The sequence below is a fragment of the Bos mutus genome, chromosome 27, assembly GCF_027580195.1.
Source record: "Bos mutus isolate GX-2022 chromosome 27, NWIPB_WYAK_1.1, whole genome shotgun sequence".
Classification (NCBI taxonomy): domain Eukaryota; kingdom Metazoa; phylum Chordata; class Mammalia; order Artiodactyla; family Bovidae; genus Bos; species Bos mutus.
Window position 1 is genome coordinate 18,522,625 of NC_091643.1, and position 124,939 is coordinate 18,647,563.

Sequence of the window (124,939 nt, forward strand, 5' to 3'; positions counted from 1 at the left end):
TGTGAGAATTTTGCCCAGACCCTTTCCCAGTAACATACATCCTGGGATGACATCAGCATGAGAATAGCCAGAAGGAACAGCTTAATCCAGAGCTCAAGGCTGTGGAAGTTTTCCCTAGGCCTTCTCCAGTAATGTTCATCCAAAGCTCAAAAAAGACACGTCCTTGAACAAGAGATACTGCTGCCTACAAGCCCTACTTATCTAAGGCAAAAGAATGTGAAGAAGAATGAATGTTCACCTCCTCCTTAAAGGGGACTTAGGCTTGGATTCCTTATCAACCTGCCGAGGTTAACTCTCTCAGCATCATTTGGGTTCCCTGTTCCAAAATGAATAGAGAAGGATGGTGCAGGCCTGCGAATGGAAAGTTAAGTTTAAGTGACTGGACTGGAGTAGCTAGATTCTATGATCTAGATAATCCTTAAATCTGGCTATAATAGGCCATGCTATAATTAATGCAAGAAGTCTTTAAAATCTTGTCATTTTCATCCCTCAAACTTGTTCTGAAGTGTTTGCTACCTCCAAGCACAAGCTTCAGCTAAGGCAGTTGGTCTTTAGCTATCTAACAAACACTGTTTTTCAAAAACTTTTTGAATTACAGTCATCAAAAATGTACCAGAATGGCCCCTTCTGCGGATGCCTGGAAACTTTTTTTCACAGTGCCCACTCTACTCAGTTTTGTGGAAGAGAACCCAGGCCCCCAACAGAGTGGAAAGGACGCCAGTAGCAGGCATAGACCATTTAGCCATTTGACAGAATGATCTTTATTTAAGGTCTACTGTGTGCTTCCCTGGTGGCTCAGACTGTAAAGAACCCGCCCGCAATGCGGGAGACCTGGGTTCGATCCCTGGGTTGGGAAGATCCCCTGAAGACGGGCATGGCAACCCACTCCAGTCTTCTTGCTGGGAGAATCCCGTGGCCAGAGGAGCCTGGGGCGGGTGGGAAAGCGGGGGCGGCTACAATCCATAGGGGTCTCAAAGAGTTCAACAGACTAAGCGACTTTCACTTCACTTTCACATGTACAAATAGCGTATGTGGTGAACACTCTTTTCACGTTGGGACACTGAACCCATGCTCAGGATCCAATCGCCCCCTCCCCCCACCCCCATCCTCAGATTCCGCCCCCCAAGGCCGCCGGCTCCTGTCTGCGCAGGCTCAGAAGTGACATCTTCGGGGCAGACTCCTCCGCGTGCGTACGTACACGTGTCTGAGAAGCGCCCGCTTCCTTCCTGAAGCTTCTTCGGCTGCAGGTTGGTGGAAGTTCTGTATCGGCTGTATCGCCTCGAAAATTTGGATTCTGAAGAACTGGCCGGGCAAAGGATGCTCAAGGTTTGTGGGGCAAATGTGGCGTTTGCGGAGAGGCGATTTAGAAGCCAGCAAGGTGCCAGGTTGAATTCAAGAGAGAATGTTAAATTATCACGAAGTTCAGCATTTGGACCCAAAGGTGGGGCCTGCGAGGGGAGTGAAAGCCCCGATGCCTAAAGTGAACTTTTAGCTTCTCTTGGGTGACGCTGAGGCAGCGGGAGGGGGAAGCCCCATAGCTCGGACGCGGCCTCGCCCGCGCCGGGAGACCCGCGGTTCTCTGTCGCCCGAAAGCAGTGAAGAGCGCATGGAATCCTGCGGGCCTTCGGAAGGAAGCCACTCGGCGTTCTTTGCGGGCCGCAGAGGCTGAAGTGGGGGATGGGTGGCTGGGGATTGTTTCGGGGGGGTGGAGGGCGGCATCCTGGGGGCGGGGCTGGGGCCGCTCTGGTGGGCGTGGCTTCTCCGGGCCCGGCCGCCCCCTCAGGTTCACAGGCCGCCCGCGGCTGCGGAGCGCGAAACGCCGAAAGCCGCCGGGGTGACGGCTGCTCTCGAGGCGGCGCCCCGAGGCGCTGAGCCGCCCGGGCCGCTTGGGCCGTCCGCGCGCCGCGTCGCCTCGGGGCAGAGCCCGCGCTCTCCGGACGATGCCCGCCGGCGCTGGCCCTCCGCTGTCTCGCTGCAGGAGCGGGTGGACTTGGGGCGCTCGGGTAGGCGAGGGCGGCTCGGGAGCGGGGCGCGAAGGGTGTTCGGGCACCAGCGAGGGGTGAGCAGCCCCGCCGGGCGGGCGGACCTAACGCGCCCGGCCATGCGGCCGCCGCGTGTCCCGAGCGATGCGGCCGTTGTAAGGGCTGGGTGGAGTGTTTGCGAGGCTGCTGTGTCGTCGGTAGTTCTTGACTTCTTCATTCAGTTCTCTGAACTTCGTGAAACGCCTAAGATGCGACGGTGGTGTGGGTGCAAAAACGTCTCCCGACTGCCAGGTAGTTAAGTTTGAGCCATTTCCTAAACTCGCGCCCACTTAGATCTTTCAAGGCGGTTTCCATCCTTCCCTTGCTTAGGGTTGAATTTTCTCCATTTGTTTGGAATGCTCAGTATTCCACTTAGTTTCTCAGTATTTATTTGATGTACTTGGCCGCCGTCATGGCTGTGTGGAAAGAAACGACTTAGTAATGATTATTGATGTTACAGAAAATCGGCTGAGGTTGTTGGTAACTGCAAGTTCCCTCAAATTTTCAAAATTGTGGATTCCAAGTGCGATGTGAAGCATCCTAACTGTGAGTGCATTATTCGCTTTTGGGAGCGACAGATGAATATGGGACTGTTTCAAAGTACGAAGTCAGAGTGGCACAAAATTAAAACTTAAGTTTTTGAATTCTCCTTTCGACAGTGTGTCGTGTATGTTTAGAGGGAATAGAAGTAGTACAGGCTTTAAATGTCTTTGAGTTCACATTTAGAAAACTGTTAATTTCTAATTTCGTTTATGAGATATTCTTAAAAAGTTTTAGGCTTCATTCAAAAGATATTGTTGATTGGAAAGGAGGGTACCGTTTTGCCATTTGAGGCCCAAGGGGACTAGAGGAGTGAAGTCAGAATTTAGAAACATTTTCGATACTGGGTCATTGCTCAGTTTCTTAAAAGCTTTCAAGTAAAACAAAAACAAGTCTGCTTTATTGCAGATGCTTAAATAGCCGAACCTTACTGAAACATAAAGATGTCAAAATTTGGAGAGAATGCTCAAGTATCTTGAATACCCATGCACATTTTCTTTTTAAAAAACATATGGAAGAATTCATATGACTAGGGGGAAAAAATAGGAATTATCTGTAGAGTTCAGTTGTTGAACAATGAGAAAAAAATAGCATAACTCTTGTTTACATTTTCTGGAATTTTTAATAGTGGCTAGTGATAATTTCAATTTTAGTAGAATTTTAGCCGTTTTTTACTTTTATCATTTAATGTTAATGTTTTTACCACTTTGCAGTATATACATATGGAATGTTGTACACCTGAAAGTGATATGTCAATTATAGCTCAATGTATGTCAAGAATATGTAAAAATTACTTTATAGAACCAGTAAAATATAATTATAGTACTTTTGTTAATAAAAAATATTGTTGTACTTTTACTCAATGACAAGTTATATGAGAATCACTTTTTCTGAGTACAACTAGTGTACATGGGCACTTTTAAGTTATAAAATTATGTTTTATTATGCTGAAGGCATGGACATAAGTTTGGGTAAACTTCAGGAGTTGGTGATGGACAGGGAGGCCTGGCGTGCTGCAATTCATGGGGTCACAGAGTCGGACTCGACTGAACTACTGAACTGAACTGAACTGATCCTGAAGGCTATCATAATGTGGGCTTCCCAGTGGTAAAGAATACACCTGCCAATGCAAGAGACAGGGGTTCTATCCCTTGGTCGGGAAGATACCCAGGAGAAGAAAGTGGCAACCCACTCCATCCCAAGAAAGATGGATGTGGAAGCCTGGCGGGCTACAGTCCACGGGGTTGCAAGAGTCGGCCAGGACTTAGGGGCTAAACAACAATAATCATACTGTACTTGGGTTGCAAAATCTTAAGTTTGGGAAAATAGTCACCATTTTCACAGTGCTTAATTTTAGAAAACTGGCAATTATGATTTTTTGGTAAGCATACTACTTTGGTCTGCTTTTCTGTGTTCCTGTTTCCTTTCTCATTTATTTAGAAATATCTGTACTTTATTGATGGAGAAGGCAATGGCACCCCACTCTAGTACTCCTGTCTGGAAAATCCCATGGACAGAGGAGCCTGGTAGGCTGCAGTCCATGGGGTCGCTGAGGGTCGGACACGACTGAGCGTCTTCACTTTCCCTTTTCACTTTCATGCATTGGAGAAGGAAATGGCAACCCACTCCAGTGTTCTTGCCTGGAGAATCCCAGGGACGGGGGAGCCTGGTGGGCTGCCGTTTATGGGGTCGCACAGAGTCGGACACGACTGACGTGACTTAGCAGCAGCAGCAGGACTTTATTGAAGGATGATTTAGAGGGTTTGAAGTACCTGCACTTTTTCTATTGGATCACAAACCGTGATTGTGTTGCAGAGTTGGAATTGCTTTCCCTCTAAATCTTTGTTTGATTCTATTCATATTTTGTTGCTTATACTTATTATTTAAAAAAGTGATTTTTTTGGTCCAACAATTATTTCCAGAGCAGCCGTATTTTATTTGTTGATCTGATGTGTCTGTAAGTGATGTTCTTGGGTGGTTGGTTTTTACTTTGTAATGCTTTGGTTTTTAAAATTAGTCAAGTAGTAGAGTTAGATTGTCAGAACTTCTATGGAGATGTCTCTGTTTTACATGGTTAGGAAAAGCGGCACAACAAGTTAAGCGAAGTTTAGGAAATTTTAAACACATGCATAGAGAAAACTCGATTGCTTTAATGAGCAGTTTTGCTGGTAAAGATCGTCCCTGAGGTCTGGGAGCAACTCTGTATGCCTGAAGTCTGTAATCCACATAATGCAAAGCCTTTGTAATTACAGCACTTCAACACTAATGATAGCTGCTCCTGAGGGTCTGTCTTTAATTGCAACAGCTGAGACTCTGGCAAAGCTCTTGCTGTGGCTTTCAGCAGTGCGGCTGTGAATACATATCAACGGTTCAGTCCTTATCAGAACCTAAGTTTCCTTTTTGGATAGCTTTGGTAGTGCTTATTAGACCCTAGGTATACAAAAATTTTTTTTTGATTTTTAAGTGTCTTCAAGAGGTTTACTGTAATTCAACTTGAGAATTTTGAGGACAATAATGCGTGGTGGCTCAGATGGTAAAGAATCTGCCTGCTATGCAGGAGGCCTGGGTTCTATCCCTTGGTTGGGAAGATCCCCTGGAGAAGGGAATGGCAACCCACTCCAGTATTCTTGCCTGGAGAATCCCACAGACGGAGGAGCCTGGCCGCCTATGTGGGCAAGTCCATGTGGTCGCAAAGAGTCAGACTTGGCTGAGTGACTAACACACTTTGAATATAATAGAGAAAATCACTGGTTTGAGGGTCTAGCTTCCGGATAGAAATCGCAAACCTCCCAGGTGAGCACGTACTCCTCAAGTGGGGGAAACACTTTCCTTTTGCTGATGAGGATGAAGTGGCATTTCCTTTACAGTTTTTTAAGCATAAGCTTATTAGTGCTGGTATATTTACAGGTTGAACAGCAAAACTGCGAAGTGTGGGGGTAATGAAAATGGGTAAGTGGCATTTTTTATATTAAATCAGCAGGTACCATTGTAATTGTCTCATTTAAAAGTTTTAAACTTGGGATACACGGACTTCAGATACTGGATGCTTGGGGCTAGTGCACTGGGACGACCCAGAGGGATGGTATGGGGAGGGAGGAGGGAGGAGGGTTTAGGATGGGGAACACATGTATACCTGTGGCGGATTCATTTTTATATTTGGCAAAACTAATACAATTATGTAAAGTTTAAAAATAAAATTTAAATAAATAAATAAATAAAAGTTTTAAACTTGGGATACACGGACTTCATTGAGTACAGAAGTTCCTAATTCTTTGCCAAAAAAAGAGTGAATTGTGTTCATTTTTTGGTGGAGAAGATATATAGCTTAATAGACTTTCTAAAGAGTGTGAGACTCCCTCCTCCCAAAATAAATTTAGCAGTGAACTTGAGAGAGGGTATTTTCAGAACACATTTTCAGTTTTATAAACTGAAATAGCTAGTTGGTAGCAGAGCAGGAACCTCAAGCCTAGGCTTTTGACCGCCAATCCTTTGTTTTTCCCATTAATCCACATTTATTGCACCTTCTGTGGCCTCTTGTTTTGATAAGGGTGTTCTGTACTCTGACTTACAAGTAAAGCCTTGTTTAGAGAGATCTTTAAAGCTCACATAAGCATTTTAATGCTTGATCTTAACAGAAACTATGAGCAAAAAATGAATGATCATTCGTAAAGGAAGATACGAACAAACACTTGCTAATATAGATGAAAACATTACCACTCCTTGTGCCATTAATAATTGAACAAGTCCAAAAGGGACAAAGCTTTTGTAAAGTCAGATTCTTTGTTAGTAGAATTACATATTGTAGTGGTGGTCAGGGAAGTCTGTAAGCCCTTTTGACCTTGAAATGACAATCTTATTTAAAGTTTATACATCCCTTAGATTCTGTGGGGTGTGTTTGTATGGTATCATATTTTGCCGGGGAATAGGAAGTAACTTCAATTAACACATTTTAAACATTCCACAAATCCATCTCTCTGTTTCTAGAAGACCCAGATTTTGTGTTTGCAGGCATCTTTCAAGCCCCATCCAGTCAATTAAACTAAGTATTTTAGTTTCTTCAAATACTTTGTGCTTATCTATCTGAGGCATTTAGCTCCTAAAAATTCTTGTTCTTTCTTAAGGCTAAAAAGAGCATAGGGCTTCACAGGTTGATAAATAATGTAACTAGATGAAAAAGGATGGAGGAATGTTAGATGTTTAATATTAAACTGTAAGGATTAAAAAATTAAACTTCTTTATGTGATTTAAATATACACCAGTAATAGCCAGCACTTACAGAGCACTTTCGGAGAAGGCAATGGCACCCCACTCCAGTACTCCTGCCTGGAAAATCCCATGGACGGAGGAGCCTGGTGGGCTGCAGTCCATGGGGTCGCTGAGGGTCGGACACGACTGAGCGACTTCACTTTCACTTTTCACTTTCATGCATTGGAGAAGGAAATGGTCACCCACTCCAGTGTTCTTGCTTGGAGAATCCCAGGGATGGGGAAGCCTGGTGGGCTGCCGTCTATGGGGTCACACAGAGTCGGACATGACTGAAGTGACTTAGCAGCAGCATAGAGCACTTTACTATAAAGCAATCATTTTTCTGTGTTGCATATGTTAATTCAGTTAACCAGTACAATAGGAGAGTGTTGATTAACTGGATTAACTTACTGAGTATTTTTTAGTAATTTTTATTTACATATTTTTGTCTGTGCTGGGTCTGTGTTGCCACATGGGCTTTTTTCCCTCCAGCTGGGGCTGGTGGAGGCTACTCTCCAGTTGTGGCGTGTGGGCTTCTCGTTGGAGTGGCTTCTCCTGTGTAGCACTGACTCTAGGTCTGAGGGCTCAGTAAGTAGTTCGGGCCCCCGGGCTCTGAAGCACAGTAATCCTAGCACATGGGCTTAGTCGCTCCATGGCCCGTGGGATCTTCCCTGATCAGAGATGAAACCTGTGTCTCCTGTATTGGCAAACAGATTCTTTACCACTGAGTCACCAGGGCAGCCCCTGAATAGATACTAATTTTCCTATTTTTATATATGAAGAAGCTCAGGCACAGAGAGCTTTAGGTTAAGTGGTCCAAAGTTGCGCAGTTAGGAAGAGGCAGAACAGGATTTTGAACCAGGTGATCTGGCTTTACCAAACTGATGCTAAAAATATATTTATTGCTGATCTAGGGCATAAGTTAAATAATAATCTCTTTAAAACAATCTGTAGGAACTATTTATGCTAATTTTTTTAAAGAATTATTTGCTACAACTTTGCTGAGTCTGAAGAAAAGCTAATAGCACATGATTCTGTTTTGGTCACTGTGGTATTTATGGACTATCCAAAAGTGGGACTGAAAGTCTAGCAAAAGGATAACATCACAGAAGTCAGGAAAGCTGATCCAAGTTCACTTCACTTCTCTGCCTGAGGTGCTACGACTTGCATTCTAGTTCCTTTTTTCTGGGAACTGGATAATATGCGAGGTTTGCCTACAGGTTTCTTTGAAGCCTTTTAAGTTTCTAGTTTGTCTGTGTCTATGTCTGTCTCCCCTCTCCTCACTGGTAACTACTTGTTTGTTCTTTTTATATTAAAATCTGTTCTGATGTTAGTAAGGGTGCACATTTTATTAGTTTGTTGCTAAGGTGAAAGAATATTGGATAATTGCTGGTTCTCAAATTTAAACATGGGAAAAAGATTAATTTTTAAATGAATGGTTTGCCTCTTTCATGAGAACGATGGATAATTAAATAAATTCATTTAGAAGTTATAATTGTGTATTAGTGTTTTCTGGACATGACTCCATTACAAATATACATAGTTTAGTATTAACTATTAAAAAAAATTTTTTTACCTGATGTTTTACGTTTACATTCAGTGGACCATATTAGGTGAATATGATTGGTGGCTGTATTTTCCATACCAAGATATGTAGCAAATTAAATTACTGTTGAATTCTTTGGACCAATAAAGAAAGATAGCTTACTATTCTTAAACAAGAGGAACATCTTGAATAGCAAGAATGATTCAGTGCACAGTTCATTGATCTTAGAGGGCAGTCTGAAGAATCTCTTGGTTTTTAACTAGAAAACAGGCCAGTGCAGGAAGAAAAGTTGATTCAGCATTGGTTCAGTTCTAGTTAGATACTTACCAAGGGATGCCTCATATCTAGGTATCTTTTCTACATAAATAAAAATGAATTGTGTGGGGATCTTCCCAGGTGGTCCAGTGGTTAAGACTCTGCCTTCCAATGCAGGATAGTCGGGTTCAATCCCTGGTCAGGGAACTGAGATCCCACGTGTCACCAGGGCAACTAAGCCCACGTGCCACAGCTGAGCTCCCATGCAGCCAAATAAATGAATATTAAACAAAAAGAATTGTGTGGATTTTGGAGCTGACCAATTTTAGAGATTATTTTGTTGTTAGAGAAAGTAACTAATAATCTTTCTACCAGGATTATAGGATGCTTTTATTGTTATTTCTCTTCCAAGGTGTTTTTTTTTTTTTTTTCAGCCTCTTGGAAATTGTATGTCATTATCATTAGTCATCTGATTATTACTTCGTATTTCCCTAATGTCTTTTAAAAAGTCTCATAGCCACAATAGATTACCTACTAATTTTAATCCCTGTGCTTTTCAACAATTCCCTGACTCCTCTTACAAATAATTTCCAGGCACTCATCTTCCACAGTCTGGTAACACAACTTACATATTTTACACTTTTCAGCAAAACATCTACTTTCTAGGACTTCGACTAAGCACTCATCTCTCTTCTTGTTTCTGCATAGAGGGGACAAGAAGTAACTTTAAGCAGGCAAGGTGGCAACTTTCTAGCTGTTGTCATTGACTTTTCACTGTGTTTACAATACAGTGTGTTTCAGTATCTTAGAGGAAGGCATTTTTATATTTAATACTTGGAGTCACTAATAGTAACAGTTACTCCCAAGTTGTATTTATCTATAAATATTATAAAACAAGGTTGATATGGAGGATAAGGGTAAATAATCCAGTTAGGTAATCCAGGTTATTTTCCTTGTTATGCAGTAGGTTTCAAGTTAACATTTGCTAATTTACTCCCTAGTCGAATGATTCTGTTTGGGTCGAGCCAGTCAGAATTTGGCATTTGAGAAGATTGAAGGAAGGACTAAGGACTGGAGGATTGAGTTAGTGAAAGTCGGTCTGTTTTCTCACCTTTGTAGCCAGAATGACTTTGACCTCTTTGTGGAACTTGATCTATTTTTCTCAAAGCTTCTAGACTCTAAAGGGAAAGGAACCAGGGGACTCCTAAGCCTTGGGGACTACTTAACTTTAATTATTCTCCTGTTGAAAAGCAGCTGAACTGGAAGTGCTCTTTCCCCATAGCCCAGGCTCTTGGGATAGTCTTTAAAGCATGTAAATTACTTCTAACTTTACTCTCATTTGACTGCATATAATTAGGTAGATACAGGATTTTCCTTGGGCCCGAAGGGAGAGCCTGCCTCAAATTTTTAGAGAAGTCCATCCGTATAATACAGAATATTAAAACAAGATTTGGATTTCTGCATCACAATTATGGAAATATTTGAGGACCAGTTTTTGCTTCTACTTTAGGAAATCCCTCATATTGGAGATTTATTGATCCAACATAGACAGCTGATCACAGTTTATCATGATAAAATTGCTTAAAAGGTAATCTCTTTCTTGCCTATTATCTTTGCCCTGAGGGCAACAGACTAAATCTGAGCAATAAATATAATTGAAATAAGTCTTGAGGAATGTACTGGTAATCCCTAGACTTTTCCTACGTGGAATGCCCACATTTTTTTGTGCCTGATCATCTAGATTGGGGGTTCTCAAAATGTGGTTCCTGGGCCATCAGCATCACCTGGGTATTTATTAGAAGTAAAAAATTGGGGGCCTCAGAATACTGAGGTTGGAAACTCCAGAGATGGGACCTAGGAATCCGTTTTAATAAGCCCTCTAGGTGATTCTGATAAATGTTAAAAGTTTGAGAATCACTGATTCTAGATCATCTGGGATAAACCAAGGTTTTTTTTGCTTTGCTAGTCCATTGCTTTCAATCTATATACCTTATTACTCATGTGGGTATTACTGTCTAGGTGTACTCCCAGAATAGACAGCCTGTTATTAGTAATACACTGAATAGTACCCAGGATAGAATTGTTGGTGGATTTCAGAGTTCTTCTCTACTTCCTTGTCTTTCCTTCTTGGTAAGTGCCTGGAACAAAGTAGCTGCTTGTTAAATACTGGTTAAATGAATAATTGCCTCCCTTCCCTTCCCCCAAAACAAAACCACATTCTTATAAAATTTCTTTTGGATTCATCCTTTGCAGGAGCGTTAAGTCTGAAAGTGAGGTTCCCAGTTAAGAGCATTTCTTTCACCTAATAGTGATATCGGTTAAGAGACTGCTAACACTAAAAAGAAGAAAGAAAACAATGGTTCTTATGTAGCTGATTGGATGCTTTCCTCAGCATTATCTATCAGTAGATCTCAAATTTAGCTTAGATCAGAATCACCTGGAGAACTTGTCGAGTCACGGATTGCTGGGCCCAGCTCCAAGAGTTTCTGATTAATAGGTCTAGGATCCAGCCAGAAGGTTTTCATTGCCTGTAAATTTCCAGGTGATACTGACGCTGCTGGTCTCGGGACTGTAATTTGAGAACTGCTGCCTTTAGTTCTCCAAGATTAGAAATATAGGTCATTTCATGCATGTGAATATTAGTTCCTGGTGTTTGCGTAGCCAGTGATCTGTAATTGGAAAGTACATGTACTTGGCTAACAAACTTACTGAATAGTGTTTTTCCCCCAAAGGTGTTGTTAAGATCTTTTGTCTCAACACAAGACTTTCTTTTTTTCAGACTTCTTTAAAAACTATTTTAAAACTCATCTGCTTAGATAATTGAACTTAATTGACTGAAATAGATTCTTTACCCAAATCTTGCCACACTGATCATTTCTCTACTTTTCATCTAAAGCTTGGTTGAGAGTTTAGCTACACTACTCCATGGTATTTCTCGTTGGCATCCATTTGGTTTGGCCCAGCAGCCTGCAGTGACCTTAAACTGACACTCGCCCCCTCAAGCAAGTGCATACCCTGCATAGTGACACTCAGGAACATGCGGGTTTCTGACAGGACTGCTAGTCAGCTGTGCCCTCTCCCTCCCACTGCCTTGCCCTTCTGTGCCCATGTGGCTTACCAAAACCCTGGTCATTTGGTTTCAGTTTATCAGTATAGGCTTAACCCAGGAAGCCCAAAGCACTTCAGTTCAGTTCAGTTCAGTTCAGTCGCTCAGTCGTGTCCAACTCTCTCTGACCCCATGAACTGCAGCACGCCAGGCCTCCCTGTCCATCACCAACTCCTGGAGTCCACCCAAACCTATTCCATTGAGTTGGTGATGCCATCCAGCCATCTCATCCTCTGTCGTCCCCTTCTCCTCCTGTCCTCAGTCTTTGCCAGCATCAGGGTCTTCTCCAATGAGTCAGCTCTCCGCGCTTCACACAGACACTAAGAAAGGCTTGTGCCTCAGGTCTTGTCTCTGTCTGCTCTCTGCCTTGACCTCCCCTTGTGGTTCCTTAAGGCTTGTCAAGTACTTCCTCTGGGACTTGTGAAGAATGAACTAACTTCTTTCTTTCATTTCCTCTTGTGATCTGTTGTTGAACCTTGGCTTACCACCCAGCTCCCTGTGCTCCACTTAATGTGTTAATGTGACAAATTCATAACACACTTACTAATTTTCCAGTGTAATTTTATACCCAAACATGTGTTGGTTGTTTATATTCTGGAGTCCATATTTATTTCTCTGTTTTCTGTTCTCTAATACAACTTCCCAAAGAATGGGAAAGTTGACATTTCTTTCATTTGGATTTTTTCCCACAGCTAAACACAATTTTCTAGTATTATAGCATCTCCTGAAATAGATTAAAATGAGGTGAAACTGAGCCTTTTTCCCCCAAATCTTTTATAAGATATTTTTTTCTTGCTAAATTGTTCTAAAGAAAAAATCTCAAAAGAGCTCAGTGAATACAGAATTCTTAAGTTCATTGTTATTGGTTGTTTTTTGTTTGCTTGTTTGTTTTTTGTTTGTATGTAGGCTCTCAGTTCCCCAACCAGGAGTTGAACTCAGGCCCTCAGCAGTGAGACCTGAGTCCTAACCTTGGACCTCCGGGGAATCTCAAGAATTAAGTTTAATAGAGACCTTAGTTAGGTGTTTTAGCCATACCCATTCAAATCAAATGCATACATTCTCTGCAGATTCAAGTCAGAGTTTCTATACTAGATAGCTTGTAGTAGAGAAAAAAAGTCTTGAAGACACTTTTGTTAATAGTTTTTCTCTTAATAGACTGTCTCCCATGAATTTGTGGAAAGGCTTACCAGATCCCTACCATCTTTGTAAAAACCTGTGGTTGATGTTGCTCTGTAATTTCACTGTCTCCATACCAGTATTTTCTTGTTCCAGGGGTTTGTTTGCCACTCTTTTACCCTTCCAGAAAGTCTGGGACAACTCTGTGCAAAAATCATTATGTTAACATCCTTCCTTAAACAACTTTCATGATCAAATTAAAAGAAAATTGGAAATGTTTACTTCCTCATACATATGTACTTTTTAGACATGCCAGTCATATTAATTTACAAGTTTGCTTCAGCTTCTTACTGTTGTACTGACTTAGCAATTATATTTTAACTTACTGTAATTATAGTAGGTAAACATATGCTACTAATCATTAACTCCAAAATGCACATATCCATATAAGTATTACTAAACATTTCATACCATTTTTTATATTCTTATGTGACTGCCAGCTCACACTATAGGATAAACCATCACTATCAGATTGCTCGGAATTTCTGTTACCTAGATTATTTAGCATTTCATTTTACGCACCAGACTCTCATCCTTATTGCCTTGATACTTCATGACTACTCAAGGGCTTCCTAGATAGCTGAAATGGTAAGAATCTGCCTGCAGTGTGGGAGACCTGAGTTTGATCCCTGGGTTAAGAAGATCCCCTGGAGCAGGGAATGGCAACCCACTCCACTATTCTTGCCTGGAGAATTCCATGGACAGAGGAGCCTGGCGAACTATAGTCTATGGGGTCACAAAGAGTCGGTCGGACATGACTGAGCGACTAACACTTTAACTTTCCTGATTACGCTTACCCTTGATTATTTGTATTCTCTCCTTTTGTTTGGGCTTCCCTTGTGGTTCAGTTGGTAAAGAATCCGCCCGAAATGTGGGAGACCTGGGTTGAATCCCTGGGTTGGGAAGATCCCCTGGAGAAGGGAATGGCTACCCACTCCAGTATTCTGGCTTGGAGAATTCCAAGGACTGTACAGTCCATAGGGTCACAAAGAGTCAAACACAACTGAGCGACTTTTGTTTTCACCTTTTCTTTATTTGGGTCTCTTGGGCAGTGACACTTAATTAAAGCAATTGGGTGAAACATAGGCAATAAATTCAGTAAAGGGTAAAATTTTCTGTTTATATACTGAGTTTTAAAATGTGTAGTAATGGGGAATTCCCTGGTGGTCCAGTGGTTAGGACTTGGCATTTCCACAGCAATGGACCTGGGTTTGATCCCTGGTTGGGAAACTAAGATCCCACAAACCACATATTGCAGCCAAAAAAAATTAAAGTGTGTGGTCATGATTTTTTCAAAAAGGGATCTATGGTGTCTGTTTTAAATACATTTTTATATTCTTGAATGTTTAATTTGGTGAAAGAAAAAAATGTAGATTTTAAAGTTAGTCAAAAATTTTGCTGGATGTTTTCACCATGGAAAGATACCATGTCTTAGAGAGGGCTTCCCTAGTGGCTCAGTTGGTAAAGAATATGCCAGCAGTTCATGAGACCCAGGTTCAATCTCTGGATCAGGAACATCCCTTGGAGAAGAGAATGGCAACCCATTAGAGAATATGTAGCATGGACCCATACTAATGTATGGATTAGTGATGTGTAGCTACTACCATTTCAGTTCAGTTCAGTTGCTCAGTCGTGTCAGACTCTTTGCGACCCCATGAATCACAGCACACCAAGCCCCCCTGTCCATCACCATCTCCCGGAGTTCACTCAAACTCACTTCCATCGAGTCGGTGATGCCATCCAGCCATCTCATCCTCTGTCGTCCCCTTTTCCTCCTGCTCCCGATCCCTCCCAGCATCAGAGTCTTTTCCAGTGAGTCAATTCTTTGCGTGAGGTGGCCAAAGGACTGGAGTTTCAGCTTTAGCATCCGTCCTTCCAATGAACACCCAGGGCTGATCTCCTTTAGAATGGACTGGTTGGATCTCCTTGTAGTCCAAGGGACTCTTAAGAGTCTTCTCCAACACCACAGTTCAAAAGCATCAATTTTTCAGCACTCAGCTTTCTTTATGGTCCAACTCTCACATCCATACATGACTACTGGAAAAACCATACCCTTGACTAGACGGACCTTTGTTGGCAAAGTAATGTCTCTGCTTTTCAATATGCTATCTAATCAGTAGTATTATCCTGAAATCCAAGCATAAGTTGGTATTTCATAGTAAGGGCATAAATAGTATTATCTTGAAATTAGGATTTAAATGCCTCTAGAAAGAAATTTAAGAACTGGTTGAGATAATGTAGTAGTTTAGAATCCAGACATCAGGCCTGGACTTGAAAACCAACTTCACAGTTGGGTAACCTTAGGCAAGTATTTTAACTTTCTGAGTGTCTGTTTTCTCAGCAGGAAAATGGGAATAATACTACAACCAGTGGAAATTGTATGAGATACTGTATCTAAAATACCTACACAGAGCACAGCGTGTATCACAACTGTTCACAGTGACTGTTAACTACAGTTGTGACATAAAACTATCTATGTTATTTAGTGTTTTGTGCTGTTTGTAAAAATCCAAGGGCCAGCTCATCTGTTGTCGCAGTGTCGTTTTCCCTACTAGGTGGCTGGTGGTGAGGTGATTCTGAAAAGCAGGTGAGAATGTACTGAAGGGCAGAGAGAGACTTAGTGGGGAAAGACGAACAAGGGAGGAGAAGAGGCTGCAAGGGTCTCAGAGAGAAGACACTGAGACATGCAGAACATCAACCCCTCTTCTCCCCAAACAGGAGTGAAAGGCAAGCAGAAACCAGAAGGAAAAAAGTGAATGAAGAGGACAATGAAGAGGTGAGTCTGGAAGGAGTTTATGACTGTAGTTCTCTACATATTTCTTTCTTTTTTTTTTTTTTTTGTAGATACCCCTTTGTCATTTTTCATGTATGAACTGAGTCTCAATCATAACCATATGATGGTAAATTCCATTGAAGAGTGATAAGTGTTTCAAATAACGGCTTCACTACTGCTATTACTTTTAATACTGTATCTACTTTTTTGAACCCACTTGGGTAATTGGCAATAAAAAAAGATACCTGAAGTTGGAATATGTTAAAGTTTATACGCATTTATCTTTTGCAGTAAATATTTATTGGGTACTTATTTTGTAAGGAACTATAGTTGGTGCTAGAGATAGAAAAATGGGTAAATTGTAGTTCAGTGGAGAAGACTGGCCCATACAAAAATAACTTTAATTAGCAAAGATACACATTTTTTAATAAGTTGGAAAGTCAGGTCAGTATGCAAATATCACTTGGAAGATTTGTGGTATTCAAGGTTTGGAACTGTCTTTTGAATCAGAATATAAGCAGAATAAGAAATTTAGTTCTTTTGCATCCAGATTTTTTCTATTTTTACATATTTTTAATCAAAAATGGTATCGCCACATTTCATCACCCACATATTAATCAGATGGGGTTTAAGTGATATTTAGTTGATTCTAAAAACAAAACATCTCAGATGATGGAAATTGAACCAACTGTTCACATTTAAAAACTAAAAAAGTGCCATAGTCATAGACGGAAGTACTCGAGGCAAATAAATTTTCTAAGTCACTTGAAAGTTAGAGGAGGGATCAGGGATGTTTAACTTACAAAGCTATCAAACTTTTATGGCTTTGGCTTGCATACAGTGTACAATTTCTTACATATATATGGAACTACAGGGAAGATGAAATTAAGTGGTAGAGAGAAAGGCACAGTTTATAACACAGCCTTAACCCTTCCTGAAGCACAGAGGAGAACAGTAAAGCTTAGGAACAGATATGTAGTGAGTCGCAGGATTGGGACAAGAAATCCTTGTCTGCTGATCTCTTGTTTCATGCTCAGTTGCTCAGCTGTGTCTGACTCTTTGCACCCCATGAACTATAGCCCTCCAGGCTCCTCTGTCCATGGGATTTTCCAGGCAGGGATACTGGACTGGTTAGCCATTCCCTTCTCCAGGGGATCTTCCCAACCCAGGGATCAAACCCGTGTCTCCTGCATTTCCTGCATTGGCAGGCGAATTGTTTACCACTGAGCCATGGGGGAAGCCCTCAGTCTCTTATATATTATATCATAAATACTGATGAAAAAAAATTATTTTTCAAACCAGTTTCATAAGATTTAGAAGGAAAGTGAACAGTTGGATTAAATCACGAGAATATGAGCTGTCTAGCCAGGCTACCCTCAGCTTTCTGTAACTGACTGGCAATTTAGATTTTTTCCTCATATTTCAACTGGTCAGTGATTAGTTCTGGACTTTTTTTGCGTTGTGAAAAAATTACTTTTTCAATCCTGGTAAAGTCTTCAAAACAAATCTGAGAGCTTCTCTCAGATTTTTACCTGTTAACATTCTATGTTTATTAAGGTCACTCCAAGGTAATAAGATTTTATTCTCTAAATAGTTCAAGATAATAATGTTTTACTGTACATTTCTAGAAGTTTAAAGATATAGTGTGTTCTAATGTCTGATACTTTATTTCGATAACAGCGTGCTTCCTGGGGGAAGTGGCTGATACGGGCGCTGATTTCAGAAGTATGCAATTCTGTTTGTCTAAATCTTTTAAACCTAGTGAAACAAGTGTCAGACAAGCAGAGCTGGGTCAAACAAGTAGAGCTATTCTCTTGGGAGTTTTTGGCTTTTTTTTTTTTTTTTTTTTAATCATCCTTGTTATTTTCTCCAGTGAGTACAGGTAGCTACTGGAATTACTGTGTGGTTGTTTTAAGCTTGTCTAGCTTTAGAATAATGCCCTCTGGGGAAATAGGACTCAACAGATGGCCCCTGTTCTCCAAAAGAATTTGATTATCTCCACATGGTGCCCTTTCTGAAAGACTGAGATGTGGCAGTGACAAAGTAAATATGATGAGTGGAAAGAAATGAGAAGATAGTCCTAATGGCCATTTTTAAGAAAATTAAAAGCAAAATAAAACTATTCTTGAACTTCCTTTGCTATTTTATTTCCAATTTGGGGATAACTTTATTTGAAGAGAATGGAGATGTTATAGAAAACATTTTTGATTCCATAACTTCCACCTTCCCAGGTGGTGCTAGTGGTATAAAACCTGCTTGCTAGTGCAGGAGAATTTAGAGACACAGGTTCAGTCCCTGGGTTGGAAAGATCCCCTGGAGGAGGGCACGGCAACCCACTCCAGTATTCTTCCCTGGGGAATCCCATGGACAGAGGAGCCTGGTGGGCTACAGTCCACAGGGTCACAAAGAGTTGGATATGACTGAGCGACTTAGCACACCTTCTGTGTACAAGACTGAGGGGCAGTTTAACAAAACACAACAACTTTATGATGAACATTCTGCATTTAGGCATTCCAGATGTCCTGCTCTCCTCCCAAGCTCTAAGTCACCCATTGCTAAACCTCAGGTTGAAGAAGAACTCAAGAAAGAATTAAAAATAGAACTTTCTAAGTCACTACAGTGAAATTGAGCTTTCTTGAAATACATGTGTTCACAAGGTGTTGACTTTAAACCTTTTTTTTGGCCAGCATGCTTCCCTGGTGGCTCAGACGGTAAAGCGTCTGCCTGCAGTGCGGGAGACCCAGGTTCGATTCCTGGGTCGGGAAGATCCCCTGGAGAAGGAAATGGCAATCCACTCCAGCACTCTTGCCTGGAAAATCCCATGGACGGAGGAGCCTGGTAGGCTACAGTCCATGGGGTCACAAAGAGTCAGACATGACTGAGCGACTTCACTTTCACTTTCATAGTTATTTTTAATGTCCAGAGTTTATAATTCAAGGGCCAGGGCCCAGAGCTTTCTCTTAAACTCAAGCTTTTCACCAAACCAATTATTCCTCTATCCTGACAGCCTAGAAATTAAAACATGCATTTGTAACTTAAGTCTGAAGTTAATCAGTATGTTTATCCTTCTATGTAATGTAGGACTAAAGAACATTCTTTTTTTTTTTTTTTTTTTTTTAAAGAACAGTCTTAACTCTATCCCTCTGAACTTAATATGTTAGAAAATAAAATATGAGAGTAGACCATGGAAAGGGAATTTCCAGTAACTCAAGGTATAATTAGTCTTTAACTTTTGTTACATTATCTGCCAGTTTTTTTTTCCTTGCTGAATTTACATTGTGACCCATGGTATTTCCATCTAATAGAAACAAGCCAGTCCTGCTTAAAGTGTCCCAGATGGTCTCCTTATGCATTCTTCTTAATGAAGAATTGTGTGACAACCCAGACCTTGAGTTTAAAGTAACACATTTACGTTGAAAAGCTGTTACTGTTACTGTAGTTCTTATAGTGGGCAGGTTGGAATATGGCAAGAAGAGTTCCTTTCCAGGTAAATTGTAGTGAGAAAAGATTTTTTAAACTTTGTTCATGCTTCTTTGTTTAATCCCTGTTTCTTCAAGATTTTGTTACTTAAATAAATGCACTTAGCGGTGGACACTTTTCTTTCACGTCCTAGCTTATAGTTGCTATTCTTTTAGCCTTAATTTTCTTTCATATACAAAATATTACTATTTTCTATTTAGCATTAAGTGAACTAGACAATTCCAAAAGACAAACATTGCTTATAGAGAATGTCAAGTGTATTCCAAAAACTAAATGATACATATAGCCAAATAGCAAAAGGACCTGGAACATTTATATAACAATAACAATCACCACCACAACAAAAACAAACTTTCTCCCATAATCTCAGGATGTTACCTGGATCTGTGATAACTCCTTGACATATATAAACCAAAATTCATGTTTTTTCATCAAAGTGAATACTCTTCTTCTTTCTGAAAGATGTTGTACTGTTCTTCCTAGATACTCTGATTCTTATCAAAGTTGTCACCATATTTAATGGCATAACCTTATATCTTATTTTTTAATTGAAATATAAATGATTTATAGTATTGTGTACAGCAGTAGTACATAGGTCTACAGCATAGTGATTGAGTATTTTTGCAGGTTATATTCCATAATATGTTATTACAAGTTAATGGGTATAATTTCCTGTGCTATACATTTTATCCTTGTTGCTTATCTGTCTTTGTAAGTTCAGTTGCTCAGTTGTGTTCAACTCTTTGCAACCCCATGGACTGCAGCATGCCAGGCCTCCCTGTCCATCGCTAACTCCCAGAGTTTACATAAACTCATGTCCATTGAGTTTGTGATGCCATCCAACCATCTCATCCTCTGTCGTCCCTGTCTCTTGCCTTCAATCTTTCCCAGTGTCAGGGTCTTTTTAAATGGGTCAGTTCTTCACATCAGGTGGCCAAAGAATTGGAGTTTCAGCTTCAGCATCAATCCTTCCAATAAATATTCAGGACTGCTTTCCTTTAGGATGGACTGGTTGGATCTCCTTTCAGTCCAAGAGACTGTCAAGAGTCTTCTCCAATACCACAGTTCAAAAGCATCAATTTTTCGGAGCTCAGCTTTCTTTATGGTCCAACTCTTACATCCATACATGACTACTGGAAAAAACATACCTTTGACTAGATGGGCCTTTGTCATTTAAGTAGTGTCTCTGCTTTTTAATATACTATCTAGGTTAGTCATAGCTTTTCTTCCAAGGAACAAACGTTTTTAATTTTCAAGGCTGCAGTCACCATCTGCAGTGATTTTGGAGCCCAAGAAAATAGTCTGTCACTGTTTCCACTGTTTGCCCATCTATTTGCCATGAAGTGATGGGACTGGATACCATGATCTTAGTTTTCTGAATGTTGAGCTTTAAGCCAACTTTTTCACTCTCCTCTTGCACTTTCATCAAGAGGCTCTTTAGTTCTTCTTCACTTTCTGCCATAAGAGTGATGTCACCTGCATATCTGAGGTTATTGATATTTCTCCCGGAATTGTTGAGTCCAGCTTGTGCTTTGTCCAGCCCAGCGTTTCTCATGATGTACTCTGCATGTAAGTTAAATAAGCAGGGTGACAACATACAGCCTTGATGTACTCCTTTCCCTGCTTGGAACCAGTCTGTTCTTCCGTGTCCAGTTCTAACTGTTGCTTCCTGACCTGCATACAGATTTCTCAAGAGGCACGTCAGGTGGTCTGGTATGCCCATTTCTTTCAGAATTTTCCATAGTTTATTGTGATCCACACAGTCAAAGGCTTTGGCATAGTCACTAAAGCAGAAGTAGATATTTTTTCTGGAACTCTCTTGCTTTTTTGATGATCCAGCAGATGTTGGCAATTTGATCTCTGGTTCCCCTGCCTTTTCTAAATCCAGCTTGAACATCTGGAAGTTCACGGTTCATGTACTGTTGAAGCCTGCCTTGGAGAATGTTGAGCATTACATTGCTAACGTGTGAGATGAGAGCAATTGTGTGGTAGTTTGAGCATTCTTTGGCATTGCCTTTCTTTGGGATTGGAATGAAAGCTCATCTTTTCCAGTCCTGTGGCCACTGCTGAGTTTTTCAAATTTGCTGGCATATTGAGTGCAGCACTTTCACAGCATCATCTTTTAGGATTTGAATACCTAAGCTGGAATTCTGTCACCTCCATGAGCGTTGCTCATAGTGATGCTTCCTATGGCCCACTTGAGTTCTCATTCCAGGATGTCTGGCTCTAGGTTGGTAATCACACCATTGTGATTATCTGGGTCATAAAGATCTTTTTCATATAGTTCTTCTGTGTATTCTTGCCACCTCTTCTTAATATCTTCTGCTTCTGTTAGGTCCATACCGTTTCTGTCCTTTATTGTGCCCAACTTTGCATGAAATGATCCCTTGGTATCTCTAATTTTCTTGAAGAGATCTCTAGTCTTTCCCATTCTATTGTTTTTCTCTATTTCTTTTCATTGATTGCTGAGGAAGGCTTTCTTAACTCTCCTTGCTATTCTTTGGAACTCTGCATTCAAATGGGTATATCTTTCCTTTTCTCCTTTGCCTTTCACTTCTCTTCTATTCATAGGTATTTGTACAGCCTCCTCAGATAATCATTTTGCCTTTTTGCATTTCTTTTTCTTGGGGATGGTCTTGATCTCTTCCTCCTGTACAGTATCATGAACCTCTGTCCATAGTTCATCAGACACTCTATCAGATCTAATCCCTTTAACCTATTTGTCACTTCCACTGTATAATGGTAAGGGATTTGATTTAGGTCCTACCTGAATAGTCTAGTGGTTTTCCTTACCCTCTTCTATTTAAGTCTGAATTTGGCAGTAAGGAGTTCATGGTCTGAGCCACAGTCAGCTCCTGGTCTTGTTTTTACTGACTGTATAGAGCTTCTCCATCTTTCGCTGCAAAGAATATAATCAATATGATTTTGGTATTGGCCATCTGGTGATGTCCATGTGTAGAGTCTTCTCTTGTGTTGTTGGAGGAGGGTGTTTGCTATGACCAGTGCGTTCTCTTGGCAAAGCTCTGTTAGCCTTTACCCTGCTTCATTCTGTAGTCCAAGGCCAAATTTGCCTGTTACTCTAGGTATTTCTTGACTCCCTACTTTTGCATTCCAGTCCCCTAAGATGGTAAGGACATCTTTTTTGTGTGTTAGTTCTAGAAAGTCTTGTAGGTCTTCATAGAACTGTTCAACTTCAGCTTCTTCACCATTACTGGTTGGGGCATAGACTTGGATTACTGGATATTGAATGGTTTGCCTTGGAAATGAACAGAGATCATTCTGTTGTTTTTGAGATTGCATCCAAGTACTGCATTTCGGATTCTTCTGTTGCATTTCACACTCGTTTGTTGACTATGATGGCTACTCCATTTCTTCTAAGGGATTCTGGCCCACAGTAGTAGATACAGTGGTCATCTGAGTTAAATTCACTCATTCCAGTCCATTTTAGTTCGCTGATTCCTAAAATGTCAGTGTTCACTCTTGCCATCTCCTGTTTGACCATTTCCAATTTGCCTTAATTCCTGGACCTAACAGTCCAGGTTCCTATGCAGTACTGCTCTTTACAGCGTTGGACTTGCTTCCATCACCAGTCACATCCACAACTGGGTGTTGTTTTCGCTTTGGCTCTGTCTCTTCATTCTTTCTGGAGCTGTTTCTCCACTGATCTCCAGTAGCATATTGGGAAGTTCATTTTTCAGTGTCCTCTTTTTGCCTTTTTACCCCACACTGTTGATGGGGTTCTCAAGGCCAGAACACTGGAGTGGTTTGCCGTTCCCTTTTCTGTGTAGTAGTTTGTGAATCCCATAACCCTAATTTCCCCTTCTCCTTTCCCTCCCCCTTTCCCTCTCCCCTTTGGTAACCACAGGTTTGCTTTCTCTATCTGTGAGTCTTGTTTCTGTTTTGTATATACATTCATCTGTATTTTTATCAAAATATGAGCTATAGACATTTCTTAACTTTTGTTTGTAATCAAATTAATGATTATTTACAAAGTCACAGGACTGAAGGTGTATACCGAAAAGCAGTCGTCCCTTGCCCCAGTCTCTTCTGTTGCTAGTTTTACTTCCTTGGGGCTGCCAGCTTCGACTCTCAGAGTTAATCTCCTGGCCCTTCTCCACACTTAGAGACAACATGGGTTTAGTAGTATTTCTTGACTTAATCGATTACAGAAATTATCCATTGATAATTGGAATCATGCTTTAATCTTTGTAACTTGATTTGACATGTTGTTTCTATGACTGTGGTTCATTCCTTTTCACTCGTGTTGTTATTTCCTTGTATATATACTGCAACATGTTTGTCTGCTGGTTGATGATAAGACATTTTAGTTGTTCAGTGACAGTGCCGCTTTGAACATTCCTCTACTTGCCTCTAGGTAGACATATGCAAGAGCTTTTCTAGGGCAATTGTTCTTAGAGATTTTGGTTAGAATCTGCTAACATAATTAATACCATAGATTCCCTACCGATTTGAAATATCAACATTAACATCTTCAAAGTCATAGGATTTTTTGGACTTTTTCCTGACCACAGTGTCCATTGTTTATTTTTGAGTCAGTGGCACAGTTTCAAGTTGCCTATTATTCATCATCCCCTTTCTTATTAATAGAGCCTGGATTTAATTGAGTAGTTGTGTACCAAGCTAATTATAATTGCTGTACCTGTTAACTAAATTTTAATATTCAGTAGTGCCATTTTTGGGGAGAAGGCAATGGCACCGCACTCTAGTACTCTTGCCTGGAAAATCCCATGGACGGAGGAGCCCGGTGGGCTGTAGTCCATGGGACCGTGAAGAGTCGGACACGACTGAGCGACTTCACTTTGCCTTTTCACTTTCCTGCATTGGAGAAGGAAATGGCAACCCACTCCAGTGTTCTTGCCTGGAGAATCCCAGGGACGGGGGAGCCTGGTGGGCTGCCGTCTGTGGGGTCGCACAGAGTCGGACACGACTGAAGCGACTTAGCAGCAGCAGTGTCATTTTTCCTCCTCCAATCATTTCTAGGAATTTCCTTGATCATTCTGTTTTTTCTTCCATGTAGCCATTAGTATTATTTTTGTCACCTTGAAGGTTGAATCCACTTTAAGACTGAATCAACTTTAAAGGCTTAATATGAGAAGATTTTTGTCTATTCAATATTATAAGTATTCCTTCTCAAAAATAAAGTGTGAGGATATTCTCCTTTTAAGCAAAAATTTTATAACCCTCAAGTCTTTTTTTTACAAGTCTTCATATCAGCCCAGGCCATTTTTAAATTTATTTTTAGGTATTTTTTTTTGTATCTATAGAGAGGGAATGAAGGGAGTCTTCACTTAGAGTGAAGGAAGTCTTCCAGTTTTTTAGAGGATATACAGTTATAAAGATAAGATTTAAAAGATAATAAAGGTAGAAACTGATAAATCTCCCTCCTCCCCATTCCTAAATCTTCTAGTGTTCCATTCTCTACAGGCAGCTGTTTCTCGTGGATAACTCATGCACTTTAATAAGCACTCTTATAGTTCTGTTTTTATTATGGAAAAATGCAAACATATGCGAAAATAATAGAACTAACAGGTGCCTACCAAGGCTTCTGGATAGTTAATATGCAGGCATCAGTTTCACTGAATGTCAACTTGCCTAGTTGTTGAGTGCATTCAGTCTGATGCCAGACTGCCCGACTTTGAATTCCAGATTCAACACTTTCTAGCTTTGTGTCCTGGGGAACATAATTTAACTTCCCTGGACTTCTTTTTCTAATTAAAAAAAAAAGGATATCTCATAGGGATATAATGAGGATTAAATGGATCAGTCTGTATCTAAAGCACTAGTAAGTGTTTATGTTATTATTGTCAACACCATTTAAAACATTAGCAGTGAATAAAATGTAAATTTGAAAAATCCATTGTATACCATGTAGTGATTTAAAAATCATAAAGTACCTTGGAATAAATTCTTTAAAACATGATTGCTATGGCTAGGACTTCCAAAACTGTGTTGAATAAAAATGGCAAGAGTGGGCATTCTTGGCTTGTTCCTGATCTTAGAGGGAGTGCTTTCAGCTTTTCACTGTTGAGTATGATGTTAGTGGTCTTGGTGTGGTTCTGTGTTTTAAGTCTTTAGCTGTAGCAGATCTTTTCTAGTAGGTCCCAGTCTTTTTTTATTACTGGTTATTCTGCAGATAGTTGTTATTTTGGTGTGCTTGTGAGAGGAGGTGAGCCCAGGGTCTTTTTACTCTACCATCTTTAGCACTTCTTTCTTAAAGTTAATCAAAAGTGAAAAAGTACCAATGTAAAGGAAAATCTATAATTTTGACTGCATTAAAATTAGATCTTTTTGTTTAAAGAAGTGTAACCACAAGTTTTAAAAACATGGGAGAAATTATTTGCAACAAGTATACTTGGTCAAGAGTTAGTCTCTCTTTTCTTACAAATACATTGAATAGAATAAACAGCTTTGCAGAAAAGTGAGAAAAAACTTAAACAGGCATTTCACAAAGGTTTTCATCAAATGACCAATAAATATACCCAGGAGATGACTGATGTCATCAAAAACCAGACTAGTGCAAACTAAGCACAATGAGATATGTGCATCATATTGGCAAGAATTAAAGTTTGGCAATATGAAGTGTCAGTTAGGGTATTGAGCAACTGGAACGTATATGCTTCTGGTGATAATATGAAAATCCAGTATACTAACAGACTGAGAAGTTCAGTTCAGTCGCTCAGTCATGTCTGACTCTTTGCGACCCCATGGACTGCAGCATGCCAGGCTTCCCTGTCCATCACCAACTCCCAGAGCTTGGTCAGACTCATGTCCATCAAGTCGGTGATACCGTGCAACCATCTCATCCATAGACTACACAAAAATTAAAGTTTTTCTATGGGAGGAAAATGCTGTCAACAAAACTAAAAGACAAAAATGTCGCAACACTGATGACAGACAAAAGTTAATTTCTGTGAATATAGAGTTCTTACAAATCATTAACTAAAAGACCATTTTAGCTGAAAAGCAAGAGAAAAAGATTGGAACAAGTGATTCAGAGAATAAACAGGATGACTCAATCTCACTAATAATGAAAGAAATGCTAATTAAAACTACTGAGTATTATTTTTATTATTTACAAAGATTAGTTTGGCAAAATACTAAAAGAAAATTTAAGAGAATATTTTTAAATGTATCTTATACAAGTAAAACTTAAAATAAAGGCCAGGTTAAAGACAGGTGAGTTGCTAAGAGACTAAGAAAACACCCCTGAGCAGTAGCTGTAAAATCAGGATTATGAAGTCACAAAAGTCAGGGCATTATTTCAAGCCAGGCTTTTATTTCAAGCAGAGACTGGTCACCAGTTTCAAAGGTAGAGGGGCCAAGTAAGCTGTGAATCAGAAACGTATGTGAATGAGAGACTGATGTAGAAACCATTGGTGACTGAAGACTGCTGTTTAGGTAGAGTAATGGAGGTAGAAACAGAAGTAAATTGCGGAGGAAGTAGGAAGTGATCTCAGTTCAGTTCAGTTGCTCAGTCGTGTCCGACTCTTTGTGACCCCCATGGTGATCTAGAGAGGGGCAAATCTGACCCTGGCGGGTTTTGTCTGTTTTGCTTTTTTACTTGATCAGCTATGAACCTGTTAAATATGGGGGTAGATACAGAGAAGCAAAGTGGGTGGGAATGAAATTCAGGATACAGTGGAAAGATAATTGAAACAATGGGAATGTAGGAGAAAAAGCCCTAAAATGGAAATTATAAAGTCTAGTTTTTATCATCCTGATTCTTTGATACTTAGTTGTTTCATTTACAACAGGGGTTGGCAAACGTTTTCTGTAAAGGGCTAGATGGTAAATATTTTAGTCTTTGTGTGCCAAGGGTCTCATGTTTACTCAACCCTGCTGTTCTAGTCGGAGAAGGCAATGGCAACCCGCTCCAGTACTCTTGCCTGGACAATCCCATGGACAGAGGAGCCCGGTAGGCTGCGGTCCATGGGGTCGCTAACAGTTGAACACGACTGAGCGTCTTCACTTTCACTTTTCATTTTCACGAGTTGGAGAAGGAAATGGCAACTCGCTCCAGTGTTCTTGCCTGGAGAATCCCGTGGACAGAGGAGCCTGGTGGGCTGCCGTCTATGGGGTCTCACAGAGTCGGACACGGCTGAAGCGACTTAGTAGCAGCAGCAGCTGTTCTAGTAGGAAGGCAGCCATAGACTATAAGAGTGGCTATATTCCAGTAAAACTTCCTACAGATCCTGAAATTTGAATTTCATATAATTTTTCAAGTGACATGAAATAACTATCCTTGATTTTTTTTTTTAACTGTTTAGCTGTAAGCTCTACAAAAACTAGTAATGGGCTGGATTGAATGCACAGGCTATAGTTTACCAACCCCTGGTCTATAAAATGAAAAGTTTTATAAAACATTTCATCTTGGCATCATATTGTCCTAGCTGGGGGATTCTTGACTTAATCTCATTAAATGTGTATGTAGTTTATCATGTATAGATCTGATTGAACCCTTTATCAGAATTCTTACTTTCAACTATTTAGAACTCTGCTGAAGAATTTAGAATTTATGTGTTTGTGACTCAAGTTCCAAGACTATTTATTCATCATTTATTTACTCATTGGATACTCTTTCCTGAGATTACTGGAAAAGGGATGATCTTTGCTATATCTGCATATCACCATTACAATAATATCTTTAATGTTTTATAATAGACCTCTTGTTTAGTTAAGCATACTTGGGGGTGGAAAGTAAGTAGAAAATCGGTATTACTTGTAAAAATCAAAAAGATAATTGTAAAAATTAGATGGAACAGTGTCATTTGCCAGAAGATCCTGAAATTGAGACATTGTTTCTTTTTGTTAAAAAGAGATTAGCAAACTTTTAGAGATGTTAAAAGTAAGTTAGCAAGCTAATGTGAAAGTTTGAAAGAGAACTGAAAAAAACTTTCTAACTGAATGCTTCATGTATTACTCATCTTTAATTGCTTTATACTAGGAAACCTTTTCATAACTGATAGCACTTGAGTCTTATTAAGAAACTCTAGGGACTTCCCTGGAGAAGGCAATGGCACCCCACTCCAGTACTCTTGCCTGGAAAATCCCATGGATGGAAGAGCCTGGTGGGCTGCAGTCCATGGGGTCGCGCAGAGTCGGACACGACTGAGCGACTTCCCTTTCACTTTTCACTTTCATGCATTAGAGAAGGAAATGGCAACCCACTCCAATGTTCTTGCCTGGAGAATCCCAGGGATGGGGGAGCCTGGTGGGCTGCTGTCTATGGGGTCGCACAGAGTCGGACACGACTGAAGAGACTTAGCAGAAGCAGGGACTTCCCTGGTGGTCCTGTGACTAAGACTCTGAGCTCCCAATACAGTGGGCCTGGGTTCGATCCCTGGTCAGGGAACTAGATCCCACATGCTGCAACTAAGACCCAGCACTGCCAAGTAAATAAATAACTCTAAGGCTCTCTAGGTCATTCAGTTGAAATACCAAGTTATGTTATTAAGGATTTTTGGATCGTAATCAGGTAGGAGACTTTGGAGGTCTGTGTAGTAATCTATAATTCATAACCAGTGGTCTGAAGTCCTTAATTTTTAATGATAGACTTAGGAAGCTCGGCACAAATGTTCTTTTAAGAAAACTTTACAAGGCCTGTCTTTAGACTGTCTATTTGACATAGAAGGGATTTATTCCCTTGCCACTAAGTTGCCTCTGAAAAGTGTGTTAAGATTCATAATCCCAGCAGAGTCATGCACTACAAAGTATTCAGTAAAGTAAGTTTTCTAGAAAATTATTAGAGGAAATAAAGTTAGTTAATTGCAGATTGAGAATTAGAACCATTATCACTTGACTTTGAACCTTCTTTGCAATACTGCTTGATGAACTTTGTAACTTGGTTCCATATTATAGGCTTCAGGCTGTCACTTAACAGTTCATAGTATGCAGTTGTTTTGTACCAGCTTCTGCAACCATGTGAGGTATGGATACTGTTAGGCTCAGAGAAGTTAGACCTTTTGCCACACACAGCATATCTAATTAATGGTAGAACCAAAAATTGAACCACTGTGATTTTTTACCTGTTTCAAGTAAAATTCATTCTTAATCTGTGTTATTTGAGTCTAATCTTTCTCTTACAAGCCAAAAATCATTTTCTTTCACTCCAAGAAATTCTCAAGCTGTTTTCCTTTCCCCTTCAGCTTTTTAGTTCCTTTATACTGTTTACGTCTTGTCTTCTGCCCTCATGAGCACCTCCAGGACATTGTTCAAAGGAAGCAGAGATAGTGGTATCCTTGTTTTATTCTAAATTTAAAAGGAGTGCATTTGATATTTACCAATTTGCTGTAAATTTTTGGCAAATAACTTATCAAGTTAATGAATGCTTTCTTAACTTTTTAAAATCACAAGTGAATTTTGAATTTGATTAGCTGATTTCATTTATTGAGATAATCACTTGATTTTTTTTCCTCCTTCAATAGGTTTATATTAGTAAATAAAACATACATATTAAATCTCTCTTGCATACTTGGATATACTTGGTTTGCTTATGATATATTAATATCATTATTTTTCTCTTTAGAATCAATTTGTAACTACTGATTCAACTTCATTTTAATGTGATAGGATAATGCATTATGTTAATTTCTTCTTGCAACTTTAGTAAATTAATTTTTTCCTAGAATTTATTGTTTTGTGTAATCTTTAAGTGTTTTGGCTTAAAGTTGTTCATAACATACACACCCTTAGGATCTGTATGAATAGACATTTTAGTTGTGGGGGAAGCTTTTTGGTTTTGGTTTCTTTGTTTGATCTTCAGTTCATTCATTCATTTTAGTATCTGTTAAGGACTTACCAAGTTCAATGTCCTGTGCATTAACTATTCTTAAAGTTTTTAGTGTTGATTTTTTTCTTTACTCTCACCCAGATAATCCAGGACCTTGTAGGACAGCCATAATATGAACCTGCTGGGTTCATACTTCCTGATTTTATGTTTACATATAGAAAAATAAACAATATATGTAAATACACAGATAATGATTATAGGACTGTTGTGTATATTTCACAGTATAGTGTGATGTATCTTTGCATCTGTATGTAAAAATAAATAATATAAATGGATATAGGACTGTGATATATGAGTATGAAGAAGTTATAAATTTGTTATCACTTTAGTGGCTGATTTGTTTGGGTTGAATTTAAAGATGTATTATTCTTACTTGAAAGGTTACCCTTGAAAACTTACTGGATACAACTTAATGAAGAAAGTTGAATACTGTTGTTCCCTGAATATTCATCTTTCATCAGACAGTTTTTGGCATACATTTTTTAGCCACTTTGTGGCTAAGTATTATCCCAAGCACTGAGGAACAAAATGAGTAAATCTCAGAAGTCTTTACTGTATAGTTAATTCCACTAGGAACACATTTTATAAGGAACCATACAGCTGAAATATTACCCATCTTAACGAAAATACGGTGTAACTGTAGTTAAAGAAAGTATTGTCACAGGATGAAGTTCTTTAAGTGTATTCAACATGGTTGTATACCTTTGTGTGGAGTAGGTATAGATCACAAAGAGTTTTTTGTAATGTGAGTTATTCTATAAATTATTCTTCTTTGCCTCATGAAACTTCCATGGAAGTCTTGACAAATATTTCTGGAGCTGGTATATCTTGAGGGATTCTTGTTAGTAGGCACCACCACTGGTGTGTCTCCATGTGACTGGATGAGAGAAAGGCTGGTTTTCTTCTCTTTCCAGACGTCTCGGTCCATGTTTGTGAGATTGAGAGATCACCTTTCACAAAGACTGGAGGAGTAGGGATTGGGAGAGTAACTGCTTGTGAACCTTCTATAGAATCTTTTCCTTTGTGACCCTTCTGTAGAATTTTGGCAGCTCTTAATTTGGAATGTGATGTCCTGTTTGTGAACAAAACAGTTGGTTTCAGGAGGCCCAGAGCCATATTATGAAATGGCATGAACAATATATCTTTGCATATATTTCTCTGTGTGTGGGCACCATAGGTTTCCTTTGATACCGTGTGTGAGTTCTCCTTGGGAGGTTAATGTATGTGTGTATGTTTGGGGAAAAGGTTGAAAGGAGGAAAAGGAATAGTGGTGTGGCAATGTATAATGTCTTAATCTATTGGCAGTGATACTGTGGAACAGTAGTGGTTGACTGTTTAGCCCATCAGCTGTAGGGATACCAGTGCAGATTTACAACCTTTATGAAGGTTTTTCCAAAAGCCAAAGACTCTAATTTAGAGAATATATTAAATTCGCAGAAGCCCATAGGAAAAATGTTTTAAAAAATAGGTGCTTGACAAGAATTTTACCAAGTGTTAATAAAAATTGTTGTTTAGAAGTTATTAAGCTTTTTGGAAACACAGAAGGTTTAAACTGCCAGGAAAATGTCTGTTAGAAACTACAAAACAGGGACTTCCCTGGTGGTCCAAAGGCTAAGACTCTGCGCTCCCAATGCAGGGGGCCTGGGTTTGATCCCTGGACAGGGAGCTAGATCCTGTATGCCACAACTAAGACCCAGTGCAGCCAGATTAAAATCAATAAATAAATGAGTAAAAAAAAAAAAAACAACTACAAAATATTTTAAATAGTATATAAAATCGAAAGTTAATTATTTTCTATGTAACCTGCAAAATGAGATTGAAATCTGTTGTATGACTAAAAATATATCTGTATTCAATTCCATATAAGAACTTTTAAACAGTTTTACTGACATTGCCTTTTTATTATTTATTGACCTTTTGTTTAATAACTTTGGGTTGATTTTAGGCCACCAACAAAATGGAAATGAAAGAGATTGGTAAACACAATACTTTATGGAAAATGAACTCAACCAGTCAACCTTTATTTGTTAATGGCAGAAATGGCAATCCTTTGAAAAAATTCACCATTCCCAAGATCAGGAGGACAGCTGGGAAAGGTAATTCTATGGAAGATGGGATTATTTCATAACTATTACTGCATTTCTCTGATCTTAGTTTATGCTCATCTTCAATTTTGACTCTTCATAAAATTAGCTTAAGTTAGGCCTTAAACACACATGTACTTTTTTCCCACATAGAGTAAGATAGACACATGTCTCCTATCACTCCCACTAAGTACAGAGTTAAAAACACTGGACATCACACATAAACAAGACTTGGAAGGGTGGAGAGAAGAGGATGAGCCTGTGTGGGACCCTGGGAGTTAAGTATTGACATAGCATAAAGTTCTTCAGATTTTCTTTTTGTTTCCTTCATGTCTCAAACTGGATGACCACAACTGAGAAATGCCAACTTTTACAGACACAAAAAGCCCTAAGAAAAGTCTGCTCTGTTTTGCCAAGGACTGGGAGTAGGGCGACTTAGAATGTGGGAAACCTGTTTAACAGTGAACACTCTATTCCTGCAAAACACCTGGAGGAGGAAACAGCACAGCGTCTGTTCCTTTTCTCAGCAGTGTGAACGGAGGGCCCAGATGCTCGCCTCCACCTCCGCCTGTGCCGGTGCCTGTCCCTGCATGTAACCATGGCCCCTCTCTGCTGTCCCCTGCAGTGTCTGTGGATTTCTGCTCCTGCCCTGTGGTGATGAGTTGCCGGTGGGGATGAGACACTTGGTAGGAGCAGAGTCAGCGAAGACCAAGAGGGGAGCCGAGACTGTCACACACACCAGTAAAAGGGTAGCTGTCCCCGTCCCACAGTGTCAGGGGAGGCTGAGTCAGGAGCATCGACTTCTGCCTCTTTCTCCTGGTAACGAGACAGCCGCCTGCCCCGCCACCACCCTTCCGACCGCCCCACCACCCCTCACCCCCGTCCCCACCAGGGTGTCAGTGGAGACCCTGTAGAGAGCCAGTACTTTCTGGTGGTAAAGAGTTAGTGTCCCCACCCCCAGCCTTCTACTACAGGCACAGTTATCCCTGTGACTTTAGTCTTAGTAGAGGCTTATTACCACAGAAGATTGAATATGATCTAGAGTCTGTTAACAGTATCCCAAATGACCAAAATATTTAAAAAATCATCTTACCCCACCCATCAGGAAAATCCCAACTTGAATGAGAAAAGAAGAATCAACAAATGGCAGCAACACAATAAAACAGATGTTGACATTATCTGACAAAGCTTTTAAACCAGTCATCATTTCTACCAATTAAAAAATTAAAGTCATTCTAATGATGCTTCAACAACCAATTACAAACAGTTTTGAAACAAATGGAAAATTGCAAGAAAGAAATGAAAAATGTAATAAAGAACTAAGCAGAAGTTTTGGAACTGAAAAATGCAATAATTGAAATAAAAACTAATTGGATGGGTTCCAGAAAAGAATTGAGATTTTGGAAAGAAGTAGTGAATTGGACGATACAGTAACAAATTACCCGGCCCAAACAACAGAGAAGACATCAAATAACAAAGCCTCAGGAACCTGTGGAACAATAATAAAAGACCTAATTTCTTTGTTCTCAGAGCTTCAGAAGGAGAAGAGAGCATAGAGCTGAAAGAGTATTTGAATAAATACTGTCTGAAAGCTCCCCAAACTTGGCAAAAGGCATAAACCTATACAGTCCCAGCTGGTGCAGTGGGAAAGAATCTGCCTGTCAATGCAGGAGATGCAAGAAACATGGGTTTGATGCCTGGATTGGGAAGATCCCCTGGATAAGGAAATGGCAACCCACTCCAGTATTCTTGCTTGGAAAATCCTACGGACAGAGGAACCCAGCAGGTTACAGTCCATGGGGTCGCAAAGAGTCGGACATGTCTTAACAACTAAACAACATTCAATCAAAAGGTTGAATGAACCCTAAACAGGATAAAGCCAGAGAAGTCCATCACAAGGCACATCACAATCAAACTTCTGAAAATTAAGAACAGAAAAAATCTTGAGAGCAACTAAATGTTTTTATTGGGGAAAAATTGAATGGCAGATATTTCATTAGAAACCATGGAGCCCAGAAGAAGTGGCACAACATTTTTTAAGTGCAGAATGAAAAGAACTATACTCAGAAAAATATCCTCAGGAGTAGAACTGAAATAGGCATTCTCTGATGAAGTAAAACTCAAAATTTTTCACTAGTAAATCTTGGTGTAGAATGGCTAAACAAAGTTTCCAAGCAGAAAATGATGAAAGAAGCTGGGAACATTAGGAATGAAGGAGGGACAAAGGAGAGTAGAAATACAGGGAAATACAATTGACAGTCCTCCTCTTGAGTTTTCTAATTTTGTTTGACGGTTGGAACAAGGGCAGAGGAGCCTGGTGGTCTGCAGTTCATGGGGTCATAAAGAGTTGGACACGAGCACATGTACAAACAGTTATCTCAGAATTAAAAGTTGTTTCTAAAGACACTATGGATAAATCAAAATGGAATTTTAAAAATGTTTGCATAACCCACAGGAAGGCAGAAAAAGTGAAGTAGAGAATTGAACAACTGAGGGAAAAATAAACAGTAAAATGTCAGGCTTAAGCCCTATTGTATCAGTTATATTAAATATAATTTATACCAGTTAAGACGTTTACACAATGGATTGAAAAAAAACCATGACCCAACTATAGACTGTTGACGAATGCACTTTAAATATAGGGATATAAGTTGGTTTAAAGTAAGTGTATAGAGAAAGATAAGCCATGCAAACAATCAGAATAAAGCAGAGTGGCTATTTATATCAGTAGACTTCAGAGGAATGAAAATTCCAGAAACAGAAGGGGATATTGCATAAATCCACTAGTAGGATTCAGCAGTCCTAACTGTATCCCTAAATGACAAAGCTTCAGAAACCATGAAGCAGCACTGATAGAACTGAAAGGAAAAATGGGCAAATCTGGAATGGCAGTTGGTGATTTCGGTACACCTCTCTCAACAACCAGTAGAACCACAGAGACACAAAAATCAGTGAAGATACAGAAGAACTGAACTTTGTCAACTAACAAGATCTGATTGGCATTTGTACATTATTACGACATTATACTCTACACAACAACAGTAGAACAGACATTCTTTTCAAGAACTAAGTTGATGCTCATCAAGATAGACGATGTGTTGGGCCATGAAACACATTTCAACGTATTTAAAAGAACTGAAGTCGAATAATCTAGAAATTAATGATAGAAAGCATTAGATAAGTCTTTGAACACATGGAGAGTAAACAACAGATTTCTAAATATTCATGAGATTTTAGAAACACATTGGATTGAATAAAAAAAGGAGATGTAACTTATCAAAATTTGAGGGGAAAACTGAATCATGGCTGACAAATTCATAACACTAAATACTTCCATTAGAAAATAGGTTTCAAACCAGTAGTCTAAGTTTCCTTCTTAAGGAACTAGGAAAAGAGTAACAGGATAAGCCCATAACAAGCACAAAGAAAAAAAATGAAATTAAGAAGCTGGTTGCAAAGATAAAAAAAGAAGGTGATAATCCTTTAGGAAGGTTACCTGTAGTGAGACTGACAAAAAAGACACAAACTACAACTCTCAGAAATGACATAGTATATCACTACTGAGCCACAGAATTGAAAGCCTTATGAACAGATCTAAGTACATAAACTTTACAATTTAAATGAAAGGGGCCAGTTTGTTTAAAAGTACAAATTACCAAAACTCACACAGTACTAAATAGATCATTTGATAGCCTTATAACTACAGGCATTCCTCATTTTGTTGCTCTTCACAGATACTGTGTTTTTTACAAATTGAAGGTTTGTGGCAGCACTGTATCAGGCAAGTCTATTGGTGTCTATTTTCCAACAGTAATCACTCACTTTGTGTCTCTGTATCAAATTTTTGTAATTTTCACAGTATTTCAAACTTCTTTGCTGTTACATTTGTTAATGATCTGTGATAGTGATCTTTGATGTTACTGTTGCAAAAAGATTATGATTCACTAAAGGCTCAAATGATTGTTAGCATTTTTGTAGCAATAAAGTATTTAAAATCAAGGTTATATACATTGTTTTTTAAACATAATGCTGTTGCACACTTAATAGACTTCATTGTGGTGGTCTGGAGCTGAACACACAATGTCTCCAAGATATGTCTGTATTATAGAAATTGAATTCATGGTTGAAAAAAATCTGTTGGAAAAGAAATCCCCAGGCCCAGATGGTTTCACTGGAGAATTCTACTCAAGATTAAAGAAAGGAGCTAATACAAATCCTTTACAATTTCTTCTATAATATAGAAGAGGAAAGAATAACTACTAGTATAGTATTATCCTGGTGCCAAAGCTAAACGTAATACAAAAAAAGAAAACTACAGACCAATACCCATCATGAACCTTAACACACAAATTCTATACAAAATATAAAGAAGTAGTATTCAGCAGTATATAAAATGAATTATATATTATAACCAAGGGAGTTTTGTTCAAGGAATGCAAAACTGGTTTGGTATCTGAAAGTCAATGTGTATTCACAGGACAAGGAATAACAATCACATGGTCATATAAATTTATGCAGAAAAAACTTGACAGAAAGCAACATTCATGATAAAGACTCAGCACTCTAGGAATACAGAACTCAGCTTGATTTAAAAAAAAAAAAAAGTATGTAAAAAATACATATAGCTAACTTCCAGAAGGAAAACCACAGTCCCAGAAAACCAACCAAAATGATCACATGGACCACAGCCTTGTGTAACTCAATGAAATTATGAGCTGTGCTGTGCAGTGCCACCCAAAATGGATGGGTCATGGTGGAGAGTTTTGACAAAATGTGGTCCACTTCAGATGGGAATGGCAAACCACTTCATTCTTGCCTTGAGAATCCCATGAAAAGTATGAAAAGACAAAAAGATATGACACTGGAAGATGCGCCCCCCAAGTCAGTAGGTATCCAATATGCTACTGGTGAAGAGTGGAGAAACAGGCCCCAGAAAGAACCAACGATGCCTAGTTGTGGATGGGCTTCCCTAGTAGCTCAGTCGGTAAAAGATCTGCCTGCAGTGCTGGAGACCTGGGTTTGATCCCTGGAGAAGGAAGATCCCCTGGAGAAGGAAATGGCAAACCACCCCAGTATCCTTGCCTGGAAAATACCATGGACAGAGGGGCCTGGCGGGCTGCAGTCCATGGGGTTGCAAGGAGTCAGGCGACTATCACAGTGGTGGTGAGAGTAAAGTTTGATGCTGCAAAGAACGGTATTGCATAGGAACATGGAGTGTTAGGTTCATGAATCAAGGTAAATTGGATGTGGTCAAACAGGAGATGTCAAGAGTGAATATCAACGTTTTAGGAATCAGTAAACTAAAATGGATGGGAATGAGCAAATTTAATTCAGATGACCATTATATCTACTATTGTGGGCAAGAATCCCTGAGAAGAAATGGAGTAGCCCATAGTCAACAGAAGAGTCCAAAATGCAGTCCTTGAGTGCAGTCTCAAAAACGACACAATATGTTTGTTTCAAAGGCAAACCATTCAACATCACAGTAATCCACATTCAATACCACAGTGCCCCAAACCTTTAATGCTGAAGAAGCTCAAGTTAGACAGTTCTATGAAGACCTATAAGACCTTCTAGAACTAACACACACACACACACACACACACAAAGATGTTCTTTTCATTAAAATGCTAAAATTTTAAATTTCATTAAAATCATTAAAATGCTAAAGTAGAAAGCCACACCTGGAGTAACAGACAAATATGGCCTTGGAGTACAAAATGAAGCAGGGCAAAGGCTAATGGAGTTTTGCCAAGAAAATACACAGGTCATAGCAAACACCCTCTTCCAACAACACAACAGATGACTCTACACATGGACATCACCAGATGATCAATACTGAAATCAGATTGATTATATTCTTTGCAGCTGAAGATGAAGAGGCTCTAGACAGTTAGCAAAAAAAAAAAAAACACCTGAAGCTGATTGTGACTTCAGATCATGAGCTTATTGGAAAATTCAGACTGTAGAGAAGACCACTAGGCCATTCAGGTATGACCTCAATCAAATCCCTTATGATTATACAGTGGAAGTGAGAAATAGACTTAAGGGATTAGTTAGGTCTGATAGAGTGCCTGAAGAACTATGGATGGAGGTTCATAGCATTGTACGGGAGGCGGTGACCAAAACCATCCCCAAGAAGAATTGCAAGAAGGCAAAATGGTTGTTTGAGGAGGCTTTACAGATAGCTGAGAAAAGAAGAGAAGCAAAAAAAGAAAAGGAAAGATATACCCATTTGAATGCAGAGTTCCAAAGAATAGCAAAGAGAGATAAGAAAGCCTTAAGTGAACAATGCAAAGAAATAGAGGAAAACAATAGAGTGGAAAAGACTAGAGATCTCTTCAAGAAAATTAGAGATACCAAGGGAACATTTCTTGCAAAGATGGGCACAATAAAGGACAGAAACGGTATGGGCATAACAGAAGCAGAAGATATTAAGAAGAGGTGGCAAGAATACACAGAAGAACTGTACAAAACAGGTCTTAGTGACCCAGATAATCACTCACCTAGAGCCAGACATCCTGGAGTATGAAATCAAGTAGGCCTTAGGATGAACCTAGTGAAGGTGATGAAATCACAACTGAGCTGTTTCAGATCCTAAAAGATGATGCTGTGAGTATGCTGTACTCAGTACACCAGCAAATTTGGAAAACCTGTGGCCACAGGACTGGAAAAGGTCAGTTTTCATTCCTGTCCCAAAGAAGGACAATGCCAAAGAATGCTCAAACTGCTGCACAGTTGAGCTCATTTCACGTGTTAGCAAGGTAATGCTCAAAATCCTTCAAGCTAGGCTTCAGTAGTACGTGACCAAGTACTTCCAGATATACAAACTGGATTTAGAAACGGCAGAGGAACCAGAGATCAAATTGCCAACATCCGTTGGATCATTGAAAAAGCAAGAGAGTTCCAGAAAAACATCTCCTTCATTGACTACACTAAAGCCTTTGACTGTGTGGATCACAACAAACTGTGCAAAATTCTTAAAAGTTGAGAATACTAGGCCACCTTGCCCACCTCCTGAAAAGCCTGTATGCAGGTCAAGAGCAACAGTTAGGACTGGACATGGAACAACAGACTAGTTCAGGATTGGGAAAGGAGGAGGTCAATGCTGTATATTTTCACCCTGTTTATTTAGCTTATATGCAGAGTATATAATGCGAAATGCTGGGCTAGATGAACCATAAAGTGGAATCAACCAGAAAACAGGAAAAAGACATGAATAGTCATTTCACTAAAGAGAATGTATAGATTGGCAAATAAGCACAAAAATGATATTCAATATCTTAGCCATTAACAAAATGCTAATGAAAAGGGGCTCTCTTTATTCTTGTTAAAACAGCCGAAATAAGAATAGCAGTACCAAAAGCTAGGAAGAATAGGAGAAGCCAGATCAGTCATGCAACCAATGGAAGCGTAAGATAGTTCGGCCACTTTTGGAAAAAGTTTGATGGTTTCTTGACAAACTAAACATGCAACTACCATATGACCCTGCTGTTGTACTACGAGGCATTTATCCCAGAGAAATGGATGCTTACGGCCACACTAAAACCTATATGGAAATGTTTATAGTAGCTTTATTTGTAGTAGCCAAAAATTGTTAATCACCCTGATTTCCATTGAGTAAGTGGCTAAAGTATGATGCATCCATACTGTGGGATACTTAGCAAGTTAAAAAAAAAAGATTTACTGTATCAGCAGCTTGATTGAATCTCAGAAGCAATATGCTGAATTTAAAAAGCCAGTCTCCATAGGTTGTAAATATTAATTTAAATATAACAGAACTTTATAATATAAAGTTCCATTTATAAAACATTCTTGAAATGATGACAGCTTAGAGATGGAGAACAGATTGGTAGTTCTAGGATTTAGAGGCAGAGAAGAGGAATAAGGTTATCAATATTACTATATATAAAGGAGTAGAATAAGAATGATCTTTGTGGTGATGGAACAGTTGTGTATCTTGATTATAGTGGTTGTTACATGAATCTACACACGTGATAAAACTGCATAGAACTACCCCCACACACATAACTGCACATGAAACTAGTAAAATATCAATGAGGTCTGTGTATTATACCAATGTCATTTTTCTGGTTTTCATGTTTCATTATAGTTACATGAAGTGTTGACACTGGGGAGTTTGGGCGAGGGGTATATACATAGAGCCGCTATAAAAATGTCATATGATCTATATTCACTTCAACATAAGTTAAACACAAGCACACATGCACAAAGTCATATATCTTATGAAATGACCAAATTTTGTAATGAATTGTTACAAATATTAAAGTGAAAATTAAATGGAAAGGAGGTGAAGAATACGTTGTTTTTGAAAAACAGTGGTTTGTAGTATTTTGTATTAGTTTTGCCACTGTCTTATCCTGTTGATTATTAAATACAGAGGACCATTGTTTATGTTAGATTCATGTATATGGAAATTGCCTGAAGTTATATATATCACTGATCCTCATTATTCACAGATGCCATGTTTGCCATATTTTCAAACTCTCCTGCTTGCTAAAATGTGTTTGTAACCACAGCACCAGTACTCAGCACAGCACTTTCAGTCATTTTAGGCATATGCAGAATGGTGAAAAATTTGAGTCACTTGATGCACTTGTATCCAGATGAGAGAGTGCTCTGCATCTTACTCCAGCTGTCATATTATAGTTAAGTGTCCGTTTCGTCACCTGCTTTGTGCTGTGTTGTTTGCACTTTTATAAACAGCCTCCACCATGTCATGCTAAAATGCTGTCTAGTGCTCCTAAGCTCAGGAGGTCTATGATGTGCCCTACAGAGAAAATGCATGTTACATAAGCTACACTATAACACAAAATTACAGGACTGTTGGCTAAAAATAGGGCACATTCAGAAAAAGGAAAACAAAATTCACCAACTTGTACATCAAACCTCTGCAGAAAATGTTGAAGGAACATTTGAGTACCTTTCCTGTGGAGAGAGTAGAATCTACATTTGTAGACTCATGAGATGACCACCAGTAAAAAGCTTGTGGGCAGCATTGTTGGAAGGTGGAAAGCCAAAGAGACATTTGATCATGGCACCAAGGGTCAGGAGAATGTTAAGCCCTTCTTGGCTAGAGCTTGCTGGCTCCCACGCTTCAGAAGGTGATAATGGATGCAGGCAGGTTCTGCAGAACAGGAGACTGGGGAAGAATTTCAAAGACACCTGCTAAGTGTTATACAGGAAAAGGTTATGTGGCAGGTTTCCAACCTGGATGAGACTGGCTCATTTTACAGAGATGTTGGCAGGCAAGCTTACTGCACATGGCATTCCAGTTGTCAAAAATGTCACCAGAGGCCCACAGGAACCTAAGCCTGTATTTCTACTAAGACTAATATTAATAGTTCAGTATTCACTGATTCAAGGTTGGCAGCAACTTTAGTATACTGTAACTTCCACAAAGAACAAGAATCAGCTGTATTCCCCAATTTCCTCTGGGTCCTATTCCTTAAGGGTTTTGATTCTTTAATGCATCTACTTAATATAACAATGCTTGAAACATTGCTCACTGTCCTCCAAAAGACTGTGCTTGTTACTCATGCCACTGTGTCAGTCAAGAGTTAACAAAGATATTCTGGTATTATTGAAGTCAAAATAACCAAATAGTTTACTAGTATATAGGTTGCCTTATTTGGGGGAAATACAACAAATGTTCATGACCTAACATGAGCTACAAGGTTTGTGTAACAATGTATGTTGTAGAGCCTGTACATCTTAAGTTGAAAATGAGTCACCTGTATCAGATCAGATCAGATCAGTTCAGTCGCTCAGTCGTGTCCGACTCCTTGCGACCCCATGAATCGCAGCATGCCGGGCCTCCCTGTCCATCACCAACTCCTGGAGTTCACCCAGACTCACGTCCATCGAGTCAGTGATGCCATCCAGCCATCTCATCCTCTGTCGTCCCCTTCTCCTCTTGCCCCCAATCCCTCTATCTAGAATATCTGTGTCAGCTTTTAAGAACTCCCAGTAGGTAAGTGGAGTAAGACAGGATTCCTATTTTCATTTATACCGGGTATAGGAAGTCTGTATTACTGTTATAAAGTCTTAAATATATATAAATGCCTCCAGACGTTAATGAAACTTCCAAGTACTTGGTTATTTTGTATCTTATACATATCTATAGTTGTCATTGTGCAGATGTACAACAATATTATTTTATTTTATTTTTTATAACACCAAAAACATTTTGTATTGTGGTATAGCCGATTAGCAATGTTGTAGTTTCAGGTGAACAATGAAGGGTCTTAGCCTTACATATACATGTATCCATTCATCCCCCAACCCCTCTCCCATCCAGGCTAGCACATAACATTGAGCAGAGTTTCATGGACTGTCCAATAGGTCTTTGTTGGTTATCCATTTTAAATACAGCAGTGTGTACATGACCTTCCCAAAGACCCTAACTATCCTACAATGATGTCATTTTAAACACGAATAACCGCTTACCCTTTCCTTTATTTTTAGTTTACTTGTCACCTTGTTACACCAATACCAGAGAGTATAGTTTCATACATGATACTCTCAACGAGTGCCGGCTTGATGTAAGCTGTGACCTGCAGTCTTCGTGGCAGTTTGGGGATACAAAACTGATTCACAATGAGGGTCTAGAAAAAAATTTTACTTCTAAGAGGTAAGTTACTGTGACCTAAAGATGTTTGAGATTTTGCTTGCTTTTTCTGTGAGGTGTTTATACAAATTTTTTATTTCTGCCATTTGAGATTTTATAAGTGTTACCAAGAAAATAAGTACAGAAGTGTTTTATTCATTATTTTGTTGCCATCTCATAGCTTTTTGTAACAGTAAAGAGGTACATGTGAGATTTGATTAGTAAGTTTTTATACATTATTGTAGCCAGGTTTCAGACACACCCTTCTAATTTTTTAATCTTCGTAAATTTTTCAGAAGCATAACATCAACACATTAATTAAACAGGTATTTTGTAGATGCCTTGTGCCTCTTGCATAGTATAAAACAGCATTAAAGTATGTAGAATGTACTTTTTTTCTTGATTCAATCCTTCAGAGACTGAGTTGATGTTTTATTCTGGCACAGTTGTATTTGGCTGTTTCCAGCTATTCCACTAGAGCCACAATTTCTGACACTTAACTTTTTTTTTTTGTACTATACAAATATTTGTTAATCTTTATTTATTTTTCAAATTAAATTTATTTATTTTAATTAGAGGCTAATTACCTTACAATATTGTTTTGGTTTTGCCATACATCAACATGAATCTGCCATGGGTGTACACGTGTTCCCAATCCTGAACACCCCACCCTCCTCCCTCCCCATACCATCCCTGTGGGTCATCCCAGTGACACTTAACTTTTAAAAAGTACCCATAGTGGTTTTGATTTGCACCCTCCTCCCTCCTCCCTCCCCATACCATCCCTCTGGGTCGTCCCAGTGCACCAGTCCCAAACATCCAGCATCGTGCATTGAACCTGGACTGGCATCTCGTTTCATACATGACATTTCACATGTTTCAATGCCATTCTCCCAAATCTTGCCACCCTCTCCCTCTCCCACAGAGTCCATAAGCCTGTTCTATACATCAGTGTCTCTTTTGCTGTCTTGTATACAGGGTTATCGTTACCATCTTTCTAAATTCCATATATATGCGTTAGTATACTGTATTGGTGTTTGTCCTTCTGGCTTACTTCACTGTGTATAATAGGCTCCAGTTTCATCCATCTCATTAGAACTGATTCAAATGTATTCTTTTTAATGGCTGAGTAATACTCCATTGTGTATATGTACCACAGCTTTCTTATCCATTCATCTGCTGATGGACATCTAGGTTGCTTCCATGTCCTGGCTATTATAAACAGTGCTGCGATGAACATTGGGGTACACGTGTCTCTTTCCCTTCTGGTTTCCTCAGTGTGTATGCCCAGCAGTGGGATTGCTGGATCATAAGGCAGTTCTATTTCCAGTTTTTTAAGGAATCTCCACACTGTTCTGCATAGTGGCTGTACTAGTTTGCATTCCCACCAACAGTGTAAGAGGGTTCCCTTTTCTCCACACCCTCTCCAGCATTTATTATTTGTAGACTCAGGATGGATTTTCTTTTATTAGAAAATATAATAGAAAAAAAAAAAAAAGTACCCATTCTCCGACTTCTCTGGCGGTCCACTGGTTAAGACTCCATGCTCCCAGCGCAGGGGCACTGACTCGATCCCGGGTCGGGGATCTAGATCCCACATGCCGCATAGCAGGACCAAAAGAAAAAAAGTACCCTCTCTGTTTTGAGGAAAGACACGTTCCATTAGGTAATTTTGATAAGAAAAAATAACAGCACATGGGAAGTTCTCATTGTAAACGTTTTGTATTTATAGGTACAGATCTTGTGTGAACACGGTTCAGCATTTTCATTTTCTGAACTTGCTTCCTTCACCATTTTGCATTTTAAGTTAGAACCTAACTGTAGCTTGATGGACTCACATTGAGAACTCGTTTCAGAATGTGTTTGATCTCTTTTTTTTGTTGTGGAATCAGTTCCTCTTGACTCAAACATGCTGCCCCACTTGGTGTCAGTTTGGGAGAATGGGTAGAAATGACAGAATTAGTTGATGGCATAGTCTTTCCTAAAAACCATACTTTTGAGCAAAAGTAGAATGGACTGACTATATGCTGCCCCCTCCAGATTGAAATAATGGTTTGATCAAAAATTAATTCTTGCATTGTTCCTTGATTTGAGTTATATTGCTGCTGCCGCCAAGTCGCTTCAGTCGTGTCCGACTCTGTGCGACCCCATGGACTGCAGCCTACCAGGCTTCTCCTTCCATGGGATTCTCCAGGCAAGAACACTGGAGTGGGTTGCCATTTCCTTCTCCATGAGTTATATTAGGCATTTTAATTTGTGTACTTTTTCACAATGCCCCCTAATACTTCATTTCAACCATTTATTTCTCCCTGTTAACATTACAAAAGAGTTAAAACAACTCCCCAACAATACAAGACCTAACAGAACATTCTAAATGACTAGTAGGTGTAGGATTTATGTATTTGCCCAATTAGATGAACTCATTTATATCCCATAGTATTTGATGCTCATTTTATATTGGTTTTGTCTGACTTTCTTACTACATTATGAGTTTTATCTTACTTGTTTTTGTGTCCATAGTATGGAACTGAGTCTGGCAACACAGTGAGCAATTAATTGTTAAATTAAGCTACATTTTAATGGCATCATTTTAAATGAGTGATACTAGAAGATACCCTTAAGTAGCCTTAAGGCATAGGTTTTTGAAAAGAAATACCAGAATGGTTAGCAGAGGAGAAAAATAGGATAGACAGATAAAAAGAGAAAGTGTTAATAACATTGACTGCCTCTAGCTTTTCTTTTTGTTGTTCCCCTTAGAGGAGTTTATAATTTCTGGTCTTACCAAAAGCAAGTAGTTCCAAAAATGCACCAGTCTCCATTTCTCATCCACATTGCATCTACTACTACTTAAGTGTTAAATCAGCAGAAACACGTTAATCATCTAAATATATGTGTATTCAGTCACTCATTGAGCATTTCAGTGCCTACTGTGTCAGAAAATGTATGTAATGCAGTTCAGTTCAGTTCAGTCGCTCAGTTGTGTCTGACTCTTTGTGACCCCATGGACTGCAGCACACCAGGCCTCCCTGTCCATCACCAACTCCCAGAGCTTACTCAAACTCATGTGCATTGAGTCAGTGATGCCATCCAACCATCTCATCCTCTGTTGTCCCCTTCTCCTCCTGCCTTTAATCTTTCCTAGCATCAGGGTCTTTTCAAATGAGTCAGTTCTTCATTTTATCACCCTCAGAGAAAAATGAATGTTTTCTCCTCAACCTTAGAGAGTTTATATTCCAGTAGAGAAGACATACAGCTAAATGTAAAATCATATATTATAATAAAGATGTAGGTGCATAGATGTGGGGTTGAGCATTCTTCATAAGAGTCTTGAGAGGTGTTTTGAAGAGTTAAGAGCTTTAGCTGGTCTCAGTGGATAATAGAGAACTGAATTCAGTTCTTTTTAAGTATATTGCCCTATTTGTATCAGTTTGACCGTTTTTTGTTTTAAGATAACTCTCCTTTACACATTTCAAATTTATTTAAAGACCGTCAATACCTGTCTTGACACTGAGGTTGAATTTGTACTCAGCATCTCAGTTTACATTCCACCCCAGATGAGTAGACTGAACCATCCATGCTTAATTTCATTTACTATGTCAATGATTGGTTCCAAGATGAAGTAAAACTAAATCAGTTTGGGCCAGTGACACCCTGGAAAAAGGGGTGTTCCTTGGGTGGAGTCTTGTTTCCCTGACTCTCCACAGTCCTGTATCCTTGCTTAGGTGTCTGCATGGTAAAGAAAATACTTTATGGACTGACTTTGCTAAGAAAAGACCTATTCCCCTGCGGGTGGGGACATGCTGAAGATTGCTGTGACACTGGGTTAATGGTGCAGGGTTCCCAGTGAAGGGGCGTGTGTAGCTCCATGTCTCGGGGATTGTGGTGTAACTCATTGGATTAAGCCATTGGGATCTACAACATTGACAACTGTGTGATCTTTGGAAAGCACTGCCAGGCATCTGCAGAGGCTCCAAGGACTGTTGAGGTTCTCAGTGGCACCTCCTTGTCGTAAACGAGGGAGAGCGCCAGAGCAGGCAGCAGTAGTGGGCCAAGCTGCTTGGTGTCCACACTCTCGGCCATGCAGGCCAGGTACAGGTACCTGTGTGGTGACAGAGCTGGTTATAAACACACATGTAGCCCTGGGGGCCACAGCTGATACCAAGGCAAGTGCCAGTGGCAGGTGTGCTGACGCCTGTGGGGGTCCTGGCTGTTGGTGTGCAGCACTATGACTGCTGGATCCTGCCACAGACACATAGCTGAGGAGGCCAGTGGTGGGGACCAGAGGTGTCCAGGCATATAGCTGGAGGGGCTAGCTTCAGGTGAGCTTAGAGGTGCAGGCCAGTGGCTCAAGACAGGGCTGGATCTGGGCCCACATGCTTCTGGAGGGCCCTGGCTTTCAGCAGGGTCTCACCGTGGTGCTCACATAGCAATTTAGGCTGGTGACAGGTGTAAGTACACACTTGGAGGGACTAGTCCCAGGCACCTATGTGGTTGTGGGGTCAGTTCAGGGTGGTGTGTTGCACTTCTGCAGTAGAAGAGGCACAGACTGGCTGATAATCGGGGATCCAAGAGAGGAGAGGGTGGGGCAGGGACTCGGGAGACAGGCATCAGCAAATGAGAATACTTGTGGACAGAACCTGGTGAAATTTGCAGGGGTCAGGCAAATCTGTGCTGGCTTTTGGTTTCTTTGGTGGTGAAAGTTGTCAGGGCCCTTTGTAGAGCAGGTCACTGGGAAATGCAGTCTCTTGCTGTGTGGCTGCTGGGTAGTCCCTGCCTTTCTTCTCATTCCTAGCATCAGTATATGCCCTGGCTTTGCCAGTATATTCAGTTCAGTTCAGTTGCTCAGTTGTGTACAACTCTTTGCAACCCATGGACTGCAGCATGCCAGGATTCCCTGTCCATCACCAACTCCCAGAGCTTTGCTCAAACTCACGTCCATTGAGTCGGTGATGCCATCCAACCATCTCATCCTCTGTCGTCCCCTTCTCCTCCTACCTTCAATCTTTCCCAGCATCAGGGTCTTTTCCAATGAGTCAGTTCTTTGCATAGGGGACCAAAATATTGGAGCTTGATCTTCAGCATCAGTCCTACCAATAAATATTCAGGACTGATTTCATTTAGGATTGACTGATTTGATATCCTTGCTGTCCAAGAGACTCTCAAGAGTCTTCTCCAACACCACAGTTCAAAAGCATCAATTCTTCAGCACTCAGCTTTCTTTATGGTCCAACTCTCACATCCACACATGACTACTGGGAAAGCCATAGCTTTGACTAGATGGACCTTTGTCGGCAAAGTAACGCCTCTGCTTTTTAATATGCTGTCTAGGTTGGTCACAACTTTTCTTCCAAGGAGCAAGTGTCCTTTAATTTCATGGCTGCAGTCACCATCTGCAGTGATTTTGGAGCCTAAGAAAGTAAAATCTGTCACTGTTTCCACTGTTTCCCCATCTATTTGTAATAAAGTGATGGGACTGGATGCCATGATCTTCATTTGCTGAATGTTGAGTCTTAAGCCAGATTTTTCACTCTCCTCTTCACTTTGATTAAGAGGCTCTTTAGTTCCTCTTTGCTTTCTGCCATAAGGGTGATGTCATCTGCATATCTGAGATTATTGATATTTCTCCTGGCAATCTTGATTCCAGCTTGTGCTTCATCCAGCCCAGTGTTTCTCATGATGTACTCTGAATGTTAGTTAAATAAGCAGGGGGACAATATACAGCCTTGACGTACTCTTTTCCCATTTGGAACCAGTCCGTTGTTGCATGTCCACTTTTAACTGTTGCTTCTTAAAAAAAAAAAACTGTTGCTTCTTGACTTGCGTACAGATTTCTCAGGAGGCAGGTAAGGTGGTCTGGTATTCCCATCTCTTTAAGAATTTGCCATAATTTCACAGTCAAAGGCTTTGGCATAATCAGTAAAGCAGAAGTAGATGTTTTTCTGGAACTCTCTTGCTTTTTTGATGATCCAACGGATGTTGGCAATTTGATCTCTGGTTCCTTTCCCTTTTCTAAATCCAGCTTGAACATCTGGAAGTTCTTGGTTCATGTACTGTTGAAGCTTCGCTTGGAGAATTTTCAGCATTACTTTGCTAGTATGTGAGATGAGTGCAATTGTGCAGTAGTTTGAACATTCTTTAGCATTGCCTTTCTTTGGGATTGGAATGAAAACTGACCTTTTCCAGTCCTGTGGCCACTGCTGAGTTTTCCAAATTTGCTGGCATATTGAGTGCAGCACTTTCACAGCATCATCTTTCAGGATTTTAAATAGCTCAACTGGAATTCCATCACCTCCACTAGCTTTGTTCGTAGGGATGCTTTCTAAGGCCCACTTGACTTCACATTCCAGGATGTCTGGCTCTAGGTCAGTGATCACACTGTCATGATTATCTTGGTCGTGAAGATCTTTTTTGTACACTTTTCTGTGTATTCTTGCCACCTCTTCTTAATATCTTCTGCTTCTGTTAGGTCCATACCATTTCTGTCCTTTATTGAGCCCATCTTTGCATGAAATGTTCCCTTGGTATCTCTCATTTTCTTGAAGAGATCTCTAGTCTTTCCCATTCTTTTGTTTTCCTCTATTTCTTTGCCTTGTTCACTGAGGAAGGCTTTCTCATCTCTCCATGCTATTCTTTGGAACTCTGCATTCAAATGGATATCTTTCCATTTCTCCTTTGCCTCTCCCTTCTCTTCTTTTCACAGCTATTTGTAAGGCCTTCTCAGACAACCATTTTGCGTTTTTGCATTTCTTTTTCTTGGGGATGTTCTTGATCACTGCCTTCTGCACAATGTCATGAATCTCTGTCCGTAGTTCTTCAGGCACTTTATCAGATCTAATTCCTTGAATCTGTTTGTCACTTCCACTGAATAATTGTAAGGGATTTGATTTAGACCATTCATACCTGAATGTTCCAGTGGTTTTCCCTACTTTCTTCAGTTTACGTCTGAATTTTGCATTAAGGAGCTCATGATCTGAGCCACAGTCAGCTCTTGGTCTTGCTTTTGCTGCCTGTATAGAGCTTCTCCATCTTTGGCTGTAAAGAATATAATTAATCTGATTTTGGTGTTGACCATCTGGTGATGTCCATGTGTGCAGTCTTCTCTTGTGTTGTTGGAAGAGGGTGTTTGCTATGACCAGTGTGTTCTCTTGGCAAAGCTCTGTTAGCCTTTGCCCTTCTTCATTTTGTACTCCAAGGCCAAATTTGCCTGTTACTCCAGGTATCTCTTAACTTCCTACTTTTACATTCCAGTCCCCTGTGATGAAAAGGACATCTTTTTTGGGTGTTAGTTCTAGAAGATCTTGTAGGTCTTCACAGAACCATTCAACCTCAGCTTCTTCAGCATTACTAGTCGGGGCATAAACTTGAATTACTGTGATATTGAATGGTTTGCCTTGGAAATGAACAGAGATCATTCTGTTGTTTTTGAGATTGCACCCAAGTACTACATTTCACTGTTGTTGACTGAGTGCTACTCCATTTCTTCTAAGGGATTCTTGCCCACAGTAGTAGATATAATGGTCATCTGAATTAAGTTCGCCCATTCCAGTCCATTTTAGTTCACTGGCTCCTAAAATGTCAATGCTCACTCTTGCCATCTCCTGTTTGACCACTTCCAATTTACCTTAATTCATGGACCTAACATTCCAGGTGTATCACAACAAACTGGAAAATACTCAGAGAGATGGGAATACCAGTCTACCTTACCTGTGTCCTGAGAAATCTGTGTGCAGGTCAAGAAGCAATAGTTAGAACTGGACATGAAACAACAGACTGGTTCCAAGTTGGGAAAGGAGTATGTCAAGGCTATATATTGCCATCCTGCTTATTTAACTTACATACAGAATACATCATGAGAAATGCCAGACTGGATGAAGCACAAGCTGGAATCAAGATTGCCGGGAGAAATATCAATAACACAGATGACACCACCTATATGGCAGAAAGCAAAGAAGTTCTAAAGAACCTCTTGATGAAAGTGAAAGAGGAGAGTGAAAAAGCTGGCTTAAAACCCAACATTCAGAAAACTAAGATCATGGCATCCAGTCCCATCACTTCTTTGTAAATAGATAGGAAACAATGGAAACAGAGATTTTATTCTGGGGGGGCTCCAAAATCACTGCAGATGGTGACTGCTGCCACGAAGTTAAAAGACACTTGCTCCTTAGTGAAAAGCTATGACCAACCTAGACAGCATATTAAAAAGCAGAGACATTACTTTGCCAACAAAGGTCCGTCTAGTCAAAGCTATGGTTTTTCCAGTAGTCACGTATGGATGTGAGTGTTGGACCATAAAGAAATCTGAGGGCCGAAGAATTAATGCTTTTGACCTTTGATGTTGGAAAAGACTCTTGAGAGTCCCTTGGACTGCAAGGAGATCAAATCAGTCAATCCTAAAGGTTATCAGTCCTGAATGTTCATTGGAAGGACTGATCCTGAAGCTGAAGCTCCAGTGCTTTGGCCACATGATGCAAAGAACCTTTTGGAAAAGACCCTGATGCTGGGAAAGATTGAAGGCGGGAGGAGAAGGGGATGACAGAGGATGAGATGGTTGGATGGAATCACTGACTCATTGGACATGAGTCTGAGCAAGCTCTGGGAGTTGGTGATGGCCAGGGAAGCCTGGAGTGCTGCCGTCCATGGAATCACAAAATCAGTCATACACGACTGATTGACTGAACTGAACTTAGATCGTAAGAAAAACCAGTAGAGAAATTAGGAAAACAGAAAGAAGTATTTCAGTTCTTCTGACTGTTAAGAATATACCTTAACAATCAAACATAGAGATCTTAGTGGTTTATAGAGCCTGACATCAGGGTGAAAACATGAGCAGGAAATAACAACAGTGGAGTTGAAAGTTAAGGTGACATCTCTGGGAAAAGAGAAGTGGTCATGATCTCATCGGTGAGTCTTGCTTGTAATTGTTGCTGTGCGTTTTGTTGCCATGGCTGTCTACTGTTAAAGGTGAATTATTCTTGCATATAAATATTAATATTTGTGAGTGGTGTCCCAGGAAATAATAAATATTAGTAGCATGTGGTGTTGAAGAGGAGTTTTCCTTTGATTGGTATACACATTACTTTGTAGATTCTATAGCTTCTCCACTGCTGATAATCTTTTGGAATTATAGCTCTGTCCTAGTGACTGAACCACGCGTGAATCACCTGGTGTCGCAGTTGCTACTGTTACTACTGCTGAACCAGCCATGTAGAACTCCTTACCTAATACACCAGTGTTTCAGTAGTTCTTGTGGAATGTAGGTGAGATTTCAGGAGTTTAGATTATAGATTTTGTTTTCTGTCTTTAGCAAGCTTAAAGTATTTGTCTTCTTGAAAATTCTGTTGATGTTCTCATTTTAACTATTCACTGTTTTGCTTTAGGTCAGAGATGCGTGAGATTGGAAGGCATGGCAGAGAACTTGAAGAACATTTCTGCTTTTTAGCACTTCGTCAGAAGGATGTGGCTGAGATATACCACAATGGAATAAGTACCAAAGCATCTTCATTGAGGATACTAGGAAACCCTCTTCTTGGAATTTATATATTTAGACACGTTGATGTTGCCTTGAATTATGCTCATAGTAGAAGCATTACTGTAGAAAGTATTATCATGTTTAAGGTTGGTAGCATGAAAGAACTAATATTCAGTTTGCTTTAATTGACCTAAACATTATTTTACTTTCAATATGAATTATTGTTTTAAACTCACATTGTATGAAATAAATAATAGTTATCATCATCACCATTTGAAATTTTCCCCTATTTTTGACCCTAGTGAATATGCAGCATAAAATCTTCAAGTAAGCAAAGGCAGGCTTTATCATCTTGGTTTCCTAATGTATATTTTTTCTGTTCTAATTGACTTTATTCTCTTTCTCTCTCTCTTTTGTTCAGACTATAATTAATATCAGAGTGTTTTCAATGTCTTTTTCCAGAACATTGGTATTAATAATTCTGGTTTAGCTAAAGTTACTAAACTCCTACTATTTATTTTAATTAACAGTGTTAGACAATATTAATTACTTTGTTTTGATAATTTTACTATCTTATATAAGGTGTTAGCATTAGGAAAACTGGGTTAGAAGTATATAGACCTCTGAATTGTTTTGTAACTTTTTTGAAAGTCTGAAGTTATTCAAAATTGAGGAAAAAAAAATCAGTCTTACAGTTGAATTGTAAGCATCAACAGACACAGGTAGGCTAAGATATACTTTCTGGTTAATTGCAGCTTTGCCAAGACTACTAAAATCACAGTAGGTAGAAAAGACCCTGAGTTATGTAACTTAGGATGTGTATACATCCACATAAAACCAATGGTTCATTTGGTATTATTTGGTTATTTTTATTTTATTTTATTTTGTAATTATATATTTTAGTTTATTTTATTTTTTTAATTTTATTTTATTTTTAAACTTTACAATATTGTATTAGTTTTGCCAAATATCGAAATGGATCCGCCACAGGTATACCTGTGTTCCCCATCCTGAACCCTCCTCCCTCCTCCCTCCCCATACCCTCCCTCTGGGTCGTCCCAGTGCACCAGCCCCAAGCATCCAGTATCGTGTATCGAACCTGGACTGGTGACTCGTTTCATACATGATATTATACATGTTTCAATGCTATTCTCCCAAATCTCCCCACCCTCTCCCTCTCCCACAGAGTCCATAAGACTGATCTATACATCAGTGTCTCTTTTGCTGTCTCGTACACAGGGTTATTGTTACCATCTTTCTAAATTCCATATATATGCATTTATTCGATTATTTTTAGATCTTGGGTATTATCAAAGTCATAAAGTGTAATTTATATTAAAATACTGATTTTAGGAGATTTGGAACATACTCAGAAGCTCTGAAAAGCCCATTGATAATGATAGTTAATTTGTTTGTATATCTATACTTCGTCTTCTGCTCATATATGTGGATATGCATTGTACAATGGTCATTAAAATACGTTACTACTTTTATACTATATAACTTTTTTACTGATTATAAAATCAACATTTTCCATACCATTCAATATTTTTTGTAATATCATTTTGAATGACTATATAATATTCCACTGTACAGCACTACCATAAATTTGTTACCAAATTTTTCAATGTTGGGATAGAAATTACTTTTGCTTTGTTTTGTTTTGTACTTTCAAGTAGTACTTGGATTATTCATGTAGGTACATTTTACACACACCTGTGATTATTTGCTAAGAATTAATTGATTAATTCTTATGTGTCAAAGTTAGGAGTCACAGGTATGTGTACACTTTCCCAGCTTTTGCTATGTAATGCCCAGTTGTCCTGAGAAAGGTTATACTAACTGCCATTCCTATGCAAAGCATGGGAAATGTTTATTAGCTCTTATCTTTACTATCTCTGTGTATTATATTTTTTAAAAAATATTTGCCAGTCTAATATGTGGTAGTTTCTCATTGTTCAGTTTTTTCTTTTTCATAGTTACTGCCCAGCTTAACATTCTGCAGGTATTCACTGATAATGAGTGAATTGCATATTAATAACTTTTGCTAGATTTTTGTTTTTCTATTTTTTATAATTGATTCATCAGCATTATCAATTCATTAAAGTGAATCTGGAGAGTTAGGGTTTTCATTGTATAATGTTTTATCACTTAGTGCTTTTTTTTTTAAAATAAAAAAGTTTTAAGTTTTTTTAATAAACTTTTTAATTTTGGAATAAATTTAAATTTACAGAAAAGTTATTAAGATAGTACAGACAGTTCCTGTATACAGTTTTCCCTAATGTTACCATTTCATGTAACTATGCCAACTCTGTTAAAACTAAGAGTCTAATAGTATATATATCAATTATATCTCAATTTAAAAAAATAATAAAATGAAAGAAATCAGCATTGGTACAGTACTGTCTGCTACAAATTTTTGGTTTCTGCCAGTTTTTCTACTAATGTTTTTTCCTCTTCCAGTGTCCAAGTACAGAGTACCACACTACATTTAGTGTTGTTTTTAACTTTGAATGAATTATTAGCACATGAAAAAATAAAAGTAATAGAATTGCTGACTTAAAATTTGTACATGTTTTCATATTAACTGCACTTTTCCCCACCTTTTATCACATAATGGTTCATAGTCTTTAAAATTTTTATACTCATTTTTTTTCTTTAAATTTAAATTTATTTATTTTAATTAGAGGCTAATTACAGTATTGTATTGGTTTTGCCATACATCAACATGAATCCACCACGGGTGTACACATGTTCCCAGTCCTGAAAATTGGCTTACAATTGTATTGTTTTCTGCCGTACAATTTGATCATTTTTTTGTGATGTACAGAAGTTTTGGACTGTTTACAAAGAAGCACGGTTTCGGTTTGTGGGTTTTGGCAATATGGTTAGAAAAGAATTCTCTTTGAGAGTAGATAAATATTTGTATTTCTCTCTAAGTGTTTACATTACTTAAATATTTAATTTATTTGGTATTTATTTTGGTTTATAGATTAAGAGACGAATTTAATGTTTTTCAGGTCCACACCATTTAGTGAATAATCCGGTTTTGCTTCATCTGTTTCAAATGATGCTTTTAATATTATGCTGTACTTTTATAGCTGCTTGGACTTATCTGGACTTTTTACTTTGTACAGTTTTTTCCATCTCTTTTTTGTGGTAGTATTCTTTTTAAAAGTGGTAGTATTCTTTTAAAAAGTACTTAATATCTGGAAGTACATGTCACTTTTCCTATTCCATCATTATTTCTGATTCAAATATTTTTTTCAAAAATTTTGTAGGTTATTCTTGTTTCATCTTCCAGGGAAGTTTTTAAACTAAAACTCATTTCTGTAAATGGGTTTTCTGAAATTTTTGTTAAATTTTGTTACTATAGTCTTAGAGTCGATTTAGGGAGGAATTGACATAATTCTAATAAGTCATCCCATTCATCTGGGACATGAATTATCTCCCCATTCTAATCTCTTTCCTTAAAATAGGAGCTAGTTTTACTTTCCTGGTATGAGAGTTTAAAATGTTCTGGTATATCTTTATTGACTTTCTTTTTACCTTTTCCTCCCCAGGTTCTTTTTGGGAAAGTGAAGAAAATTCAGCCTTCACTAGATAAAAGCAAGGTTTCTTTGGATCCTTCTCCTAATTTTGACTGCCATATGTCAAGAAATATACCTTCTCTGAAGGATACCATTGAACTACAAGCCTACAGTTCAGCAGTATGTTAACTTTTTGATTCACTTGACTGTTTGAAAGTCACTGGCCTCACATTGTATGATACAACTCTTAAAACAACTGTCCAAAATATTAAGTGGAAATCTCTTACTTCATTCATATTTGTTTAGGTCATGTAATATGACCTGAATACCAAATAAGCCAATAAGATGACAAGGTAACACAAAGAATATCTGCTTCACAGATACTGCATTTTTTTATGAATTAAAGGTTTGTGGCAACTTTGCCAAGTCTGTTGGCACCCCTTTTCCGTGTAATATGACCTAAATAAGTAAATAGTTAAAGCTGATTTAATATTTGTGATCTGAAAACATTAGTAAAGAAGCTTCTAGATTTGCATTTAATTTTGTTCCAAGTAGCTACTTTTATTTAAATGTTTCATAGATTAATGCCTAACTTGCAAAAGAAAGATACTTTGAAATAACCTTACTGATCCTTTGTACTTTGTACAAGGATAAAAGGCTTATGTTTTAGTCATTAGATAGTAGACTAATTATTAAACAGTAATTTTCTATCATATCTAAAAGAGACACTTTTCTAACCTTTTAACCTTTTATAGACTTTTAACCTTTTATAGACGATTAAATTATAAATATCATTATATATAATCATATATATATGATTAAATGAGGATATTTTAGAAGTATCCCACATCGGAGAAGGCAGTGGCACCCCACTCCAGTACTCTTGCCTGGAAAATCCCATGGACAGAGGAGCCTGGTAGGCTGCTCCTGTCTATGGGGTTGCATAGAGTCGAACACGACTGAGCGACTTCACTTTCACTTTTCACTTTTCATGCATTAGAGAAGGAAATGGCAACCCACTCCAGTGTTCTTGCCTGGAGAATCCCAGGGAGGGCGGAGCCTGATGGGCTGCTGTCTGTGGGGTCGCACAGAGTCGGACATGACTGAAGTGCCTTAGCAGCATGCTCCCACATGTAAGATGTATTAAGCTATTGTTATTTTTCTAGTTGACTTTTCCTCCTAGATAAAACACAATATAGTGGTTCCTAGCATATGCAAAACATTGAAGTTTTAATGGAGAAATACTTTTTTATTTAAACATAGATTGTATCTGTTTCTGCTGATATTCAAAGCCTATCAAGGAAAAAATATGTTATGGAGAAAAAAATTCATCTTCAAGAAAACTAGAGTTGAAGAAGACAGGGAGAGGGGAGATGTGTGAAAGATGGTTAACAAATAGCAACATGGAGTTAAATAGATTTTTTAAAATAGAAGCTTATTCAAGTCTGTAAAAATTAATCATCATAAAAATGTTCTTTATCTTCTAGGTATACTTATATGAATATAATATTCTTTCACAGCCAGTAGATAAACCTAGGCAGTGTCTTCCATATGCAATAGTAACAGTAAAATTTATTGGTCAAAAAGTAGATAATGGACACTTTATGACATCTTTGAGATCCCTCTCAACAGGATTTCCTAAGAAAACTGGTAAGAAACATATATTTTTCTACTTAAGTAGCATCTGTGGTGGTCTTACTGCTGAATATTATTTTCTAATACATCATGAATCTCTAAGCAAAATAGGTGTGCTTTCCCTGTTTTTGATTTTATATATCTAGAATTAATGCTGTAACTACTTTTTACTTCTTTTTCTCAGCATTATGTGTGATTCTTCCATGTTGATATATATATAACCATAGTTTCTTCATTTTCACTCATATCTATATTTATATACACACACACACTCACACACATAATATTCAATTTTATGACTATACATTATACCTCTGAGTATATTTGGACATTTTGTGGTTTTCTTCATATTCCAAGCATTGCTGTTTTAAACATTCATATAAGTGTCTCAGTGCATATATGCAAACTTTTCTACAGAGTATATATCTACATCAGGAATGTACCACTTAATGTAGAAACAATGTCATGGTTTTCAAAAGTGGTTGCATCAGTTCAGTTCAGTTCAGTCGCTCAGTCTTGTCCGACTCTTTGTGACCCTGTGAACCACAGCACACCAGGTCTCCCTATCCATCACCAACTCCTGGAGTCCACCCAAATCCATGTCCATTGAGTCGGTGATGCCATCCAGCCATCTCATCCTCTGTCGTCCCCTTCTCCTCCTGCCCTCAGTCTTTCCCAGCATCAGGATCTTTTCAAATGAGTCAGCTCTTCGCATTAGGTGGCCAAAGTATTGGAATTTCAGTTTCAACATTAGTCCATCAGGTTACCTTAATTACTCTTTATCATTGCCAGCACAATATACTTTTTTAAAAAAATATTTCTGCCAGACTCACAGATTTGAAAACAAACATATGGTTACCAAAGGTAAAGGTTAAGGGGGAGGGGTAAGTTAAGAGTTTGGGATTAACATGTATACATTAATATATATCAAATAGGTAATCAGCAAGGACTTACTCTGGAAACTCTACTCAGTAACCTTATACGGGAAAAGAATATGAAGAAGAATGAATATATTTATATGTATAACTGAATCACTTTTCTTTATACCTGAAATTAACACAGTATTGTAAATCAGCTATACTCCAATATAAAATAAAAATTAAATTTAAAAAGTTTCTGCCAGCATAGTGAGTGGGATATGTTATCATTATCAGATCAAAAAGAGAATGCTGCTGCTGCTGCTAAGTTGCTTCAGTCGTATCTGACTCTGCGCGACCCCATAGATGGCAGCCCACCAGGCTCCCCCGTCCCTGGGATTCTCCAGGCAAGAACACTGGACTGGGTTGCCATTTCCTTCTCCAGTGCATGAAAGTGAAAAGTGAAAGTGAAGTCGCTCAGTCATGTCCGACTCTAGCAACCCCATGGACTGCAGCCTACCAGGCTCCTCCGTCCACGGGATTTTCCAGACAAAAGTACTGGAGTGGGTTGCCATTGCCTTCTCCCAAAAAGAGAATATTTACCCATTAAAAGCTATTATTTGTCTTTTTCCCCAAGCCCCACACTACCCCTAAACAGTCACCAATCTGCTTTCTGTCTCTATAAGCCTATTCTGGCCATTTCATATGAGTGAAGTCATAAACAGTAGCCTCTTGTGACTGGTGACTTGCTTAACAGTGTTTTCAGGGCCCAGGCATGTTGCAGCATGTATCAGTACCTCATTCCTTTTTGTGGAATAATATCCTGTTACATAGATACATTACATTGTGTTTATTCATTCATCAGTTGATGGCCATTGGGTTGTTTCCACCTTTTAGCAATTATGAATATTTATGCTAAGAACTTTCTTGTACAAGGTTAGGTATAGATGTGTTTTCTTTGCTCTTAGGTATATAGCTAAGGAGTCATGTGATCATAGGGTAAGTCTGTATCAACCATTCAAGGAACTGCCAGACTATTTTCCAAAGTGGCTGCACCATTGACATTTACCTTAACAATGTATGTGGGTTAGAATTTCGGCACTTTTCTTGTTTACACTTGTTATTATCTGACTTTTATTATAGCCATTTTGTGGATACAAGGTGAGGTTTTTCAGAGTATAAGTTTTATACTTCGTTAAATGTATTCCTAAGTATTGCACTCTTTTTGATCCTCTTGTAAATAGAGTTGTTTTCTCAATAGTGATTTCCTTGGGATTTTCTATACGCAAGATAGGGTCCATATGCAAATAGAGGTAGTTTTACTTCTTTCTCTCCAATCTAGATGTTTTTTATTCTTTTTCTTGTCTAATTGCATTGGCTAGAACCTCCAGTGGAATGTTAAATAGAAATGGTAAGAGTGGTCATCTTTGTGTTGTTCCTAAACTTAGGGGTAAAGTGTTTATTTTTCCCCAGTAAGTATCATGTTAGCTGTGGGTTTTTTAAAATGTCCTTTACCATGTAGAGGAAATTCCTTTCTATTCCTAGTAAGTTGAGTGCTTTTATCTTGAAAAGGGAAATTAATTATCCTTCAGAATCTTAAAAGGTTTTTTAATGTGAATCTTCTTGTGCATTTAGTGGGGTTGGACATCTTTTTGTATTTGTTGACAATTTTTATTTAACCCATGATTTTCTTAGTCATATACTTTGCCCAACTATCTACTGTATTGTCTTTTTATTAATCTTTTGAAGATACTATATATTTTTGTGTATTCCAGTATATGGAATAATATACTGTTAGTCTCATCCCCATTTTTGAACATATTTCCACTATAGCTTACTATAAATGAAAGTATAATCACAATGGTTATATAATTTGGGAATCTTCATCAGAGCTATTTTTTTTTAACATTTTGTCAAAACTAAATGGCATGTTCTCAATGATATGATTATGACTTCATATATTATTCATGAGCAGTTTCTCATTGTTAGTCTGTTTTAATAATGGTATTTTCATGGTACTGCTTACTTATGTACCCAATAGCTCAGTTGGTAAAGAATCCGCCTGCAATGCTGGAGACCCTGGTTCAATTCCTGGGTCAGGAAGATCCGCTGGAGAAGAAATAGGATACCCACTCCAGTATCCTTGGGCTTCCCTTGTGGCTCAGCTGATAAAGAATCCGCCTGCAATGTGGGAGACCTGGGTTTGATACATGAGTTGGGAATATCCCCTGGAGAAGGGAACGGCTACCCACTCCAGTATTCTGGCCTGAAGAATTCCATGGACTGTATAGTCCATGGGGTTGCAAAGAGTGGGACATGACTGAGTGACTTTCACTTTCACTTAGCTATGAATGCTTTGTGAACATTTTACTTGCTCATTATGCATTTTTATAAGTTCCTTTGTTATTCTGTGAAATTCTTTATGAAGTTTTAGGAATAATCTCTATAAAATTTAAAGAAAATTTGCTTCTATTTTCCAGGTTTTTATTTACATATATTATTTGCCAGAATATTTATTTCATAGTGGAGCAGGGGTAGTGGTTTGCTTTGGCTTCTAGGAAGGATTTTGTGCAAACTTTTTGATCTTCCACCCACCCCCATTTCTTCACCTAATTCCCCTTTCCTTTCTGTTTTTGTTCTCCTGTGGTAGAGGGAAATGAAGCAAGGTAACAGTAGATACAGGGAGATAATTTTACCTAATCATTATATAGACTCTATTATAGAATATCTGCTTGTAGGAAACTAAGAGAAGAAAGACCTAGTCTCTGATAAAAGTATGTTTTTAATTCCTGTTTAATTTTTCTATTTCTTAGTGTTTGTCAGAATTCAAATTTTTATGGCAAAGACATGTTGGTAAGGGGCCTAAAAGACAGAATTTCATGCTACATCATTTATTGGTCAGTTACTCATCCTCTTCTCTTCTTGCTTTTTCTGCTGAGAACATACTTTAATCATCATTAGATTATTTGATAGACTTTTTAGTCAGTGCCACTCATGACATGGTTTACTTGCATTAATAGAGTTGCCTGTAGGAATACTTTTTCTTCCTACTTTTCCTTACTTTCTTATTATTTCCGCAGAAAGAACATGCTCTCTGAATAACTGTACAGTGGCCAAAAGAATTGGAAAAGGAAAAGATGCTACTGTCATCTTTGAGCATTTCAGGAAACCTATAGATCCATTTGTTCAGGAAAACTGTTTATGCGATGCGTCAAATTCAGAGATAAATCCTTCCAACTCAGATATTTCTAATTGCTATGGAAATACGCAAAATGGAAACATTTCTGTACTTGAAACATGCAGTGGACATATGGAGTACAATTCAGCAGAATGCAGAGACACTTCTCAATTACTTGCATGTGATTCAGGCTATTCATTTATTCCCAGTAATACCGGAGGAAGTGTTAATAATGGTGACCTCCTAAATCTGACATATCTTAAAGCTATTTTAAGTAGTCTTGCTGCTGCTTTTCCCCTTCATAACAATACTGACTCAAGCACAGTAATCACTTCAAAACTCATCAAAGACCCAAGACTGATGAAGAGAGAAGAAAGCATGGGAAAACATAATACTGTTACAGGTTTAAGTGAGATGTTGCCATTTGAGAAGAGTTTAGATTTTGTTAATTCAGAAATAAACTTGTCATCTATGCCAACTGATCCTGCCTCCACATCTGAAGGCGTGCCTGGTGATCAGACTGTTACTAATTGTTTGGATGCCTCTTGCTTCAGAATTTCTTTGGATGATTCACAAACCCAGGCTCACAACCTGGGCTCTAAGACCTCTGATTGTACAGCTCCCAATACAATTACCATGGCAGGACAATGTGAGAACCAGGATGATTTTTCCTTCCCAATGTTTTTGTCAAATGTAGTTTCAGAAGTTGAAATCCAAAAACACGAGGAAGAAAAAGCTCAGAGATCCCAGCAGAGAGACACCATCCCATTTTTAACTGACGAAAGCAGTGAGTCACATGACTCTTATGAATCAGTGAATATTTGTACAGACAAGTACAGTGGTCCCATCTCTCCAGAATCACAGTTTTCTAATTTTAAAACTGTATGTGAGACTGGTCACCAAATGTCTACACTTTTTCCACTCCAAAGTAAAGAAAGCATACATGAGTACGTTCAGAATACTGGGACGATAAGGAACTTCACCAAGCCGGAAGACAATGCCAAACATGAAGGAAAGCAACGTTTGTGGAAAGGAAATGATCGTTCTTTTACTAATGAAAGAATAGGTAATTACATTTCTTTGAACCAAGACAACAAAGAGGATGAGAGTCTTGATTATTTGCAGGAAAATTGTGATCAAATATTAATTACTCAAGGGTTAGAAAAACCAAAATCTTTGCCATTTACCACAGAAGAGAAGTATGAGCTAGGTCACCTAGCATTGGAAATACAAAACAATCTTACTCCAAGAGTAGAGAGACTTCCACAGAAGCCTCCTAAAAACTCTCTAGAGTATAAAGATAACACTCATACAGATTTTGCCATTTCTCAAAAACTAATGGAGCTGAAATTGGAAAAACCAGATCAAAACTGTGTTAACATTACAGCTGATGCTTTCCAGGAAGCAGAAGACATTCCCCAGACCACACAACTGCCAGCTGTTACTTCATGTCATGATATTAAAACAGCTCATGATGCAAATTGCAGCATAGCTAGAGAACATATCTGTGTTCAAAGGAGAAATGAATATGATCCAGTGTCCCTAGAAAACATTCAAAGAGACTGCAAAGAAACTCCTCTATTTAACAATAAAGGTCAGCATCATACTCAGTTCTGTATTGCACAGTTGAACAATGATGTGCACCGGAATACTGATTTCAGAGAACAAAGTGATAATGATAAAGAAAGCCAGAATGAGGCTGAAATGGAGAACATTGCTTCATCTGTAGAAAACAACATAGGGAATATATATGGAGATGAGAAGCAGAGTTTTCAGACACACAAAACAAAATTTTTTACCAACATAGGTGAAAGGAGGGTGAATAAAGATGACAATAGCATTGAAATTCTGAGTTCTGAAGAATTTTCTACTGCTTTTAAGTTAGCTAGTGGAAAAAAACATATATGCCCTGAGTCTACATCATTAGAAAATGAAGATCCCATTACCGCCATAAAAGAAAAAGATATTCAGAATACTGAAAGGACTGGAGAGCATTTGACTTCCACAGCATTTCTTCAAATTGCAAGTTCTTCGGTACATGTAGCCTCACATGCTGCAGTTGAGATAGCCGATGCTGCAATTCCTGTGGTATGCACAAATCCTGAAGATCACCAAAGAGGCCAGTTTAAAGAAACTTGTTCTGATTTTGGTTTGTTAAGCAAACTTGAGGTTTCTGCTTCTGAAATAAATACAGATAAAAATCGATTCCACAACTCATTTTATCAAACAGTAAGTGCCAACTCAGTTCTTCAAAGCTTCAAATTGGATAATGAGACTGAAGTAGGATCAGAAGAGAGTGATGATGCTTTTCCTGTGAGTATGCCACAGGATGCTTATAGCCATGGAAATGTACTTTATGAAGAATTCGAGGACTCCTATGAGGCTCTAAAGTCTCGCATCGATTGGGAAGGTCTGTTGGGAAGCAGTAATGGGGAGATGGAAGTTTTGAAAAGCACCACAAGAGGTGAGAATCAGGACCAGCATTGCTCTGAGGAACACAGTTGTGCTTCTTCCTCTACACAAAATTATGAACCAGAGCTCGTCCAACCAATTTTACTTCCTGATCTGCAAGTTACGATTACTAATACATTTGTGAAAGGATTCAGTCCTACTGTTGAGTCCCTTGCATCGAAAGATGATTTCTGCAAATATGTAACTGAAGCCACAAAATCAGAAATAAATGAGGAGGAAGAAATTCTAGAATTTGAAATTCATTCTCAGTGTTCTGCTAAAAATTCATATCATCCCTCTGAAAGTGAATTTGGTAATATAAGGCAAGAATCTGGACTAGCAAGTAAATCTGAAACCTCACTTTCTTTGGACTTGAGTCATAATATGCATGTGAATCACATGTCTGAAAAACAAAACAGACCTTTGCTAACTGAACCTTCTGATGTCACAACAGTAAACAAGGAAAACAGATGTTCCCTGACAGAGTCAAAAACCAGTGGTGCTGATACTAGAAGTAAGAAGGAGACAGAATCAAGAATTGGCAAGAGAAAGCCCTGTACACCTTTCAGGGACCAGAACATACCAGATAAAAATTTAAGACATCACAAAATTTGTGAGAAGAGGAGGAAGCTAACAAGTCAAGACTCATTGGAATGTTTTTTTTCGTTATCCCAAGAACGAATTAAAACCTTTTCACAGTCAGAAAAACACATTGGGAGTGTCCTGGATATTCTAAATAGAGAAGCATCTTTGTGCAAAAGCCAGTGTCTTTCCAGAAAACTTGACAGAGCCATTCTTCACTTAAAAGATGCTCACAGAAGAGTTTACATGTCTTTGCAGCTGATAACTGAAGTGGGAGAAAATGGAGGGGGCCCTTTACCAAGAGCATATGCAGTAATATGCAATAGTTTCTGGGAAAGTTGTGACCTTCAAGGTTATAGTTCTGTGTCTGAAAGAGGGTATTATTCCACTAAACATTTTCTGTCAAAAAGAAAATACAATATACCTGAAGAGAATAGAGCTTTGGGATTTGAAGTTGATAAATCATTAACTCATGTATCAAAGTACAACTTTTATAGAGCAAATAGAGAGAGACTCACAGAGTGCCTTTCTGAAAATGTGTCCGGTGTCTCCAGTAGTCACACAACAATTCACATGAGAGAATATTGTGATCAAGTGTGTCCAGAATCACAGTTGGCCCTGTGCTCCATGTCTCAAAGTACAAGTCAGTCAGCTTATACTAACAGCAGTGTGAGAAATCCCAAATCATCAGAACTTCAGCCCTTTTCTAGAAAAACTGGATGTCTCTTTTCCCCAGACTGCCCAGATGAGAAACTCACTAAAAAAGAAAATGAAACTGATAGAGAGTTTTCATCTAACATTAGTAAATATGAAAAACTTGAGAACCATTCAGCACTTGATAATAATCAGTATACAACAAAAGTAAACAATTCTGAGGCTAAAGAAATAATAAGTAAAAGGAATTTGATGTCTTTAAGTTGCATAGAAGAAAACAACATAAGTTTTAGTGTGGACCAAAATTATGATGCAACTTGTATAGCCCACCCAAAAGTGGAAACTGACACAGTTATTTCCGTCTTAGAATCAAAGGTGAAGCATTTTTTCAACATTGATATCTACAAACCAAATAACCTTATTTTATCTGGTTATAAAGGAAACCTGGAGGTAAATTTTCCCATAGAAAAATGGACAACTCCTAAGGAGATCTCCAAACCAGGAATTACTACAGGAAACTTCCTTATGGATCCATTAAGTCAAACTCTGATAACAAGCAAAAAGTCTAACAGTATTCCTCAATTGTTATCAGCCGCTCCAGCAACAGACAGTGAGGGAGAATCTCCAAAGTCTTCCATGGCTAAACAGAGCATTACTGCTGTAGATTTTCCAGCAGTGTCTACCATTGCACCACACTGTCTGCAAGGATGTGGTGGAAACGAACTTCAAAAGACAGAATATTGCTCTTCAAGTAAATGCGTTCATATCGATGGGGATGAAACAAATGTTGAGAATTCTGAGGTGACTGTCACATCAGAAACCGAAGAAAGTAAAGACAGTGAGAGGAAGAAAGTATTTCCCGATGATAGTTTTCTGGTCGTAAAAGATAACGTAAAGGGCTCTTCTTCCCAAGAAGGTATTGCAGAGAAAGACGTTCAGGACGGAAAAATGTGGAAAGATAAACAAGCAGAAAAAAGAAAGGATTCAGTTCACATGAACGTGACTGAAGGATCAAGTGTTAAGACTGAGTACAAAGATCAAAAGAATAAGATATTAGAAGGCTCCTCCTGCTTAAGTGAGAAAATGATGAAAAACAACTTGATTGATTCTCGTGTAAAGATTAAAAAGGCTACTGAGGCAGTCTCTTTGAGAAACATTGCTTCTAATCAGCGTAACAAAAGAAAGAAAAAGGAGGGAAAAGTTAGCCATGACCTTCAGTGTGACTCCTCATTACCTTCAGAAGTAGCCTGTGACTCCAAACCAGGCATTACAGGGAGGAATCGTATGCCTCATCTGTGTGGCCAGTCTGAACCCTCCAAAGTCTCTCCTCCTCTGAAGAAGAAGTCTACGTCATACATGAATGAATTCAAAGAAAAACATTGTCCAAGTAATAATTTGGCTCCTACAGTTAAGCTCACTCAAATTTTGAGGAGGGCAGATGAAACGTCATCTGTACAGATTCTGCAGGAAGAAAGTGAAGTTTGTCAAAATATTCTTCCTTTGTTTGTTGAAGCTTTTGAAAGAAGACAAAAATGTTCATTTAAACAAATCTTGATTTCAAGAGACCTGTTGGTAGAAGAAAACCTGTGGCGTAACTGCAAACACAGATTAAAACCGTGTGCTATTGACTCCTTGGTAGAACTCCAGATGATGATGGAAACTATTCAATTCATTGAAAACAAAAAAAGGCTCCTGGGAGGTGAACCAACATTCCGGAGCTTGCTCTGGTATGATGAGACACTGTACAGCGAGCTGCTTGGCAGACCGCGTGGATTTCAGCAACAATCCAGTTTCTATCCGGCTTTTCAATGCAGATTAAAATATAATGCCTTCTCTGAGCTGCAGAGCTATCATGATCAATTAATCGAACTGTTTGAAGAAACCAAAAGGGGAAACAATTCATACTACGCATACTTAAAATACAAGCGACAAATTGATGAATGTGAAGCAGTAATGAAGCAGTGTTCAGATTGCTTTGACTTTTCTCTTTCTGTGCCATTTACCTATGGAGTTAACTTTGGAGATAATTTAGGAGACCTAGAAACCTTGAGGAAAAGTACATTAAGCCTGATCAGTATGTATGGGGACTATCCCCAAATTGATTCCTGTCCAGGAAAACAAGACCATCTGTGGATTATCTTAGAAATGATCTCCTCAAAAGTTAATTTTATCAAGAGCAATGAGGCAGTAAATATTAAAATAGCTCTTTATGGTCTGGAACATATCTTTTTTGATGCTTCAAAAAGTCTTGTTTGGAAAGAAAAGAGACAGTCTTTCTGCAAAAAATACTCAGAAAGGAACAAAGAAATGGTACTTAGAATGAATCGATGTGCAGTTTCTAAGTTGCAGAAGATATATGATACATTGTCTAAAGATTTAAGCAGTGAACAAATTTCTACTATTGGACTTGAGGAGAATTCAGTGATTGCTTCCAGAGAGTCCAATGCTGTAGTAAACAAAGCAACAGTTAGCATGGAAAACTCTAGGCTTAATGGTACTTTGCTTTCACATCCAGATATCTGTTGTGTTAGTGAAATACTGGATCAAGCTGAATTTGCAGATGTGAAAAAATTACAGGAACTCACTTTGAGATGTACTGATGACTTAGAAATTTTAAAAAAATATTTTCAGTTGCTGCAAGAAGAAAACACAGATGATATTTTTATCACCGAAGAAAATAGTTTGTACATGATGAAAAACTACAGCCATAAGGCAGTAATTTTAAAACCTGAGGCCACTGAAACCTATATTGAAATCGTCATGCTCTCAGAAACAATTCACTTTCTTAAAAACTCAGTGGCAAAGAAACTAGACAAGCAGAGGTTTCGAAGTATGCTTTGGTTTGATTTGTCACTTCTTCCTGAACTGGTTCACTGCCAAGAAAAAATGACTTCTTTCTCATTTCTAAAAGGTAATCCAACAGATTGTCTTTGGAAGGTGATAGAGACTTCTATTTCTGAGCTTAAGAAAGATCTGGATATTATCTACAAATATAATGAAGCTGTTAACTGCTCCTATGCTGTTCGTTTGCTGTCAAGAGAACTTGAAGAACTTTCAGAAATAAAAAACCTTCTTATGAAGTCGGAGTATTCCATTTCCACATACATCAACTTTGTGCCATGTATAGCATCCATAAATTATGGAAGCACTGTGACAGAATTAGAATACAACTACAGTCAGTTTTCCACACTGCTTGGAAGTATAACAGCCACCCCTCGGAAGGATTTAGGGAAAATGGTCCATATTACGAAAGTCATGAAAACGATTGAACATATGAAGATAATATGTGTTAAAAATGCTCAGTTAACCATTTCTTTTATCCTTTGCCAAATGCTGCACAACAGAAAGACTTCCCAACCAAAGAGAAAGAAAAATGCGAATAGTCATATAAAATGTAGGAAGAGTATCAAAAAATCCAGTACCTGTGGGAAGGTGCCTTTAGTTTCAGAGTACACAATTAAAAATGTTTCAAATTCCTCTAAAAAACGACCTATCACTGTAGACAAATGTGGAGACTCTCAGGAACAAGAGAAACATACTGCTGTTCCCAGTTGTAAAAAACAAAAGGTAATGAATGTTTTAAAGTGAGTTTTGTAAGTCTAAGAGAGCGAACTTGTTGAAGCAAACAAGTATGTAGTTTACAGAATTGTAAATATTGAGAATACTTTAAATGTTGCCTTGCAAAATGAATTTACTAATTAACCTTTTAGATTAAACCATTCATATTATCTGTAAAATGATATGAATGACTGTGTATATGAGAGATGCCTTAACAAATGTCTACCTTTAAACTTACAAATTAATTTTTTATTAGAAAACGCTTCTTGGAAGGTTGTGAATTTTAATAATTGCTTAAGAGAAAGTCTATATTATGAGTGAGCTGTATTGAGTGAGTGACTAAGTATTTACTGAATAGCTTCTGTACAACAAGGCTATACTTAATGTTATAAATATTAAAAATTGACAGTGAAGTCTATGTTCTTGACCATTATCACCCACACAGAGAAACAGTAGCAATATTTTAAAATATTTAATTATGAAGGAGTTAGAAGTTGTCATACATAAGTACATTTTGTTTAACAAAATTTATACAGCATTTATTAAATAGTTGGCAATGTTGTAATGACTGTACAAACATTAACTGTTTTTATTCTTCACAAAGTGCTTTTTTCATGTTTTTTCAATGATTTAAAGGGGAGAGGTTCTAAATATAGTTATAAGTAGTAAGTCACCGGGTCTTAGGAAAAAAGTACTGTTTTACAGAATAAGAAAAATCCACACTTGACTGACGTTACATACCGTGGGGCTGGGTGACTGGCTTACTGAGAAGGAGATAAACACAGAGTAGGCTTCCTACTTGTTGTAAGACGTGGGTAAAGAGAACGTTGCTAATTGCTTTTTTACAAAATTTTTCCAAACATTTTTCAAATATGAGACGTTCAACAGAGTCACTGATTTTTAAAGGAGAGGATCATTAATGAAGATAGTTTCAGATGGTGCCTTTTAGAGGATGACAGAACAAGCAATTGCAGATGTCTGATAAATAAAATAATTAATATATTGTACTTTAAACCATCAACAATGTAGGTTTTTGTATTTTTTAAACATAGGTTAGCATGAAACATGTCACAGAAATCAAAAGAGAAAAGTCAACATTCAAGCATGCAAGGTAGGAGTTGCCATCAGCCCTGTTTGATGAAAAATTGAATAAAATTGAGCATGTATTATGGAGCAATACTTGAACATTTACTTACTACCTCTTTGGGGTTTACATGTAACTTCAGGGACAAGAGTGTGCTAAGGAGGGGGGAGGTTGTTTCAGTCTCTTCGTTTGAGTTTCATTATGCATCAAAAGGGGTGTCCCATAAAAGGTGTTTTTACAGTGATTTAAAGGGTAAGGAGTGTCTAAGTTCAGTTAAGAGTGATAAGGCAGCTAGAGCTTAGAAAAGAGTGATGCTTTACAGAGTAAGAAAGTAAAAGTCATATTTGACAGACATTATTTAATGAATTATGGGGCTTCATGACTGGCTTAGTAAAAAGAACATCAGAATGGGACAAGTGATCAAATTGAGTTTTTTAAACTTGTGAATTTCACAGACCTGTCAAATTTCAAGACTGGTTTAAAAGATACAAATTGCCAAGTTATATTACTGAGAACTTAAGTCAAACATACACATATTATACTACTGTTCCATGAAAGGATTGTATTAACACCACAGTACAGAAAGAACATGACTTCACAATGCTAGATCTTTAAATACTTTTTTAATTCGTTATTTTTAGTAAAAACAAACTGCATTATTTATATTTTTCTAATTTTGACATGAAGTAGCACCACTGGACTTGTTGACCATTTCTTGTTTCATTCAACTCTGTAAGATTTTCAATTTATGACAAGCTGCATTTTTCCCATTTTTTTCCATCCTATGAAGGAAAATGAATAATAGGAACGAAAAAAGATAAGCATGTCATCTGTCTCGTTTGGTTTTGCCTCTCTAAATACAATCTTTTATTTACTCCATTTCTAGAATCTTCTACCTGGCACAGATGACTCTGTGAATAATCATGGAGTGACATTAAGATGAATAGGCTCTCAGAGGCCCTTCCCTGGTGATCCAGTGGCTAAAGACCCTGTGCTCCTAATCCAGGGGGCCTGGGTTTGATTCCTGGTCAGGGAACTAGATCCCGCATGCCACAACTAAGACCTGGTACAGCCAAATAATTAATTTTTAAAAAATGAATAGGCTATCAGAAGGATAACAGAAACCAGTTCTGTAACCATCTCAGTTTTGTTACTAAGTATAAGTAGGTACTTGCTATTCAAAAAATCAAACTCTGCCTCCCTTGGCAGGGGAATGAATTCTAATATAAAGTCAATATAGGGTGTCATTGTCCTAGAAGAACATTCTCTAAGAGTGTGCCTTAGATGCATGGGTGGTTCAGTGGTAGAAATCTTGCCTGCCACGCGGAAGGCCTGGGTTCACGTCCCAGCCCGTGCAGCCACAGCATCCCCTTTACTGCTCTTGTGGCTCAGCTGGTAAAGAATCCACCTGCAATGAGGGAGACCTGGGTTCGATCCTTGGGTTGGGAAGATCCCCTGGAGAAGGGAAAGGCTACCCACTCCAGTATTCTGGCCTGGAGAATTCCATGGACTGTATAATCCATGGTGTCACAAAGAGTCGGACACGACTGAGTGACTTTCACTGCACTAAAAGGACAGATCATACAGGCAACTGTCAATCTGTAAGGTTGAGACGTCACTGAAACATCATTGGAAATGTGATAAAATCAAAATTGCACTTTGTGGAAACTGTCAAATATTATATTGATGACAATGCAGGTTGTCATTCAAGTGCCTTTTAAGGAGGCTAAGGAGGCTGAACTAAGTAAAATAAAAAACTAAGTAAAATAAGGGCTTTTAGTTTCATGAGTGGGATATACAAATTCCAGGCCAAAGATGAATTTGTCTTGACTGTGGAAGAATGGTCACCTTTATCTTTCAACTTGTTCTTTTCCACTTGTAATTCAAAGAATTGGTTGAGACACCAAAAAGTATAATTACCTTGGGGACCTATTGGACTCTTTTGTTCTGGACATTCCATAATGAATGCTTCCTTCAGACTTCATTGAGACTGTCTCATTTAGATAGGAATGCCAAGGATGTTCAGTTGGCAAGAAATTTTGGAAGTCTGCTTCTCCTATTCTTGACCTTAAACAGACAAAATACCTCAGTCATTTGTGAAAACAGAAGATAATCTTTGAGCAGGGAGTCACAGCTGGTGGTTTCACCAGCTCTGTGTATCACTAGGCTGGAGGTATATGAATTAGAAACTACTGCAAAAAAATTAAAATCAGGAAATGTCTGAAGCATAAAATAATTTATTACAATATTGACAGCACTCTATATTTTCAGATGTATTGGAAAAATATTTGAAATGTGGAATGTATCACCTTCAACATGAAAAGTAGCTAAATTCAAATCAAGGGAGTAAAACTGGGGAAGTGTTTCTTGTATAGTGCCAATACAAAGAGAAAAATGTGAAATCTTAAGAATTCTTCTCCCAAGTAAAATTTTCAACTGTGTCTTTATATTGAAATTTTGTGACTGTATGTTTACAGTTGTTTGTATGTATGTATGACACGTAACAACCCACTCCAGTGTTCTTGCCTGGAGAATCCCATGGACGGAGAAGCCTGGTAGGCTGCAGTCCACGGGGTCGCACAGAGTCGGACACGACTGAAGCGACTGAGCAGCAGCAGCAGCAGCAGGACACGTAACAGGACTCTGAGGTCTCATTCTGAAAGTGAAAATGAAGTAGGACCGGATTCATCTGGCAGTCTGAAAAGAAGCCACATCTCTCCAAAACAAGTTGAAACTCAAAAATCAGTACCTTTAATGAACCTGAAAGATTCAGAAGATGAAAAAGATTTAACTAATATTTCATTTGCTACTTCAGAAGATTTCAACAGACAACAAGGGAACTTAAGTAGCACAAAGAAAAGAAATAGAAATCTTAGTGCTGCTCAAACAAAAAGTGAGAAGAAAACTTGCTCTGCTTTGGCAGTTTTTGACCAAAAAAGTATAGATGACACATTTTCAAAAGACCAGGAGATGCCTCCACAGAAATTTCTTAAAAATCCCCCAGATACTGCAGAGAAATCCTGTCCCTCAGACATAAAACCAGGAACTGATGCTTCTCTGAATGCATCAGAACCTGGTTTTGTTTTGTGAGTGATAGCCATGCCACTTTAGAAATGACTGACTTTGAACCTCAGGATATTGAAATATTAAATTCATCCATTAATTATACATGCACCAGTTCTCCAAAACCCATGCATATCCAGAACAAAATTCCTGTTGTGCAAATAAATAAAGCACGACCTGCAAAAACTGAGTCAAAAGAAAAATACATGAAGGACACATTGAATTTCAGTACTATACCCGTAGAAGCCTGAGAACATCACCCTTAATGTGAATCAAACAGTAGAATACTCTTTGTCTGAACAACAGAATTCAAAAGTCTTAGCTCAGAATGCTGCCACATACTTGAATGAAATTCCACAGTCTACATATACCCCAAAGTGTGACTCTCTCTGGGTGCTCATTTGAAACTTCACATCCTTACTATTCTTGGTGTGTTTATCGTTACAGCAGCAGCGATGGCAGTTCCACTCCCCAGACATACCAGGGAGTAACATTCTATGAAGTACAGCCACCTCCTCCTGGGATGTTGACTGCAGTTACAAGTCATTTTCAGAATACCCCTTCTCATCTTTTGTGCTCTCAATATTTTGGATACTTTGCTGGGGAGCCACAAGCAAATGACTTTGCGCCAGTGAATGACTATTTCCCACCTCAAATGCCTGTCTACAATTTTCAGCAGCCAGTTTTTTCACAGTATACTCCGCATCAACCATCTACTCCGTACCCTTGCTCTCCTGATTTAGATGCGCTTCTAGAAGCTCCTTGGACTTACGGTGAGTTTCACAAGCCTTAATGCTTGCTTTCTAGAGTTTTCACTTTTATCTTTGTACATTTTTGTAAGTGGAATTTACAGCAAGTGGTGAGATAACATTTTTCTGTGAAGGCTTGTAGAATTGTTTAAATATCAGGCAGCTGAATTATGTTGTCAGTGGAAACCTAGTTATCAAAGACTGAGAGGAAAAAATAAGTAATATCACTAAGCTGTTCTTCAATAAAACCCAGCTTCAAGGAATAATAGTTAAGTAAATTATAGTTAATGAAATATGAAGCAACCATTGAAGGGTTTGTAAAAGTTTCTGGTGACAGTTTTCAAAACTGTATCATATAAATTTACTTATGTAAATAAACGGTTAGAAATACTGAAATGAAATACACTAATAGTTTAACTTGTCTCACTGAGTGATAAAATTTCGGGTTTGTGGAGAGTGTTCTTTATTTCCTAGGTTTCCTATTGTGAACATACATTTTTTGATAAATGGAGGAAAAAATAGAGTAAAAAGAAGGTAGAAAAGGGAACTTCAATCAGATATATGGTATTCTAATATAATATCGTGGCCTACGTGAATGGAAGTTAATTGAAGTGTATTGGTAGAGCAACTTGGTAGATTGCCACTGGAACTTGAAATTTTTTTTCTGAAACAGTTCTGCTTGTAGAATATAGTTTTAATTAAAATGAAAGGCATATTTACCATAGTTAAAGCAAACTTTGAAAACAATTATTAATAGTTCTGCAAAAACTACAATTATCTATTGGCACACAGAGTCGGACACGACTGAAGTGACTTAGCAGCAGCAGCATTCTACCATCAGAGGTACAAGGTACTGTATGTAATCATCTCTTAATGTCTTAAACAGGGAAATAAAAGATTTTCTTTTAAAGTGAAAAGTTGTTTCTCAAGGAAAATCATAGTTTTGTAAGTTGTGTGTGTCTTCAGATATAGAAGGTGAAAAATACCACTTGCAAATTAAGACAAAAACTAGTTTTGAAGCTTTGATTTGACTTTTTGCCTCTACTTGGTATTAACTGCAATATAAAAGAAGGAAGAAAATATATTAACACTATCAAGGGTTTGTATTTGTTAAAATAGAGAGTTCAGTAAACATGTTGAGAGACTTCTCTGGTGGTCTAACGGTTAAGACTCTGCCTTCCAATGCAGGGGACGTGGCTTTGATCCCTGGTCAGGAAACTAAGGTCCCACATGCCATGGTGTGTGGCTAAAAATTTAAATAAATAAATTGCTGAATTGTGTTTTTTTAAAAAGTTCTTTCTCAATCCTGGGATCTTTTACAAACTAAAGGAGAAAATTTTATTGAATGGATTATCACTCATTTGTCTGAATAGGGAAAGTTAGGGTAGTTCTGTTTCTAATTAGGAAACCTCATCACAGCAGCACCTGTATATTGGAGTTGCCGCCAGTGCCCGTTAACCTATAGGACAAAACTCAAATAGGTTAGGTTGGAATGCAGGGCCCTTCACAGCCCTGCATACACAGCCTCATTTCCCATCACTTCCACCTCTATATTCAAACCACAGTGAACTGCTTACTGTTCTCTCCTGTGACCATTCCTCTTGTATTTCCATAGTCCTTTTGTGTGCATTTCTCACACAAAAAAAGTGTTATGTGGTGGTGTGATTATCTCTGTATCCTTTCGTTCCCATCCCACTCCACCAAGTAAGTTTAAACAGGATTGGAAAGTTTTCACCTAAATCATAGCCTGAAAAAAAACTATAAAGGAGGAGGGAAAGAAGTGGGCGGGGAGGGTATATGACTATGCTTTTTCCTTTTTGCTCAGTTTGATACATTGCTGTTGCTGCTTTAATGATAAACACAGTGTAGTAGACATGGCAAACCTATGAATTAAAAAAGACATTTGAAATGTCAGAAGAGGAAATCTTTAATGTAGTTGCTGCATAAAGGTTTTCGTAGTTTGAACTTTCTTGTGTTCTTAATAATTATTGTGATGCTAAAAAAGCTATCTCTGGAATCAAATCCAGCTTTACTTCTCAAAATTTTTAATTGTTATCACTTTGACTTGTTCATTTGCTAAAGTTGTGTCCAACTCTTTGTGACCCCATGGACTGTAGCCTTCCAGATTCCTCTATCCTCCACTATCTCTGGAGTTTGCTCAAATGCATGTCCGTTGCATTGGTGATACTGTCTAAGCATCTCATCCTCTGTCATCCCCTTCTTTTCCTGCCCTCAATCTTTCCCAGCACTGGGGTCTTTTCCAATGAGTTGGCTCTTCCCATTGGGTGGCCAAAGTATTGGAGCATCAGCAACAGTCCTTCCGATGAATGTTCAGGGTTGATTTCCTTTTGGTTATATTTGGTTATATTATTATTATATTTGGTTACATGTTTCCTTGGGTTATATTATAGCTCAGTTGGTAAAGAATCCTCCTGGAATGCAGGAGACCCCAGTTTGATTCCTGGATCAGGAAGATCCGCTGGAGAAGGGATAGGCTACCCACTCCAGTACTCTTGGGCTTCCCTAGTAGCTCAGCTGGTAAAGAATCTGCCTGCAATGCAGGAAACCTGGGTTTGATCTCTGGGTTGGGAAGATCTCCTGGAGAAGGGAAAGGCTACCCACTCCAGTATTCTAGCCTAGAGAATTCCATGGATAGTCCATGGGGTCGCAGAGTCAGACACGACTGAGCGACTTTCACTTCACTTACATTGCTGCTAAGTCGCTTCAGTCATGTCCGACTCTGTGCAACCCCATAGACGGCAGCCCACCAGGCTCCCTCGCCCCTGGGATTCTCCAGGCAAGAACACTGGAGTGGGGTGCCATTGCCTTCTCTGTCACTTATATTATTGTGAAAATAAAAGGAAAAGAAACAATTGCTTACTTATAAATATGTGCCTCTGTGTGCACTCAGTCGTGTCCAACTCTCTATGACCCCATGGACTGTAGCCCACCAGGCTCCTCTGTCGATGGGATTTCCCAGGCGAGAATACTGGAGTGGGTTATCATGCTCTCCTCCAAGGGATCTTCCTGACCCAGAGATCGAACCTGCGTCTCTTGCTTTTCCTTCATTGGCAGGCAGATTCTTTACCTCTGTGCCACCAGGGAAGCACTTATTATCGTATCAAAGAGTAACTCTAAAACAATTAGAAGACAGTAAGCACATCTTTTAGTTTTTGTGAGTGAAAATAATCCATAGAGATCACATCACACTAAAACAAACCGTATCCTTCTTAAGATGTGAGAAGCCCTGTGGCCCACTTCCTTGCTGTTGCTCTTGCTGCTTGTATGTAGCACCATAGTGGAACTAAAGGGAGAGCTGAAAGAGCCCTTGTGCAAGACAAGTTACATCCTTTATTCCACTTAATTCTCACAAGATACATGAGAGAGATACAGGGATGTTATTGCCCTTTTACAGATGAGGAAGCTACTCTTTGGAGAGGATTAAATATTGTAGTTTTGTCAGGATCCCACGGCTAGTGAAGGGCAGATGTGCAGTCCGAACTCTGATTTCTTTGGCTATAACTTAACTGGATTCTTTCCGCTTTCCTATTAAACATGCCGTCTGTCTGCATCATTAACTCATCTCAAATCCTCATGCTTTTTTTTCTTCCAGGTCCATGCCATCAAGAACCCTTTGAGCCAGGACATTGAGAATTGTCTTCTGTCTACTAAAATAAAGGGGGTTTAACAAGTTTATCCAAGTATTTTTTTACTTATGTATTTTTTATTTTTAACATTTAAAAATATGTCAATTAGTAAGAAATTATAAACATTACAAACTTGATAAAATATTTAAATGCAATAGTATATCATATAATGCAATAAGAAATCAACCTCTGACATCTAAATGCCAAAAGAATTTCCATTTAATTTTGTGAACTGCATACTAGGCTATTTTCAGTACTCATCTAGCCTTCAGAACCAATAACTATATTGTGAAATTTATTTTTTGAGATGTTGCTATTAGAGCTGTTATAATTATATAAAGAATCTCTTTGGGATTATGCTAATGGAATAAGGAGAGTAAATGTAACATTTAATATGATTAAGGGTAAGTAATAGTAGTAATTCTTGAAAACAAGATTTTTGTCTCTGATATTTTTTGATACAAATTTATGGTAGTGTTGTGCCATATGACTTAAGCATTTTTTTTTTTTTACTTAGATCAGTCATTAGACCAATAATTTTATAATTTTTGAAACTTCATATAATTTATCTAATATGAGAAATACCTTTAATTTCAATATTTTCTAATTTTAACTGGCATAATATATTTTAACAGAGAAGGAGGTTTGCATATTTTCAGTGTTTGTCCTTGAGTAGAGACTTTAAAAATCTTTATGTTTGAAGCAGTTTTAGATCATGATATTGAAATTTAAAGCACATTAACACCTTCTTCCAGAAGAGCCCTTTCTACCAGATTCTTTTTTATTTGTATTTTATAATTGAAACGGCTCTTCTAGTGATTTTATAGCAAATAATGGGGATAATGTCTTTAGCTTGTGCCATTGGTTGAGTTATATTTCAGTAGTTAAATAAGGCAACACAAGTTTTTTAATGGTGTGATCATAGATTTTTTTTTCCTTTTCAACATTCCACAAAAGTATTTGAGTAATAATTGTCGTTAAACAACAGGGCTTAGTGTGTTCAGCAAGTGCTCTGCCCACCAACAACCATTCCCTGTCTCTGTAAGATCCAAGTCAGAAAGATCCCTCACAACTGGATAGACTTTCCCAAGTCTGAAGGTCAAAGCATTAGTCGCCCAATTGCGTCCAACTCTTTGCTACCCCATGGACAGTAGCCCACCAGGCTACTGTCTGTGGAATTCACCAGGCAAGAATACTTGCAGTGGGTAGCCATTCAATTCTCCAGGGGCTCTTCCCCACCCAGGGATCAAACCCAGGTCTCCTACGTTGTAGGCAGATTCTTTACTATCTGAGCCACCAGGTAAGCCCCTTCCCAAGTCTAGTGGGCCCTAAAATGTGGTAAAGAGATTTGCATTGGCTAAATCTAAATAACTAGCAAAGCTAAAGTGTTTTTTCAACTTTTTTTTTTTTTTTTGGCAACTTTTTTATGTTGGCTAACTTTTTATGTTATCTAGTATAGGTATCCAAAGAGAGTGTGATTCAGCCACATTTATTGTAGAGTAGCTAATTTTTCAATTTAGAAAAACACTAAGATCTTCCAGGGTAAGTCTCATTAGTCACATTAACCAAATAAGATGGAATTCAGAGTATTTCAGGGTTCTTCTTTAACAAATAGATTTTAAAAGGGGAAAGTCAAGCAAAGAACTGCAACTGAAACAGGAATTAGAAAAATACTCTAGAACTAAAGTAGTACAAAAATAACATAAATGTTTTGCCCAGATAATTGATATATTTGGAAAAATTCTGTAAAAATCAGAACTCCTGAAAAGGTATTAAAGCAGTAATATCAGCTGTTTTTCAAAGAATGACTTTGCTTTTCCCATTTGTTTAATGTTTGGTTAGGGAAAGATGTTGCAGATTTATTATTAAAATTTTTTCTATTAGGTTAATCAAAAATTCAGTATTCTGATTAAAGATACTTTCTTTAAACAACTCGCAGATTTTGTTGAATATTGGCTTTGTGATATTTTTATTTCGTGAGTTTTAATTTCTTGCAAAAAGTGTAATGAAAAAAACCTTATAAACATTGAGTTACATTTTAAAACCTGCACTTTGAAACAGAACATGAAAAAATGAAGCATTTCTTCCTCTCAAGTTTGTGTTTTGGCTCTAAAAATAAAAATAGAACAAATTAAAGTTTGAGCAAGCATTATTAATAAAAAACTGCTTGTCTGTAAATATTATTGTCTTGGAACTTGAAGAATTATATGAATAAACTGAATTCCTTCTAGTCCTTCTAGTTTCATGTTTTTTTTTTTTTCCGTTTTGTGTTTCTTGACTAATACGGAAATATATGGATGATCTTTGGTTTGTACATACGCTCATTGCAAGAAGAAGAGCCCACAGATTGCTGACCTAAGTAGATTCAATAAGCTTCTACTCCAGCTGCTTCTGCCTTCACCTCCTCCTTCCCTTTCCCGACTCTGACAACCTTCCTTCCTGCCCGGAGTTCACAGGACCAGCCCCAGTCCCTGCCCTCTCGCAGGGACTCACTCCATGAGTGAGTGACTCTCACTCCAGTCAAGATAGCCAAGTATCAATAAATATATAAGTAATTTATTTCACATTGTGAGAATTGACACGTACAAAATAAAGTAATGCAGTAGAGCCTGACTGCATGACCCGTAGGCTGAGATATTCAGGGGGGCCTCTGATGAGGTAATCAAATTAACTTCATATATTTTAATTCTGTCACTGTGCCTTCTGTTAATATTTCTAGTATAAAAGTGCTTCTAAAACTTGAATTCTGAATCCAGCCAAATGTAAGGCTATACTTTCATTTCTCTGATGAGAGAATTCCTCAAAAAATTTTTTTGGTAAACTAAAATATATAAACTTTTAGCGATATGTATGTTTAAATGTCAATTGTGTGTTATATTAAAATGCATTAACTCATAAACAGATGTATTCAAGTCCTCTTATGCATATTTGGGACTTCCCTGGTGGCTCAGACAGTAAAGCGTCTGCCTACAATGCGAGAGACCCAGGTTCAGTCTCTGGGTCGGGAAGATCTCCTGAAGAAGGAAATGGCAACCCACTCTAGTATTCTTGCCTGGAAAATGCCATGGATGGAGGAGCCTGGTGGGCTACAGTCCATGGGGTTGCAAAGAGTCAGACATGACTGAATGACTTCACTTTCACTTTTTATGCACATTTGACATCACCAGATCCTTTTGGAGCCCTATTACAGAGCTTTCCAAAGCATATCATCCTTACTTCTAAATTCTTTGAGATACATGCTTTTTAAACCTGGGTATGTATCTAAAATTGCTTTTGGTTGAGGTCATTTCAAGTTAATTTCCTTCCCAAAGACCTTCCTTAAAGTAATGGTTGAAGACTTCAAAATAAAGTAACCCTCCATATTCTTCTCAATGGGAATAATTTTAGGAGAAGAATTGACTTGCATTCAAGTATATGTGGTATTTTAGAGCTATTAAATTTTTTTACAGGCATAGTTTGATTTCAGTTCTTACCATATTGATATTGCTTGAGTAGTGTGATTAACTCCCAGTTATCAATGTAGTTTGAAAAAAAGCAGTGTGGAGGAAGAAAATTAAATTATTTTTATAAGACAAGCATTCCTTAAATTAGATCTGATGGACACAGTTCTAAGAGGAGTGACTGCAGATTCTTAGCAGAGCTAATGAAGAGAAACTGGAAAGTAAAGTGTTGATTAGTAATGCAATGTGGGAAGAAGATTTAAAAGAACTCATTAGATAGAGATTAAGATAGGAAAATTTTGTGATGATATAAATTTTACTCATTCCTTGAAGTATAAGATCTGTTGTCTGCTTTATTGTTAGCATCATAATTCTGAATCTTTTAACCGTTAAAGAAAACTGAACTGAACTGGTATTTATAAGAAGTCTCCTTTAAAATACCCTGTGGAACCCTTAAAACACACTGCATTCTTACTTGTCACAGGAAACTGCATTTATCTTAGGATTTATAAGTCTATACTTAAGTCTATTTTCCTTGGTTAGGTAAGAATAATTTAGATCTATGACAGATTCATTTCTTTTTCTTAAATGTGAGAATCTATGTTTTGACCTGATATAGTCAGTTGAGCATGTTTGGTTATTTGAAGGTTGTGTTCAGTCAGCAATTATTGAACATCTGATTTGTGCCTAAAGTATGTTGTTTTGCTTGTGTGCATGCATCAGCTAATCTTTATATAGCCCCATACAGGCAAATGTTATTCCCTTATTTTATAAATGCATTCATGCAGAAGGCCCTTCAAGATATTTTGCCCCTAGAGTCATCTTAGTGAACATCAGTTAATAGTCTTCAGTATTGTTGGTTTGAAAAGAATATAAGACGTATCTCAGTGCTATTTGCTTTCTAATTCCAGTCATCAGCTTGTTAACCTGATACATATAATCCCTTGAAAATTTTGAATACACAGTGTGCAAAGAGCAATACAGTAACTTGAGATTTTTCATACTTGATTAAGAAACAATTGCTCTATGTGCATACAAATCTAGTCCCTTGGCAAAGATCATTTTAGTTATACTGAGAAGTGAATTATTTTTCATATTGAGAGTTATGCTAAATCAAGTAACTAATAACTCCCAACCAAGGTGTTTACAACTACATCTGAATATTAATGAAAACAATTTCCTCAAAATTGGCTGTGTTCCCACTTTTCTTTTCAAATGTTATCCTGAAGATTATCCTCCAGTAAGCTTTGGTGAAAGGCAGACTCTCTACTTTCCATCCCCCCCTCCTTGTTTTCAAAACTAACCCAAGATCGTTCACTTTTGTGACAGTTTCTTAAAGATACACCCACCCTCTTAACCTTTCTTACAGGTTAGTCATAAAAATGTTTCAGATATGTCATCTATTGAAAATGAACACAGAACCTGCTGAGTCAGCTAGGTTTCTTTTGTGGTCTTCCACTTGGTGGAATTTTTCAGGGCAAAATATTAGGACAGACTAAAGACTAATTTTATTGCCTGGCTTTCTGGGTTCTTGACCCAGGAACCTGCAATAATGAAAAAAATTTTCATACAGCCTCTACTGGTATCCATCAAATGACAAAGTAAAAATAATCTGTTAATGAATGATACTTCATCATGAGTGTCTCTTCTGGATCAAACCCTCCCAGCACATCAATGTGTTCACCAGCTTGGAAGCTCCACAGAGATTGAGTGACCGGAGTTTTTATTGGAATTTAATTACATGCTGCTGCTGAGTCACTTCAGTCATGTCCGACTCTGTGCAACCCCATAGACAGCAGCCCACCAGGCTCCCCGTCCCTGGGATTCTCCAGGCAAGAACACTGGAGTGGGTTGCCATTTCCTTCTCCAATGCATGAAGGTGAAAAGGGAAAGTGAAGTCACTCAGTCGTGTCCGACTCTTCACGACCCCATGGACTGCAGCCCACCAGGCTCCTCCGTCCACGGGATTTTCCAGGCAAGAGTACTGGAGTGGAGTGCCATCACCTTCTCCGTTAATTACATGAACATGTGTAATTACATCCTTGGTCACACAGATGAGTTCAGTCCCCAGCCCTATGCCCTCCCCTAAGGTCAGGCTGGCCCAAAGTTGGCTGGCCTGACATGGGGTTGATCTTCCTGGTGACCAGACCCCATCCTGAGTCACCTCATCAGTATAACAGATACTCCCCTCACTCCAAATATGAAGGATTTTGGCCACTGTGTGGCAGGTGGTGGTTTAGTTGCTAAGTCTGGTCTGACTTTTGTGACCCCACAGACTGCAGCCTGCCAGGCTCCTCTGTCCATAGAATTTTCCAGTTAGAATACTGAAGTGGGTTCCAGGAACCAGGGACAACAGTTAGATATATTCTTTATTATAGCATTGCTGCTTATAAAAAACATAAATGGAGAGATGAACCTTATACTTGAATATTGGACAGAGATTCACCATTTGCCTTGCAGAAAAGAAAACTGATGCTAATACTAATAAAGTGACATTAAGGAAAAGTTTCAGAGCAATAATTTATAAAGTTAATATTACTATGAATACATAATACATAAATATATTACACAGAATACTAAAGTGTAGTTCAAAATTGGAAATAAATTTGCAAAATTTTAGAAATCCAGAAGTGGACAAATAGGATTATTATGGGAGGTTTTTCACCGTATTGACCTGTGACAATAGATTGAGTAAAGCCATAGAAAAAATGACAATATATACAAATAGACTCAGAGGAACTTTTGTCATTCTAGCATTTCAGCATTATGATCAATGGGCTTATGTGGAAAAACATGGAGCAATTTCAGGTGATTTAATCTCAGTATCTGTTGACTCAGATTATTGCTGGATACTCCTCTCAAATGTTCTCCATGTTTTTGTTTTATGTATCTCCCCAGAAACAGCTGTCAGAATCTCAAGTGATACATTAAGTGAAATATTTCACTTCTGCTTGTACTTAATGTATTTCCTGTTTTTAATTCTTAGCCACAGTATCTTTCTGTATGGTGCTCACAGTTGCAAACAGAATCACATGTTACTGTCCTCCCCTTTGGTTATCACTTTTTGGTTATTTGTATCCATGTTTCTGTTTGATCACTCTTGAGGTCTTTCTGGTTTCCAGTTTCCAGTAACTCTTAGCCTTCAGATATTAGTTTTCAAAGTGTATCTCAAGCCTAATTTTTAAACAATTTTATTATTTTTAAGTGAATAACCATTTAGTTCTGACATTTACTTCCTAACTTGCCAGTCCATTTTAGCATTTATAAATGTAGCAGGATGTTTCCCAATTACTCACTGGATTTTGGCATCTTCATTTCCTTGAGAGGTCAGGTGAGAACAGCTGTGTGTTTGTAGTACTCTGTTATTCACTTACCATCAGCCATTATCCTTAGTCACAAATGGGTTCTTTTCTGGATCTTACTGAGATTTTTAAATTTTTTTCAAAATTTAAAATTTAAGTTATTTTATAGTTATAAAATGACTTTGTACTCATTGTAAAAATTTCACCAATACAGTAGAGAATTCCAATACAGTAGAGAATAAAAATCTGACAAAACCTCTACATCTCTCCCAAGAAATAGCACCTATTCTTATTTAGAGGAATATCCTTCTATTTTCTCTGTGGCATATTTGTATGTGTGTGGTTTTACAGGAATGAGACCGTGCTATTTGGGCAGTCTCTTTTTCACCATTTAATATTATATAGGGACCTTTTAATAGCAATACATACAAGTCAATTTATATTTTGATACCCATCTGGAATTCCAACAAATGTATTCATTGGCTGTTAACCAAACCCTGATTTCAGATACTGGAAAGGAGAGTGCTTGAAATTAAGGGGTGATACATCCCTGCTCCAGACCTAGGGAATTATTAGCAAATGAATAATACAGTCATAGTAATCTAGTTTTAGAAAAAAATGAAAAAAGCAGAAACGTGAATTAAAAATACACTGAGATACCATTTCTCGCCTATCATATTGGTTCTGATTCAAAGCTGGACCATGTTCTCTGTTGGAGAAGCTGTAGGGGAACAGGCTCTCTTCATACTGCCTGTGGGCATGTATAAACAGGTACAACATCTAAAGACAGTTTTCAATATTTAATGAAACTACATATGCCTTTAATCTCTGACCCAGGAACCTTACTTCCAGGGATTTATCCTGATGGAAACTCTCCACTAAAAATATAAATGTATTACTTGAATTGGAAAATCTTGGAAATTATCAAAATGCCCAAACAAGACATTGATTGAGGAAACTGTTATACTTACCAATGGAAGACCATGAATTTATAAACAGAAAATGAACAATACATAGGAACCATTAAGGAGTGTTTTCTGTGAAATATTTAATATTTTTTACATGAATACATAAAATGTATTACCCATTGCATAAAAAGAGATATATGTGCATATTTTTGCATAAAAGAACACAGTAAAAATGGAAAATAGTGAAGTTGATTACTACAAAGAGTAAAGGAGAAGAGAGTGAAAGGGGTGTAAGAAAAACATTTTCTGAATTCACCTTTTAGTATAAACTTTACTTTGAGAAGTTCCTATAATGTTTTATAGACTGAAAAGAAAATTAAATCAATAAGAATGGGAGTAAAACTATATGCAAGCAGAAATAAATTAGCCATTAAATGACTCCTGTAATCACACTGAAATGAAGAGTGAGGAGAGACCAAACTAAAGTTGAGCACAGCCCTTGGGCCATAAACCCTCATTCTAAGGAAATTTGATTGAATCTAAGATGTCATTGGTTGTAGGTTGGGACTCAATTTCAGAGATGTTAAGCTGCGAGAAAATGGAATCTTGTATGGGAAAATGAAAATTAGAATTCAATTAATAATCCAGATAATTCAAGGGTATCCAAACAGGACTTCCCTGGTGGTCTAGTGGTTGACTCTGTGGACCCCTAGTCAGGGAACTAAGATCCCACCTGTCAAGTGGCCAAAGGGGGGATTTTTTTTAAAGTATCAGAATAAGAATGCAAGGGGTTTCAGAAATCCCTTGCATACCTATACACTAACAATGAGAAGACACAAAGAGAAATTAAGGAAACAATTCCACTCACCATTGCAACGAAAAGAATAAAATATTAGGAATAAATCTACCTAAAGAAACAAAAGACCTATATATAGAAAACTATAAAACACTGATGAAAGAAAGATGACACAAATAGATGGAGAAATATACCATGTTCATGGATCAGAAGAATCAATATAGTGAAAATGAGTATAGTACCCAAAGTAATCTATAGATTCAATGCAATCCCTATCAAGCTACCAATGGTATTTTTCAGAGAACTAGAACAAATAATTTCACAATTTGCATGGAAATACAAAAAAAACCTTGAATAGCCAAAGCAATCTTGAGAAAGAAGAATGGAATTTGAGGAATCAACCTGCTTGACTTCAGACTATACTACAAAGCTACAGTCATTAAGACAGTATGTTACTGGCACAAAGACAGAACTATAGATCAATGAAAGCCCAAAAATAAATCCATGCACCTATGGACACCTTATCTTTGACAAAGGAGGCAAGAATATACAATGGAGAAAAGACAATGTCTTTAAAAACTGGTGCTGGGAAAACTGGTCAACCACTTGTGAAAAAATGAAACTAGAACACTTTCTAACACCATATACAAAAATAAATTCAAAATGGATTAAAGATCTATTTGTGAGACCAGAAACTATAAACTCCTAGAGGAGAACATAGGCAAAACACTCTCTGATATAAATCACAGCAGGATCCTCTATGACCCACCTCCCAGAGTAATGGAAATAAAAGCAAAAATAAACAAATGGGACCTAATTAAACTTAAAAGTTTTTGCACAATGAAGGAAACCATAAGCAAGGTGAAAAGACAGCCTTCAGAATGGGAAAAAATAACAGCAAAAGAAGCAACTGACAAAGAATTAATCTCAAAAATATATAAGCAGCTCATACAGCTCAGTTCCAGAAAAATAAGCGACCCAATCAAAAAATGGGCCAAAGAACTGAACAGACATTTCTCCAAAGAAGACATACAAATGGCTAACAAACACATGAAAAGAGGCTCAACATCACTCATTATCAGAGAAATGCAAATCAAAACCACAATGAGGAACCATCTCACGCTGGTCAGAATGGGTGCTATCCAAAAGTCTACAAACAATAAATGCTGGAGAGGGTGCATTCCCACTGTTGGTGGGAATGCAAATTAGTCCAGCCACTATAGAGAACAGTGTGGCAATTCCTTAAAAAACTGGAAACAGAACTGCCATACGACCTAGCAATCACACTGCTGGGCATACACACCAAGGAAACCAGAATTGAAAGAGACACGTGTACCCCAATGTTCATCGCAGCACTGTTTATAATAGCCAGGACATGGAAGCAACTTAGATGTCCATCAGCAGATGAATGGATAAGAAAGCTATGGTACATATATGCAATGGAATATTACTCAGCCATTAAAAAGAATACACTTGAATCAGTTCTAATGAAGTGGATAAAACTGGAGCCTATTATACAGAGTGAAGTAAGCCAGAAAGAAAAACACCAATACAGTATACTAATGCAAATATATGGAATTTAGAAAGATGGAATGATGACCCTATATGCAAGACAGCAAAAGAGACACAGATGTAAAGAACAGACTTTTGGACTCTGTGGGAGAAAGCAAGAGTGGGATGATTTTGAGAGAAACATTGAAACATGTATATTATCATATGTAAAATAGATCACCAGTCCAGGCTCGATGCATGAGACAGGGTGCTTAGGGCCAGTGCACTGGGATGACCCTGAGCGATGGGATGGGGAGGGAGGCGGGAGGGGGGTTCAGGATGGGGAACACATGTACACTCATGGCTGATTCATGTCAATGTATGGCAAAAACCACTACAATATTATAAAGTATTTAGCCTCCAATTTAAATAAATAAATTAATTTTTTTAAAGTATCAGAATAAATGCCAAGAAGTACTTGTCAGGGTAAGGGCTCTTCTGATATTTATGATAAGTAATATAGAAAAGTATGTGTGTGTTAGGGGAAATAGTAGATTATTGTTTAATCGGTACAGAGATTATGTTTGGGATGATGAAAAAGTATTGAAATGATTGTCATGAGGGTTGCTCAACACTGTGAGTGTTCCTAATGCTATTGAATTATATGCTTAAAAAGGGTTAAAATGGTAAATATATTTTACCACAATTCAAAAGTTGCCCCCAAAAAATTATTGTAAGGAAATTTTAGTAGAAAATTTAGAGTAAACTCTGTATGTCATTTATACATGTATGCTGCTGCTAAGTCACTCCAGTCGTGTCCGACTCTGCGAGACCCCATAGATGGCAGCCCACCAGGCTCCCCAGTCCCTGGGATTCTCCAGGCAAGAACACTGGAGTGGGTTGCCATTTCCTTCTCCAATGCATGAAAGTGAAAAGTGAAAGTGAAGTCGCTCAGTCGTGTCCAACTCTAGCGACCCCATGGACTGCAGCCTACCAGGCTCCTCCGTCTATGGGATTTTCTAGGCAAAAGTATTGGAGTGGGGTGCCATTGCCTTCTCCATTAAAATACTTAATAAGATACCCATGTAATCTTGAGGCAGAGGAGACATTTAAAATCTCCTTAAAAGTTATTGACAGGACTGGTGGCAGAGCATAACAGACCATGGCTCTGGCTACCCGGTTTCATTTCCCAGCTCCGAATGTTTGGGCTCAGGCCCCTCACTTATTTTCTCTACCTCAGTTCAGTTCAGTTCAGTCGCTCAGTCGTGTCCGACTCTGTGACCCCATGAATCGCAGCACGCCAGGCCTCTCTGTCCATCACCAACTCCTGGAGTTCACTCAGACTCACGTCCTTCAAGTCGGTGATGCCATCCAGCCATCTCATTCTCTGTCATCCCCTTCTCCTCCAGCCCCCAATCCCTCCCAGCATCAGTCTTTTCCAATGAGTCAACTCTTCGCATGAGGTGGCCAAAGAACTGGAGTTTCAGCTTTAGCAACATTCCTTCCAAAGAAACCTCAGGGCTGATCTCCTTCAGAATGGAGTGGTTGGATCTCCTTGCAGTCCAAGGGACTCTCAAGAGTCTTCTCCAACACCACAGTTCAAAAGCATCAATTCTTTGGCGCTCATCCTTCTTTACAGTCCAACTCTCACATCCATACATGACCACAGGAAAAACCATAGCCTTGACTAGACGGACCTTTGTTGGCAAAGTAATGTCTCTGCTTTTGAATATGCTATCTAGGTTGGTCATAACTTTCCTTCCAAGGAGTAAGCGTCTTTTAATTTCATGGCTGCAGTCACCTTCTGCAGTGATTTTTCTACGTCAGTACCCTCATTTAATTAATTGAAACTATAATGATAGCACCTACTTTCATAAGGTTGTAGTGACACAACTAAATGAGGTAACAATCTAAGAAGTTAGAATACCGTCTGGTATAGTAAATACTCTTATTATGAATGACAAGACTCTTACAAACAAACATAAAATCCAAGTAACACACTGCGTGAAATATTGAAACAAGTATGTCAAACAGCCTAGAAATCAATAATAAGGATGTGAAAAAGCTAGTAAACACTCAATTCACATACACAGTATTGATGTCCAAAAAATATTTTTAAAAAATCATAATTTTTCACCTATTTATTTAGTCAATGCTAAAAATCAGTAGTATCTGAATGTATCATTCAGGCTTGTGTTTAGATGGCAGTAACAAAATCCCCAAACGTAGCTTCAACAAATTATGAATTTTCTTTTTCACTCATTTCTGAAGCATCATCCTCACAAACTCAGCTCCCTACTCCCAGCTTTAAGAGCATTCTCTCACATTAATCTCAAACACATTTGCTTTTATGTCAAGGACCTCCCTCCCTAAACACAATCTGTCCTTCCCATTTCTCCTCAAGGTATATTTTGGTTCTCAATCCATCTTCTTTAGGAACTCCAAAAAAAATACTATTCTTACTCTCATTTTCATTCTGAGCTTGCCAGGTTTAGCTGAAACTCAACCTCCTTTCAACCTTTATAGACGAACCTCCTCGGAGATCGCAAATCTCCTGAATCAAGGCAGGTATCCCGTTTGTTCAGTACTGTTTCGTGGTCTTTTCACGTTCTGTCCTTCAACTACTTTGCTGCTATTTACAAGGCACTTGAGAACAGGAGCTTTCCAGCCATATTTCCCACCATATGACTGACTGCTGGTGCTAGGAGTATTTATAGCTTACCAAAAAGACCTTAGTCTTTCACACATTTGTCCTCTGCCACCGTCCAAAAAACAAATCGGTGTAATTTCTTTCCTCTTCTCCAGGCAACTTCAAGGTTTTGCCCCGGGGAGAGAAGCTTTCGGTAGCCTAGTAGGGATAGTAAGGCAAGGAACATGAGTTCCATTCTGTACTGTTGGATAAGCTCTTGTAGAATTTAATCTTCACAACTTGAAAAGGCAGGCCTTACCGCACCCTTGTAACAAATGAGGACTCAGAGGCTGGGGGCAATCTGGTCATTGTCCAAGGACACAGCGAGGAGGTTGGCGATGCCAACAAGGGGCCCTTGCCCCCTGGTAAAGGATGCTGCCTGCCGCCACTTGTCTAATAGAGGAAGTATGCTTGGTGACCACCTGCTCTCCAGGGTATCTGGCAGTTAGTAGTTGCTCGATGAACATTTGCTGAGTGAACAAATCATTAGAACTCAGTAAACACTGCATAAATGTGGTGAAGAATGCTGGAGCTGGAAGGGACAACTGATTGATAATCACAGAGTAATCGACTCGTTTTTCTGATACCTAAAGGGAGGATTCGAGATGTCGGTGCCCTACAGCAGGTTAATGGCAGAGCTAAGATATGGAAGAATTTACGTATGTATCTGTTTAATAGATAATGAACGCCTGCTATGGGAGAGTGCTAGACTCTGGGGAGACTATGTGGTCAAGGAGAAGCACAAGCTTCCCAATTCCCTCTCCAGAGCACTAAAAAAGAAGAAGAAGAAAGAAAATTCTCAGAGAAAAGGACGTAAAAGAAGAGCGAGGAGAGACTGGTGTGGACCCGAGTGGAGAAGTACGATACAAAAGGGAAAAGCGAGACAGCGGCGCGCCCGTCGGCCTGTTTCTCCGCCGCGCCACACAGGGCGCTGCAAGCCTGCTCGCGTCCCGGGCCCGGAGGCGCCACCCGCTCGCCTTTTTTCCCGGCGGAAATGCCCAGGCGATGACGGAAAGCCGGAGGGAGGGGAGAGAAAGAGCGAGAGAGAAGGAGCCTGGGAGGCGAGAGCGGCCGGTGGCCGGCAGGCGGCGGGTGCCCATCCTCCGGCGGCAGCTGCGCGGAAGCCCCGCACGTCCCCGCGTCCTTCACCGACTCTCCGGGCGCGCGGGCCGGCGGGCCGGGGCGGGCGGGGGTCTCCCGGAGGCCGCGCGCTCGGAGCCGCCCGAGGGGCTTGGGCGGGGCGCGGGGTCCGCAGTGCCCGGCTCCTCCCTCCCCCGCCGGGAGCTGGCGGCGGCGGCGGCGGGGGGCTAGGGGAGCGGCGCCCGGGGCGGGGGCGCGCGGGGGGCGGGAGGAGGCGGCGGCGGAGGGGCGGGGGCCGCCATGGACGACAAGGCGTTCACTAAGGACCTGGACCAGTGGGTGGAACAGCTGAATGAGTGTAAACAGCTCAACGAGAACCAAGTCCGGACGCTGTGTGAAAAGGTGAGCGAGAAGAGGGGCGAGGTGCGGCCGGGGAGCCTCGGCTGGGTGGGGGAACCCCTCCTCCTTCCCCTCTCGGGCCGCCCGCCCGCCTTCATCCCGGCACCCGGTCCAGGCACCCGCGGAGCTGCGTCTCCCGCTTCGGCATCAGACCCCGGGCGGGGCCGGGTTTCCAGGACCCCTCTCGGGACACAGCCCTTGGTTAGGCCCAGACCCCCGCTCCGCCCCGGATCCAGACCTAAGGCGTCCGGGATGGGTGGGCGGGGGCTCCGTGGCACCTGGAATTCATCACCCGAGTGTGATTGTGGGGTGACCGGCGCTGTAGTGAGGATTGCTGACAACCCCATTATTAACCCCGGCGGACTGGCAATCCCGAAGCTTCAACCGCCAGGCAGATTAATCTCCTGCAGCCTCGTAATGGAAAGTGCACCGAAATGAGCCTGGGTGTTGTGAATTATCAACGCGCGTGGTAAGAAACAGAGGCTTTTTCTCAGGTGACTTGGCCCTTCAAACATCGCTAATACTTGGTAATGCGTCAGGCATTTGTTTGTAGAGAGGTGGGTGTGATGGCAGACTGTGATTTTTTAAAATAGAAGTTGACTCTAGTTGAGACAGATGGTGGCTGGTCTTCACGTTGAGAGGCTCTTTGGAAGCAAAAATGTTTGATTTTTCAGAAACAAGACGGCAAGTCTTCAGTTTGGCAACAGTGCCTACCTGAAATGATAAGTGGGGTCTGTGTTTCTCCTGCAGGGTAGCACTTTTCAGAAGGTTATTTCTGTTTCTGTTACTTGTAAGGTTTTTTTCATTGCCAAAAAGTAATAAAATATGCAGATGGTTTACTGTTTTCAGTCGCTCTTGATTGTGTGATCGTAGACAATCTTCTGAATTCTGTATCCATTTTTTTCTTAACCATTGGAATTATTTTGGACTTTACTTTTTTTTCTCATTCATCTTTTATAGCCTAGACTATTTTTATGTAAAAAGGTCTCGTGAAGGAGTAACAAAATTATTTATCCTTTAATGCTTTTGAATTGTTACGTATTTTTAAGCCATAATCCCTAAGACTTTCTTGATTTTGTTTGGAAAGCAGGATGCCTCAGAAAGGCATTGAAGGAAAGATTTTATTAATATTACTTATAGAGGACCCTTAAAATTAAATGTCTGAGAAATGGAAGAGTTAGTACTAAGTTGAAAATAGTGTTTTGTTTTTTAAATTAAGTGTAACGCTGTTTGGGGTCTTTATTAACATTTTTTTTTTTTGAAGTATAATGTTGCATTTAAGTGTTCAACAAACTTATTCAGCTATAAACATACAATATTCTTTTTCAGGTTCTTTTTCATTATAGGTTATTACGTGACACTGGGTATAGTTTCCTGTGCTATACAGAAGGTTCTTGTTGTTTCTTTTATATAGTAAAGTAGTGTGTATATGTTAATCCCAAACTGCTAATTTATCCCCTCCCCATCCCCTTTTGGTAACCCTTAGTTTGTTTTCTATGTCTATGAGTCTACTAAATAACTATTGATACAGGAGGATGTATTTCTGTAAATAGAACTGGCAAAAAGTGGTATATTTGTGTTTCTGAGACAAATTGCTTATGGACCGCTTCAAGTTCTGGCTGCATTCAGTTTTCTTGTGTGATAACCTGTAATTTCACGTTTTAAAATTTGCTTTAAATCGCTGTCTCTCAGGCTCTCCTGTCAGGTGAAATAACCCAGTTCTGCAGTTAGCTGAGTCCGTTAGCCTCACTGTGACTAGTAGACGTGGACTGTAAGCGGTGGGCAGCGGTGGTAGTTGAATCGGCTCTTCTCTCTGACTGTCTGATAATTTTAAGATGTCTTTCCGGAGAAGAATGTTGCACCCCTCCTCGATCACACGATCCTTTAATCACCTGAGCAAGCTTTCTGAATTTGTCCAGAGAGATTATTTTGACTTCAGCTCCTAAATAAATTGGACTGCCAGTCCCTAGAATCTTTGAGGTATATTTAAGCTTATATCTTACCCACTTTTTTCTCTGAATATTTGTACTTTTCCACCAAGCATGAATTTTTAAGTGGCAGCTCTGTCATTTATCTTTATCCTCCACTTTTGCCAGGGACGTGGAGTGCTCCGCCGCCCCCCGCCCCTCTCAGCAGTGCTTGGTGTGGAGCCCCTTTCCAGCAGCTATGGCAGACCTTTGTGGTGTTGGTTTTCTGTCACCTAACCTTACAGTTCCATTTTACTTCCCTACCTCTGCCCTCCTTTTTCCTGCTGAGTGCAGGATTTGTTTGTAATGGCCAGCCTGCATTCAGACCCTGGCTCCACAGCTTGATGGCTGCCCAGCCCTGCCCCTCCTATTCCTTATCGCTAAGGCTGGGGTGATTACTGACCTCCTGGTTTGCTGACCTCCTGGGGCAGTTGTATTAAGACTCCACTGGAGTGAAGTCCTAACAAGAAATTTGCAGTAGATACTAAATGAAGAAAAGCTAAAAAAAAAAAAAAAAAAACAGCTGTTCTATCTTCTTTTAAGTGTCATCCTATTTTCTTTTGGAAGAAGCTGCAAAATAAACAGATTTGTCGATATGACTTCTCTGTGGAAAATGTACTTCAAGAGAGGTTTTCCATTTAGTGGCTCTAGAACTCTGAAAAAGTTTCGTTATTTCTTGTGATCCCTGTTACCTGAAGCACAAACTGCTGGGATTGGTAGTAGTTCCTCACTTGGTCTACTTAATATGTGTTCTCCCCTTCCAGGTCAAGAATGGCAGGCATAAAGAATATAAGAGAAAATAAAAAGTTAAGCCTAATGTTTTAAAACTGTAAAAATCATCTTTTTGTTTAATTCTTTGTGACTAGATTTTAGTTTTTTTAAAAACATTTTTTGAGAGTCTATTAGAAATATTATTTTATAGAAAGTTACATCATAGGATGGTGATTTCTTCCTCAAAATTAAATTTCTGTTCTAACTCAGATTGCCTGAATCTTAATCAGCTGAAATTAAAGACCAGAGTGGTACTGGGAAATAGCCCTGTTTTGAGGTAGTGGCAAAATAAAATCCGTCCAAATGCCAATTGGAGAATAACTATTGATTAAAAAATATATATGGGTATGCATGATATGGTATGTCTGGCCTTCAAGGTTAGTTTCTGTCTAGAGAAAAACTGTTTGCATAAAATAGTTAAGGCATGTCTTCCAAGAAGATGACCAACTCTTAACATGAACTTAAATTAGCAGTCCAGGGGCTCCCTGGTGGTCCAGTGGTTAAGAATCCACCTTGCAGTGCAGGGGACACAGCGTCAGTGCCTGATCTGGGTCCCACACGCCACGGAGCGACTAAGCCCGTTCGCCACAACTTCCGAACCCACGTGTCGCAGCCACTGAAGCCTGCGTGCTCCTAGGGCCCCTGCTCCACAACAAGGGGAAGCCCATGTGAAGCAGCGAAGACCCTGCACAGCCAAAAATTAAATAAAAAAAGTTTTAATTAAGAAAAAAAAACGAGCAGTCGAACTTAGGGGCCAGTTGCACGTTTTGCCCTCTTGGTGGGCAGAGCGGTTGCTTCTCCGTCTGCGCACGGTGTGCACCGTGATTTATAAGGATAGGGGCCTGGAGAGCCAGCCTGGCACAGCTGAGCACATTCTGACTAGAACTATATTTAACGTTTGGTAGAGTCTCAGGAGGAGACATTTTTAGGCTCTTCGACCTGATAAACTTTATTTTATTCTGTAGAACCTTGGCGATGATATTCTAAGCAGGGAGGGAAATTTTAGCCCATGTGTGTGCAAGCAGAGCTTTATGCTGATGATTATACAGTGGCTACTTAGAAACAATTTGAGGTTTGTATAGATAAATATGTAAATTCTGTATTGGTCTAATGGATATGTTCCTGGGTCCTGGCCTCAGCCTTGAAAGAAGCAGAATTCTCTGTAGGGTATTAACTTCACTGATGTGAAATAGCATGCGTAAATTCATGAATGCCTAAAACCATCTTAATGAAAATTAGGTCCTGGTAAAAATGATTTTTCTGAGTTGAGAAAAGCTCTCGAATGGTTTTCTTTAATAGTTTGTACTTAAAATTGGTGTTAACAGCCAAAAAGCCTGTTACTTTCATTTTAACTTACCTTGAGCCAGCTCTGGTGGCCCATAGAGTTGAAAATGCAGTGATGGAGAGGACGTCCCTGGTGGTCCGCTGAGGAAGCACCTGCCTTCCAGTTCAGCGGCACCGTTTCGGTCCCTGGTCAGGGACTAAGATCGCACGTGCCGCAGCGAAACAGCCCACGAGCTGCAGCTGCTGAGCTCCCGAGCCACACCCAGGACCTGACACGGCCAGATACAAATAAGTCATTCTTTTAATTCAGTGATCGAGAGAGAGAGTAGCGTGTTTCTGTCTTACTATAACAAAAAATAGCATGACTGCGGTGAAGTCTGAGGTTAAAACCCAGTATTACCAACTGAACAAATCATTTTCCGTGCTTATCTAAGCCATCCTTCATGTCAGACAGGTAAAGAAACTAAACCAGACTGGACTAGCATGAACTACTGCTCCGACTAAAAAGCAGCCTTTTTTAAAATCAGTTCATCATTTCTCAGCTGTCCATAGGATGTGTAAAATCATGTTCACAGATAAAATGAAGATAATTATATAAACTACTTTCACATGGAATAGTTTTATTTGCAACATATGTCTTACTCTACTTTGAAGATCTTGCAGAGATTTTTCCTTCACTTTTTCTTTTAGGTGCTATGAAGGGCTTGGTGGATGAAGTCTTCTTTGATTAAAGGAAATCAAAATGCCATAAATTGAAGTTAAAATTAATACCAAAACAGTCACTGCATTTTACTACATAAACTATGTGTATTTCCTGAACTCAGTTTTTCTAAGAAAAAATGGCATTAAAATCACTGTCGTCCTTTCCTGGCAGTCCAGTGGTTAGGATGCCACGCTTTCACCACAGGGGATACCAGCTGAGTCCCTGCTCAGGGAGCCAGGATCCCGCGTGCTGTGTGCTGCTGCCAAAAAATAAAATTAAAAAAAAAAAAAAAGATCCCTGTCATCTTTCCAAGAAGGCTAGTTCAGAGCCACAGCAGTGTTTCACATTTAGGTTTGGGCTTTCCTTGTATGTTTAAATTGAAGTACAATTCGTATAGTATAAACGTTTGCCCTATAAAGTGTACAACTCAGTGGTTTTAGTATATTCATCGTTTTGCGGTCATCTCTACCATATAATTCCAGAACATTTTCATCACTCCGGAAAATAAACCCTGTGCCCACTAGCAGTCAGTCCTCACTCTTCCTTCTCCATCCCCTGCGGCCACTGATGGACTTCTGTCTCTATGAATTTGCCTGTTCTAGACACTTTATATCAGCGTCATCATGTGATACATCCTGTTTTGTGTCTGGCTAAAGATTCCACGTTGTAGCCTGTGTCAGTATTTCATTCTCTTTTGTGGCTGAATAAAATTCCCTTATATGAATATAGCACTGCGGTTGTTTTTAGGTTATTGCCTAAAAACAACAATAATAATTAGGTTGTTGCCATCTAGAATTTGTTTCAAAGTTCAAAAAGTTATTTTTTAAGATTGAAAAAGTGCTTAATCACCCAGTCATGTCCAACTCTTTGCGACCCCATGGACTGTAGCCCGCCAGGCTCTTCTGTCCATGGGGGTTCTCCAGGCAAGAATACTGAGGTGGGCTGCATGCTGTCCTCCAGGGGATCTTCCCAACCCAGGCATCAGACCCAGGTCTCCTACATTGCAGGCGGATTCTTTAACAGCTGAGCCATCAGGGAAGCCCATTGAAAAAGTAATACTTTTTTTTTTTTTTTAATTTAAGCATCTCAAAAATGTAGGGAAGGAAACCAGCAGGCTCCACTGTTAAACCCACCTTCCCCTCCCATTACCGCCCTACCTCAGAGACAAACCTGAGGTGATTTTCCAGCCTTTTGTTCTCTCTGTGCAAAAAGCATGTGTTTTGTGGGCTAGTGAGGATGTTTGTGATGTACGGTTTTTATTAAGATGGGATCACAGTTATCCTAAAACCTTTTTAACCACACAGTGTCTTGTTCTGTGTACATATGCATGCCTCATTCTTTCTTAATTTTAACAGAGTATATGATTTTTTTCTTACTTGTGTTTCCAAGCTTGATATTACTTGGCATATAGACACTTGAGTGTCATTGAACTGAAAGAAAAAGTTGGTTCCCTTTAAAAAAAAAAGTCAATTCTCATTTTTGGAAGAAACCTCATAACTGCAGGAGGACAGGCCACCATACTTACATTAACCTTGCCCTGTAGGATCTAGAGGGCTTCCCTTGTGGCTCAGCTGGTAAAGAATCCACCTGCAATGCAGGAAACCTGGGTTCAGTCCCTGAGTTGGCAAGTCCCCGGGAGAAGGGAAAGGCTACCCACTCCAGTATTTTGGCCTGGAGAAGTCCATGGACTGTATAGTTCCTGGGGTCGCAAAGAGTTGGGCATGACTGAGTGACTTTCATGAGATTTAGAGGTTTATTTGATCTCATCTTTTTCAGAGATCACTCTGTTCTGTGGCTTTCTTTAGATGAATTTGCCTAGGAGTAAGAGGTAATCACTTTTTAATAGCAGATGATTTATGTATAAATAGAGGGGAAAGGAATTTGTATGCTGGCTATCCCAAAACCAAATTCAGTAGCTTTGTGGTATTTTGGTTCCAGTGATGGGCACCAGCACAGAAATAGAGATGTCAATAGCATGTCACCTGTTGAGGGGCTGGGAAGACTTGACATTTCCATTTTGTGTATTCTTAAACATAGGTAGAGTGAAAATAAAGAATTATATGTGAATGTCATTTCCAAACTTATTTTTTCAGTTCTGTTCATAGATTTGATTTGATGGCAACAAGGAAGAATGTTTTAAGTGGGTGAGAAACGAAACAAGTTTGAATGGATAGGAACACAGCAGTGCATCAGTAGTAACAGCAGTCTGCCTGCATGCATCTGGACCAAGTGGCATCTTGCATCACCACAGTCCTTCACTTCACAGTTTTAACTAGGTCTTATCAGAGTCTTGGGGATGGTCTTGGTCACTGTCACCTGTACGGTGTCACAAACTTCATCCGTAGTTCTTCAGGCACTCTATCATATCTAATCCCTTGACTCTATTTGTCACTTCCACTGTATAATCGTAAGGGATTTGATTTAGGTCATACCTGATGAAGTGATCAACACCATCCCCAAGAAAAAGAAAAGCAAAAAGGCAAAATGGTTGTTTGAGGAGGCCTTACAAATAGCTATGAAAAGAAGAGAAGCAAAAGGCAAAGGAGAAAAGGAAAGATATACCCATTTGAATTCAGAGTTCCAAGGAATAGCAAGGAGAGATAAGAAAGCCTTCCTCAGCGATCAATGCAAAGAAATAGAGGAAACAACAGAATGGGAAAGACTAGAGATCTCTTCAAGAAAATTAGAGATACCAAGGTAATATTTCATGCAAAGATGGGCTCGATAAAGGACAGAAATGGTATGGACATAACAGAAGCAGAAGATATTAAGAACAGGTGGCAAGAAAACACAGAAGAACTGTACAAAAAAGATCTTCACAACCCAGATAACCACAATGGTGTGATCACTCACCTAGAGCCAGACATCCTGGAATGTGAAGTCAAGTGGGCCTTAGAAAGCATCACTATGAACAAAGCTAGTGGAGGTGATGGAATTCCAGTTGAGCTATTTCAAATCCTAAAAGATGATGTTGTGAAAGTGCTGCACTCAATATGCCAGCAAATTTGTAAAACTCAGCAGTGGCCACAGGACTGGAAAAGGTCAGTATTCATTCCAATCCCAAAGAAAGCAATGCCAAAGAATGTTCAAATTACCACACAATTGCAGTCATCTCACACGCTAGCAAAGTAATGCTCAAAATTCTCCAAGCCAGGCTTCAACAGTACATGAACTGTGAACTTCCAGATGGTCAAGCTGGTTTTAGAAAAGGCCGAGGATCCAGAGATCAAATGGCCAACATCTGTTGGATCATCGAAAAAGCAAGAGAGTTCCAGAAAAACATCTATTTCTGCTTTATTGACTGTGCTGAAGCCTTTGACTATGTTGCTCACAACAAACTATGGAAACTTCTTCAAGAGATGGGAATACCAGACCACCTTACCTGCCTCCTGAGAAATCTGTATGCAAGTCAAGAAGCAACAGGGAACAACATGGAACAACAGACTGGTTCCAAATCAGGAAAGGAGTACGTCAAGGCTGTATATTGTCCACCTGCTTATTTAACTAATATGCAGGGTACATCATGAGAAACGTTGGGCTGGAAGAAGCACAAGCTGGAATCAAGATTGCCGGGAGAAATATCAATAACCTCAGATAGGCAGATAACACCACCCTTATGGCAGAAAGTGAAGAAGACCTAAAGAGCCTCTTGATGAAAGTGAAAGAGGAGAGTGAAAAAGTTGGCTTAAAGCTCAACATTGAGAAAACGAAGATCATGGTATCTGGTCCCATCGCTTCATGGCAAATAGATGGGGAAACAGTGGAAACAGTATCAGACTTTATTTTGGGGGGCTCCAAAGTCACTGCAGATGGTGACTGCAGCCATGAAATTAAAAGATGCTTGCTCCTTGGAAGAAAAGTTATGACCAACCTAGATAGCCTGTTAAAAAGCAGAGACATTACTTTGCCAACAAAGGTCCAGCTAGTCAAAGCTGTGGTTTTTCCAGTGGTCATGTATGGATGTGAGAGTTGGACTATAAAGAAAGTAGAGTTCTGAAGAATTGATGCTTTTGAACTGTAGTTTTGGAGAAGACTCTTGAGAGTCCCTTGGACTGCAAGGAGATCCAACCAGTCCATCCTAAAGGAGATCAGTCCTGGGTATTCCTTGGAAGGACTGATGTTGAAGCTGAAACTCCAATACTTTGGCCAGCTGATTCGAAGAGCTGACTCATTTGAAAAGACTCTGATGCTGGGAGGGATTGGGGGCAGGAGGAGAAGGGGACGACAGAGGATGAAATGGTTGGATGGCATCACCGACTCAATGAATATGAGTTTGAGTAAGCTCTGGGAGTTGGTGATGGACAGGGAAGCCTGGCGTGCTGCAGGCCATGGGGTCTCAAAGAGTCAGACACGAGGGAACGACTGAACTGAACCGAACTATCGTCAGTCTTCACGCGTGTTCAGTCATGTCCAACTCTTTGCGCCCTCATGGACTGTAGCTTGCTAGGCTCCTCTGTCCATGGGATTTCCCAGGCAAGGATACTGAAGCAGGTTGTCATTTCCTCCTCCAGCGGATCTTCCCCATGCAGGGATAGAAGCTGAGTCTCCTGTGTCTCCTGCATTGGCAGGAGGATTCTTTACCACTGATTCACCAGGGAAGCCCCTGTCAGAGTCGTAGAGATAATTAAGCTTTGAGTACTAAGTCACATTAAAGAAACAGTCATGAGAATTACATGCAGAGTTACACAGTGTACAGAAAAGAGTTGGCATAGCAGCCCCAAGACCGCTGTCTGATTAAAGGCTGGGTGTCAGGGTTGCCGTTGGTGTCTGGAAGCTTGGATTTGGGGAGGCTTCACACCATTCCCTGTTGAGAATGGCTCACTGTGCCTAAACCATTCATGCAAACAGTGTGATTTATGCTGGACACGTGGTTTTCTTTGAATGTCTAGTGGAGAAGGCAATGGCACCCCATTCCAGTACTCTTGCCTGGAAAATCCCACGGAAGGAGGAGCCTGGTAGGCTGCAGTCCATGGGGTCGCAAAGAGTCGGACACGACTGAGCAACTTCCCTTTCACTTTTCACTTTCATGCATTGGAGAAGGAAATGGCAACCCACTCCAGTGTTCTTGCCTGGAGAATCCCAGGGATGGGGGAATCCAGTGGGCGTCTGTCTGTGGGGTCGCACAGAGTCGGACATGACTGAAGCGCCTTAGCAGCAGCAGCAGAGGGCCCAGTTCCCCATCTGGGCGCCGAGGCTGAAGAGCTTCCGGGTGACGGGCAGGTTGCGCATGGGCGTCAGGTGCGTTCTGTGCAGCTCCGCCTGGAGAGGACTCAAGCCTGCCCTTGGTTTGCTCAGGGCCGTGCGTCTGGCCTTTTCCGTCTGGTGATTGTGCTGTGTCTGTTTTTACTGTCGTAAGTCATAGCTGTGAGTACACTTGTGTGCTGAGATCTGTGGATCGTCTTTTGTGAATCACCAGCAAACCTGGGGCGCTTTTGGGGACCCCTGACACACAGAGGTTTGTACATTGAGAATTCTGGCTGTCAGGTGAACTGTATACTTAACTTCTGCCAGGCCAGCCCACCCTTTGCTTGAAGGGACCCAGAGTGATCGCAAAATAAGAGCACTTTACAATAAAGGGTGTGAGTTATAAATCATTTAGAAACATCAGGGATCTGTACTGTAAAGATAAAAATTTGTCTGGCCTGATGAAGTACTTCATTGTATGAAGATAAAACCTCAGGAAGCTATTAATGTAAAGCAAACACACACTGTGAATGATGTCTCTTAACTCATCTTCATAGTTTTATAAAACCTGTGCTGGGTTAAGATAACCATATGTCCTTAAAAGAACAGTTGAATTGGATAATATTTACATTTTGGTGCTTTTTATTTCCATGTTTAAAATAAGGTACTGAAGATAGTGTTTGTATATGAAGGAGATTTCCTGTTTAGATTTGGAACCATCAGCTGAATGTTGAGGGGTTTTCTCAGTAATAATAAGTACAAGACATCAGGTCCAGGGACTTCTTGGTGGTCCAGCGGTTGACCACTTTCCATTGCAGGGGACGTGGGTTTGATCCCTGGTTGAGGAAGTAAGATCCCGAAAGCCTTGGGGTAACTCAGCCTGTGCACCACAGAGAGCCGGCACAGCCCAAAAAAAAAAAAAAAAATAGACATCAGGTCCAACTGAACTCTGATTTATGTTCCTCAGTTTGATTTTTTTTCCTGAACAAAATTAGGAAGCTATTTTTATGGACTAAACTTGATAAAAATGCTGTTTCATTTGTGAACTTGGACATTTCTGAGCCATTTGTCAAACCTCATAGGAGATACTTGATAATCTCTTTGGTGCTAATTGGAATTACACCTTGTAGCAGCTCTGCCCTCCTCCTTGCCCCATCCCAGTGACTGACTGGGCAGCAGGGAGCTCATGTCTCAGTTGGTACATATATTTTTACCATATTTGCTCATTACTTGAGAGTATTTTTTCATTTACTTCTGATTCTGGGCTCTTATAGGAAAAGTTGTTAGATAAGTGAGGTGTCATGAACTTGAACTTAGTCAATATATTTAATTTGTCACTGTTTATGTATAAATTCTGTACTTTAGGGCCTCTGAACAGTAACTTGAGTTATTAAATATGGAATAGTTGAAATAAATTGAAAATTGTCCTATGAGTTGGTGTAAGGTGTTTGTGAAAGAATTTGAATAATTGTGACTTTTTCTTTAATATTGATATTTGTAATCTATAAATAATATTGTTCATTTAAAAAAAAACAGCTTTGAGATGAAATTTCTATACCATACAAGTCACTGATTTTGAGTGTTCAGTTCACTGGCTTTTAGTACATTCATAGATATGTGCATCCATCACCGCCCTATTAGAATATTTTCATTAACCCAGAAGAAATCTCATACCCCTTAGTTATTACCCCTCAGCCCTAGGCAGCCCTGATGTTCTCTCTCTGTAGATTTGTCTGTTCTGAACATTTCACATCCATGGAGTCATCCAATATGACCACTTGTGACTGTCTTTCACTTAGTATGTTTTCAAAGTTAATAGCGTGTAATCAGTCTTTCATTGCTTTTATTATTGAATAATACTCCACTGAACAAACAATACCATTATTTATTCATTAGTTAATGGACGTTGAGGTAGTTTCCGCTTTTTGTCCATTGTGAGTAATGCTGCCATGAACGTGTGTCAGTTGCAGTTTTCACTTCTCGAGTGTCTGTCTAGGGGTGAATTGCTGGATCACACGGTAGTTCTGTGTGTAACACTCGGAGGAACTGCCAGACTGTTCTCCACAGCAGGTGTACCGTTCTGGATTCCCACCAACACTGTGTGAACGGTCCCAGTTTCTCCACATCCTCAGAAACACTTCTAATTCTACGACGTGTACAGTGGTATCTTCTTGTGGTTTTAGTTTACGATTTTATAATGCACATTTCAGTTGATTTTTTTCTCCACATTTTCTTAAATAGACAAGAAATGATGCCTTCAGATTTGTGGTAGAATCTTTTTTTTCAATTGTTGATTTCATTTCTTTAACAGGCTAAGGAAATCTTAACAAAAGAATCAAATGTACAAGAGGTCCGTTGTCCTGTCACCGTCTGTGGAGATGTGCATGGCCAATTCCACGACCTTATGGAACTCTTCAGAATCGGTGGGAAGTCACCAGACACAAACTATCTGTTCATGGGCGACTATGTAGACAGAGGTTATTATTCTGTGGAAACGGTAACTCTTCTTGTGGCATTAAAGGTATGACTAAAGAAATGCATTTTTTTTCCCCCAAGCTTTAAATCAGCAAAAGACAGAGTGGGCATTGCATATCATAATGTTCTAGTTTATGATCCATTCATTTTATAGCCCCTTAAAATAATGGTTGATTTTACATCTTTGGGGAAAAAGATATGAAAATGATGCATTAAACATCTCTTGCCTATTTCTGGCAAATTATTTCTATAGGTTGTAATCCATAGCTGAAGTCTTGGAATCATTTTTAGTCAACTTAGCCCGCATATATAGTTAATTGATACTGTATTTTTAAAATTCTTGCCTTGAGAAATCTGTTATTCCTGTGTCTTTTCTATTTTTACTGTCATTTAATGCATATCTTCATCATGTCACTTTAATTAGTACAGTAATATTTTAATTAGTACAGTAATGTGGTAACCTACATTTCTGTCTCCAAGACCTGACCCCTCCAAATCTACCTTGCATATGCTGCCAGATTAAATCTCTCATTTAACTTTCATCTTATTTCACTGTTCCCAGCTTTTCAATGATTTTGTGTTACCTTTAGAATCAGGCTTATACTCCTTGACTGATCCTCTACTGTCTAGCCTGAATTTGCTGCTCAGAGTTGGTAGCATAAACTTTTTGCCTCAAATCAGAGAGTTTAAACGTGCTGTCTGTCTCCAAATATTTTCTTATCTGATTTCTTCAGAAGATCAGTCTCTCTTATTTCTTACCCCTCTGCCACAACTCGGCTCAAGTCCTACTGCTTCCATGTTAGCCTTCCTCTTTTTACTCTAGATTATCATGAAACTTGCTCACATCCCTTATTTATGTCACATAGTGGTTTCTTGCCTTGTTTTATTTATTTCTCATTCTTCCTTAAATGAAATTAGTCCCCATCCAGCAGAATTCACGTATTATATTTTTGTGGAACTGGCATCTAGCTTTGAACTCTGTGCTCAGTGTTGGACACACAGTGGTTGCTTAGTAAATATATATGAAGTATGCACTTGCAGCTTTTTGGTTTACAGAATCTGATGCTTTTTCATACTTATCAGACACATTCCTAACTAAAAATTATTCCATAAAGTACATGTCTATGTTCTGTCATGGAAAGGAAGCTATAAATACATTTGAAATTTTGCCCAGATTTTTCAGAGCCTGTTTTTGTGTTTTGTTAGCAAATACATTCTTCCTTGTGGGAAAAAGGAGGAAGAGTGTAGAGTTTATCTCAAGTCCAGATCTCTGGTCTGTGTCCACTGAGCATTAAAAAGTCATAGTGTTCTGGAAACACTGGGAAGACTAATGATAATATGAGTATGAGAAAGTGTTGGAGACAAAGAATCAGGTACAAATATCGGTTAAATAAGAAATTCCAGCGAGGGGAGTATGAGTACATAGTAATGAAGAAAGATGACCATAAAAAAATATTTCAAAGTAAGCAAGAGGGGACCTGGTGATGAGTAAGATAGTTTTTTATTCTGAGAAAGAATTAACATTTAATGTATTGGCCATTAAATGAAGCGGGTCAGAGGTTAATGTGCTTAACTAACACTAGTAGCTACCAGGTATACCATGGGTTCCTTTTCCTTCCCTCCAGGTGCGTTATCCAGAGCGCATTACAATACTGAGAGGAAACCACGAAAGCCGACAAATTACCCAAGTTTATGGCTTTTATGACGAATGTCTGCGAAAGTATGGAAATGCCAATGTTTGGAAATATTTTACAGATCTCTTTGATTATCTGCCACTTACAGCTTTAGTAGATGGACAGGTATGTATGCAGGGGTGGATAAAAGCTTTCTTCTTAGTAATTTAGGGGCTAGGTTTCTGTGACATTCTTTCTGCATCTCCCTGGCCTTGTCTGTGTCTTTCCCTTAAAGTTTCAGAACAGGGCGTTGGGTGAGTTTTATGTGAGACAGCAAATCCTTTCTTTCATCCTTCTTCACCTTCCTGCTTCCCTTTCCACCTATTGATCCATCTATTTATACACTATGCGTTAAGTGACAGTCTGATTCTAAGTAATCGGACAAATCTCCCTCCTTGGAAACTTTCAGTCTTCTACTAACACTCATAAGATAAAAATTATTTCCAGATGACCAAGTGGAAATATGGTGCAGACTGAAACTTTTAGGTGTAGTAAGGGATGCAATGCAGGGAAATGCATTTATTTATAAATCACATTTTATCTGTAGAAAAATAGAAAAGAAATGTAAAATAAACATTTAATTCAAAGAGTGAAACACTAAATAATTTAAAGGATTAATTCAAAATAAAAGCAGAAATGGATACCAACAAATACAGAGTTGATGAATATAGCCAAAAGCAAGGTTTGAAAAGTCTATTTGGGAAACATAATAGTAAAAACTGATCCAGAAAAAGAGGAGGAGGTCGCATAAAACACTGGGATTGAAAAATAAAGCATTACTGTTAAGTATGGAGGTACTTGCATATCACAGGTACAGCTTTACTTCAATAAAGTTGAAAAGATAGGTGAAATTTATTATAGCAGAATATTATTAAACTGCTTCAAAGAATTTAGATCAGTGTAAATAACTACCAGGCTAAGAAAAAACTGAAGAGTTACCAGATCTAGATAGTTTTATAGGCAGATTCTACCAAACCTTTAAGAAATACAACATTTCCATGTTTTAGAGCTTAGGAAAAGATGGAGAGCTTAAAACTCACTCTGTAAAGCTAGTATAGCCCCAATATAACATCAGACATGGCAAGCACAGAAAGATAAAATCAGACCAAAACCATCTGAATGACGTGCTGTATTTTTGAAGCTCCATTAAGGAGTGAAATAGCTTAACTGGATTAAAAAAACCCCCACTGACTATGCTGCTGCTGCTGCTGCTGCTGCTGCTAAGTCGCTTCAGTCGTGTCCAACTCCATGCGACCCCATAGACGGCAGCCCACCAGGCTCCCCCGTCCTTGGGATTCTCCAGGCAAGAACACTGGAGTGGGTTGCCATTTCCTTCTCCAATGCGTGAAAGTGAAGTCACTCAGTCGTGTCCGACTCTAGCAACCCCATGGACTGCAGCCCACCAGGCTCCTCCATCCATGGGATTTTCCAGGCAAAAGTACTGGAGTGGGGTGCCTTTGCCTTCTCCGACTGACTATACTTATCAGCAAAACATCAGAAACCTCTTCAAAATCAGGAAGAAAGTGTCCTCTAAAACTTTATTATTACTATCTCTGACTAAGAATCCCTGGAGGCTGGACCTGGGAGTACTGTCTCCCCTCCCTCCCACCAAATCTTTTATTTTTCAATTTTGTTTTTGGAAGTCCTAGCTAATGCACTGAGCTGTAAAAAAAAAAAAAAAAAAAAAAAATTAAAAGGTATAAACACTGAGAAGTGAAAGTGAAAGTCGCTCAATCGTGTCCAACTCTTTGTGACCCCATCAGTCCATGGAATTCTCCAGGCCAGAATACTGGAGTGGGTAGCCTTTCCCTTCACCAGGGGATCTTCCCAACCCAGGGATCAAACCCAGGTCTCGCACATTGCAGGCGGATTCTTTACCAGCTGAGCCACAAGGGAAGCCCAAACATTTGAGAAGAAAATAACAAAATTATGATTTTGTTATTTGAAAATAACATGATTATGTACTCAGAAAACTCTTAGAAAACTGACAGGCTGTTATATTAGAATCATTAACAGGCATCAGTAGGGTCTTTGCTGTAAGAGAAATTTTAAATTTTTATCTGTCAGCAGTAACCAACAGAAAAGGTAATGGTGGGTGGTCACAAGCACAGAAATTGCATTCTAGAGAAAGCAGAAACACACTACATAAAATACCTAGGATTATAAAGAAAAAAGATAGAAGAAATATATTTGAATATTAACTGCTTTCTCTAATAATGTTTTCTGGTTTTTTCATTGTATTTTATAAAATTTTCCACTATGAACATTATGAAAGATTATTTTGAAAAGAAAAGCTACTAAGGTTGACATTTAGCATTTAATAAAACAAGTTCATTTTTTTTTAAATTCCTAAACAGATATTCTGCCTCCATGGTGGCCTCTCTCCATCCATAGATACACTGGATCATATAAGAGCCCTGGATCGTTTACAAGAAGTTCCACATGAGGTAAACTTAAACTTAGTTTTAATGAAAAAGAAAGAAATATAACCACATGTGGTAGCCCTAGATTAGTCACGTGTGAGTGCTAATAATGTGTGTTATGTACTCCATTTTCCTTGCCAGGGCCCGATGTGTGATCTCTTATGGTCAGATCCAGATGATCGTGGTGGGTGGGGTATTTCACCACGTGGTGCTGGCTACACATTTGGACAAGATATTTCTGAAACATTTAACCATGCTAATGGTCTCACACTGGTTTCTCGTGCTCACCAACTTGTAATGGAGGTATGTGCTTCTCCTGTGGGATGACGATCTCTGCTTCCAATAAGTGTTTCGATGAGGCTTCATGACTTAGAGTGTCAGAAACATCCCTCCCCATTACCTAAAGGAAAGGAGAAAAAACTTGGCTGGTTTTAGCAAGTAAGGAAAATATTGTTGACCAGAGCAAAACTGTAACTCACTTTAAGACTTAGAGAAAAGTTGCAAAAATAGTAACAAAAAAATTCCTTTGTATCCTACACTCAGATTCCTTGAGTATACTTTAATGTTTGCTTCATCATTCTGTCTCTCTCTTCCTGTTCCCCTTTCCCCTGACTTTTGAACTGTTCGAATGTCAGTTGCAGGTGAAATGCTCCTTTACATCCAAATTTCCGTGTGTATTTTGTAAGAATAAGGACTTTCTCCTAAATAACCATGGTATGGTTATCACAGTCTGGAAATTTTCATTGAGAAAGTACTATTATCTAAATACTTTATTCAAATTTTTATTATCTCACCAATGTCCTTTTATAGCTAAATTTTTTATAGCAAAATTTAACTATATTTGTGCGTGTAAGTCTAATCCAGGCTCATGCTGTATTCAGTCCTCTTTGACGTGGACATAATTCCTCAGATTTTCTTTGTTTTGGATAATCTTGACATTTTTGAAGACTACAAGCGTTTTGTAGAAATCGCCTTTGTTTGTGGTTTGGCTGATGTTTCCTTATGATTCAGGACAGGCATTTTTGGCGGGCATATCAGAGTATGACATGATGCTTGTGTCCTTCTCGGCACATCATAGCAGGTCATGAGATCTGTCCCACTGCTGGTGGCATTCACTTGGATCACTTAGTTAAGGTGGTGCCTGCCAGATTTCTCTACCATGATGTTACTATTTTTTTTAAACACTAAAGGAATATAAATAGAATATAATCCTTCCAAACCATTAGGGAGTGGCTTCAGGATGTTAGAGAAAACTTCACTAATCCAGTAGAGTCAGGTAGGGGAACAGCATGTTAAATAAAGAACATGAATGCGGGTGGTAAAGATACACCTAATTCCATCAGTCATTGTAAGGAATGCGAATGGATGGAAATGTGCACTTCCCTGAAATACTGAGACGTTCAGATTGGATACAGAATCAAAATTCATCTGTTATTTGGGATTTATCTAAAACATACTGATACCATAGACCAAAAGTACAGGGATGGGAAATGGTGTATCAGTATATCAATTAGATAATTATCCAAAGTATAGCTAATAATATGAGCAAGGCTTTAGATACTTATAAATAAAAAGAAGTCTTCACTGATGAAAACTGATCTGGTTCTACAGGAGGGAATAATTCTAAATTTTAATTTACCTAGTAATAGAGTCAAAATTCATAAAGCAAAAGTTGACATAATTTATGAGGAGGAATTGAGACCTCTTCCATCACTGTGGGAGAAATCTGAATACACATCCTAGCCCTGATGTCAAACATAGACCAAGCAGAAAAAGGTATTGCGCCCTAAGTAACAGAACAGTGTCCACAGGTGAGCCTCAGTGCAGATGTCTAGTATAAAAGATGGGCACCACATCAGGTGATGCACAGAATAAAGGTTGCATCTGTCAGCATAACAGTTTTACGGTGAAATACTGGTTTTGATGGGTTGGGTTTTTTTATTACTTTTTAATGTTGCAGGGATACAATTGGTGTCACGATCGGAACGTGGTTACCATTTTCAGTGCACCCAATTACTGTTATCGTTGTGGGAACCAGGCTGCTATCATGGAATTAGATGACACTTTGAAATATTCCTTGTAAGTACCTTTAAATTTTAATTGTATGGAATCACTTTTAAAAGGAGAACTATAATGTAGATTATGAAAATTAGAGGTAGAAGATTTCTGATTTTGGATTAGTGGGCCAAGAAACATGGCAAATCCTCTCCCCAACAGAACCCACCATTGGACTGGAGAATGTTACATTAAACTGTTATTTCACGTTTTTGAGATTTGTCCTAAATGTATACAGCAAATGTAGACACACTGATTCTAGAAGATCTGCTGACTCTCAGCATAACACCTGAGTCTGTGGAATTTGAGTCACAGTGTGTTCTCTCCTGTTTCCAGATCCCTGGTACAGAAGCTACTCTGTAGGTGTGGCCAAGAAGACGGGGCTTCTTCCCCGACACAGGCAGATGCCAGCATATCTCAGCCTCCCCAGTCCAGTTCTGTACAGTCAGTCAGGCTGAGACTCCTTTCCCCTTCCTGGTCCTAGGGTGGAGGCTGTATTCCAGTTGGGCACATTAGGAGTAGAGACTGCTGCATCCCTGGTTTTTGCCAGCACCGGCTCTAGAACAGGGGATGCCACGAAGAAGTGGGCCTTCATACCCGCCTGCATCTCTTAGCAGTGAAATGAAAGTTCTGTTCAGAGAGATGCAGGGAAAAGTTCCTCACCTTTGCCTGAGGGGACTGACCTTACTTAGAACAGAGGGTCAAGAATTGCAAGCCTAAGTATTGTGTTGAAGACAATGGGTAATATGGTGGAGACCAATGAAGAAGGCTCTCATAGCTCCCACAATATTAGTAGCAGTAAGCAAAAGAGGAAAGCAAGGAGAACTTTAACAGATAAAACCAGGAAAAGAGAAGAAGAGCTTTCCTGAGATCATCACAACTGGGAGAAAAGAAGGCAGTACTCAGTTACTAGGCTGTATGGACACAGGTGTAGTCAGACATCACGGTCAAAATGCTGAGAGTCTAAAAGAAGAAATCCTGGCAACAGTAAGAGAAAAATGACTTACAAAAGAGTACCTCAATGGAGTAATCAGCTGACATCGCCTCAGAAAGGCAATGAAACATTCTTAAAGTGCTAAAAATAAAAAAAATCCAGGTCATAACCAGCACAACTTCAAAATGAATGCAAAAAGGGCATACTCAGATAAACAGAAACGGAGAGAATTCCGTGCTAGCAGACCTGCCATATAAGATACACTTCAGGCTGAAAGCAAGGGACACCAGACAGTAAGTCTGCTACACACGGAAAATAGTAATTGCATCTTCTTAATGAATTTAAAAATCAGTTGCATGACACAGTATGGATATATTTATAGTATAGTTGAACTTATAAGAAATGGAATATACAGAAATGTAGATTTGACAGTAACAGCACAGAAGAGGTGGGGGGGAACAAAGCTGTACTAAAGTAAGGGCCACCAGATGGTAAATTTGAATTAAAGGAAGTATATGAAGAAAAAATGAGGAAGATATTTAACAAAATCTATAAATATATACTCACTCTCCTGTCTCAACTTAAGGTTGTAAGAGTGTGTAAAATAGTAATTACATAGTATACTAATTATATAGTATTATATATAATTTAGGGTTTATAACATATATATATGTGTGTATAACATCAGTAGCAAAAAAAAAAGGAAGTACAGATGGAAAGGAGCTATATGCTATCTAGGAGTGAACACCTCTTAATTCACTAGAATTTACAAATCTGAAGTAGAATTTTGCAAGTTGTATAGTCTAGGTTCTAGAGCAACTGCTAATAAAATAAGTGTACAGTTATTAAGGAATTTAAATAGTATGTTAGAAAGTAATATTTTACTACAAAGAATGCAGTGAGAGCAGGAACCAAGAAACAAAAGGCATAATTTTAAAAAAGAAAATGACAGGTATAAAATCCAGTCGATATCAGTAGCACTGAATGAGTCATCAACATAATGCTACCAAAGCGCAGAAATTATCAAGTTGCTGTTTTTGTTTTTAAATATCTAGCTTTATAATATCTATAGGAAATATAATTTATATTCAAAAACATGAATAGGTTAAAAGATGCATGATGAGAAAAGATATGCTATGCAAATAAGAACCACAGAAGTGCTGAACTGGATATACTAATGTCAGGCCAAACAGATTTCAAAACAAAAATTGTTACTAGACGTGAAGAAGTATATTTCACAGTGATCAAGAGTCTGACTGTCAGGGAAATATGTCACAAAGATAGGCACTTGATAGTGGAGCCCTGAAATACATGGAGCAAAAGGAACAGAACTGAGAGTCAGACAATTCAACCATAGCTGGAGACTTCATTATGCCACTTGGCAGTAACAGGAGTGCACAGAAGACCAGCAAGAAAATAGAGGGCTTGAGAAACATTTTCCCTCACATCTACAGAACTCTCCACCCGGCAACAGCAGAACAGTCTTCTCAAACACGCCTGGAACATTGTCCAGTACTGACCATGTGCATGGCTACAAGCCAAGCCTCAGTAAATTTAAGAAGAATGGGATCATACAAAGTATATTCTCCAAACATGGTTGGATGAATTAGAAATCAACAACAAAAGAAAAACTAGGAAAATGTATAAATAGGTAGAAATAAAGTCACTCCTAAATAACCTTTCAGGTAGTCAAAAAGAAAATGAGATGAGTGAAAATGAAAACACAGTGTACCAAAACTTACAGGATATCCCAGGGAAAGCAGTGTTTTCAGAGAAATTTATGGTTGTAAATGCCTATATTAGAAATCAGGTAGAATTAGAAGTTGACAGTCTGTAACCCAGAAGAGGGCTCTCACCAGAACTCACTCGTGCTGGTACCCTCATCTCCAAATCCAGCCTCCATAACCTATCTTTACATCTTATGGACCTAGAAAAAGAAGAGCAAGTTAAAGTTAGTGCAAGCATATGGAAGGAAATAAAGTTAGTGGTGGAAATAAAATCAAATAGAAAAATACTGAAAACCAGTGAAACCAAACGTTTCTTATTGATAGAATTGAAAAGCCTTAAGTAGATTGGCCAAGAAAAAAAAAGAGTGAAGACCCAACATGAGCAAAATCCACACAAGCCTTACTGAAATAAAAAGAATTGCAAGGGAATACAAGGAATAACTGTATGGGGGCAAATTAGGTAAGTAGGATAAAATGGATGAATTCCTAGAAAGACAAAAAGAAAAACTACCAAGACTGACTCAGTAGAAATAGAAAACTTCAATAAACCTGAAGCAAGTGAAGAAATTGAATTAATAATTTTAGGACTTCCTACTAAGAAAAGCCCAAGCCCAGTTGGCTTCAGTTGTGAATTGACCAGATGATTAAAAAAAGGAGTTAGCACCTTTTTTAAAAGGAAAAGCCTGCACAAACACCTCCAAAAAAACAGAAGAGGAAGGATTACTTCCCCAGCCATTCTTTAAAGATATTTCCTAATACCGAAATCAAAGACGTTTTAAGAAAACTACAGACTATAGTCTTTATGCATATACAGATGCAATGATGTGCAACAAAATAGTAACCAAGTCCAGCGGTATATGAAAAGGATTATACACTGACCAAGTGGGGTTTATCCTAGGAATGCAAAGTTGGTTCAAAACAGGAAAATTAGTCCTTATAATAAACCATATTAACAAAGGACAGAAACCACATGATCGTCTCAGTAAGGCCAGAAAAAGCCATTTGTCAAAATTCACAATAAAAATACAGTTGACCCCTGAACGACACAGATTTGAACTGCATGAGTCCACTTACATGTGGTTTCCTGTTTTAGTTCTCTAACACTAGTATTACAGGATCCTTGGGACCACAGGCAGGAACCACACATACAGAGGGCTTGACTGTAAGTTATACTCGGATTTTCAACTGCAGAGGGGCGGGACCCCAACCCCTCCCTCGTTCAAGGGTCAGCTGTACCCACCTAGTCAAAGAAGGGAACTTTCCCATCCGAATAAAGGTCATCTACAAAACCCCCATAGCTAATTTCATCATTCTTAATAGTGAAAGACTGAATGCTTTTCCCTTAAAATCTAAAACAAGCATGTCTGCTCTCATTGCTTCCATTCAACTGATGATAATATTACAGACCTCTTATGTCAGACGTGAGCCAGACAGCTTGTTAGCTTAAATCTTCACTGTGGCTTAGTGAGCTGGTTTTGTGGAAGAGAACACCTGCAGTGACTACCCAGGGTCACAACACAGAAAAGGTGGGAGACGAGCACTGCTCTTTCTGCCTCAACGTCTTGTTCTTAATTGATTTGTATGCCTGCAAAGTCAAAACCTGTAACCAATTGCTTTCTCTCTTTCTTTTTTTTTTTTTGCCATTTATAGCCTTCAGTTTGACCCAGCACCTCGTCGTGGAGAGCCTCATGTGACCCGGCGCACCCCAGACTACTTCCTGTAAATCCCTCTTGGGAAAACCTGCCTTTGTATGTGGAAGTATATCTGGCTTTTATATATATATATATAAATATATATATATAAAAACAACAAAAAGCAACAGTAATCTATGTGTTTCTGTAACAAATTGGGATCTGTCTTGGCATTAAACCACATCATGGACCAAAATGTGCCATACTAATGATGAGCGTTCAGCACAATTTGAGACTGAAATTAGTGCAACACTAAGTTCTAGATCAGTCGGTCTTAACAGTTTGCCTGCTGTATGTGTAGTAACCATTTTCCTTGGAACTGTTCAAGCAAAAAAGGTAACTAACTCCATCTCTTGCACTTACTGGGAAATTTTAGTTAAGAGTGTTTAACTGGCATGGATTAATAGGGTTGGATTTTTAAGAAAAATTCACAAGCTAACTTCCACTTAATTCATTACCATTTATTTTATTGAAATGTATAATTAACTGAAAAAAGGATTCTTGGGAGTACGTTGTCATAACATTTAAAGAGATTTCCCTTCTTTAAAACTAAATTACTGTTTTATGTTGATCTGCATATTTCTGTATATTTGTCATGATAGTGCTTGCATTCTACTTGGTGTACTGAGCAAATAAACTTTCTGTTTTAAACAAAAATGTATTGAGTTACTGTGGTACACTTTAAATGAACATTTTACTTGCTTGAAATTTCATAGATCTCTGACTTGTAATAATAGTTGTGTTGAGGTACTTTCGCCCCCCTCTCCTGCCTCCTCCCCCTTCTTTCAACCTGGCTTCCTTTCCTCCCTTTCAAATCTTTGATATTAGTACTTGGATCTGAAGTTCTGTGTCTCTAGGAGGTTTTCTGAGAGACTGTATTCTTGTATTTAAGGGCTTCCCTGGTGGCGTAGAGGTTAAAGCGTCTGCCTGCAATGTGGGAGACCTGGGTTCAATCCCTGGGTCGGGAAGATCCCCTGGAGAAGGAAATGGCAACCCACTCCAGTATTCTTGCCTGGAGAATCCCATGGACGGAGGAGCTTGGTGAGGCTACAGTCCACGGGTCGCAAAGAGTCGGACACGACTGAGCGACTGCACTTCACTTGAGGTACTTTAAATGTGGTGTTCTTTGTATAGAACTTATTTTCAGAAGAAAAAAATTTTGATAGTACCCAATAACTTTAAGGCCATAATAGATTATTATTTGTAAACATCATCTCATTAGGTAATTTGTATTATGCAGATTTTTTTAAGTCTTTATTGAATTTGTTACAATATTGTTTCTGTTTTATGTTTTGGTTTTTTGGCCGTAAACCATGTAGGATTTTAGCTCCCAAGAGAACCTGCAGCCCCTGCATTGGAAGGCGAAGGCTTAACCACTGGACCACCAGGGAAGTCCCCCTGTTATTCACATTTTAAACGGTGGATTATATGCTAAAACTGTAGGATAGCATATGGCTGGGTAAACGCTTTTAAAGACAAAAATATGTTATTTTATCTTTACCTTTTAATCTAGAAATGAGAATAATCTCCAGATAAACTTTAGTACAACTGGTAGGACTAGTTAAGTGTGTAGTATAAATCCCAAGTAGTAGAAAGGAAAATACAGAGTCCTTATGTGGTGTGAAGAAGAAGGGGAAAAAAAAAAATTTGAATTTTTTCATCTTTATATAAGAAAATGACATGGTAAAAATAGGTATAAACATCTCAAAATTACAATCAATGTAAATGAACTATATTTTCTAGTTGAAAGACATAAAGGGTCAAGTTTGATTTTTTAAGAAAATCCAGCTATATAGCTGATTACAAGACACATACCAATAGCAAATTATTTGGATAGGTTGAAATTAAAAATAGATTAGACCAAGAAAAGATGTTAAATGAGGGAAATCTGGAGTAGCTATATAAATATTAAAACAGAGTTGGAGACAATTTTAACAGTGTAAGATCAATACAAATGGAGTTAACACATAATTTAAACTTTTATGCACATACCAAAATAGCCTCAAATATGTTAAAAAGCCTTAGAAATGCAGAGAAAGATTGACAAGTTTGCATTACAGTGGCAGAGTTCAACTCACTTCTCTGTTACACAGTAAAACACAAATTGTGGAAGATTTGAAAATATTTGAATAAAATTGATAGAATAAACATATATACATCTCTGTATTCCAATAGAGAATACAGTCTTGTCAAATTTATATGGGACATTTATAAAAATTGGCAATTATTAGGCCATAAGGCAAGTCTCAGAAACTTTCAAAGAACTGATACATGACACCAAATTCTGACTGTAGTGCAGTTAATTTAGAGGTTAATAGTGAAATTAAAAAATAACTCAAGGGTCAAAGAAGGCTATGGCACCCCACTCCAGTACTCTTGCCTGGCAAATCCCATGGACGGAGGAGCCTGGTAGGCTGCAGTCCATGGGGTCACTAAGAGTTGGACACGACTCAGCAACTTCCTTTTCACTTTTCACTTTCATGCATTGGAGAAGGAAATGGCAACCCACTCCAGTGTTCTTGCCTGGAGAATCCCAGGGACGGGGAGCCTGGTGGGCTGCCGTCTGTGTGGGTCACACAGAGTCAGACATGACCGAAGTGACTTAGCCACTAGCCAAGGGTCAAAGAAGAATTAAAGGAAATTTAAAATTCCATAAAATAGAATTTAGAAAAACTGGTTATGAAAATACATATAAAATTATATAAATAAAATATCTAATTTTTTTTGGAACTCACCTTGCAGCACATGGGGTCGATAGTGCCCCAACCAGGGACTGAAGCCATGCCCGCTACATTGGAAGCATGGAGTCTTAACCATGGACTGCCAGGAAAGTCTGGATGAAATATCTAGAACAGCCAAAACAATTATGAGAAACAAGAACAAAGAGTACATTTTCTTCCCTATGTCAGAATTTAACTATACAGTTTTTAAGACAGTGTAGTTTAGGAATAAGGATGAACATATAGATCAGTGAACAGAATTGAGAGTCCAGAAATAAATCCTTCTATTTATAGTCAACAAAAGTAGCGAGGCAATTCATTAAGGGAAGAATTGTTCAACAAATGGTGTTGGGAAAGTGATGTCCACGTGCAAAAGGGTGAACTGAGGTGCTTAACACACAAAAATTCAGTAACAATGGATCAAACAAACTTTAAAAAGAAAACTCCTTTGAGAATGGGTTAGGCCAAGATTTTGTCAATGATATCAGAAGAATGGTACATAAAATTTTTAAGTTGATAAACAGCCTCATTAGAATTCAAAACTTTCGTGCTTCAAAGGACAGAATTAAATGAAACTAGAAGATTGCATCACATATCTAATAAGGGACTTATATCCAGATTTTAAAAGAACTCTTACCACTCAGTAAGACAACCCAGTTAGAACATGGGTGGAGGATGTGAATAGACATTTCACTAAAGAAGATACACAAATAGCTAGTAAGTATGTGAAAAGATCAACATCATCAGTCATTAGGAAAATGCAAACTTACGCATAGTTGAGATTTCACACTCATCAGAAAAAGTGTAAGGATTTCCTTATTTATTCACAAATAACAAATATTGGTGAGAATGTGGAGAAATTGGAGCCTTCATACATTGCTATCAGTTAATTTAAAAAGGTGCAGCCACTTTGGAAAACTTGACAACTTCATAAACGTAAATTAACTATGCCCCAACAATTCCATTCATTCATATCTTCCCAAGAGAAAATGCATGTTCACACCAAAACATGCATGCAAATGTTCATTAATTATAGCCCAAAACTGGAAACATTCTAAATGTTCGTTAACTGCACAGTGGATAGACAAAAATGTTACAGAGTGGTAACTGCTACTGCTAAGTCACTTCAGTCATGTCCGACTCTGTGCGACCCCACAGACGGCAGCCCACCAGGCTCCCCCGTCCCTGGGATTCTCCAGGCAAGAACACTGGAGTGGGTTGCCATTTCCTTCTCCAATGCATGAAAGTGAAAAGTGAAAGTGAAGTCGCTCAGTCGTGTCCAACTCTTAGCGACCCCGTGGACTGCAGCCTACCAGGCTCCTCCATCCATGGGATTTTCCAAGTTAACTGAAACATAACAACATGGATGAACTTCAAAACATGCTAATAAAAGAAGCCAGATATGAGACACTACACGTATTTCATTTCTAGGAGATGCCTAAAAAAAGGCAAACTTATGAAGACAGAAGTAGATTGAGTGGTTGCCTAGCCAGTAGGAATGGGAACTAACTGCAAACGGTCACAAAGGTACCTGTTAGAATGAAGAAAATGTTCTAAAACTGGTTCATGGTCATAATTGCTCCTTTTGGTAAATTTACAAAAAATCTTTACCCTTGAAATGGGAAAATTCCATATGTAAAATATACCTCAATGAAGTTGTTCACAGAAATAAACTTTGTGCAATGCAACCAAACCAGGCTCTACAGGAAATTTATAATTAAGTGCTTGTAATAGAGGAACAGCTAAAAATTAATTGAGCTGTGTTTACTATTCCATAAAAGTTAGAAGATTAAAAGAAAATATTAAAAAAAATTTTTTAATTAAGAGCAAATATCAAAAGACTCAAAATATCAACAGAATGAAAGTACTTCAAAAGATAAAATGAAAGAAAGCATTCGCACCAAAAAAACCATGAATTTGCAAAAACAAATGATTAAAACATTTAGATGGTAGTATGAATAATACTTGCCAATAACTTGGTTGGATGGCATCACTGACTCAACGGACATGAATTTAAGGAAGAATGGAGATAGTGATGGACAGAGAAGCCTGGCGTGCTGCAGTTCATGGGGTCACAAAGAGTCGGACATGACTGAGCGACTGAACAATGATAAATCTGAAAACAGAAGTAATGAGCAAATGACTAGGATATTTTAACCTTATGAAACTGACTCAAGAATAAATGAGTCTACACAGACATAAAGAACCTGTGGCTGCCAAGGGAAATGGGGATGGGGGGTGGCGGGGGGGAGAGGTGGACTGGAATTTTGAGACTAGCAGATGCAAACTATTATATATTGAATGGATGGATAAACAGGTCCTATTGTATATTCAATGTTCTGTAATAAGCTGTAATGGAAAAGAAAACAATGCAACCTGCTGTTACTATTAAATTGAATCACTCATTTAAATATTACAAAGAATACACGAGGTACCAAAGTTCTTAGTAGCATTATTCACAATAGCCAAAAAGTGGAAATAACCCAATTGTCCATCAGTTGGCAAAAAAAATAAAATATGGTGTATACATACAATGGAATAGTATTCAACCATAAAAAGGTCAGATTCTGATACATACTACAACACAGATGACCCTAAAAGACATGCTAAGTGCAACAACCAGGCACAAAAAAGCAAATATTGTTTTAATTCCACTTATATGAGGTACCTGGAATTGGCAAATTCATAGATACAGAAAGTAGAATAGAGACCCCCAGGGACTGGGGAAGAAGGGAATGGGGAGTTACTTTTCAATGCCTGGTGTGTTTGGAATGATGAAAAAATTCTGGAAATAGATGGTGGCACACCATGGTGAATGTACTTAATGCCACTGAATTGTACACTTTAAAATGGCTAAAATGGTAAATTCTGTTAGATATATATTACAACAATAAAATTTTTTTTTAGAATCAGCTTTTATAGTCATACATGCAGAAGAAAAAAAGCACCTGCTAGGCTTTTGAGCAGGACTGCAGTGTCTATCGCTGGGGGAGAATAGATGCTGACACATAGAGCCTTCCAGTCCATGGAGATGGCACATGCCCCCTTCAAGTCTTAGTTTCTCTCAGCGTCCTACTATACTATTTGGCGTATAAATCTTGCCATTTAACGTTTTTTTGTGTGTGTATCTTTTTGTCCCTCAACAATCTCAACACTTGGATCCTACACATGTGGGAACCAGGAGAAACTAAGAATCATCCAGCTATCTCCTTCCTCCCACCTTTTCCAGACTGGTTGGTTGTGGTCCAATTTTCATTTATTTGCCAACAGTTTCAATCTTCTGTCTCCAGCCACAATTTGTCCTCTGAACCCCAGACTGCTTCTGCAGCCCCTCCACCAGGATGCCCCATGGTCCCTGAGTCTGAGCACGTCCAGGACTGGGCTCAGCACCTCCCCGACCTCGTCCTCCTCCAGGCCCCCCTGACCCGGTGAAGCACATTACCACCAGCCCCTGCTGTCAGGGCCACAGTTTGGAGAGGCCCCTTGCCACCTCCCACCACTTCAAACATCAAGGCTGGTAGTTTCCACCACCTAATTCATAAAATCTTTCCAAGTCCCCTCTGCCTCCTTGGTTTAACTGTCTCATAGCTTTCAATGGACCCCTTGCAAAAGTCTCCTTATTAAACCCCCAAGTCTGTTCGTTCCTTGTTCCAATCTGCAGCTAGAATGACCTTTAAAAAAATGGTACTTTCTGATTTATAATATCTCCTTTCCTGACAGCCTTCCAACAGTTCTCCACTTCGAAAAAAAAAATTATTGTTATTATAGTTAACACTTATAGAAAATTTATTATGTTCCAGGACCTGTTCTATGGTCTTTATACATAGTAACTCAGTTAATCCTCATAACTCTAAATATTCCCATTATACAGATAAGAAAACTGAGGCTCAGAGAACCACCTCCAACGTTTTTGCATCGCTCTTGCCCCATCCTGTTTCTTTTAGGCAGCATACAGTTGAGCACTAATTTTTTTAATCCAATTTAATACTCTGTCTTTAGGAATATTGAGAGTATTTACATTTAATTGTGATTATCAGTACAGTTAGCTTTATGTCTGTCATCTTGCTATTTGTTTTCTATTTGTCTCATACATTCTTTTTTTCTTAATTCTTCTGGATTAATGGAATATTTTTTATTCCATTTATCATTAGTGGCTTATTAGCTTATAATTTTGTTACTCTAACTGGTAGTTTTGGGACTTGTGGTATGCTTTTAACTTAAAACAATGTCTTCAAATAGTATTCCACCATGCCACATACAGAATTAGAGCCTTATGTTTATCCCCACCCAAACTTTGTACTATTGTCATACATGTTGCTTTTGCACATATTAAAAACCATATATTACTTTTGTTTAGACAAGATTATTGTTTAAAGAAATAGAAATAATAATGTTTAAGACTTGTATATATGTATTTGCTTGTTTAAATGTAGACTATTTCCGGGACTTCTCATATCTTTGCTTACGTTCATATTTCCCTTTGGTATAATTATTCTTCGACCCTAAAGACTTACTTGTAGTGCAAATCTACTGGTGAGCAATTCCTTCAGCTTTTGTATGTCTTAGAAAGTATCCCCTGATTCTTTTACTTATTAATTTTTTTGTGTCCATGCCTTGCGGCTTGTGGGATCTTAGTTCCCTAACCCGGGATCGAACCTGGGCCCTCGGCAGTGAACGCACCGAGCCCTAACTGCTGGACCACCAGGGAATTCCCTCATGATTCATTTTTTGAAAGATATTTTCACTAGGTATAGACTTCTATTACTCACAGTCTCAAGGCCCATAGGCCTCAAATTCCATTAAAGGTGGGCAGGCTGCTGCCCCTTGTGCTCAGGGTAGGCGCTGGGTGTCGGGTTTCCTGGGGTCCCTGTGCCCCCCTCAGCTTGCCATTGTCCCCGCATACATGCATCAGAGTCTTTCTCCAGGCTCTGACGCCGTCCCCGGTTGTCCACAGCTGTTGTTTATGACTCTGGTGCTAAGCTCGTGGTAGGACCAGGTGAGATGTGTTTTGTCCCAATTCAGCCTCAAATCTCAGGCAGGCCCTCTGGCTTCAGGGGTGAGGTTTTCCTGGCATTCCTGTTCCTCCTACCCGTGGCCTCCAAATGCTGCCTTGTAACTGCGGTGGCCTGGGGTGGTTGTTTTCCACACACACCCCCAGGAGAGCAATCACCCAGGATCTGTACCTGCCCCACCACCAGGAGCAGAGACTTCTGGCTTCTACCCTCCCCCTGAGGCAACAAGTCTTTGCCCACGTTCTAGGAGAGGCAGATGGATTTTACTTCTGCTGCTTCTCCAGAAAGTACCATGCCCAGCACGTCATGACTTGGGCTCTGCAGAGGAGAGGGAGTCTGGGAAGCTAGTGGGACTTTGAGCTTGTTCCTCCACAGCCACCAGTCACCTCCTCAGTCCTCCACAGCCACCAATCACCTCCACGTTTGCAGGGAGATCAGCACCGCATGCTCTCCTCCTCAGGGACACCTGGTGAAGGCAGAGGGCGAAGAGCTCTCAGGTAGGTGAGAACTCCCTTTATATCCGAGGACTGGCTTCAAGGCACGTGATCTGTGCATCACAGACAGCCCACACTTTGAAGATCCTTGCAGCTGCTTTCAGGCTGTGCCATCAGCATCCTGAATTCTTTATTTTTGAGCAAAAGTTCTCGTATTTTCCTTTTGCACTAAGACCCACAGATGAAGTAGCCAGTCCTGTTCCAAAGTGATGTGGTAGCCTTTACAGATGCTAGAATCTTTGCTGAGTTTTTCGTATCGACTTCTAGAGCAGCTACCTTTTGTCCCATCCTGTCTCTCTTCCCAGTGGATTATCTTAGAGTTCAGTTTCTGTGGTTGCCTTGCAACCTCTGAGGGCTCAAAAACGTTGCCATTGTGTCTTTCATCAAGCTGTTTGTTAGGGTAGGAGAAACATTTTTGTAGGTTTCTAAGGGAATTTTTTTCACATCCTAAGTGGAAGTCCAAAACTGCTGTATGGTTCAAAACTTGCTCTTTTCAGGATCTCAAAATTTCAGCCAACAGAACAATTATCTGATTAAGGTGCGTCTTCCCTCTCCCACCCCCGACTCCCCACCCCACCCCCCCACCTTAAAAGGGAATATCACATTTCTTTTAAAATTTCCTACAGAAAAAAAGATGGTTTTATGTTTTTTATTTTCTCTTTTGCCCACAACAAAATATGTGTTCGTATCACTGTCAATAGTAGAACAACCTGAAATGACAATTACAGTATTTTGATAATAGGCAGCTATGGTACCATTAAACCCAATTACTCAACTGAGCGCCCCCATTAGCTCATGACAGGGAGAAAGTTACAAAGTGAAGCGTGAACAGAGAGGAGGAGTAATAAAATTAGGGGAAATTCTCTAAATAAGGATATGTGGCTTGTGTGCTAGAGATAAATAGGTTATATAGTACACATATTGACTGCACACTCTTTTTAAATACTCATGCCAGCTACAAACTGGCATATGCCATCTACTCGACAAGGATTAAATCGTGAGCTGCTGCAGCTGCTGACCTTCAACACCCCCTTAAAAGAGCTCAGGGTGAAAACAGGTATGACCCACTCTGTGTTCTGGGAAAAACTGGCATAACAGGTCTTCAAATAGTTAGATATCTTTAGAAGACTTTATGAGCCCAATTCTTGCATCTCCTTATGATTTGAAAAATGATAACATCATGAATGGTGACACCTGCTCCCTATGACTAGCAGCAAGCCTCTGATAAAATGTGAGCTTGACTGTACTGAGCCCGTCACTGAGATCATATATGACACTGACCTTCCCTCCTGCCTCTTGGTAGTGATTTCTCAGCGCAATTTGAAATGCTGTCTCCTGGGCTTTAGTCCTCCTTTTGCCCCCAAATAAAAACATAGCCCACAACTCTCATGTTTTGCTTTTTTTCAGTTGATACTCAGACTCTTCGTTAGTACACTAAAGATGAATGTCTTCTAAATATTTCAGTATCGCTCCTTCACTGTTAGCATTGTTTTTATTATTAAAAGCAATAATACATAGGCTAAGTTGAAATAGGATTCAAGTTAGTTTTCCCTCAGGCTATTCTTTTTTAAAAAATCTAAAGCATTTTAAGTCACACTTCTCTTAGAAATCACTTGACAATTTACAAGTCTGCTTCTTTTTTTGTCTTAAGCTGGTGATATCTTTAAACATTTTATCATGGAAAATTAAACAAAAGTAGAAATAAGAGTATAAGGTGCCTCAATGTATCTTTTACTTAAATTTAACATTTATTCATATGTATCCCTACCTACTGTCCCCCTCTGATTATTTTGAAGCAGATTTTGACCATAATTCCTATCATATTGTAGTATTGTATCTTTAAAGGCTTTTTTTTTCTCACCTAACCATGATACCATCATCACATCTAGAAAAAAATAAGTCCTTAATCATGTTTCTAATTTCTCCAACTCATTGCAAGTATAAGAGAATGGTATTATTAACCAAGAATCTGAAGATTTAAGGCATCTGCAGTTTCCCTAAATTAAGAAGAATTAGCTTTTATCACCAAGGAAACAATTAACCATCTATTTTTAGCGCTTTAGCTGTACATGCAACTCATAGTGTTTTTCCTTTGTGTTAAAGACAAGTGTATTGCCAGGCAAAGAAATGGCCTTAACGTTTTTGTATTAAAAATCAGGGATTAGAGGGTTGGAGGAATATTTATCCTACAAATTTTAGGACCTATTTGTTAATGTCTGGAATTTTAGCTTTTAAAAAAAAACCACAGATTGTATTTTTAATGGTAATAATTTTTTTCTGCAGCCAGTATCCTTGGAAATGGATGTGGATGGACAACTGAAAATAGAACCTGTGATTAGAACAGGTAAATACGGAAATGTTTGGGTTTTTTTCTTTTGCATTTCTCTTTGCATTTGAATCTACTTCAAAGAATAACGGAAGCTCCCTGAGTCTTTGTACGGGACCCTGATTAAGAGATCTGAACAGCCAGAAGAACCAAAGAATCCGGAAAAGTAAAAGTCATTCCTAAGGATGAAGGTCTTTATATTGCTGGGGACAATGCCCCAAATATTGCTTGTACTAGTTATTGCCACATAACAAATTTCCCCAAAACAGTAT

The 124,939-nt window shown here is 38.9% G+C and overlaps 2 protein-coding genes across 11 annotated transcripts; both read left to right on the forward strand.

The window, feature by feature from the left end:
- Positions 1-1,212: 1,212 nt before the first annotated feature.
- TEX15 (testis expressed 15, meiosis and synapsis associated) lies at positions 1,213-79,343 on the forward strand. Of its 10 annotated transcripts, XM_070364165.1 has the most exons (12): positions 1,873-2,003; positions 5,469-5,510; positions 15,608-15,665; positions 31,898-32,048; positions 42,525-42,690; positions 52,044-52,281; positions 55,699-55,845; positions 57,153-57,315; positions 61,238-68,589; positions 69,633-69,691; positions 73,175-73,500; positions 77,090-79,343. In XM_070364165.1, the coding sequence occupies exons 4-12, from the start codon at positions 31,910-31,912 to the stop codon at positions 77,125-77,127; spliced, it is 8,628 nt and encodes a 2,875-aa protein (XP_070220266.1). In that variant the 5' UTR covers positions 1,873-2,003; positions 5,469-5,510; positions 15,608-15,665; positions 31,898-31,909; the 3' UTR covers positions 77,128-79,343. The 10 variants fall into 10 exon arrangements, with proteins under 10 accessions (XP_070220272.1, XP_070220268.1, XP_070220264.1 ...); XM_070364167.1 differs by lacking the exons at positions 1,873-2,003; positions 5,469-5,510 and adding an exon at positions 1,219-1,326; XM_070364168.1 differs by lacking the exons at positions 5,469-5,510; positions 15,608-15,665 and adding an exon at positions 2,482-2,567 and having other exon boundaries at positions 1,868-2,003.
- Positions 79,344-90,764: 11,421 nt separating this feature from the next.
- PPP2CB (protein phosphatase 2 catalytic subunit beta) lies at positions 90,765-114,772 on the forward strand. The gene is made up of 7 exons (XM_070364297.1): positions 90,765-91,231; positions 103,449-103,658; positions 105,238-105,411; positions 107,643-107,732; positions 107,850-108,011; positions 109,669-109,787; positions 114,075-114,772. Exons 1-7 carry the CDS (start codon positions 91,130-91,132, stop codon positions 114,145-114,147), a joined length of 930 nt encoding a protein of 309 aa, XP_070220398.1. The 5' UTR covers positions 90,765-91,129; the 3' UTR covers positions 114,148-114,772.
- The last annotated feature ends 10,167 nt before the right edge of the window (positions 114,773-124,939 follow it).

Excerpts from the sequence above, each read along its gene's own strand:
- TEX15 (XM_070364163.1), top strand. The coding sequence starts at position 1,941 with ATGCCCGCCGGCGCTGGCCCTCCGCTGTCTCGCTGCAGGAGCGGGTGG. Across the intron at positions 69,692-73,174 it reads TCAACATTCAAGCATGCAAG|CAGCAGCGATGGCAGTTCCA; the intron begins GTAGGAGTTGCC and ends TTATCGTTACAG. Across the intron at positions 73,501-77,089 it reads AGAAGCTCCTTGGACTTACG|GTCCATGCCATCAAGAACCC; the intron begins GTGAGTTTCACA and ends TTTTTCTTCCAG.
- PPP2CB (XM_070364297.1), top strand. The coding sequence starts at position 91,130 with ATGGACGACAAGGCGTTCACTAAGGACCTGGACCAGTGGGTGGAACAG. Across the intron at positions 103,659-105,237 it reads CTCTTCTTGTGGCATTAAAG|GTGCGTTATCCAGAGCGCAT; the intron begins GTATGACTAAAG and ends CCTTCCCTCCAG. Across the intron at positions 105,412-107,642 it reads CAGCTTTAGTAGATGGACAG|ATATTCTGCCTCCATGGTGG; the intron begins GTATGTATGCAG and ends ATTCCTAAACAG.